Raw genomic sequence first — 130,238 nt, forward strand, 5'->3', positions numbered from 1 at the left:
TAGGCAAAGACGATTACAGGAAGCTGAGCAGCTTCAACTTTATCATACTTGTCTAAATTTTATATACTTGATCATAAAAGAAAAAGTACACTGTACAAAAAATTCATAGGTATAAAGTTGTAAGATATGTAACTGCCAATGAAATACTACGTCTTGTGTATAAATATATAAAAGGGCTAGTGTTTTTCTCTCCTACACATAAGCCAGGGGCTTACTTTAAGTGCTTAAATGTATAATACATTGTGCCTGGAAGATTGGGTAAGCGAAGCTACTGGAATGTTCTGAACAGGAATGTGAAGATGTGGACTTAATTTCTTCTGACTGTTGAGTGAAATTTGAAATACAGTTGAGTACATTAAGACTAAAATGCTTTGATGTGTTTAGCATACTTTTCTTGTATCAGACCACAATGATGAAGGTATCAATGAAAATGGAATAGAGAATGGATTTTTGAAATATTTGAAGGCTCTTAGCTTTAATACTGATTGGCTACTTAAAATACCCTGTTTAAATTTTCTTACAACAAATTTCACACTGACCAAATCATTTTGGTACCAATTTTGCTAGTATTGGATGTACTAAATAGAAACCATGTATCTTTATTGGAAGATGAACAGCATAGCTAAGGTTTAGACTATACTGAATTAGTAAATGTAAAAATACTGTATTTGTTTGACTTGGATTCAAATTAAACATTTCCACTTGCAGCAAATACTCCTCAAAAAAATGTCTAACATTTTTAAGGGTTAAAAAAACCAAGATAATCAGCTCTGGACAAGGACAAAGTTTTAAATTAGTTGAAATTTCTTTTAATTAAAAGACCAAGGGATAAGAAGCTCCTTTGTTACAGTACATTACGTATGGCTCTTTATATATAAAGTAGACATTTGGGAGTCAAATGTTTAAACCAGCACCAAACTCAGGCGAATAGTGAAGCAAGATTTCTTTTACTGGCACTGAGACTGTATTCATCTTTACATGCAATATATTCTTTGGTAGACTTAATCATTTGATGGAATTATAGAATTTGCAAAGGAAAATAGTAAACTAATTTAAGTTTTGAGCACAACTTACCACCATAAACTATACAAACTTAAGAAGTCTATATTGCCTTAGAACTTGCCAGTTAGCATTAAGTAAAATAAAGTGGGATAAATGAGTTTTTAAAATACTTTTCATGGGCCAGGGATTTAGCTCAGTGGTTATGGCGCCTGCCTTGCAAGCGCAAGCTTCCGAGTTCAATCCCCAGTACCGCCCCCCCCACAAAAGTTAAAATACTTTTCATGATGTTTCTTGTAACTGGACAAATTTTGAAGCATATGGAATTCTTTCAATTCATAATGGCTGCTGCTTTGTCCCTTTCATCCTCCCCAAAACAGGTCTATAAAGCATCATTGTGGAACAGCTATCTAAAACACTAGTAAAGCATATAAACAATGTTAGCAGCAATTTTTAACTATACCATAACATTCTTATATTTGTGCCTTGTACTCTTAAAAACATGGAGGTTGAAAGTGGATCACTTTCAATCAATTACAATAAATGAAAGGAATATTATATAATTTTAATCTGTCATACAGCAAGGCAATATATCACAAAATTTCAATGTCAATTTGGTCTGAAAACATTTCTCTGTGCAGTGAGCTTTCTTCCATCCAGTGGTATATTTCTAAAGTGGTTTGTATTTTGCTCTTATCCAGATCCCAAAGTATTTCCCACTATGGATCCAGAATTGAAATATTTTAGTATCTTTTGGGTGACATAAGATTAGTGTCATAAATGTATAATTACAAATGGAGCCACCCATACTGCCATAGTTCTAAACTCATCTTAGACAAAATAAAGTATCTGAACTTTTTCTCTCGTAACAGTGTTCAAATACGGAAGAATTTCTACTCATAAAGCTGCCACTGTAATGAGTTCATAGCGATGATGCCCCTAATCTAATAGTTCTTTCATACAACAGTTTGGACAGGAGTGACACAATGTGCAGGAGAACTGGCTCTCTCTGAGGATGAGGTTGATCGGTTGGAAATTTCTCTTTGTAGTTCTTCCACTTTTTTCTGAAGCTCTGCTCGTTTAGCAAGAAGTTCTTTATATCTGCTGTGAATAGGTTCCTACAAGAGCAAGACAAAATTACTCAACTGGCAGTCCTAGCCAAACCCAAGGTCACACCATTTCCTAAATGTTGCAGTCTGTTCTTTTAGTGACTGAGATGAATCCCATCTTCTCAACCTATCAGTGGAAATTAAGTTCAGATATTGTCACCACTGTTCTTTTCCAGTGCCCCTAAGTATTTCCACTATGGAGCTCCTTGTGGAACTGGTATTTTTACAAATATAACAAATAATTAAAAAGCCAATACTGAAAAGATTCTCTGTTGTTTAGTTGCAGATTTTTAGCCTTGAACAGTTTTAAGTAGTAAACATTTGATAAGTCCCTCTGTACCAGAATTTTACTGGACTTTTTACTTTCCTAAAGCTTCAGAATAAGACTCCCAGAAGTTAATCAAAGGAGGAAAGCACAAAAACTTGTCCAATCTACAAAGTCAGAAGAACCAGGTATAGAGACTAGCCCAATGTGCTTTCTCTACTCCACAATTATATCTATTAATAGGTAGAATGGAAGGATACAGATCTAATAGAGCTGGGTTGCACAAATGAAAATTCCCATCATACACTGTACCTGTGGTTTCATCCGTGGATTCCACCTTATGTAATATCCCACCCAGAGCTCTAGGTGGCGCATGCTGGCTACTGGATAAAGGACATGATTGGAATAGTTCCCATAGAGAGGATTAGTAAAGTCTTCCAACTGGCTATTTATATAAGACCACAATGACACAGTCCTTTTAGGAAGATTCTGTAAAAAGGAAAAATATATTCTGCCATAAGCTATACTTTAGATGAAATTTGTAAAAAGGTTCCACAAAAGGCGGTGTAGACTTGGACACTTTACACTAAAAACTAAAGGGTACTGGTAAAGTACAAGTCCTCAGAGTTAAACATAAGTTATCATGTGACTCAGCAATTCCATTCCTAACACATTTGAAAAGGTCTAAACAAAAACTTTGTTCAAACAGTATTATTCATAATAGAAAAAACATAGCCCATCAAATAATGACTGTATGAACAAAATACTCATAATGGAACACTGCTCAGCAATAAAAATAAATGATACCTGCTTCAACACAGATGAACCCTGAAAACAGTATACTACATGAAAGCCAAACACAAAAATCACATAATAAATGACTCCATTTAAATGAATTAAGAGGCAAATCCAGAGGTAGCAGGTAGGTTAGTTATTTAGCAGACATTAGAAGAGAATGGGTTTTCACTACTAGCAGGTGTGGGACTTACTTGGAGTGATGAAAATGTTCAGAAATTAAATGGTAATGTTTACACAACTCTAGAACACTAAAAGGCCATTAAATGCACAAAAGACTTGATCTGTATTATGCAAATTGAGTTTAAAAATTTGCTCAAGTCAAGATATAATGAATCCTACTAAGGTTCACAAAGTAACCAGAATTTATGCCGTTCTTAATTATCTGACATTCCTTAAATTACTGCCTTCCCACACATGGAAATACTTTCTTTCACTTAATGCCAGAAACTGAAGATACAATAGAGCATTCAAAGTACTTAATAGTCTAGGAAGAACTTAATACATAGCAGTTTCTGTGGTATTCTGGATGGCTTTATTTAATCTTCACAATAGTGAGTACCACCATTAAGGAAGCAAAAATAAGCTACCTTTTAATGTGTTATGGTATAAGTGTTTCAGAGATGTGGCTTTCAGAAGGTGACTGGATCATGGGTGCATGTCTGTACAGGGTGTATCTCTCTCACTCTGGCTCTTGCTTTCTTTGCTGATGTTGGTTGAGCAGCTTTCTTCCACCATACCAGTTCTGCCTTGGAACCAGCAGACCACGGATTTGAACCCTCTGAATCCATGAGCCAAAATAAACCGTTTTTCTTTAGGCTGTGGTTGTTCATTTTTTTTAGAGTAAAATTTGATACAGAATGTGGCACCAATGAAAATGATTAAGATATTCATATATAGGTGAAGATGAGAACTTGAAATATAATCCTTATAAGCAGTTAATATCAACCTCTTAACAGTGATACCTCTAGGAAGATGGGTAATGAAAAACTTTTTCTGTGTATTTGTTTGGTGTCTGAATCTTACAGTGTTATTTTACAATTTAAAAAACATAATTTGTCTTATTTGTATGCAGAATATAATATACTTTGAGATTTGAGCTCCCCATTCATTCAAGGGTTTGTTGTCTGTTAATTATAATTTTCTACATCCACTTCTGAAAGGTTTCTGTCCTTCAGGGAATAATGGGAACACTGGTAATCCCGTGGTCCCACTATTTTCAGTTCTCTTCAGCAAACACTATTCCCACCTTATGAACTCAGCTGACAGTTACCTGGCACCTTCAGCCTTATGACACATATTTCAGAATATATCACCTCCAGCTGTATAACAGAAGTAATCAAAGTACAGCACATAAAATATGACATATATGATGAAAAATAATATCCAAAACAACTACTTTAATTGACATCTGGCAAAGTGAATTCTTGAGAGAAAAGTATATAGTAAGGACAGTGGAAGGATGTAGGGCTCATAGCTATTTCTTTACCTCTTTTCCTCTCTGCTGTTCACTGTTACAGAGAAATGTTCCAAATAAACAGCTGTATAGGTGGTCCAAAATGGTAATGAGGAAATACTCATTGAATTCAAATGCGGTAGGAAACTGTAAATTGAACACCACAAATACATAATTGAGACATTTTTTCAAGTATATTCATTTTTTTCATGAGTAGATCCTCTGTAATGGTATTTAAAATTAACAACATTCAGAACTATAAATCTTAAGCTCTTGAGGGCATTGTCTGCTTAGTGTGGTTAAAAAATTACCACTTTTCTGAGGTAATTTCTCCCAGAATTTCTTTTTCTTGTGCAGCAAGTCTGAATGTTCTGCCCATTTTGTTTGTTGGTTCTTTAAATCTGTTAAACCCTAATCCTGCTGCCAAGCAAGTTTTGGCAAGTCCAGTCTTCACCTGTCCGTGGTAAGATTTTTCTTTATAAACTTTCAACAACATAAACATAAGTTTGCTGTTAGGAATTAAATATTAACAGTGTGTTCAGAAAATATGAGTAATACACAAAAGTAATTATACTACATAGAAGTGCAGATAATTTATAAATCAATCTACTTTTCAAGGAATATCCTGTCAAATCAGAATTTCTTATAATCCACTACACTTTGGCATCACCCTCTCTCTAACAAGAGCCAAGGGTCTCATTGAATATCCTAATTTTACACAATGCAATTTTGGAGGACTAATCAAAGGATCCTAAAAAGATAAAATTAATAGTTTAATCCATCCTATCAACGTTTCAAAATTAGTCTAAGGCTTCTATGTGAAACTGTACCATTTACAAGGTAATGAAAAAATTCCATGAATATCTGGATTGCCAAATGGGGAAAGTATTGTTTTCAGGTTTTTATTATTTGGAAGTCTTTACCCTGATAGTAGATGAAAATAGCATAAACTGCTGGCAGTGAGAATAAGGATGAAAATAAGTTGGCCTTACAAATTCCTAATTTTAGGAAGCTAAGGCCATGGTAACTTGGTAGGCTTCTCAGGCAATGAAAGGCAATTAGTGGGCCCTGAGTAATTTTTGTGGCTCTGAGGCTGAAGCAGGTGATCAAGCATATGGCAGTAACAAAAAGCCAGCTGACTATAAAAAACTGTTACATCTTATTCCTTCACTTAATAAATCCCATGTCCTGTGTTTGTCACACACTTAACAGTCTTATTTGCTAGCCAAGTATAAATACATTGACTCATTAAATCTAAAGGACTAATCTGCAGTTCATTCATCATATTGGCAAACCTATTGCTGTTATGAGAAAATAGCTTAATAGTGGGCATTTCTTCAACAAAACTGAAATAGAGCAGTAATTTCTGCTACGGCTTTTATAATTCTTAACAGATGAGTATTCTGTCTTCTTTACATAGTAATAACATGAAAGGCCTTTCAACAACTGCTTCCTGATCCCAGGGGTGAGGAGATGAGAATGTGGATGGGAATAGACCCAGAATGTGGCTAATCACAACCTACTAGCCCTATTTTACAAATGACTATGTAAGTCAAGCATTTATTTGATGTTTGTTTAGACTGTTAATATGACTAGGTAACATGTTTTATGTATGTTCAGGAGGAAAATATATTACCGATAGCCAATGTCTAAAAGGCCACTATAAAGCATCTTAAATTCTATCAAATAAACAGATAGATTTAAACTAATTTTGTAGTAACTACTTTCTTATTTCTAAAACACTGACCCCTGTCCTCCTATAATAAGCCAAGTGTATTTTGGTGTCTTCTAGTATCTTTCAAAAGATGAAATTCATTTATATTAACTTTTCAAACAAATGTTTGTTAGAAAGCTTGTAGAATGTTTAAAAACCATAGTTCTCTCCATGCCTAAAAACAACCGAATCTGTTACTAACTTTGCTATAATGTCTATCCAAACAGATTTTCCCTTAAAATAGTTAAAATTACTTGGAATAGGACACAATTTGGCTTGAGCTATATAGCTTCTTTCTTTACTTCCCTTAGCAATGTACTTGTAGGTTCTATTTAACACTATTTATTCAAAACAAAGAAGGAAGCCTTGCAGAATATCAATGCCACTGAAATGCTAATGGAATCAAACTGTAAAATGTTTAATATAACCCCCTCCAAATAATTTTAATTTAATATATGTTGACAGTAACTGATGAGTCTACTTCTTTTGAATACCTTACAAGAATTTCCATTTCACATCAACTATAGGATAATCATTGACCAAATCTCCCAATTCTGAGCTTGAAGGAGGTATGTAATATATGTTACCTGTCTTGTCATTTGCCAGACACAGTCAATAAACTGAAGAAAAACAGGTGATCTGTCTGCATCTGCATGGTTCTTATCTCCATGGCCAATTCTCTGAAGCAAACAGAGTGAATGTATTTAGGATATTTCACTTTTTAATGGAAATAATTTTTCCAACAAAAGCAATATTTGTTTAGTATTTTTTTAATTAAAAAAAAATCTTTTCAAAGAGCATTACAAAGGAAGAAGAAATCACCATAATTCTACCGAGCAGAAATATCTATTAACATTTTCATGTACAAACTGCTACGTTTTTCTAAAATGAGATACCTGTAAAAGGAATTACCACATTGCTTAATAAATGAAAACCAGACCTTAAAGATTAATAATAGAGCAAGGAGCACACTTCAGAGCCCAGATTTTTGTCTTGGAGATTTAGTTACTTGTATAGTGGTCTCAGAAAGCACCTTCTCTTTTAATATCTTTGCCAGTGAATGAAAGATACCTCTTATCAGGAGGAACAACAGTAGCACAAATCTTTGAAACCTTTTCCAAAGTACTTGACATTCACTTTCCAAACTTGCAGTCACCCACTGCTACCTTCTTTTTTCTTCCTAAGGACCTCTGACACTGATTATTGGGGCAGAGCCCTGCTCCTTATCCCAAAGCATGGATTCACTCTTAAAAAGTATAGTTCATAGACTTCTGGAGGCTTTCAGGTCCGAGTTATTTTTATAATAATACTATAAAAATCTTTATTTGCCTTTTCCAGTGTCTTGACATTTAGTAAAAGCAATGCAGGATAAAACTTGTGTTGCCTTAGCAGGACTCAAGCAAAGCTGTGGCACCAAACTGCAATGGAAATAACTGTATTCTACCCTGTCAGATATTAATGCCCAAAGAAAATGCATAATGTGCTTCTGGTGCACACTGACACAGGACAACGAGAATTATCACTTTGCCACAGAACATCATTTTATACTCAATAATTTATATATCAATTATGGTTATTAAGACAAATATCTGGCAGACACTTTTGAAAAACAAAAAATTGTATCACTAATCGTAAAATTTAAGCTTTTGAAGCCAGGTATGGTGTTGCACACCTATAATCCTAGCACTTGGGAGGCTGAAAGAGGAGGATCACCACAAATTTGAGGCCAGCCTGGGCTATGTAGTGAGGTCAAGACTAGCCTGAACTACACAGCAAGAGCCTGTTTCAAAACCAAACAATAACAACAAAATTAAGACTTTTGGGTGAAAATGAGGTTTTTGGAAAACTCTTACCCACTACGATGACCTTAAATACTTCTGATGTCAGTGATGACATTAATGGATGTAATTTTATGATATTGTACTATGAAATATATTAATGTTGGGGATATCTGTATAACTCAGTAAGACAGAACTTTCCAGATAACCAATGATGTTACAAAATCATGCATGCATAAACTAACCCCCCCCCAAAAAAATCAATGGAATTTAACAGGCAAGAACAAAAAAATCACTTAGTTTTCAATGCCACATAATAGCTAACTTTTAATAAACATTCATCTCTCAAGTTTTGGCATAGTATTAAATAAAAATATTCGTGATTTCCTGGAAAAGCTAATAAAAAATGCTTTTCCAGATACCAGCACCTTAGGCAGCCCGAGCCAAAGCCCCACTTGGACAACAGCAGCTCAGGTGAGCAGGTCCCTGCCAGGGCCCTGCCCAGACATCATTGCTAAGTGAATGCAGGCTCCAGCCAAAGGCCTGCCTAGACAACAGTGGTGCAGGTGTGAAGGCCCCAGCTAGGGCCCTGCCCAGAAACCTGAGGCTTGAGCCCATAGGCCTCAGCCAAATGTCTGCCTAGGAAACAGCTGTGCAGGCACGCAGGACCCAGCCAGAAACCCGCCCAGACAATAGTGCAGTGCAGAGAAGGCCATCATTCTGAACCCAGGAATTGCCCCAGTGGTGAGCAGGAGAGAGAAGGCCCCTCTGAGGCTTGCTGAGAATTGAAGCCCACTGAGTGAGGAGAGTCACCTCAACAAAGGCAGAGCAGATTGCATCTGTTGAAATGATAAGACACATAAAGAAGACTCAAAACCAGACTTCCAGATCACCAAAGGCAACCCTAAGGGGCAATGACATGGAACAATCTGATTCTCAATCACTTGGATTCCCTGAACTGGCAATGAAAGAGGATCTGGAAAAAATAAAATCAGAAATAATTTCTTAGATAACAACAGATTGTGTCCATAGTGAAAGACATGATTAATAACTCTAGAGCAGACGCACATAAAAAAAAAATGAAGGAGCTGAAGGACATCATGGAATGCTAGCATAGGAAACAAATAGAATCCATAAAACAGATACAAACAGATATCCAGAAGATTAAAAACTCCATTGAAAGTTTACACAGCAGAATGAGCCAATTGGAGGACAGAATTTCAGATATAGAAGACAGGATTGCAATTAATGACAAGGAAAAGAAAAATTTCTAAGAAACAGTAATGTACCGCAATAAGTCAATTCACCAGCTGCTAGAAGATGCAAAGAAGAATAACATAAGACTGCAGAGTCAATGAAGAAACAGGAGATAGTGCAAATGACATAAAAAAAAATTATAGAAATAATGGCAGAAAACTTCCCAAGTGGGGGAAAAGAACTTGACATACAGATAAGTGAGGCATAAAAAAGACTCCAACTAACCATGATCAAAATAATCTACACCTAAGCATATAATAGCCAAGATGCCAGAACTGCACAGAAGAACAAAATACTACCAGCAGAGAAAAGAAATCATATACAAAGGAAAGGCTATCAGAATCACAGTAGATTTCTCAACACATACCCTCAAGTCAAGAAGAGCATGGAGTAAATTATTTCAAGCCCTAAAACAACCTCCAACTCAGACTGATGTACGCTACAAAACTGTCTTTCAAAACTGATGGAGAAATAAGATACTTTCATGACAAAGAGCACCTTAGGAACTTCATGAATACCAAACCAGCACTCCAAAAAATTTTAGACAATATCCTAGGAAAAGACAAGGAGGATCACAACCCAAGGAAGCACAGCAGAATGAATCCATCAGGCACGACAAGAAATTAAATGCAAAGGGATAGAATCCAACAAAAAGAAAAAGTCATGACAATGATAAGTCAATAGGTATCAGTTATCAATGTTAATGGTCTCAATTCTCAATGGTCTCAATTCATCAATCAAAAGAAATAGAAGGGCAGAATGGGTCAAGAAGCAAAACCCAACAATATGCTGCACACAAGAAACACACTTAATTCAAAAAGAAACTCTAGACTGAAAGTTTTGTAAAGGGTGGAAAACAATACTTCATGCAACAGGAACCTGAAAAAAAGCAGGAGTAGCTATCCTCTTTGCAGATCAAGTGGATTTCAAACCAACACTGATGAAGAGAGACAAAGAGAACATCATCTTTACATCCTTGCAAAGAGAACAATCCAAGAGGAAGAGATGACAATCATAAACATATATGAACCAAACACTAGTGCGCCCAACTATATAAAACAAATACTAACAGACATGAAAAATAAAATAAGCACTAAAACAACAGTAGTGAGGACTTCAATACCCCACTGTCACAAACAGATAGAACAACTGGACAAAAAATAAGCAATGAAATACTAGAACCCAATCAAACTCTTGAACAAATGAACTTAGATGTTTACAGAGTGTTCCACCCCACAAAATCAGAATACACATTCATTTCAGCTGCACATGGGTCATTTGCCAAAACAGACCACATACTCGCTCATAGAACATGTTTAATTAAGTACAAAGGAAACGAAGTCATCTCCTGTGTATTATCACACCATAGAGCGATGAAATTGGAGATCAATAGCAAGAGAAACCACAAGAATTTCATAAACACATGGAAATTGAAAAACACACTTCTGAATAACCAATGGGTCACAGAGGAAATTAAAGAAGAAATCAGACAGTTCCTACAATTAAATAACAATGACAATACAACATATCGAAATCTATGGGACAAAATGAAAGCAGTCTTACGAGGGAAATTCATAACAGTGAATACTCATATTAGGAAATCAGAGCGAGCCCAATTAAACAACCTGATGCTGAACCTTAAGCTTCTAGAAAAAGAAGAGCAGGACAAACCCAAAGCTCATACAAGGGAGGAAATTATAAAGATCAGAGCAGAAATCAATTCAATGGAGACTAAGAGAACGATACAAAAAAAAAGTGAAGCAAAGAGTTGGTTCTTTGAAAGAATAAACAAAATTGACAAACCCTTAGCCAACCTTATCAAAAAAGGAAAGAAAAGGCCCAAATCCATGCAATTAGGAATGAAAAGGGTGAAATTACAATGGACCCAGCAGAAATCCAGAGGATCATCCATACCTACTTTTGAGAACCTTTATGCCAATAAGATGGAAAACATAGAAGAAACTGATAAATTTCTAGATACATGTGAATTACCAAAGTTGAATGAAGACCTAAAAATTCTTAAAAAAACCAATATCAATTAATGAAATTAAAAACATAATTAAAAATTTACCAGGATGGGGTTTTAACTCATTGGTTCCAAGGCCTGGCTCACAAGCGCAAGGTCCTGAGGTCAATCCCTGGTACCGAAAAAAAAAAAACTTACCAGCTAAGAAAAGGCCAGGTCCTGATGGCTTCACTGCTAAATTCTACAAGACATGTAGAGAAGAAATACTGTCACTACTGTTTAAACTCTTCAATGAGATTAAAAGGGAAGCAATACTCCTGAATTCATTCCTGGAATCAACCATCACCTTGATCCCAAAAGCAGAGAAAGACCCAACCAAAAAAGAGATCTAGAGGCCAATCTCCCTAATGAACATAGATGCAAAAATCCTCAAGAAGATACTGGCAAACAGAATACGGAGGGTCATCAAGAAGATCATACACCCTGACCAAGCGAGATTCATCCTAGGGATGCAGGGATGGTTCAGTTCGACATACACAAATCAATACATGTAATACACTATATTAATAGACCCAAGGACAAAAACCATATAATCATCTCAATAGATGTAGAAAAAGCGTTGAACAAAATCCAACACCCATTCATGATAAAAACCCTACAGAAAATTGGAATAGACAGTCTCTATATCAACCTGATAAAAGCCATTGTCGGAGCAATTCTAAATAATTTTGGGGAAAAATCATTTCACAATTAAATCATGATTAGGGCCTAGTCTTCCAGCCTACAGGCCAGCTATGGCATGTCAAGATATAACTCTGTTTTGACCTCTGGTCACAGCTAAGACTTCAATGGTCCAGTGATGCTGTGATGCTACAGGACAAGATTACACTAGCTGAAGACATCCTGGGGAGGCAAAAAATCTTCATCTGAATAGTTCCTCATTGTCCTTTGGGATTTTCACCTCCACTGCCCTTTGAATCCCTTTTTACATTTGTTATTCTCCTGATATACTGAACTCTGCCCAGAGTTATCTGTTACAATTGTTTCTCCTGATCTACTGAATAAAGGTGTGGCAAGGTCAAGAGCTTTTTGTCTTTGTGGCCCAGAGCAGCAATGATCAGGCCCAAAGTTCAGCTTCTTCTCTAAGTCTCATTTTTTTCTATCTTTTCTGTCTAATAAGTTAATTTGCCTTGTGCTGTCATGGCTCACAAGAGACTAGGACTTACTGCAGAGGTTCTAGTAACATTCCCTTTCCCTGTTCCCTACAATCTATGAAAAACCAATAGCCAACATCATACTAAATGGTCAAAAACTGAAATCCTTCATGCTAAAATTAGGAACAAGACAAGGATGTTCACTATCACCACTCCTGTTCAATATAGTTCTGGAAACATTAGCCATAGCAGTTAGACAAGAGAAAGAAAAAGAGTAAAGACAGGAAACAAAGGAGTAAAATTGTCCTTATTTATGGATGACATGATACCATGATACTCTACATAGAGGTCCTCAAGAACTCCAGCAAAAGTCTTCTAGACTTAATAACCAAATACAGTGCAGTGGCTGGATTCAAGGTCAACACACAAAAATCAATAGCCTTCCTGTACAAAAACAACAGACTATTCACCGCCTGCTGTGCAAATGCAAGGACCCGAGTTCGATCCCTGGTACCAAAAAAAAAAAAAACCAACAGACTAATGAGAGAGGAACTAGAGAAACAACCCTTTTCACAATAGCACCCCAAAAAATGAAATACCTAGGAATCAACCTAACAAAAGAAATCAAAGACCTCTACTCTGAAAACTACAGCACTCTGAAAAAAAGAGATCAAAGAGGATATCAGAAAATGGAAAGACATCCCTTGCTAAATGGTAGGATGAACCAATATAGCGAAAATGGCCATACTTCCAAAACTGCTATATAGATTCAATGCAATCCCATTTGAAATTCCAACAGCATACTTCACAGAACTTGAGAAAACTATCCAAAAATTTATTTGGAACAAGAAGAGACCCAGAATAGCAAAAGTAATTCTAGGCAACAAAGACACGGTAGGGGGTATCACAATCCCCAACTTGAAACTGTACTACAAAGCTACTGTGATAAAAACAGCATGTTACTGGCAAAGAAACAGACCTGAAGACCAGTGGAACAGATTAGAAGATGCAGAAACAAGTCCAGACACACTCAGCCACCTCATCTTCGTCAAAGGAGCCAAACACCCTCACTGGAGAAAAGATAGCTTCTTGAAGAAATGGTGCTGGAAAAATTGGGTTTCAACTTGCCAAAGATTAAAACAAGACCTATATCTCTCACCATGCACTAATCTAAAATCAAAATGGATTAAAGATCTAAATATTAAAACAGAAACACTAAACTGGATGGAAGAGAGGTTAGGTAAAATTCTTGAAGACATTGGTGTAGGAAAAGATTTCATGAACAAAACCTCAGTCGCATGTGAACACAAATAATCAACAAGTGGGATCTCATCTTATTAAAACATTTCTGCACAGAAAGTAAAACCACCAACAGCATGAAGAGACATGACAAAATGTGAGAAAAAATTTTCACCTGCTGTTCCTCAGACAAAGGTCTACTGTCTAGAATATATAAAGAACGTGAAAAAAAACAGACCTCCCATATTTAAAGACCCAATCGAAAAATGGGCATCTGAAATGAACAGACATTTCTCAGATGCAGAAATAGCAAATAAACATACAAAAAAATGTTCAACCTCACTGGTCATTTGAGAGATGCAAATGAAAACAACACTAAATTTCACCTCACTCCACAAAGAATGACTGCTATCAAGAAATTAACCAATAACAAATGCTGGCAGGGCTATGGGGAAGAAGGAACCCTTCTCCACTGTTGATAGGAATGTAGACTGGTGCAACCCCAGTGGAAATCAGTAGGCAGATACCTCAAAGAACTAGGACTAGAGGTCCCACTTGACCAGCTATTCCTCTGCTGGGTATCTTTCCAAAAGAATTAAAAGAATCAGACCACAGCAATATTTGTGCACCCATGTTCATAGGGGCACGGTCTGTAATAGCTAAAACTTGGAAACAGCCCAATTACCAATCGACTGGAGAATGGATAAAGAAAATGTGGTTTTTTATAAAACAGAGTACTATTCAGCCATAAAGAATGAGAAACTAGACATTTATAGCTAAATGGATGCACATTGAGGCCATACTCTTAAGTGAAATAAATAGTACACAGATGTGTAAATAGCAAATAGTTTCCCTGGTTTGAGAAACTGAAAGTGTAAATAAGGATCAAAATATAGAACAGATAATGTGAAACAGGAAGAAAGGGGGCAAAGGGGAAGGGGAAGTGGGAGGGGTAGGAGAAAGGAAAGTAGAGAAAGAAGCATGAGAAAAGCAAAAAATGGAAACAAAGTCTTTGTAAATAGGGAGGGATAAAGGGATTGAAGGGAGGGCAGAGAAATGGGGAAAAAATAAGAACCAAGATATATTATGTAAAGGTACAAATTCCTAATGATTAATGCCATCATATTGTATGCCTAAAATGTACCAATAAAATTAATGAAAAAAATGCTTGTCCACTTACATGTCTGTGTCTGGACAGATTTTCCTTTTATATTTCAAAAGAACACACCACAACAGACTAAGAAGCAGATATAAATATTAATATATAATAGAATTATTTTCAAATATTTTGAAATGTTTGAAAATTGGACTGTATTGTCATATGGCATATATTGATATAACCCAGATAAAGTTATTTTGGGTCATCAATAATCGTTAACAGGGTAAAGGAGGTGTAAAACCAAAATTTTTGAGAATTAGTACCTCTACATTAATCATATGAGAATATTCTCTTGACTGGGTGTTCTTTAATTGTCAAAATACTGCTTTTACAATAAAACTAGAAATAGTACCGAATTTATGAGTTGAGAAATCCATACCAACTTCCAACAGCCCTAAGTGTTGATGAGTTTGAACAAATCACTATTTGAAGAGTAGTTTTAAATGGTCTTTTCATAAGTATATTGTACAGAGGACTCCACAGTGTGAACCATCTGAATAGATAGTAAAAATGTCAATTATATTTAACAGTTTAAGTTCAAAAGAGCAGACTAAACATTCTTTCTGTTTATATAAATGCTAACATACTCAGCTGTGGGGCAAAAATCGTTAATGTTAGAGCAGCATTTAAGGCCTTTCACAAAGTCTTTCAACTAATCTAGGGAAACGACTACCTAGAAACCACGTTCTAGAGAAACCATGTCCTCTGACAGCCTGGATCCCCTCCTGCATGAATTATCTAAATCCACCTCTCCTTCAAGTCTATTCTTGCCATGGTCATTGCTCATTCCCATCCATATTATCTGCTTGCCATGCTTCTCCTTCTTGGGAAAATAATGCTTCTCTAAACTGTTATTATAACTAACATACACAGGCAACACATGAGAAGAGCAAAGACCAGAAAGTTACTGTTCACCAGTTTCCTGATTCCAAGTAGTGTTTAGCAGAAGCACAGCTGAAAGCCACTTGAACACTTAATTTCAAGCTCAAAGTATGAAGTAACAAGAAAGCAAAGGCAAGTCATAACAGCATCTCGATCCTCTATTTAAGAACTGTAATTACTCCTGAGTACCACACTTACAGAAATCCATGAGCAAAGTCCACAGGACAACTGCGATGCAGAAGAGAGTCTGAACAAAAAGGACGTTCAACCTCAAAAACTTGATATGGGTAATGTGGGCAGATAGCTACCTTCAAATATTTGAAGGGATAAGGAATAATTTGTTCTTCATGTCTCCAAAGGGAATGTAAACAATGGCAAGTGAATTTCATTTCACTATTAGGAAGAAATTTGTAGCAAGTAATTTTCCTGAGTGAAACTGGAAAGGCTCATGGAAGAATGTGCTGCTTACTTCTGGGGACATTAATGAGACTAAACAATCATTTGACAGGCATACTTTTGCCTTTTTGTTACATCATACTTTGGATTTGTGGACAGACTAGTCCAAGTAACTATGAATGCATGGACTCTCAGCCCCTTCCAATTCTGAAATCTGGTAACATAAAAATAATTTCTGAATAGTTGACTCAAAACTTTGTTATAAAAAAAACCAAGCTTTGTCATTTCCATACAACTACACATAGTTTTAGTACCATAAGCATAACAGAGAAGCTGTATTTTATTCCCAACTCGGTTAAATTTTCATTTTTTTATTCTATTATTTCTTTTATTTTCAGCTTGATTTTTTTAGACCCTGCTTCTGTGTGAGCAATACGACTTTCTATAGCTACTTCAAGAATAATATTTAAGCCTTTGTCTCTTTATACATCTACAGAAGAGGTAGAAGGGCCTGTAACTGCATAACCATATTAGATTATATTAATTTTAAATGCTCTTTTGGAGGAGAAACACATGGACATCACTGAATGAATATCTGCTACTTCTAGGTAGAGATCAAGATAAGACTAAGGGGGTAAGATGCCTGGTAAATAAAAATCCACAAATAGTAACCCACAGGGTACTATGAAACCATCTCAAATCTGACTATGCATGAGTCATCTGAGGTTCCATTCTCCAAATACCCTAAATCACTACTTTAAATAAGTAAGTCTCGTCTATCATTCAAACACACATACAGACTTAAAAATCACTAACCTAGGCTGGCTCCAGGCTGCAGTCACAGTATGATATTCTAAAACTTTGCAAAAGAAACAGAAAAGTTCTCACAAGATTACCCTTCTAGATAAATGATCAGTATATCGGAGTTAAGGTTCTTTACTCACTAGTTGGAATCGATGTCCAAAGCTTAGCCACTCTTTTTCCACAAGGACTTCAAATCCTCGGATGGTTCGATAGTATCCATCTAACATGAGCATAGCAAGGGAAGTTAGCTGAGCTGTACGATCCCAACCATCACTGCAATGTACCACCACAGAAGTCTTCCCTGACTCTACCTTGTCAGCAATCCTAAGAGCCCCTGCAAGAATAAGCTGGAAAACAGATTTTTCCAAATTAAGTTTTTAAAATATTAAATACTTCTTCCTGGGTTCAATCCATAGTATTGCAGGAAAAAATTACTACTACAGTTTTACTAGGGATGACCCTCTGAACGTGGGAGAAAAAACAAAATTTTTTAAGTGGTAGAAAATATATAAATTTTGCATTTAAAACTAGAAAATCTCATAAACATAGACTCCTATTAATTTGCATAGTGAAGTACAGTACCCTAATGAAAGCCTCAGGCACTAAACAACAATGTAAGTAAGATTTTTCTTAGAGGAATTAAGTTCTAAAGATTTGTAGAATCATCAAATATTCCAATATCATCTGTTTAAATAAGAATAATTGCTGTGCCAGCTAAAGTCTTATCTTTAAGCCTTATTTAAAACAACGTTTAACTAAATTAGAATCATTATGTGAAAGCAATAATATTGGATTTCGTAAAACATTCTATAGCAATTATTAAAGATTTTATGTCACAGAACACATAGCAAGCACAGTATGAACTTTAAAGTAAGTTACTTTTTTAACAATATGCATAAAAGTTCTCATCAGATGTCATCAATTTACCTGCTACCTAAAATGATTCTGACCTTTACTTTGATATATACACAGAAACCCTTTGCAAAATAATTTACCTTTTCTGAAGTGTTGACTGAAAACTAAACAGTGATCATAATAAACACAAAACTAAAATATCTTTAAAACTGAACAATACAGCCCCATTCTTTTCTGCAATAACTGTATAGTTTTATTCTTCTTAAAGAACAGATCAGAATGGAAAGATTATGTAGGCTTAGAAATCTCATGATAATCTCCTTTGATTGTAACTATGGGTATATTCTGGAAATAGAGTGTGCTAAAGCAATCTCAAACTTGACTATGTATCTATCAGCCATTTGTGAGCATTTAAAAAAAAATGTGCCTGGTTCCCATTCTCTAATGATCCTGTCAGTATTCTAAAGGTCTCACCTATTATTCAAATGCATACTTAAGAATCACTAACCCAAAAGCTTAGTTAAGAATAACCAGGAAGTTATCCAGAATAAGTCTTCATTCATTCTAATACATTTGTGGAGCCCAGGCATTGCTCAAGGGGATGGAGGTAGAGCAGTGAAGAGAACGAAGTATCAGCTTACATTCTATTTGGGGGAACCCAGCCAGACAAAAAAATAAACAAGAAAGTAAACAGTATTATCAGATGGATGTCAATTAGTATAAAAGCACCTCAGCAGGATATACAGAGTGCTGGTAGAACTTTCAATTTGCATGGAGTAACAGCTGGGAAAGGCTTCTCTGAGAAAGGTGATAGCTGAGCAGAGATCTGAAGAAAATGGTAAGACTTGTAGGTGTAAGGACTGGCAGAGGAGAAAATAGTCTAGCTATACTGTATGTCTTACACCCCTAGGGAAACTTGCTTCTGTTACAGCCAGCCTTTCTGAAAGAATGTACTTGCTAGTGAAATGATAAGGGATTTTTCAGAAGCAAACAGCAATTTATGTTAGGTTCAAGTCAAGTCTTACGGCTTTATATTTGCACACTATAATAGATGGGCCACATGAACATGACCTCTTAAGTAGTATTTATAGTTGTCTATATTAAGGCAATAAAGCTTCTTAAAGAAAAACAACAATGAAAATATTCCATAATTATACTTCTAATTAGTTCAGTTTGGCATTCCAATTCTCTTAATTTCAGAGATTTTAATGAGAGTATAAGCCTAATTTTTTAACATGAAAAATTGTATTTCCTAATATTAATTTACATGGTTATTTATATTTTGGTAACATATTACTAAATTCAAGGCATTTTTGAAAATATGTAACTATATTAACTAAGTCTGGTGCTTCAAACATTAAATCAGTATGTTGAGTAAATTAATGTTCACTTGGTATTCTTCAAGCGAATAACACTCAAAATGGTATCCTCTGTTCAACCACTCTACCTCTAACCAGAAAGATAGCTTTACAAAGCATGCAATGACTATTATACAGATAGGGCTTCCCTAGCTACTGAAGTGACAAAAAAGAAGTGTGCTTTATCTAGTGTGGGTCTTCATGAGTTAGCAATATATGACATCTGACATACAAAAGCAAATGAGCAAAGATCAGTATTAACTGATTAAACGGAAAGAAAAAGGAAAGTAAAGAGATCAGATAAAATAGAAATAGGTTCAGTCTGGGAAGGCTTTATGGAAGAAGTACAATATGAACTGATATCTGAAGGATGAATAGAACTCAGGCTGGGAAAGTAAGAAGTAGAATAGAACCGTGTATATGCATAACATAGGAAACTAAGTCATTCAAACATCAAAATTTAGTAGTTCCAAGTATCAAAACAGTTAGCAATTTTTCACGTTTGAGAAGCTGCCTTCATTCTAATTTCAATTATAAGAGCCCACACAAAGAAATAGAGAAAGCTTTGTATAAAAAATAGTGAACTTTACTTACCTTAATATGCTCTAGCCAATGTGTAGATTCCAAGTTAGACAGCCAATGAGTTTCTTCAATATTTGGATACACAATCTCCTTAAGTTTTCGTAATGACTCTCTCATAACATGAATATTATGGATATCCAGAAAAACTAGCTCTGCATTTTGATAAGCATCTTCACTTTCATAACCTCCACCCTTTGCCTGGAGAAAGCCACACATCACAGGAAATCATAAATGAATACATAACCATTGTCTATAGATATCCATAAAATATCTAACAGTGTGAAAGGTGCTTATTACCAGTGAAAAGGAAAATTATACATGCACTCAAAGGAAGGGGCTTCCAGGCTGCCTTTCCACCACTCCCAGCACAGAGGAAGGGGATTCCGGGCTGCATTTCTACCGCTCCCAGCCCAGAGGTAAGGGCTTCTGGGCCACCATTCCACAACTCACAGCCCAGAGGACGGGGGTCCGGGACACCTTTCCACCATGCCCAGCCCAGAGGAAGGGGCTTCCGGGCCACCATTCCACTGCTCCCAGCCCAGACGAAGGGGCTCCTGGGTCACTGTTCCACCGCTCCCAACCCAGAAGAAGGGGCTTCTGGGCTGCTGTTCCACCCACCACTCCCAGTCAGGAGGAAGGGGCTTCCACAGAGGCTGCCATTCCACCACTCCCAGCCGAAAGGTAGGGGCTTCCGGGCTGCTGTTCCACTGCTCGCAGAGCAGAGGAAGGGGCTTCCAGGCCGCCATTTCACCACTCCCAGCACAGAGGAAGTGAGCCCTGCGGGCGCTTATAGTACTCCCCCCCCACGCCATCAAATTGATGGCGGATTGGAGTCAACCAAGAAACAGGAGACAGTGTAGATGACATAAAAAAATTGTTCATAGAAGTAATGGCAGAAAACTTCCCAAGCAGGGCAAAAGAACTTGACATACAGATAAGTGAGGCATATAGGACTCCAAATAGCCTTGATCAAAAAAAATCTACACATAAGACATATACTTGTAAAGATTCCAGAAACCAACAGAAGAACAAAGTCCTACAAGCAGTTAAGAAAAAAGAAACAAATCATATACAGAGGAAAGCCCATCAGAATCACAGCAGACTTCCCATCGCAAACCCTTAGGGCAGGAAATGCTTGGAGTGATGTGTTCCAAGCCCTAAAGGAAAACAGCCTCCAACCCACATTGATGTACCCCGCAAAACTATCTTTCAAAATTGATGGAGAAATAAGATACTTTCATGACAAAGAGCACCTTAAGAACTTCATGAATACCAAACCAGCACTCCAAAAAATTTTAGATAATATCCTAGGTACAGACAATGAGGATCACAACCCCAGGAAGCAAAGCAGAATGAATCCATTGGGCAAGACAAGAAATTAAATGTAAAGGGGGAGAATCCAATAAAAAGAAAAAATCATGACAATGATAAGTCAATAGGTATCAGTTATAACCATCAATGTTAATGGTCTCAATTCACCAATCAAAAGAAATATAATGGAAGAATGGGTCAAGAAGCAAAATCCAACAATATGCTGCATACAAGAAACACACTTAATTCAAAAAGAAACTCTAGACTGAAAGTTAAAGGGTGGAAAACAATACTCCATGCATCAGGGAACTGCAAAAAAGCAGGAGTAGCTATCCTCTGAAGATCAAGTGGATTTCAAACCAACACTGATTAAGAGAGACAGAGGAGGACACTACATCCCTGTAAATGGAACAATTCAACAGGAAGAGATGACAATCATAAACATATATGAACCAAACACTAGTGCGCCCAATTATATAAAACAAATACTAATGGACATGAAAAGTCATATACGTACTAACACAAAAGTAGTGGGGGACCTCAATACCCCACTGTCACAAATAGATAGATCAACTAGACAAAAAATAAGTAATGAAACACTAGAACTCATTTGAACTCTTGAACAAATGAACTTAACAGATGTTTACAGAGGGTCTCACCCCACAAAATCAGAATATACATTCTTTTCAGCTGCACATGGGTCATTCTCCAAAATAGACCACATACTCGCTCAGAGAACATGTTTAAGTGCAAAGGAATTGAAGTTATCCCCTGTAGATTATCAGACCATAGTGCGATGAAATTGGAGATCAATAGCAAGAGAAACCAAAAAAATTTCACAAACACATGGAAATTGAACAACACACTTCTGAATAACCAATGGGTCGAGGAAATTAAAGAAGAAATCAGACAGTTCCTTCAATTAAATGACAGTGACAATACAACATATTGCAATCTGTTGGAAACAATGATAGCAGTCTTGCAAGCGAAATTCATAGCAGTGAATACACATATTAGGAAAACACAGTGAGCCCAATTAAACCATCTGATGCTGAACCTCAAGCTTCTAGAAAAAGAAAAGCAGGACAAGCCCAAAGCTCATAAAAGGGAGGAAATTATAAAGATCAGAGCAGAAATCAATTCAATGGAGACTAAGAGAACAGTACAAAAAAAAATCAATGAAACCAAGAGTTTGTTCTTCGAAAGAATCAACAAAATTGACAAACCCTTAGCCAACTTTATAAGAAAAAGGAAAGAAAAGGCCCAAAACCATGCAATTAGGAATGAAAAGGGTGAAATTACAATGGATCCAGCAGAAATCCAGAGGATCATCCATATCTACTTCGAGAACCTATATACCAGTAAGACAGAATACACAGAAGAAATGGACAGATTCCTAGGCATGTATGAATTACCAAAGTGGAACAAAGAAGACCTAAAACTTCTAAACGACCCAATATTAATCAATGAAATTGAAAACGTAATTAAAAACTTACCAACCAAGAAATGCCTGGGTCCTGATGCCTTCACTGCTGAATTCTACAAGACATTTAGAGAGGAACTACTGCCACTACTGTTTCAACTCTTCAGTGAAATTGAAGGGAATGGAATTAATGAGAAAATGAAAAAAAAAGAAATTAAAAGGGAAGCAATACTCCTGAATTCATTCCTAGAAGCAAGCATCACCTTGATCCCCAAAGCAGAGAAAGACCCAACTGAAAAGGAGACAGACCTATAGGCCAATCTCACTAATGAACATAGATGCAAAAATCCTTCATAAGATACTGGCAATTAGAATGCAGAAGATCATCAAGAAGATCATACACCCTGATCAAGTGGGATTCATCCCAGGGATGCAGGGATGGCTCAACATACACAAATCAATCAAAGTAATACACTATATCAATAGAGCCAAGGACAAAAACCATGACTGTCTCTATAGATGCAGAAAAAGCATTTGACAAAATCCAACATGCATTTATGATAAAAAAAACCTACAAAAAATTGGAATAGATGGTCTCTACCTCAATCGGATAAAAGCCATCTATGAAAAACCAACAGCCAATATCATACTAAATGGTCAAAAACTGAAATCCTTCACACTAAAATCAGGAACAAGACAAGGATGTCCACTATCACCACTCTTGTTCAATATAGTTTTGGAAACATTAGCCACGGCAATTAGACAAGAGAAAGAAATAAAAGGAATAAAAATAGGAAATGAAGAAGTCAAATTGTCATTATTTGCAGATGACATGACACTCTATATAGAAGACCCCAAGAATGCCACCAAAAGTCTTCTAGACTTAATAATCAAATTCAGTAGAGTAGCTGGATACAAGGTCAACACACAAAAATCAATAGCTTCCCTCTACATGAACAACAGACTCACTGAGACAAAAATAGGGCAAACAATTCCTTTCACCAATAGCATCCAAAACACTGAAATACCTAGGAATCAACCTAATGAAAGAAATCAAGGACCTCTTCTCTGGAAACTATAGCACTCTGAAAAGAGAGATTGGAGTTGATATCAGAAAATGGAAAGACATTCCTTGGTCCTGGGTAGGAAGGATCAATATAGTGAAAATGGCCATACTTGCAAAACTGCTATATAGATTCAATGCAATCCCAATTGAAATCCCAGCAGCATACTTCTTGGACCTTGAAAAAACAATCCAAAAATTCATTTGGAACATGAAGAGACCCAGAATAGCAAAAGCAATTTAAGGAAACAGAGACATGGCAGGGGTTATTACAACCCCCAACTTGAAACTACTACATAGCTACTGTGATAAAAATAGCATGATACTGGCAAAGAAACAGACCTGAGGACCAGTGGAACAGATTAGAAGATGCAGAAACAACTCCAGACACACTTAGCCACCTCATCTTTGATTAAAAGAGCCAAACACTCTCACTGGGAGGGAAGATAGCCTCTTTAATAAATGGCGCTGGAAAAATTGGGTTTCAACTTACCAAAGATTAAAACTAGACCTATATCTCTCACCATGCACTAAACTAAAATCGAAATGGATTAAGATCTAAATATTAAAATAGAAACACTGAACTGGCTGGAACAGAGGTTAGGTAGAACTCTTGAAGACACTGGTGTAGGAAAAGATTTTATGAACAAAACCTCAGTTGCCCGTGAACTAGCACAAACAATCAACAAGAGGAATCTCTTCTTATTAAAAAGCATCCATCCGCACAGCAAGAGAAACCACCAATAATGTGAAGAGACAACCCACAATGTGGGAAAAAATCTTCACCTGCTCTTCCTCAGACAAAGGTCTACTATCTCGAATCTATAAAGAACTTAAAAAAAATCAGACCTCCCAAACTTAAAGACCCAATCCAAAAATGGGCAGCTGAAATGAACAGACATTTCTCAGACAAAGAAGTAGAAATAGCAATATATAAAAAAATGCTCAACATCACTGGTCATTCAAGAGATGCAAATGAAAACAACACTGAGATTCCACCTTACTCCAGAAAAGAGGGCTGCTATCATGAAATCAACCAATAACAAATGCTGGCAGGGCTGTGTGAAAAGAGAAACCCTGCTCCACTGCTGGTGGGAGTGTAGATCGGTGCAACCACTGTGGAAATCAGTATGGAGATACTTCAAAGAACCAGGACTAGAAGTCCCATTTGACCCAGCTATTCCCCTGCTGGGGATCTTCCCCAAAGAATTAAAAGAATCATACCACAGTGATATATTTATACCCTTGTTCATAGCAGCACAATTTCTAATAGCTAAAACTTGGAAACAGCCCAAATGCCCATCAACTGGAGACTGGATCAAGAAAATGTGGTTTTTGTATAAAACAGAGCACTACTTAGCCATAAAAAATGAGAAATTAGAGACATTTATAGCTAAATGGATGCACATTGAGGCGATACTCTTAACTGAAATAAATAGGACACACATGTGTAAATATCAAATAGTTTCTCTAGTGTGAGAAACTGAAAGTGTAAATAAGGACTAAAAGGTATGATAATATGAACTAGGAAGAAAAGGGGCAAAGGTGAAGGGGAAGTGAGGGGGTAGGGGAAAGGAAAGGGAATGGAATAAATATGAGAAAATGGAAAAGTGAAAACAAAGTCTTTGTAAATAGTGAGGGATGGAGGGGTTGAAGGGAGGGCAGGGGAAGGGTGAAAAATAAGATCCAAGAGATATTATGTAAAGGTGCAAATTTCCAAGGATGAATGTCATTATATTGTATTGTAAAATGTATCAATAAAATAATATTAAAAAAATTATATGTGCAGATATGGATGGCTCAGGCAACTCTATAGCCACAATCTACCTCGTGATGTTCTTTATAAAACAAGAAGAATATATACTGGCTGTTATAAATAGTAAATGTTTATTGTGTATTAAGATATTGAAACACTTTAAAGCACTAAATTTTCCCTGCCAATATTTCAAATCTCTCCAAAACATAATTTCTTAGAGAAGATGCCTCTTTATACCAAAATCATCACACTGCAAGTTCTATGTGCAGACTCCATTGTCTGGTCCACTTCCACTTTTTCACTTCATTTTAATCTCAAATAAATTTTTTTGCAATCCTAATAACTTGCTTCTATTTTAACCACATAATTGTGTTTTTCTTTTGTTTATGTGTCCGTGTACGTGTTTACGTGTCTGTGTTCACGTTCGTTTTGGCTTTCTTCTTCCAGGGCCTCACACATGCTAGCGAAGTGCTCCACCACTTACCTACATGCCCAGCCCTTTTTTTTTTTATATTGATACAAGGTATCTTTTTTTTTTGATACAAGGTATCTTTAAATTGTCCAAGCTGGGCTTAAACTTGCAATCCTCCTCGTCACCACTCTCCTACCCTCAGGAACTGAGATTACATTCCCCATTAAGCCCAGCCCATATAATTCCTTCTAAATAAACAGAACAGGTATAAAAGCACACAGCACTATCATCATCTCTATCCTCAAAGACTTAATCTATAGCTACTGAACAGAATGAGAAAATATTTAGTGTTTTTTTTTAAGTTAAGCTATAGCTGGAAAGGAAAATCTAATTTTTCTGAACTTCATATTTTATGAATACCTGTAAACATTATCCTATAGCCTGACTTGTGTATAAAACTCACACTTCTCAGAGCCCTAGTAGAGACAAATTAGGAAAACATTGAAAGTTACTATACTTACAAAAAATTAACCGATCATAACTTACACCTTTGAAAACAAATTTAGCAACTCCTAACCAGCAATGGATTTCTAAAAGACTACAAATTGAGGCTTCTGACACTAATAGTCTAAGAAATAGTTTGGATTCAGGACTGCCACAATTATAAAATTAATAGTGCTTCAATGGGCACCTGGTAACACTGATTACTTCTGAAATGAAAGAACTAGGACAGGCTGCAGGTGAAAAGACTTATTGTAGACATCTAAGTTAGACTGAAATTAATACGCTGTCAGAGAGCAATCTGGCCCTCGGAGTCAGTACAGATGAGGCATATCAAAATTGTGGCTGGTGGGGAATTTGAAGAGCCAGGCCTGAAGATGGAAACTTGCTAGCCAGGCCTACAAGCCTCCCTTTAGAGATAAAAAAGCATCTTGAGATTATGCTGTAATTAGCACCACCTGGTCCAGTGAGCCTAGACAGTCCATCGGATGCATGGGTGGGTGACCATAAGGACCCTTTCCAGGAATGCTTTTGTTTTATGTTAGAAGTTACTGATAAGCTGAAGCTGATGCTACCATAAACTCTTGCTATATGATTCATACCCGTTAGATCAATATGAACTAAGCAACTATACTCATAATTCTATAGGTTAATTATAATTTGACTCATAGCTACCCAAGTTGTGATTTTGCATTAAACACATGGGCTTTTGGGGAACAATCATCTAAACTACGGCACATAGCTATAAAGAACCCATGAGATAACCTGACAAGGTTCCCTATGACCAAAGATGAGATAACTTTAGACTTAAATACTATTTGTAAAAGATTAGAAAATGTAAAGTTTAAATACATAAGCTCACAGTGATACTTTAAAAAGCTATCTACCTCTAGGGGATGACAGGGAGTAAATTCATCAGTGAGAAAACTGGCAAATAAAAATCAAGCATTTATCCCATCTTTTTTTATATGAACTTAATTGAAGATTATTCAAAATATAGATAGGAAAAAAATCTCTTTATAGAAAGAATAAAACTAATAACTAAATAGGAAATCATAAAACTAGAATATCATCATTTTGCAACCATCAGGAAATCATGAGGCACTGAGCATCAATAGCAGCTAACATCCCATATCCCTCATGATACACCACCTCAGTCTTGCCAGAGGAACTGAACCTAAATCCTAGTAATTGGATTAATCTGACAGTTTAGGGGACAGAAGACAGATGAGCCACACTATGATACAAGCAGTAAAATCCAGCTGTGAGAACTCTACAGATAAAAGGAAAAATATATGATGGACAAGGGGAGGACTATAGATTAAGAGAGACTTAAAAGATAAGTGAAATATAGTATTTGAAAAAATAAGGCTAAGCTACAGAGTCTAAAGATGCATATTTTTAATGAAAGTATAAATAAATACAAGAAAAGTATTATTATTTATAAAATAAGAGTAGTTAGTTCTAGCAGAAGTAGAAGGTGAAATAGAGGTGGGGCACTCAAGGAAGATTTACTGGCTGGCAAAGTTTTAATTCTTGACATAGGTCATGACTGCAAAAATATGTGTCATGTAGTAATTCATTAAGGTATAAAAATGTTCCTACAATACAGATAAAAATGTGTTGTAGCCAAGGATGTATACTTTTGCAAATTAATAAAAGGGTGATGTATGCGTGGGAATATTAAAAAATTCTTACATTTTATCTTACCATTTTCTGCCTTATATTCCCTTTTCCTATGCTAGAAAACAATCCTAAATCTCATTTCTGTGAATTTATGGACTGAAGCTTAGGAAAGGGAACAAGTAATGGAAGAATATTTGTACATGCTAGTTCTTGAGCCAAGGGCTTCATTTCCATGTTGCTTCATTTTACTTTTATACCCTATAACTAAAGTATTTACTTATGATTTAGGATGTCATGCTCCTCCCTCACCTTCTTTAAGGGGGAACATTTAAAGTTTAATACAGAATAATGCCTGGAACTCAAACTGTCCTCACAAGCTAACCAGGATCATCCACATATTGTTCATAAGAGCAAAACACACACACATAAAAAAACAAAATTCAACCAATAACAGTTGAGTGTAATTAGTCACAATTACACCTTAAAATGATATTACAAATAAATTTTTCTTGGCTCAGCAATATATAGTGTTAATTTTCTTAAAACAAATTAACATTACCCCATTTTGTTTCAAATATGTACATATGCAGGTGTGGAAGTGTAAGATTTAATGGTGTTTCTTCTTAATATTGAAGTGTTTTAAAATATTTTCTTCTTTTTGCTTATCTGCATTAACTGATTCTTTCACAATACATATAAATTGCAGTCTTGAAAAGATGAAATAACTCAAAGTCACACCATGAGGTAAGAGCCATGATTAGAATCTTAATCTTTACCACTGTGGAACCTGATCATTTTTTACTACACTGTGACCCATGCCAAATTCAGCTCACTCATGAAACTTCAATTGTAATCTTAATTACTGAAAAGACATTCTCACCTTATTGGCAACAGCATTAACACTTGGTCGGGCATCAAATATAAAGATTTTGTGTGACTGGGCATTGGAATCCATGATAGCTTGAAGGTATTTTTCATCTTCTTTACTTCTCTTTCCACTCACTCCTACCATGGGCTGGCTACATCGTGTGACTGTGGCTTGACTTTCAGGATGAATCCATGATAAAACCTTTCATGAGGGGGAAATGATAATACATACTTTATATGTTTTTCCGTTTAGAAATCTTGAAAACAGTCCTTGATAAAGCTCTGCTTTTTAACTGGATCCAAAACTCGGTCATGAAAGGGTAGCCCAAGCTGTGGGAAAAATATCACTTTTCTTTCAAACCAATTCTGGTATATGGAAACCTGGACTAATCCTTAATCAGGCAGTCATTTATGAAAGTCACTGATTTGAAAAGTGGTATTTCTAGAAAAAAAATAAACTAAAACAGGACTAAGTAAACCCCACTCTGAAAGTTTTATTACTGCATCAGTAAAACTGCCCAACTCCAAAATCTTCAGAATGTATGAATTTTGTACCTAAAACTATTTAAGCTGATCTTTCAGTATCTATTCATTATTAATTTTTTTTTTTTAGTTTTTATTGGTACATTTTAGGTATACAATTCGTTTACATTTATCATTGGTTGTTCGTACCTATTCATTATTAATCTGTAAATTGTTCTTCTTTCTTGACTTAATGGAAAAGAACATTTATGATCATAAATAAAGAATATATAAGATAAAGAAATACTGAATGATAGACATAGGAAAATTGTTTTCATGTCAGAAACTAGGCAATTACTTTAATTTTTAAATTTTCTAGTTCTAAAATTTTCATGCTTTTAATTATACCAAAAACTCAGTCTCTAATACTGCCACAAAAGTTTGCTGTTACAGGTATTTTTTTTTATCTGCATTCATTCTCCAATTCATTAAGCCCAGCATTAGGTAGAGTATAAAAGGGTTGGCGAAGTTTCATCAAAACATCATACTTACTGGGATACGGCCCCTTGACCTGAAGGATGCCACTCTCTTTAATTCTTCATCAGGAATATTTGCTGGCACAACCAAGAGTGCAGGATATGTATCACAAAGTTCATATCGTTCATTTATCTTTGTTATTCTCCAGCTTTCATTCGGAATTCCCTACACATCAAATAAAACATACGACAAATTATTAACTAAAATATTAAGAGAGAACAGGACAGTAGGTAATCTAGTCAACTCTCGTATCTCCACATTTCTTAAACTGTTAGAACAGTGATTGTCTGCCTGTGATGGCCAGGCTTTTAGGATGAAACATTGTAATGTAGGGATCTCTGTTCATTTTTGCACCAAATTTTATGTTAATAGATCAATTCATTAAATATTAATAGAATGTGGGTCTATGCTAAACAGATTGGTTAGAGGAGGGTAGAAAGAAACAGTAAGACTGCAAATGTTTCCTGTCTTAAAAGAGAACACAGTCTCAATTTGATGAGATGACTGATTCTGATGTCATTCATCTATACAAAGAAATTTCAGAGGGCAGGGACCAAGTATCCACCGGCATTCTGTATATATAGTTATCACTCTAATACCTAAAATGAATTTCCTCTCCTGCTTTGTGTTACTAATGACATATTGCTGACATAAGACATACTACAAAACCAAAGGAACAATGGAAAGGCAAAGACACAGAGCAGATGAGAAATACTTAAAACAACTTCTTAAACACAAACCATTTATTATACTCTCTGGTGGTCCTTCAATATCTACTATGTTGTAGTATACTAATCCACATATAGGATTACTTAACAAGATACTAAAAATTTTCCATCCTTCTTTGTATAGAAAATAAAACATTATATTAAATAAATGGTTTAAATTAACAAATTAAATATTTTAAATTCTATGATCCCTAAAAACATATCAACTAAAAAAGAAAGAACTAAAGAAAACAAATTATGGTGTAAAATACATTTAGTGAGCATCTACTATATATAGGCTCTGAGCACACCTCTTTTCCCCACATACACACACATTATTGTAATCAGATTTTATCAGTTTCATTCTGTAGATGAAGAAATTGTATTATGGTTTGTAATTTGGTCAAAGCTAAGCATCAGGAAGTGGTAGAGAAATTCATGTGCATTCCAAGTCTATGCTAAAAGTACAGTATTCTTCAAGAAAAATTTACTCTCTCCTGCCTTACTAAATTGTTATAAAAATCTAAAATAAGCAGAATGTGCTCTCCTTCAAAGTGATATTTTTCAAACTGCTGCCATTGGATATTAAAGTTAAGAAAGTAGGCAAAAATTTCCTTCAAGTAATCAAGTGGCAAATACTCTCCACAGGAATTTCTATCTATTCCTAGCTGTGGTCTGCTTCTTCACAAATATGTTAATATAAATTCTGTTTATTCCATTTAAGTAAGCCTACTCTCAACTTGCTCTTTTAATCTACAACTCTCCTTTCCTCTAGCTTTCTTCAACTATATATATTTAGGGTACAAGAGCCTTATTTATTTCCAAAAGAAAAAGTAAAATTTCCCTTAGAGGGTTAAAAAGAAAGGACATAGTGAACTGACAAGTTTAAGGAAGTGGGATTCAAGCAAGAAATCTGGATACTGCATTTCATTCTTTCCCTTTCTTTATCCTCCACCTCCCATCAACAGCCAAATTTTACAATTTTTTTCCCAAAAGTTCCAGAACAGAAATGTGCTAACTTATCAAACCTCATCACTAGTTCCTGTTTAAGCCATTATTATTTTTCTCTTGTTCCTCTGTAATCCAGTCTCCTCAAAATCTTTTAAGATATAAAGATGATTATCATTCACCTGGCTAAAACTTATCAATCCCTATCCATTGCTTTTCATATACAGTATAAAATTCTTTACAGGACCTGGCAAAGCCCTTGGAAACCTTGATCTCTCCAGATTTATCCTGCCACCATATACTATAGCCTATATAAAACTACTTTTAGTTTCCAGCTTTATGGTCTCTCACTAAAGTATATGCTCTATCAGAGTACTAGTATACTATAATAATAATGGAGTCATCCTTCATTAAATATGTGAAATATGAAAGTTGTCAGAATCAAAATGGAATCATTTGTGTCAATTGTACCAGAAGGAAATAAACCTGTAAGGTTATGAAGTAAGAGTTCTTATACATAACTGCCTGATAGTTTCACAAAAGACTGCCAGAACCACAAGCTTGCATAGCAGCCAACCTTACAGAAAAAGTAATTCTACAAGCACACTGGCCCAGTAACTGTTTAACCTTGAACTGGCACCATTCTCTTGTGACAAAGGAGTCTTGATTCAAAATATCTGATGAAACCATCATTTTTGATTCTAAAAACTTCTCCTTGCCTCAATCTCCTTGAGTATGCCCCTAGTTTATTACAGTATATGTATTTCCACCGTAATGTTCTGCTATTCTTAAATAAATATTATTCTTTGGAAAATCCATTTTTTGTTTTTGTTTTAGATTGACAAATAATAAACTCTACAAAGGCAAGAATGTATTTCTGTTTTTGTATTTTAGCTACTAATATTTAGTAGGTATTATATGAATTAATGAATACATGAATAAGTATACAAACGAATATATCAAGGAATCCTAGTAAGCTTCCATAAGAAAAATTAGTTTCAGAGTTTTCTTAGAAAACATACAGACAGAGCTAAGAGGGTTGGATCACTTGAGAAGCATGTATCTGAGATCCTATGGTATTGTACTCCAACCCAAAGAAGCACTTACATCTCTCTCCCATCCTTCAGGAATCACTACCAGGAGAAGAACCACTGTAACCACTGGGAATGACACAGTGACAGGGTGGTGGTACTAACAAGAATCACTATCTTAATAGTTACTGTCCTCATTCTTAGACGACGACCCTACCTCTACGAAAGGAACAGCCTTTCAAGCAGAAAACTGTTGGCTAATCAGCACATACTCTCTCTTGTAGACAGGGTTAAAGACATGTTAACAACTGCTGGTCTTTGGCATGTTTTCCTACTATCCATGCATTTCACTGACCTCGAGTTAATGTATCTATTTGTCAAAGTCAAATTACAATTAGTTTTTCTTAGTTACATTCCAGTTCTGAGAATAAATTGTTTTCCTTAAATGAATCTGAGTGTTTTCCAAGTTTGATAAACATGCCAACCACCTTATAATCTGGTATTTCTGTAGAAGACCATGATTATTATCTTCACACAGATTTTTACTGATTACATGATTTTTTCTTAACCTTTTCCACAAATTCTAGGGTCCTTCGTGTAAACACTACATGATTCAAGAATAAATTAACACTCTCCTACTAAACACTCTCCTACACAACAAACCTAAATGGCTATTAATATTTTTGTTTTGTTTTTTAAAAAAAGATATAATGAAGCTGGACACGGTGGCACAGCCTGTAATTCCAGCACTCGGGAGGCTGAGCAGGAAGACTTCAAGAGTTCAAGGGCAGGCTAGGAAACATGGCAAAACCCTGTCTCAAAAAAACAAACAAAAAAACTCCCTCATCAAAAAAAAAAGTCTAATTTCTTTTAGTACTATTATGTATACATCTAGAGGGTTAATGTGATTTTCATGTTTTGTTTTACTTGCAGCACACAATAAACTTCTAAAAAGAGAAATCACATTCACTGTAATGTATTATGTGCTTACACTAAAATTTAATACCAAGGATAAAACATCAGAGTATTTACTTTTTTTTCTCCCCTGAACGTGATTTCTGTTTTCAGAGCTTTACAATGTAACAAATATAATAATTACTTGGGTATTTTTATAGTTAAAAAGTGTCTTCTTGTGTGTTATTAATCTTTCAACAATCTCATTAAGCAATACCTACCACTAACTAAAAAATGAAGTCACTGTGACATGAATAACTCACTCAAGAGCACACACGTTAAGTGAAAGAGCTAGAGCTAAAATTCAAAACGTTTTTTAAATGTTTTAGAATTAGAGTGTTAAAATTGTATAAGTTTATGAATATACCAAAAATCAGTGGATTACATATTTTTAAAGATTTTATATGTGAGTTACACTTCAATTTTTAAAAATATAAAGGAAGTTCTGTTTATTCTGAGATGGTACAATCTCCAAAGTGCATTAAAAAAATGTTTTAAAGGGTACAGCATTATGTGCATTGTATGCCACCATATACATTAATAAAAAAATAATGCAGATACATATGTATACAAGCTTTGTAGGTATGAAATCTTTGAGAAGGATATATAAGCAACCAATAACATTATTTCCTACAGGGAGGAGAAATGGGATGGGTAGAGAACAGAACTGTCCTGGAAAGGAAACCTACCTTTCAATACACTATTTTGGACTTTTTGAATTTTGCAGAGTCTAAGTATTACCATTTCCTTTTTTTTTTTTTTTTCTTAATTTAAAGGGGGGGAAAGGAATGCACTGATGTTTTACCTTTACTCTTAAATTTTATTTAAGATATCTTCATTTTCTTAATAAACATAAAAGTCAATGAAAAAGAAACTAAGTATTCTAACTACAAACAGTGTCTTCACCATGAGACTAAGCTTAACTGACTCAGAGATAAAGTTTCTAATTCTAGAGGAGGAAAAAAAAAAAAAAGCCAACAAATTCACTAAGTCAAAGACCACAAACCACTGAGATCACTTAATGTAGAGTTCAATGTTCTAGTCTTACTGCCATGCTTTCTAATCTCATAATTCTCTTTATCATGGATATGGTTGTTCATTTACCCTTTATCTTCTTATTAAAAGTAACAGCTTTTCTTTGGACACGGTTACTTCATATGCCTTCCAAAGTTCTACATTGAATGCTATTGCAAAAGACAGGAATTTCTGCCCAAATTTCTCATTTTTACAGTACTAAAGACATTTGAATTTTCTGGTGGTTTTAACTATCTTTTATCCTATCACTGTATTTCTGGATTAGCATAAATTACTACTGTTACCTATTGGTTTTAAGTTGAACCCCACCTACTTTGTATTGTTTCAGATTTTGCCAATTGATGGTATAACTGAATAAGGAATTTTAAATTTCACTTGTCACATTAAGTCACAGTAAAAAATTCAACTTCAAAACAATTATATTTACCTCTCTAGTAGTAGTTTTTTATCTTCCTGGCTTTGGGAAATAAAGCCTAATAAATTACTATCTTTATAATTAAAATGTAGTGTTTGAAATCCAAATACAATTTTTAAGGATTTCATTTGAATTAAAAAATAATTTGAAGAACAAATCTAATAATCACCAAGGAAAAAAATGCTTGAATTTAAATTCCATCTTTCTTTTTTCCTTGTATCTCCCTACCACACACACCAGTAATGAGGATATAATCCAGACCTCATCATGCTAGGCTGGCTCAGGTTGGTCTTGAACTTTCAATTCTATTGCCTCAGCCTTCCAAGTACCTGGGATAACAGGTGTGTACTCTCAATGTAAATTCTTAAGAAAGCACAGTGGCATGAGAAAATTCAGAAATAGAAACGACTATTTTAGGAAAAGTTTAAGTATAGTAAGTATATATATATGTATATATATAGCATTTATCTATATATATGTATATATATAGCATTTATCTATATATATAGCATTTATATATTAAAACACATATATACAGTATATATATATACATATACTATGTGTATTGTGAGACATTAAGTATATATGGGTGTTCTTTGTGAAGTACTAGACTGAGAAACAATAGAAGAAATGATACACTGAAACAGATTTTGAGAATAAACTTTGCTCTTTTAACTTTAGGAATCACATTAATAAATTTTCTAATATTAGACCATGATATATTATCCCTTTGTACACAACTGAATTTTTTATTAACATTTTATATAGAAGTTCTAAACATGTTTATAAGTGGAAATAGCCTATAATTTCTTTTCATTGTCCTTGCAGGATTCAATGTATGCTAAATTCATATTCTGAAAAAGGCAATCTTTCTTCACTGTCTTCTGAAAACTGTATTACGATTTACTTCTTCCTTAAATATTTACTAGAACTTGTCCCTGAAACCTTGGCATAGTGTTTTGGGGGCTAAGATATTTAGTTTTTTGTCCCTTAGAGTTTTCAGTATGTATTTACTTTCACAAGTCTTTGAGATTTATTTAGACATACATTTTTATTGTATCACTCTAATGCAAAAGGGAACTTTTAAGTGAAACAGATTAAGGAATTCCTAAGATTTTTTTCACTGTTGAGAGTGTGATTCTTGGGAATGGGATAAAATTTTATTTTAAAAAAAAGAAGAAAAAGTGATTCTTCAAAGTCTCTTGTGGCACACAAATTGGGATGTTGGTGATTTTCCTTGTGGTATCATTCTCTGTGCTATCAGGAGTGTGAATGGCATGGCATTTTTTTTTGTTTTATTTTTTTGTGTGTTTTTGCATAGTGCTTGGAATTGAAGCCAGGACCTTATGTATGTTAAGCAGCCCTTTAGCCCCTCATCTTGAGGTAAGGTTTTTGATCACATAGTTATGTAATACAGAAAAGATTTCACAGGCTTTCTATTCTTAAATCAATTTTGGTAGGTTTTATTTTTTTTAAAGCAATACATTTCACTAAAAAAAGTTAATTTAATTACAAAGTTATTAATAATATCTTGATATTATCTCTAACATCTGCAGAATCCATAAATATGTTATACTTTCCATTTGTAATATTGGTTAATTGGAAATTTTCTCCTTGTTTTCTTATGTTTCTCATGTAGGCTTGTCCAACCTGTGGCCTGTAGACCGCTTGCCCTTTATTGTTTCGGGGGGCGGGGGGGGGTTAGGTTTTAAATTTTTTTTGTTGGTACATGTTTGCAGTGCATAACTATTACATTCCTCATGTGGAGGTAATACATGTACATAACACATCTTAATTCTCTTTTTCATCCCCTTCTCTATTACCTCTCCCTCCATCTCTTGGTCCCTTTCTCTTTTGCAAAAGCTCTATCTCCATTTTCCTATTATCTCTCTTTCATTTTGCTCTTTATTTATAATTTGACTTTCTCATATAAGAGAAACTATGTGATATTTAAGTTTGTATGTGATTTATTTCACTTAACATTGTGGCTCAAGGTGCATGCATCTTCCTACAAATAACTCAAATGTATCCTTTATGGAAGAGCAGTCCTCTTTTCAAAGTTATAATTTAAAATATTTTAAAATAAAAATGCTTTGCTATCTACATATTAATTGTATTATATATGTGGCCCAAGCCAATTCCTCTTCACTCAATGAGACTAAAGCAACCCAAGAGATTGGGTAATGTTAGTTTGATAATGCTACTGATCTTTCCAGAGACACTTACTGTCTCTGTTGCTCCTTACTGCATAGTGTTTCTATTCATTAATAGCTTCTCTTCATTATTTCCTTCCACTTTCTTTAAGCTTACCTCACTGTTCTTTTCTAACTCATTAAGATAAATTTTAGCTCATCGGGATTTTTAGACTTTTTCTTCTACTTGCATGAAGTGTTAAAAATTATGACATACAATGTTACCAAATTCTAGTATTGATAAATGTCTTATCTTTTAGACAAGTCTTTAAACACTGTAACAGTTTATCCCTTCTGAATTACATACTACCAATCATATACTTTTGATTTTATCTATATCACACTCCAGAAATTATTGTTACATGTTTATATAGTCAATATTCATTTAGATTTACCACACACTATTCTCTCTGCTTTTCATTTGCTTTTTGATCTCTATACTGTTTGGGGTCACTTTTATTCCACCTATGTATATCCTTTAGAATTTTCTGATAGTTAAAACTATGTTTTTAGTTCACTGTCATTCCTAAAGGATATAATTACTGGTATAGAATTCCTAACTGGTTGTTATTTTATTTCAATACAGTAAAGATAAAATTACATTTTCCTCTAGGTTCCACTGTTGCTTTTAAAAAATATGATAATCTATCTTTTAGATGCTTTTAAGATTTTCTCTTTGTGATGTTTTAATTCCTCTGTGCTGTGTCTACATGTTAATTTCTTTACAAATACCTTGTTTGAGATTTTGTTGATAAGTATCTTTGATCACCATGAGATTAATGCCTACTTACTTATTCAAATATAATTCCTGCGACCCATACCCTTTTTTTTTTTTTGGCAGTAATGGGGATTAAACCAAGAGCCTTTGCATTGAGCTGTATCCCCAGCCCTATTTTTTATTTTTTTAATTTTAAGACAAGGTCTCCTAAGCCACTAATTTGCCAAGGTTGTGTGTGTACCTGTTTATTCACATGCTATGCAGATAACACTACTACCTACCTCACAGAATTATTACGAAGACAAATGCATTAATATTTATGAAACGCTTAAAATTCCTGGTATACATATACACATACATATACTACATTGTTAAGTAAATAAAATCAATATGTGAAGGAGACTTGTTAGTTGACAAATATTTACAGAGCATATACCATGAGCCGAATACTCTTACATTTCATTCATGCATTCAGTCATTCAACAGATATTGTCTGTTTACCCATCAGTCACTGTGATACATCCTGAGGATACAGAAGTGAGAGAACAGACATAGTACCTTCCTTCTGAGAGTATAAAAAATAACAAAGAAATAACAAATGACTCTTTCAAAAGCTGCTAATATTACAAAGCAAATGGTCTCAGCACAGAAAAGACAGGAAGAATAAAGGGACAGATGGACACCAATAAATATTCATCAAATTAAAATGAATCAAAGTAGGGTAGAAAATACCTAGAAAGTTTTAATTTCCATATAAAACAAAAGATGTAATGAATTCATGACAAAATATAAAATTTGTGTGTGTATGTGTTTCCAGGAATAGAACCCATGACTTTGCACATGCTGGTCAAGCACTCTACCACTGAGCTACATCTCTAGCCCTAGAGGCATTATTCTTACTACTGTTACTGTCCAAAGTAAATCAATGCTACATTTAGCACAAGATAGAAAATAAATTACATCCTCTGTGTAAAAATTTTAGCTCTGTGGAGCTAAATTATAAAAGAAATAAAATGATTAAGAATTATTTCAGAATTACAAGATTCTCAAAAAAGGAAAAAATCTGAGTGAATATTAAATGTTACATAAGAGTGCTAAACTTTATATATACATATATTTATCTTATTTTTATCTTTACACTATTAAAATAGTCTTGAAATAAACCAATGCTTGAAAACTTGTAAATAAGTAAAGATTCTTAGGAGATCACTGGTCCACATTGGAAAGAAGTTTGAAGAAAATGAAAAGACAGAAGGACAACCAGAATTAGCATTTATTTAAAATCTAGAACAAAACAAAAAACCTAAAAAGCTGTTTACTTCTACTTACAAAGTCTTCATAATAAAAAGAAGATAGACTACAAAACTTGAAACAAAAAGAAATACATACCTGCCTTCTATACTCTAAAAGAGGGTCATATAGCTTCCATCCATTTTCTGGGAATATTTCTTTATATTCAAAAGCAAAAAGAGACTACAAAACAGAAAGTAGAATTAACAGCTAAAAGACATTGAAGAAATTAATGAATCAGAATATATCTTTATACTCAAAGTGGTCACTCATCTGCAGGAGTATTTTGTATCTTTTTATGCCTATATTATATTATTCTAGCCTTTGTTTTATATTTGAAAATTTATGGTGTTTCACATATTTTTAAGAATAGACAAAAGCACAGAAACCTGTCTACAAAATTTATCAAATGCTAACTTATGATTATGTTTCCTTCAGATATCTTTGAAAGCTTTTTCTAAATAATAAAAGACATTGTATTTTTTAAAGACATCTGCTATAATTAACTATTCTGTCATAAAACACACTGAAAAGCTTTTTATGAATTCCGTGTATAAAAATATTACATTTTTACAGACATAATAATAGAAACAATAGAATTTTTAAAAAAAGGAATTGAAAGTGGAATCAGAGAATCAATGTTGACTCCAAATTCTACTTGCCTACTAGCTATGCCTATGAGTTAATGCTTCTCTGATCTAGTTTCATCTCTACAACAAATAGAGGGACTACAGAAGTGAATAATACAGCATAAATGAAGGAGCTAACATTGTCACAAAACTCCCTGACAGCACAAAGAACTCAGTACTTCCCTACCTTTCACTCCCAAATTACTCTTAACTATCAGCTTTTAACTGCATATAGCTTTTCATAACAGAAACAACTTACATAGGAAGATCATATAATTATATAATGCTAATCCTGGAAGGAACCATAGAAATGAATTGATACAGCTTCCTCATTTCTTAAAGAAACTGGCCCAAGAGATTAGATTAAATCTGGGCCAGGGATTTAGCTCAGTGGCACCATGCCTGCCTGGCAAGCGCAAGGTCCTGAGTTCGATCACGGTACCTCCCCCGACCCCAGCAAAAAAAAAAAGATTAGATTAAATCTAAACTATACATCTCATTAAATGTCCAATGCAGAAATTCTAGACAGCTAGACAAGTTTCTATACACCAATAATTATAAAATATACTTTTCAAAGATAAGAAAAATGTTACCAGGTTATTAGAGACAGGAAATGCATATTTCATCAGATTCTCAAATATGGATCTTCTTGTTCGCCCCTCAGGTTTATGAGCAAATCGCAAATTCCTAATATCCTAGAAAAAATTAGGATCAAAGTTAATCATTGATTTTCACTTTTTATTTAGTAAATAAATAAGATTACTTGGAGCTACCTTGTAAAATTTTGCAATCTATGATTATGGGATACCCAAAAGCAGATAATAGCTCCTGGAAGGAGGTAGATTTAAAATGGTTCAGTGGGAAAAATAAAAAGAAATACAATATACTCCAAGACAGAGCAGAATTTTGAGAGCAGAAAATTTACATATGCTAATGGACTCAATATAGGCCAGTAAAAGAGGTAGCAATGGATACATATACAGGATATTAGACATATTGTATCTGAAGCTTAATGTCATGACTAATAATCATTATCATTGTAAGTCCTTCCCTATGAATGTTCATTTTTTGCAATGAATTTCTCTAGTAAAAGCCTAATTAACTGCTATTACATTTCCATCATCTCCCTGTCACTTCCCAGGACTCATTTCCATTTGTCCTCCTCTTCTTAATTCTGCTTAAAAGACTTCCATCACTCCACAGCCAAATTCCATTCACTGGCAGGAAAATTTTGAACAGTTTAGTTGGTATCATTCAGGCTCTACAGTCAGACGGCAGGACCAGAGCTTTCTTCCATAACTGTTCTCCAGCAATGTCCTTTACTTAGGCTGAATTCAGATACTCATGTTCTGGCTTACCAATGTCTTAACAGTACTTAGAAAAAAATTGTAGGTCAAGAATAATTTCAATACTATCCATTTTATTTAAATGTTTTAACCTAGGCAGAATTCAAAATAATTTTATTATACCTCATCATATAAAATGAAACACAGAGAAACTACACTACCATTTACCTACAACATATGACCAAATAAAACATTGTATTACAAATCTGATCCAAAATCCAAGATTGCTAACTTTACTATATTTTAAACTAAATGTGTAGGAACTGAAGCTGAGATCTTATTTTCATACTTTTATAACTAGTAAAGATACTCAGAATCATTGTTAACTGCAGAGCTTTCTGAAAGTGACATAGCAGAGGCCCTACAAATGTGTTGAGTTTATTGACAGTGGTCTTGTTCCATGTAAAAAGTATATATTTTAAAAGACCGAGATCTCAAAAATCAGCCTCTTCCACATCTTTTTATATTCTACGATGCACTCATTATTAGGCTACAGAGAAGTGATCAAGAGACTATATACTTGACAAATGGTCAACAGTTATACTCAAAGCCCTCCTGACTACAATGAAAAAGTATTAAAAAATTACTAAATTATTAGTAGTAATACTAAATTCATAAAACATCAAAGATTATCATAAGGAAGCATTCTGAATTATACATGTGCTGTTTCGTTTACTTTGGGCAATGATAGAACAAAAGAAAGGTACAATATGATCTTGAACTGAGATGTGCATGAGTTGATTAGGCGACAAAATATAGAATAGTGACCTGGAAAAGTAGCAAATTACAAGCCAGACTGGGCTAAATAGGGAGTTCAAAGCCAGCCTGAACTACACAATGAGACCCTGTCTCAAAAAAAACAAAAGAAAAGCAGCACATTAAACACCTATGACTTAATGAGAAATGTAAATGTTACCTTCTACTAGATTAATATCTTTTTCTACTAGCTTAATATTTCTAGTATGAAATCTACTTATTTCTGAAATTCATTTCCACATACACTGCCCATTTAAACTAGCTTTTCAAACCACATAGCATACACATTATAAAATTTACCTTGCATACGGTTTCTAATCCATAGGAATTTTCACCTCGACTAGAAGCACCACCGATTTTTTCTACTCTACTTATCACACCAAGAGAAGCATCTAAAACAAATGGAGGGTCCTAAAAGAAGGAAAGAAAAAACACAACTGAGCAACTGATATTGTATATTACAATTAAAGACCAAAATCTTAATCAGAGCACTGCGGATGTAGCTCAGGGGTAGAGTATTTGCCTATGTGTGAGGTCATGAGTTTGATCTCTAGCACCACACATACACACACAAAACAGTTAAGCAATCTTAATCAGGAATTCGCTAATTAAAAATGATCACAAGTGAACAAAACTAGTTGTAAACAACACACAGATATATACAAAATATTTAATCCAACAAGTCTTACCCGTTCCATGCTTTTGAAATATAACCTGTAATTCGTGACAGTCAGTGTTCCTCGAACAGCACCAGTGAATGGACATATGTAAGTTACGTCTTTGGCTGAAAAAGGCAAAAATATCCACTGCTTATACTATGTTTATATATTAAAAACAGCCTCCATGTCTTTTAAAATTATTCTGACTGCTACTTTAATTTATGCTTTTTAAATAATACCAGAATTAATTACAAGGGAATTCAGTAGCCTATTACAAGCCTCCAACTCTGCACTAACCTGGGGAAAGATAATAAATGGGAAGGACTGAAGAGGTAGAGGGCTAAAATATGAGAAAGAAACAAAGATGATTACTATCCTTATCGGCTAAAACAAGTGTGATGGCTGAAACAGAAGAGGAGAGGTTGGCTGGTGATGGTGGGAATGACAGTACATGTATAAGGAAGTCAGTGTTCATCTTATCAGTTTCTACATCACCTATCTCCTAGTTCTTGGCCACAGTCCAGACTGTCAATATATCTTTAAAAATATAATACTTAAAACATATATAATGCTAGAAACTTCTGATATGATTATATTTCCGGGGAAATTATTATATGTGAAATAAAATATATACAAAACATAATTTCTTTTAAAAACATGCTAAGAGGATATTATATTGCTGACCAGTCAACTCTGTAGAGAAATGATCACATGTAACGTTTTATTAATGATAAATGATAAATCTATATGGTATTATGCTTTTTAAAACATGCATTCATTGATTAGGCGCGATAACTCAGCAACCACTAGCTCAAAATAGTCTTTAAAATGGCAGAGTTCATAAAGACCAATGCAAGTTTTTCATATCTTAAAATATTTCTACTATGCTATTATTGAGGAAAATCAGCATATGAAGAAGTATCTTTTTCATTACAAGGAAACAAGGTACAATTTTGTGGAGCAACAACTTCCTAAGAACCTTTCAAGGGACTTCTGGGAAAACTTAGAGCCGTGATAGATTTAGTAAGATACTGTAATTTCTTGACTTTGTCCATATTTATCACTTTAAAAAACTGACTGTTTTTGTATGGAATTTGAAATGAGACCAATTATTTAACAGTCACTTCTAACATTCAAAATAGTTCCTCAGGAATGTGCAACTATGAGCTACATTTTTAAATCACTGTTTCCAATGCATGTGTCATTTAAAAGGAAGCTTTTAAAATTAAATAAACTTATCATTATATATTTACACAGACTTGCTTACACACATATTCTTCTTTTGTGCTTATGAACCTCAACTAGGAAAGCTTTATTCAACATTCTAAAAACATTTCTGGATTCCATCGAGAGCCAGTTTTTTACTAAGGCAAGAAAAATCAGTTTTATTATCCTATAACCCTTCTCAGGATTTATTCCCTCTTTTTCCAATACAATTGGACTCTCTTTATTTTAATATCATGAGACAATATACATAAAAGTGCATATAAAATTGAAAGCACTGTACAAATACAAGGGTTCATATCTATGTTACTACTGTCATCATTAGTTTCTGCTTTATTCTCTCATTCCTCCTAAGACTAAGTCACTGTCATGAGAGATGCTCAGCCAGTTTGTCCCAAATAGAAGGGAGATTCTAGATGACTAAATTGCTTACCACAGCAATGACAATAACAACTAGCACAGGGAACCAAGGACAAGTTTACGAAGTACTTTTCATCTGAGTACCTCAGCCTTCACAACTCTTAAATATAAGAACACATTTACCTACAATTTTAGGTAAGAAAATCACAGTACAGAAAGGTGAAATAAATTGTCTAATGTTTCAGAATCAGTGTTAGGATGAAGGCTTCCAGTTCCTCTGACCAAAATCCTAAACCTCTTTCCACAATTCCTTAGATGGCAAGGCTAAGCCACTAACAGCAGCCTGATTAACGTCTATTTCCTGAATTAAAGGTTGAACTCCTGCAAACTGGAAATACTTCTATTACTGAGGTGGTCGAGCCACAATACACTTCATTTCCTAAGATTCTTGGCTGATGCACCTAAAATGACTTTAACTATTTCTTTTGAGAAATCTAAACCACATATACATATTAAGCAAACTTAAAATCCAAGCTCTTTTTCCATGAAGATATCAAAGTTTATCCTAACCTTATAGTTTTTTCTGTTAAATTTAATTTCTACACCATAATCAAGTCTGTAAAATTTTAAATTAGAAAATTTAAAATGGTATTATTCTAAATTTTGCAATAATACTGTCTAATGGCATCAAAAGAAGTCAGATTTACTGATCCTCTCAAAGTTTCATTGAGATCACAGAGGAAGAATACCTAATAATTTCTGTGTGGTATACCAAAATGACCTTGAGAAATGTACATCCATGAGAAAGATAATACATACAGGCAAATTAATACACGAAAGCATGTGACCTTGAAGGAAGAGAAAAAAACATCCTCAAAGTATACAGAGATGGAAAAAGTCTATTTAGCCATAGGATCAGAGAAGCGTTCAAGGAATATAGGCATGGGAAATTTTCTCAATGGTGGTTATTCTTTAGATAAGCAGAGATGTTGACAAAGCACTAATGCAAAACAACTTAATCCAAACTACAGAATCTGGAAAGTAAAGTATATATTCTGACAATCCAGTCTGGCTCTACCCAGTTTATCTTATACTACACTCTCTCCACTCCTCACTTTCCCTCTTTAGTTCCCATATAATTGTAAAGTGTTAGTGTTCACGAAGGCTATGCTCTGGGAGCCTCTTCTCATTCCACCCACTCTCTGGGTTATTTTCTTCCTCCTGTTTTTAACTAATACCCATGTGATAGTGATTCCTAAGTATGAATCTCAAGTCTAGATATGTCTTTATTAGATATAGTGGTACCTCAGTTCACAAACTTAATTCTTTCCACAATTCTGGTCACAAATCAAATTAGATGAGAACTAAATCAAATTCAATGGTTAGGTTCAATGTTGATCTTACAGGGAAATTTGATTTGGTTCTAGTCCAATTCAGTTTGCAATCAGAATCATGGAAAGAAGTTTGTGAACTGAGGTACCACTATATTTCCAGTAGAGGAGCTCAATGGTAGAGGGCTTGCTCAGCATGCAGAAGGCCCTAGGTTTGATTTGCGCGCCCATCTCTCAGGTCTCTCACAGATACCTAAAATTCAATACACATAAACATTATATCAAGGTCATAAAAACAGAGAGAAAATAAATTCAAGAAATTCTGTGCAATTAGCTCCTCTAGATCTGGTAGCTGGTTGGATGCTAAGAGTTCAAAACAAAGGAGCAGCCAAAAAGGACAACTAGATTTCTGACTTAAGTGAATGGATAACTCAGACTGATGTCATCTCAGAGACATCAGAGAAAGAATCCAAGAAAAAGAGTAAGTTTGGGAATAAAGGTAATGGTGATGATTTTAGTTCTGGAGATGCTAGATATACTGTACTTCTCTATCATATGTGGCATAGAATAGCCAAGAGCACGTGCCTATGACACAGTAATTTGCTTACTAACATTACAACAGAGGCTCAAACTAGAAATACAGATTTTACAGTCATCAACCCATATATGGTACATGAAGTCACTAATTTGGATATGATCAATTTAAAAGGCATATAACAGGCCAGGCATTGCAGTGCATGCTTGTAATTCCAGCACTTGCAAGAATGATGCAGGAGGTTCTCAGACCAGCCTGGGCTACATAGTGAGTTCAAGTCCAGCCTGAATTACATAGTTAGACCTTATCGCAAAAAACAAACAAAAAGAGTGTACAAGAGAGAGGTACCTGGGTCAAGGATGAAGTCCCAGGGAATGTTGATACTAAATGAAGAGGAGCCAATGAAAGAGACATAGATACTAACTTGAAAGTCTTTTATAAGGCCCTATCACAGCAGAAGCAGTACAGGCATTAGGTTCAGAATAGTAAAAAAAAAAAATGTCACAATGCTAGGCATAATTGATTAGCTAGGTAATCGCCATATGCCTTAGTTTCCTTATCTACGAAATAGGGCCACTAGTATCTTTTTTAGAATATTACCTGAGAATGACTAAATGAGACAGTAAGCACACAGTAATAACTACTATCATAGTTATATACAAGTAACTACAATTACTACATATTGTCACTATATAATAATATACATATATCTAACTCAGCAAGTAAACAGACTGAAGTTTAAGATATACATAAAACTGAGTAAGAAAAAAAATTGAACCGTTTATGTGTCAAAAGCAAGAAGAGAATACCATGCTAAATACTAAGAAGTTACATTTAGTAGTTAGTAACAACCCATTAAGAGAGTAGCTCACTCCTTTGGCTTGTTCAATTTTACATAAGACATTTAACAAGGGAAAATAATTTATGACATCCTTTTAAAAATTATTACTGACAATAAGTGAAAAATGCTATCTACTTTGGCTAAAAAACCATTTACAATCTTCTAACATATTATTTCTCAAAATGTATTACTATTTTGTAGATTATCACAACAAAGCAAAAGTGTGAGGAGAAAAACACATTTCATATGCTCACTTTCAGTTTCTAGTTCATTTTAAAGAATTAGGTGAGATAGGAATTTACATATACATGCCTTGTTTTCCAATGCTTGGTTTGGATGAAGTACTTTCACCCAAAAATTGACCTGAGTTTATTGAAAGAAAACCATAAAAGAGGCAAAGAAGTGCATGTGTTATTTGTATTAAGTGACAAGCCAGGATTAGCAGTGCATACCTGTAATCCCAGCACTCTGGGAGATTTGCTGGGAGGTTAAGGTAGGAAGATCACAAATTTGAGCCCAATCTGGGCAACTCAGCAACTGAGAAAGACTGTCTCAAAAAACACAAAGTTGCCGGGGATTTAGCTCAGTGGTTTCACCGCCTGCTGTGCAAGTGCAGGGACCCGAGTTCGATCCCCAGTACCAAAAACAAAAAACAAAACGTCTTGGAATGAAATTCAGTGTAAAGGCCCTGGGTTTGATTTGCAGTATGGCAAAACAAAGTGATCATTTAATGTTTTTGTCTAGGCAACCCAATATATGAATGAAGTAAAATAAAATTTTCCTTCACAGAATTCAGCAACAGTTTAAAAAAAGTCACTTACTTTCAAAGAAAATTTTAAAAACCAGAGAAGAGACAGAATAAAATTCACTGTGCATGTTTCCTACTAGCCCAGTTAAAAATACTACCAAAATGTGTAGGCCTAGCCTTGTACCACACACCAAACATTAGAAAGCTACAGGAAATAAGTGCTGCCAAACAAAAGGTACTTCTGACAGCCAGTTTATTCTCTGTACGCTGAGAGTATTGAATAGTCTGCACAGAAAGAATGAAGGAAATTAAGCAAAAAATATCATTACAGACCCATGTCTTTAATGTTTTCTCCTGGAAGCAAGGGTGGTTCTTCCATTTCTGCTAATTTGTTAGACTCTCTCAGGACCTGGATTAAGGGGGAGAAACAAAAAAATATTTTTTTAAATTCAAAGGCTAATTTTTCATTAAAGTTTTACCTGAGTATGACTGTGCTTAAAGATATAATATTGTATCACATACACTAATTTAAATTAAATTATAAAAACTAGTGTTGGCATGTATGGCAAGTGAAGCTGCTGTTTATTCAGAAGTATTTACTGAGCACCTACTTCAAATAGCAAAACATCTTTAAATGTATACAAAAAGCTATGTTTTTACAATGAATCCATAAAAAGCGTAATAATAAGGAGGTATTATATTTTCATTTCAGTGGTGAGAAAAGGCTAAAATACTCACAATAACATAACTAAAATGCCAGAGTCTGAATTTAAATGATAATTGTAATAGATGCCAAAGCCTATTCATTCATTCCCTTACCATTAAGCCATGCTAAAGGGCCATACTGCATTTAAACTAGGAAAACAGTAAGCCCTTAATGATGTTGATAAAGAATCTTGTTTTTTAAAAACGTATTAAACTAAAAAGCAAACTGTTATTGGGTAGTTAACTTGTGAAGGATGCTATACTGTATTCCAAGAATACAAATACAGAAACAGCTTTCTAGGTAAATTAAAACTCAGAGAATACACACACACACACACACACACACACACACACACACACACACACACACTGCAAGTTGTCATATGCTAAATACACATCCTCTGACAGCTATAAAAAGCTTTCCTTTGTTCCCTTACCACCTTCTCTGCACACAGTTAAGTTTTCTGTCTTGAATCCTTTTCTTCCTATTAATTCCTCAACCTTCTGCAATCTGGCTTCATCATCTAATCCAATCCCTCCCACGGAACCAGCTCTCTCACATTTATTAAAGACAACAATCTTATTTATAATCTCAGCACATTTGACATTGTCAATACTTTTTGCTTCTTCAAATCACACCATCTAGCTAGATTCCTCCCTCTCTAGCCATTTCTGGCTTTTTTTTATTTCCTTCCAGCCAAAAAACAGACTTAAGTGTCCTCAAAAGGAGGTAAAAAGCAAGAAAAACTGAGGTACTACCATTACTTTACAGGGCACCTTTTGCAGGCCTATGCTACTGAGTTAGATATCTCCTATGCATGAGCTCCTATCTCACTTTTAACTGCCTGCTGATCCTCTTCCCTGTCAGGTTCCCAGAGAAAAGCTACATATCTTATTTCAACAGAAACAACAGGAGCCAAGTAAATAAGTTCTAATAATCTATTAGACATAGTATGAAAGTAAAAAGACAAAATTGATTTAATACACTCTTTGTCATTTCAACCTGTAAAAAATACTTAAAAGAAATTTTACCTTTTTTAATACTAAGCCTGTGATATCACAAGTACATATGTATGTTACATCTCAATCCAGCCACATTTCAGGCATTCAATATCCCCATATTTATTGGCCTCTGTATTGGGCAGTACAAATATAATGAATATAATTCTTCCTAATGATCACGTAATTCTTTAGTTTAAGACAGATGCTTAGGAAGGATTATACAAAAGGGTTAGATATTATTGCCACAGTCCAATGCTCACCTAAAGACAATAACTAAGAACTACAAAGAAGAAATTAACTTCTGTTTAATAAATTTGTGATACAAATACATCCATTCTTTTAAAAGTTTAAAAATCTGTCTCATTAAGTAACTTCAGTGCAATAGCTAAATATCTAGAATACAATGTATACATATATTTTATATGCTCCATTCTAAAACTCAAAAAGATCATATTTAAAGATCATCATTTATTCTTGTTACTAGTCCCTGATATAGTCCTTCATGTAGTGGTCAAAAGAAAGAAGGAAGGGAGAAAAAGCTGGCCTATGGCAATAGTGGTGGTGGAGGGGTAATAAAAATTTGTACTATGTAAAAACACAAATTTTCTGGGTTCCAATCCTGACTGTGCCGCATACTGAGCTAGGTACTCCTAGGTAAAGTGTCCAACTTCTCTGTGCCCCATTTTCCCCATCTATAAAATGGTAATAATTAGTATACAAGAGGGTTGGTATAAAATTTAAATGAGTTAATACATTTAAAACATTTTTATCAGTGTTGGCACATAAGATGTACCTAATAAGTGTTGGGCCAGCCATGTAGCTCAGTGACACCGTGCCTGCCTGACAAGCACAAGGTCTTGAGTTTGATTCCCAGTACCAAAAAACCCCACAAAAAACAGATGCACCTCATAAGCGTTATCCATTAATAATTCAGACTAACACATGACTGTCAGAATCTAAGAATTTCTTCTAATTAGTACATAAAAGGTTTTACATCAAAAGATAGATACAAACAATAACATACTATACAGTAAAAAATAAAAACCTCAATGGTGTACATGTGAACAATTACGGAAAGGAAAATGTCTTACCCTTCCCTATTGCCCAAGTCTACCACTTTACTTAGAAGTACAAAGATTATTATCACTCATAGAGCTGGGTAGTAGTTTCCTATTCCACAGATATGACTTCTTGACTTCCTCTCTTTCCATTTCTACATTCAAAAGAAAACAGTAACTGACAAAAATATGAATTTGTGTATATGTATTTATGAGAAGAGAGGAGGGTGCTTCTGGCAAAGGTGCATGGTTACATGGGAGGTGTAATTCTCCTATATAAAATTTTATAAAGAAAATAAGCAAGAAAACTGATCCAACTAGCACATGTTGAGAACCAAAAGCTTTCTTATACTGTCTGTCACCAGAAAGTCAAAGAGCAAAGTAGTGATGAGAAGCAACACAAGACCCTATCTTTGTTCTACAGAGCTATACTAGATGACAGACTTAACAATAGGCATACATCAGAGATCACATGTAAGTAACTCACTCTACAGCTGAACATAAGAAAAACAACTCAAGTTAGCTCCCAAATGAACAAAGCAGAGAAAAGGACAATCCAAATCCTCTGTTGATAAATACAGGTTTCAAGACAAATCTGTCCTTAAGCAAGCAGTAAAGAAAAAACAAGAGCCTAAAAAATAAGATTATTTGACAAGGAAAAACAAACATCAGCCTGATTTTTTTTTAAAGCATTATGAAAGTAATTCCCTATAGGCTTTAGTGAGAAACACTTCTTAGCTATTTAGTATACTCAAAAGGCTATTAGCCATATTTTCTAAGAAACAGATACAAAAAGCCATAAAGATAATCACACTGAGATAAAACATATGTGTGAAATTATGATGCAAGAAAATTTACAAATGTAATAGCAGTAATAAAATCTATATGGAGTTAGTAAAGAACTGAACTGATTATTCAGAAAAAAGCATTAATGTTGAAGGCAAAAGTGAAAATTGCTCTGAGAATCTGAAGGAACAGAACAAAGATAAAAATCACGGGCAAAAATGACAAAGAACCCAGAAAAGAATTATATTTTCTAAAACAAGCCAAACAATCAAGACAATAGGCATTAAAAGTTCAATATAATTGAAGAATTTGCTTTTGAGCTGAATAAAAATTTTCTGAGTTTGCTACTCAAAATAATTTAACATGAATCCACACAAAACCAATGAAAAGAAATATGTGTAGGGGTATCATGGCAAATTTTTTGATCTGTGAGAATTAGTACAAAGAATATACAGTAGTCAGAAAAAGACAAATTGCCTTCAAAGGAAGTAAGATCACACCAGATTCAGATTTATCTGTAATACCATATTCTGGAACACAATAACATGTGTTCACTGGAACTGTGAAGAAAAACTTTCTGTGATGTGTTTAATGGCAATGAAAGTCATTTTCAGATATGAGAAGTCTGAGAAAATATAGCCCCAAAGTTTCTTTTTTGAAAAAAAAAATTAAGTTGTAATTCAGCTGCAAAGAATCAAAATTAAAATTTTTATGAGGCGTTTATAGTAAATGGCAAAGATTCAGGTTTTGTACCCTACAAACCTGTTGTAGTCAGAAAGATTCAGCAAGGAAATACATTAAATACAGGACACATAACTTATAAGGTTATTTTACGATAATTACCCAAAAAGTCAAATGCAAAAACAAAATTGGTACTGGGAGTGGGGCATGAACCCACACAGACACAGAGTGGGTACTTGCTGTGATGTTGCCTGGCCATGTTGCTTAAGCTTAAAAGCCTTGGGAATCAGTTTGGAAGGGTTTTGAGAGACCATCCAAAGAGGCAGCCCTGGTACGCTCTGAATTATATGGCAGACTTTAGTAAGAGCCCAGAAAATCAGAGTACTGCTGCCAGCTGGGATGAGGCTTGGAAGGCTTCTGTTGGGGACTGCATTGACTGCTGGACCCCAGGCAGTATATGCTGTGCTTCAGTAAGAAGTAGGTCTGCATTTTGCTTATGTTTGGAAACATTGCCTGGGTGGCAGAAAAAATTTCAATGCTGTAAGTATACTGTTGGGATGGTAGCATGGTTACTGCTGAGGGCTTTTGGCCGGCCCTGTTCTGGAATTTAAGAGCAGAGAAACAGCAGGGTGACTTGAAGCATTCTGCCAGAGGAGAGGGTCCAGTAAAGTTGTTGACCGCAAGGATGAAACAGAGAACATGGTTGTTGAGAAGGAACATGACAATGGAAAAGTGATCTGAGATCTTTTCCTGAAGGGAAGAATGTATTTGGGATGCAGGAGATTCCTTGGGATGTCTTTTAGTGTTACCACACCTACTGTCAAAATTAATGGTAAGCAAGTGTTGTGATTTTAATAGCTCTCTCCTATTATGATTTTAATGTAGTGTATGTTGATGTATGCGAGATTGTTTTTAAGTGTTTATGTATGTAAATGGAAACCCAAAGAGTTTTAAAATTTGAAGCCATAATGGAAATGAGTGCAATGAGAATTGTGTATATGTAATTATTACATTAATGTAAATCTGAAGAGATCAAGATATGTTAACTTTTCACAAATCTGCCACTAGAGACTATGATTTAAGGAAATGTGTTTGGTTAACAAGTTGATCAGGGGTGGATTGTGGTGGACTGATTAATGGTTAACTTGTAACGCACAGCTGAACTGAATCAGTGTGGTCTGGGCGTGGAGGATCCACCTGGAGACTGTTACCAATAGCCATAAAAAGAGAACTGGAGGGGAAGAGCTTGGCTTTTTGATTTGCAGGTGAAGCTTGCTGCAATAGGTTTTCCTGATGCATTCTAGGATGTTCTCATCAGAGGAGGAGCTGGGGCCTCGCTGTAGCTGGGAATGGCTGCTGTTTTCATCAGGGGAGCTCTGATCTTCACTGTAAGCATCACTTCCTGGCTCCAATGTGGAGCTCTCAGCTTGGTGGCAGAAATCCTTCATCTCACCAGCGCAGATTTTCTGGCTTCCACCACTGGCCTTTGGGCCTTCCAGGTGCAGATCCTCAAGCCGGACAAGCATGACACATTGCCATGGGCTCTAGGCCACTGGCTGGACTTGAAGAGGACAATGCCTTGGATGTTAGGCCTTCAGCTGGACTTGTGTGGGAAACTGCTGGGATCTAGGCCCTCAGTTGACTCCTTTGGGCTTCTAGTGTGCGGTTAATCTCTCTCACTCCTTTGCATTTGACTCTTTGGGTAATTATCATAAAAATAACCTTATAAGTTATGTGTCCTGTATTTAACATATTCCCTCGCTGAATCTGACTAAAACAGAACCACACCCATTCAGAACAAACCAAATATTCATTATCATCAAACTAACATTGGAGTTTTTGTTTCACCATTATTCACTTCTATTATATTATTAACAATATATTTCCCACCTTAAAGGTTTGCAATTACAAACAGGGTAATTGCAACATAAAAGGATTTGCCAAAAGCCGGTAAAAATGTAAAAATACTTGGCCTATTTACATGATGCTTTGTTCCACTTTAAAATACACACGGGATTAATATTTGAGACAGCATATTATATGGGAAAACATAAATCTCTCCTTCTTTCTCTGATTCTAGAGCTACTAAATCCTAGATTTAGCTATATACTAGCCAGTGTCTGACTAAAGAAAGCAACAAATCTTCCTTTCAATATTTCTGTAGACTGAGGAGACACCATGAATATTCCAAGAATCTGGTACAACTTGAGAAAATTAATGGAATAATTTTAATGTCTGCTGAGAGAATAAATGAATTTGCTTGAGAAATAAAATGGAGTGAAGATTTTAAGGTATCCTAATGAAGAGCTTCAATAAAAAGAATGATTTTGAAAAACCCTAAAGAAGGCTTCCACAAAAGGCAAAACCATATAATATGAGCCCATTTACATGAAATTCTACAACAGACAAAACAAGAAAAAAATCAAAAAACAATAGTTGCTGGGGTGACAGAAGTCCTATATCTTGATAAAGATTTGAGTTACACAGGTATATATATTGTTCTAAAGTCACAGAATAAAGATTTCCGCATTCCATGAGATATAAATTTTACAACAAAAGAAAAACCACATATATTTAGCTCTAATGACTTTCATGGAGAAATATTTAGTTGGGAGTGTGATGTCTGTAATTTACTTTGAAATGCATCAAAAAGTAAGCTGAAGGCTGGGGATGTGGCACTGGGCACCGTGCTTGCCTGGCAAGCACAAGGTCCTGAGTTCAATTCCCAGTACCAGGAAAAAAAAAATAAACTGATAAATGGAGAGATAGATGGATGTACAGATAAATGATAGATATGAGGTTAAAAAACAACTAGAATAAGATGTCAATGGCAAAATCCAGACAGTAGATTTAGGGGAGTTCCTTGTAAACTTTGCTGTGTCTGCAGGGAATTTTTATACTAAAATACTGAGAAGATAAGAATTTTAAATTTGACCACTGTGTAAAGAAAACACACTATAGGCCTATTATGTAGCCAGATGGCATAGTCAAGGAGATGCATAGAACTGAATATGACAAGTACAGAATGACAATCTACGAGAGAAATAGCAAAATGCTGAGTTACTCTATGGAGGTCGAAATACAAAGGAATATGCTATATTATAAAAAATGATCAAATTTGACCATAGGCTTATAAACAAATAGGAACAATTATATGAATAGCATTTGATGATTTTTTTACTTGAAAGGAACTGCAACTCATGTTGGTAATGGCAGAAAAATGCAAAGTCAAGGCAGAAGAGCAAACTGAAGTCAAAACAAGAAGGGCAAGTCAAAAACATCGGGGACCTATCTTCCTTTAATGGGCTTTGAGGAACTAAGAGAGCAAAGTCAAACTGATTTATTAGATGTTTTAGCACGCACATGGAAATCTCTGTAGTGCAAAGTAAGTTACACAACTCTCAAATACTAAGAGGAAAGAAGTCTTCTGGAATAATTTAAGATATTTTCCTTTACTGAGCCAAAATAATGTTACTCATTGGCTATCTAATTTGTTTCCTACCACACAACAGATTCCTGCCTGGCTCTGGAGCTCTAGCTATAATAATAGGTAATATGGCATAAGACGGGCTCCTTCATAGCATGTAATAATTTTATTATCATCTAGAAAAGTTTCTTAAGCCTATTAAAATCTTACTTGTGAAAACAAAAATGACATGATTCATATTTATCATTCTACATTCCAAATGTTTGATTTCGCTTTCTCCTTAACCGTAATTTTTTTTGACACGCTCATGATCACATTATTTCCAAAGTGCTCAGTAATTTTCCAAGTGATTTTAAACTCCCTCTTCTCTCCCTCCTTCCTTCCCTTTTACACCCCCCACCCCTCCCCACACACTAGGAAAATTACTAAAGGAAATTTAGAAACCTTCATCTGGAAGCTGGCAAGTTTATGACTCAGTTTTTACATTAATTGATGGTGCAATAGCAGGAAAAAATTTTTCTGAAATCAGCAAAACCCTAAATAATAATCACCTGAAAAGGAAAAATGAGTCTGTAAAAGTCATAAACTGTCCTCTGCATTTTCTTTATGTATTCAAACTGAGAAGAAAACAATAATAAACTTATTTCTCACTGAATAATTGTACTAAAAATTACCTACATTCACTATATTCTATTTGTTTTAACACAACATGACTGGCAAACCACAGTGAGCAAGTGAACCATATAAACAAAAATCCTAGCAAGCTAGAGCCAAACACTGGCATCTGTGATGGAGTTTATTAGTTACACATTTGAAAGTGCACAGTCAAGGACAATTTGTTTTTCAGCTGAAGCCACAAGTAGCAAGAACTGGACAGTATTACATCATTATCAAGAATTCAGTAACAACAAAAATGGATATATATCTAAAAAAGAACAGCCTAGAAAGCATTATTTTGGGCTGTGGGTTGTAGGTATGTGGAAGTCTTAACTGCCAGAACCTTAGAAGGTGACCTTATTTAGAATAAGGTAATTAAATACATAATTAATTGAGACCATACTAGAATTAGGGTCAACCTCTAATTCAGTATGTCTAGTTTTCTTAGAAGAAGACAGCCATGTGGTCTTAGAAGACAGCCGTGTAAAGACACAGGGAGATGCCATGTGAAGATGGAAGTAGAGATTAGACTAATGCATCTATATCTAAGGAACAAGGATTGGAGGCCTTCATCTGGAGATAAGAAAGAGGCACAGAATTGATTCTTCCTCAAATCCCCCTTGGTTGGTAGAAACCAACCCTAATGTTATCCTGATTTCACATTTCAAGCCTCTAGAACTATGACCAAATAAATCTGTGTTGTTTTAAGCCACTCTGTTTGTGGTACTCTGTTTCAGCAGCCCTAGGAAATGAATACACCTACTATCAAGAAAAACTTTCAAATTTTAATAAAAACTGTTCATAACTGCCAAAACCTGGAGATAATAAAAATGTCCATTAATAGCTGAATGGTCAAACTACGCTATATCCCCTACAAAAGAATGTAATTCAATAATAAGAAAAAATAAGTTATTATATCATGAAAAGACATAGAAGAACCTTAAAAGCAAACAGTTATGCATCACTTAACAACAGGGATGTGTTCTGAGGTATGCATCATTAGGGAATACCACCATTGTCCAAACATCATAGAGTATACTAACACAATCCTAGATGATGTAGCCTCAGACACAACAGGGCTATGTAATATACTTACTTCTCCCAGGCTACAAACCTGTGCAGCACTGCACTAAATATGCTAGGCAACTGTAACACCACGCTAAGTATTTATGTATCCAAATACATGAAAAGTACAGTAAAAATATAACAGATTTTTAAATGTATGCCTATGCAGGGCACTTACCACTGATGGGAGTTTGCAGGTCTAGAAGATGCTCTGGGTGAGTAAATGAGAGTGAATGTGGAGCCCTGGGAAATTACTGTGAAATATTATACTTTGAGGTACATGACTATATTGCTTACATGGAAGAAACTAATCTGAAAAAGCTGCATAGCAAGTGATTCCAACTACATTCTGGGAAAGGCTGAAATATGGAGACAGAAAAAGATTACTGATTACCAGGAATTCAGGGGTGGGAGGCAAAAAGAATTTTTAGGACACCGAAACTATTATGAATAATCAGTAATGATAGATACATGTTATCATACTTTTGTCAAAACTCATAGAATGTACAGCACAAAGCTATGTACACCCAAACTATGAACTTAAGTTAATAATAATGTATCAATATTGATTTATCAATTGTAACAAATGTGCTATAATGATCAAGATATAAATAATAGGCAGAACTGACAGGCAGAGGCAGGTAGCAAAGGAAGCACCCTTGTTTAAAGCAAGTTTTTCTGTAAAGCTAAAACTGTTCAAAAAATAAAACTATTTTTAAAAATACAAGCTGTTCTCAAAACACATAGGTAATATATTAAGTCTCTAACAGTTCCTGGCACAAAGAATGTTATAAAATAAATGTCAGTTCCTTCCACAATCAGTAAAAATCTCAACAACAAAAAAATTCTCCCTTAAAGATAACATTATTTCATTCAACACCAAGTAATATTTTCTACTTCCTTAACCCTTGTATTCAATTTATTTCCAATTCTAGTCATGTCTTTTGTATTTATTCCCTACTTACCCCTAATACAGCCTCACTTTCCCATCCTTATTGCTTAAAGGACTAGCCCCACACTTTTTGATGTTATATTTCAGTGGTCCTCAAACTTTTGAGTTGCAACATCAATAAAATGCAAGTAAGAGTTTGAGTTAACACATTGGGGTGCAGACTTTTTTTATTGCTAAGAATACTAACATACTAATAACCATCTACTAAAATAATTTCATGAAAGATTTTTACAACCAAAATGTTGGAAAGATATAATCTAATAAAGCACAGTCCTTTCCACTGAAGGATGGTTCATAATAGATCACCTGGCAAAACAAAATAGAAGAGATAGGTACAAGTATTACCTCAATTACTATCTTGTGCCCCCTACCAGTCAGACTATCACCATTCTCATGGAAGTTAAGCAACTTTTCCAAGGTAACACATCTCCCAAAGCAGCTGGACTTGAAATATCTGATTATACTAAGACTGTGACTGTAAACTGTACATGGTAGCCCATCCTTGTAATCCCAGCTACTCAAAAGGCTAAGGTAGAAGAATCACAAATTTGAGGTCAGCCTGAGCAATTTAGCAAAAATAAAAATAAAAAATGGCTGGGAATATAGCTCAGTGGTAGAGTGCTCCTGGGTTCAATACCCAGTGCCACAAACAAAACAAAACAACCCTGACTATGACCTATGATCATGACACAACAGCACCTTTGTGCAACTACACAGCAAGCAACTGGGGAACTAGAAGGTGAAAAAAATATGCAGACCAGAGGTGAAGGTGTGAGAGTCAACCATAAAGAGAGGACAGCTGAAACCACAAGAAAGGAAGGATTCGAAAGGAGCAAGGGATGAAGGATGTCATCCCATTGAAATGAGGAAAGAGGAGAGCAAAATACACAGAAGAGGAGTCAGTTGGGCAAACTGTTGCCAGGTCTGAAACCTAGAATAATCTTTTACTCTTGTCTCCCACTACTAGAACATACAGGCACCTCCATACACAGTACAGTCACATAGATAATTTTCAAATTTTTCCTTTCCTTTACTATGCATCACCATCCTAAAACAAGATATGTTATTCCATGTATTTTATGTTGCTCATGTTATGCTGCTCATGTTAAAGTTTCTCCATACAGTTTTCATAAATTTATGTTTATTCCTGATTATTCTGGTTTTAAAAATTTTTATTCTAAATACTAGGTGAAAGGAACTAAGATAAGCCCTTAGTGATGTGGTGGCAAGATAGAGTTGGGGAACTAGGAAAAGCTGCCTGTAGTCCTATGGCTGAGTCCTACAGTCTTCAGACTTTAGTGATCCTGTGCCCTTGGGTGGGGACACTCACAAATACATCTCCATTTCTCACTCCATTTCTCTTATGTTGGAGAAGATGGCTTAGAGGGTGATGCAGGTGGTATTTCCCTTCCTGCACGTACAGGGCCAGAGGGAGCTGGAGATAACTACTTCCCTTGCTCTAGGTCAGCTAGGCTCTGACAAACCCCACCAGGTTAGGCTCTCATAAAACAGTCTGTCTTCAAAACAGGCCCCGTTGAAAAGAAGAAAATGTTCTGGATATATTGCAAAATGACTGCCTTTTTGCTCTCCTTGTGGGAAGCAGATTTTTCTCAGTCTTCACTGTGAGAACTTCGTAGACTTCTTAAAGGTAAAGCTAATGAAAGTATGAAGGCCTCCCCTAAGACAAGGCACCCTTGGAATTTTAACTCTCAGATCCGTGTAGATGGAGCCTCCAGCAATTCATCAATTATGATTTAAGTTTTCCTACCCTGAACCTCTGCTAGCCGGTGTCTACTTCAGTAAGTGATGAATGAATGAATGAAAATACACACACACACACACACACACACATACACACACACATATATATAAAACAAAAACCAAAAAAAAAACCCAAAAGCAAAATTTTTAAAAAAAGAAAAAAGAAAGGAAGTTTCTCTGTGATTTAAAACCTGTGGTTTTCTTCTGGGATTTACAAGTTTAGGGCAATGTCCAAGTCTAGACATGTGCCTGCAAGATATGTGCCTGCAATGTCCCAGTCAAGACATGTGCCTGCCCACTTTGGTAGATAATGAAGGCAGTCAGGCCTCAGATCCGTGCTGGATGCAGGTACCAGTAGGCATTTAGGTGATTAGGATAAGGGTGAGGACATCAATGCTGTATCTTTCAAATCCAGAATAATCCAAGACCTCTGGCCTTTGGGGAAGACCTCTGACCTTTGGTTTAACCCTCTCATGAGGTCTCTCCAGCCTGACCACGGATCGCTGACCATGGCTGGCTACTGTGGCCACTGTCACCAGTCACTGTGAGAATGTACTGCTGGGAGCCCTGATTTGAAGCTGTGCCATGGTTACTCTTAAGTTCCAGTTTTAAGCAATCATCCCGTCTCTGGAATGGCATCCAACCAACCACTCTCTCCAGGTGATATGGTGGGCACATGAACCAGAGTCACTCACCAATTGTTGTCTGTCAAAGGACTCATATGGGAGCAGAATCCCATGCTCTTCCTGTAGCTTACAGCACCCACTGGTTCATTCCTCTGCTGTGTTTCTCCTTGAAGCTCTCTGGAGTCCCTAGTTTTACTTTGTCTCTGTAGATTTCGTCTCCCTTTCTAGGGAGCCATGAGCAAGGAGCTGGGGAGAAAGTGCAGATTGTCTCTTCCCTTCTCCATGTTATGTTTTGTCTCTTCAATTTCGCTGTAGGTTTTAATTTTTCTGTCAGATCCTTACTGGCTCCTGGAAATCTACTTCTCTTTTTTTCTTCCCCAAACATTCTTCCCCAATTCAGACATTTTCAGTGTCTGAATTCTGAATCTTGGAGAGGCAAGATTTTATTGCTTAAATTGTGACAGTAATTTTACTGGCTAAGACTCCTAGCATAATGCTGAAAATTGTGACAGTAATCATCAGGTCCCTTAGTTTCAAAGAAATGCTTCTAATATTTCACCATTAAATCTGAAGGTTATGGTAGAGTTTTTATCAATAATTTTTATCAGGCTAAATTCCCAGGTTCTTAAGACTTGATGTTTGTATAAGAGGTGGTGGTGGTTGTTAATCATAAATGTAAACATCTATCATTTCTTATCTAGCTATTAAAATTATGTGATAGACACTGCTCACTGTCTATGTAATATCTACATTGTGAGATTTAACTCATTCTGAGTGGATGTGTATGTTTTCAGAACATGTCACTATCACATTAATGGATACACTCTAAGAAATAATACAATGATCTCTATCCTTTAGTTCACAAAGAAAATATGCAGAACACAAATTTTGAGAAGATAACCACATTTGCCTCATTTAAACTTATAAATTTTTTAAGACAAGGCAGATAATTAAGGATAAAACCCAAAGTACTATTCCATTTATCATACATATGAATATAAAATACTTAAAAGACATAAAGGTTATAAAATACAATTCCATTTTAATATTTAATTACCAAAGGTAGATAAACATAGGTTTAAGTGCTTCACATAGGTTTCATAGGCTTCACAAAAGAAAGGAAATACTATATAATTTGACTTTTAACTTATCTTGCAATCACCATTATTTGAGAAACACATTTTAATTAAAACCCAGTGCCATCAAATTACAGCTGAAAAATAAGTGGAGCTATACATTTAAAGTCCTGTATTTTGTGAGATATATTCTCCAGTGAGGAACTAAGCCAGACACAAATTCCTTAGGTTCTTAAATTAATTCTAATTAATAGAAAATGTCAGAAGTATGTTCTAGTTTGAAAAGGCTTAATTTTAAAAATTATAAATGTATTTTCAAATTTTTGCTTTATAAACATTATACATTTTAAGTTTTAAAACTAAAATTAAAGAAGTACCACTGCCAAGTGAAGACCAAATAGAGCAAAGAGAAAACACTCTATAATTATGTCACTGAGAAAAAAGAAGTGCAATTACAAAGCCTGGATTTGTGCTCAATTTTTCAGAAATATATCTATTGAATTATCTCTGTATAAGATATTTCCATAATCAACAAGGCAAAAAAGTCACACAGATAAAATTTTACTTGAATAGATGAAAGCTCAAGATAATAGGACTAGTTCTACCCCCATTTTCTACTCTGCTTTACTGATGCAGAGAGAAAGCTTGTTCAAACATCTTGTTTGAATGTGAAATCTTTAGTAGAAAAAGTTTTCACACTTAGCTGTTGTTATTCTTTTCAAGGGGGTGCCATTGTATAGTACCTGTAGAAAAAAAAAACACCTATGCAATTTTATTTAATATTCTTAATGAAATAATTAGATTCACTCTTCAAATTCATTGTGGCCTCTGGACTTGTATATAAAAACTGTTACTAATGGAGCTTATGAAATATTGATGCTCAGGATGAGACTGTGTGGAACATAAGGGCCTAGAGGTTAACCAAATTCAAATTTACCTATAGAAATAAATTATGACTTTCAAAACTACTGTACCATACCCCTCATTCTACACATAGAGCCAAACCACAGTCTATTAAAAAGTAACACAAAGCTGTCCACAGTTAGTTTCACTAATAATTAACTAAAGCACTACCATTGTATGGTTGTTAAAGGTACGTATACTAAAAGCTCCTGATTCCCTTCTCCAAAAAAAGGAAACAGGATTCCTTGGGAAAACAATGATGATTTGGAATTGGATCAGGAAATACACAAGATGAGCACCTTATAGTTCCAGAATGTAAAGAAATGCTTAAAAAAACCCCTCGACAATAATGGGAGTATGCCAAAAGGATAAAAATCTTACTGAAAGATTTCCAAGTTTGGAGTTGAACAGTATGTGGAATGAAGTCATTTTAGATTATAACAATGACAAAAATCACACAAATGTTCACTAGTCCATAATGAAATAAGTAATTGAATATGTCAATAAATGAGGATGAAGAAACAAATCTCCCATGGAGAAGAATTCCAAAACAGTATGTAGATATTCTATCCTCAAGGAAGTAGAAAATAACTTCATAAGAGTGGTTTGTGTGTAGCAAATTCTTTCTGAAGAATAAACAGTACACAGTGATAGAGGGATAGTACTTTATAGCAAATAAACCTAACAGTATCTCAACCAAGTGATCAAGGTTAACATCAACAGTAACAGATCATGCTGACAGTATGTACCTTGATATAATGTGATGAAAATGGCACTTTACCTTTGGGTTTTTTCTCCCCTAAACACATGAGCCCAGTTTAATGATGAGTAAAACTTCAGACATTCTACAAGTCTGGCCAGTACTCTTCAAAACTGACCATGTCACTAAAACACAAGTCTGAGAAACTGCCACTAACATTAAGAATGAACACTGCCCTAAATGCATGTTATGCTTCAAGATAACAGCTAATGATATCATGAAGCATCATAATTACCATAAGATTATCATCAAGATTATGAAGAAAAACCTTTATAATTTCTACTAACAGGTTTGTTTTTTTTGTTTTTGTTTTGTTTTTTGTACCAGGGATCAAACTCACAACCTGCAAGGCACGTAACATTTAAAAGCTTGCTATAGGGGCCAGGGATTTAGCTCAGTGGTTCCTCCATCTGCCTTGTAAGTGCAAGGACCTGAGTTCGATTCCTGGTACCAAAAAAAAAAAAAAAAAAAGCTTGCTATAGTGTAATTTTTTATGAAATTTCACAAAATAACAAATATGTAGAAAGACTTTACAACATGTTACTAATATATCTTCCTGTATGTGGGGACTTATTTTGAAAATGAAAAATACATCCTTAATATATACTCAACAACAAATGATTTCATTAAAAAAACAAGTTTTAATTAAAATTGCATAAGGGTAGCCACTGAAAATGCAGACGTCTGGTGGGAACAAAAGGTACTCTAAAGGTACTCTGAAATGCTCGTTGTCACGTGGATAAAAGAAGACAAATTAGGAAGCATACCCTCACCAGACACTGGATCTGCCAGCACCTGATCTTGGGCTTCTCACTTTCCAGAACCATGAAAATGTTTATTGTTTTAAAAATAATTTGAGTTTCTGAAGTAGGGCAAAAGGTTAGCCCCACACATGAATTTCATATTTCCATCATTTATAGTGAGTAGTTACAGAAAAGCTGACGAATCCATAAATGTACTAAAGCTGATGAATCCATAAATGTACTACAGTATATCCCAATGTGGTTAATTTTACATAAACAAGACCTTTAATATATACAAGAATACTTATAAATTATAACGTGTGTAGAACTATCACATAGCACTACAATGACTTAGCTTCAGAATTTGCCTGCATGGACCAGAAACTCTGTCAATACAATTTATTAGCTAGGAGACCTCATCATTTAATCTATGAGCTACTATCACATGTAGAAAAGTGACACAACTGGTGGACAAGAGATAATTCATGTATAGCACTTAGAACAATGACTGGTCCACAGTAGCTATTCAATAAATGTCAGCTATATTACTGGCCATTATTAATGAGAGTAATCATGAAAATCTTTTCTACCACAAAGAAAGTCATTAATTACTTTTTGGTAAAGAACCAATTTAAAAGTATCAACTTAGGAATGAATTACATACTTTTCTTTTATAAATAAGTAAACATTTCAAATTTGTTGTCCTGGTTTGGTATATTTTATAAAGGCAGAAGTCGCTAAGAATACCCCACCAATACTTCTTGTTTAATTAAAGATTATATTGATAGTGCTGGCCATAAATATCTAACAGAAAGTACTTCACCAGCACTTTAAAATAGTATACATACCCTCAAATCAGGAGAAAAGTTGTCTGCAGAAGTTGAAATGGAATCTGATGATATAACAGAAGCTGATTTTGTATGTACTGAATTCTCTGAATGAGAAGTGGAGGCGCTACAAAATACAAAAGCACAGTATGTTTGAAAAATGGGAGCGTTAAGGAACAATTTTAGGCATTTTATTTATAATTCTATTATTTACTAAACATTCCACTGCCATTATCTTCCACTGCCCATTCAATCTTGTATCCAAATATAGATAAATTACAGAAGAATCTGTTATTTATATTGATTCATTACTGTTTACACTGAATCATTATCTAGCACATATATTTTTTAAAATTCTTAATAGTAAACAAGTCCAAACTGTGCTATGAACAGCCTCTACCCTTAAAATTTCTTTCCAGTAAAAAACATTATATCACACAAGCACATCAATTAACACTATGAGAAGTACAAACAAGGGATAGGAGAAAAAGCTCTCAGGAAATTGTAGTAATTACGACTAAGGAAGCAAAGAAATGTGTTAAGTTTAAACATTTCGAATTGCTATTTTCATAGGTCAAATGCTCAAATATCAACTTAGGATAAAATAAAGTTAAGAGAAGAAACTGAGCTTGAGTCTTTAAAGATTCCAAAGGTTAGACTGCGGCTTTATAAACCACAAATGAAAACCAAAGACAAAGAAATAAAAATAAAGAACTTGAGAAAGTATAGGGCATATTTATTGAGCAATAAGCAGTTTATTCAAACTAAACAGATAAAAAACAAAAAATACAACCTATTGCATCCTAAATACTAGGCTTAAAAGCCTTGCTAGTAAAAGGATACCACTTCATATCTACTAGGGTGGTCATATGTAACTGAAACAAAATAGCAAGTGTTGGCAAAGATATGGAAAAATTGGAATATACTACGAGTAGGAATTTAAAAATGGTATAGTCATTCTGGAAAACAGTCTGGCAGTTTGTCAGCAGATAAATCACAGGGGCCTATATGACTCAGCAATTCCATTCCCAAATATATATGGTCAAGAGAAATAAAGACATGTCCACAGGGGGGAAAAACACCGAAATGTACATAAATGTGTACAAAAATATACTTAGCATCATTGTTTTTTTTTTTTTTTTGGTACCAGGGATCGAACTCAGGAATTTGCACTTGCGAAGCAGGAGCGGTGCCACTGAGCTAAATTCCTGGCCCAGCACCATTATTCTTAATAGCCAAAGAGCAGAAAATGATCTATGTCATTCTGCTTAAAATCCTTCAAAAAGGCTCCACACTGTTCTTAGGATAAAGATCAATACTTTACCATTGCCTCAGGTTGGCACATGATCTGGCTGACCACTGACTCCTCCAAGCTTCCCTTTCTAAATCTTCCCCTTGTTTCCCCCAGTCCAACTACGCAGGACTTCTTTGAGATCCTTAAATAGCCTGGACCTCTGCAGTGAGCATGGTTCGCCAAACACCCTCTCAACTTTAATTCTCAAGAGAAACACCACAGAAACACCTCCCCTGGGAAACCCAATTGGATATGGTGCCCCAATAGCTGCTCTCACAGCACACTGTGATTTTCTTTCTTTCTATTTACCAGTCTGTTCTTACATATCTTAGTAAATGTTTGATTAATATCACATTCCCTACAATTTCAAACTTCAAGAAAGGAGGGAAATGTTGAGAGAAGGATGTGGGTTTTCCTCACCATTCTATTCCTAACAGCCAGGAAGATGCCTGGTCTAGAGCAGACATTCAGAAAATATTTGTTGAACAGATGGATAGATGAGAAAGAGAATGATTAAAAGACTGGATTATTCTAATCCAATTCATGAGAGGCCATGATTAGAACATACAAGATAAAATAAAAAAGAAAAGTGATATAAGGAGAGTAGGAAGACATGTGAAACAAAAATAAAGAAAAATAAACAAGGTTGTTAGCCTTCTGGAGTTCTTATGTGTTATTTTATATACCACATATAATATCCTATTCCCATTAAAAGGTTCAACATGATATTGAGGCAAACATTTCTTTAAGGCCGCTACATCTTAAGGGAACAGCAATCATTAAACAACTGGTGGGAACTGAGTTTTAAAAACATGTTATTTCCACTGGAGTGTTTAAAGGGGAAATAGCCAGAAATCAAGAAACCAGGATCTTAGCCTTATGTAGTTAGCAGCACCACTCTTGGCCAACCCAGTTAATCGCCACACCTCAGAACAGTTTCACACTCTGAAAAGCACTGTTTAGATTGTTAGTGGTCCTTAAATTTTTGATGGTCATATACCATTTTGAGAATCTCATGTAATCTATTCCTTGATTGCTCACAATGTCAGAGATTTTTAAATGTCAGGGACTTTATAATGTTTAAGGTCAAGATGTGTGGCTTGCAACATCAGGGACCATAAAGTTAAAATTCTTAGCCCAAAGAACCCTTTTAGTTCTGATGTAATACAGGTTTCTGAAATGAGTAGGTTGCCTTTTGTAATATCCATGTAGCATCTAGATGAATACTGAAAAATTAAACTGAGAAATTTATACATGCATGTGCATGCACACATTAAAATAGATTCATATTTAAAAGTTTTCTTTAAAATATTTTAATTAGTCTTGAATATCAAATTAAGACACATAAATCACATAGAAGAATTATTCCAATATTGTTTCTTAAAATCTTTTTTTCTTAAAATCTTTTAGAAAACATTTGTGTGTAATAGATTTAAAGAGAAACTAAATCTAATAGGTACATTTATTTCAGGAGCTCTGGAATAGCACTATGTAAATTCAAAACCTTTGTTTATAGATAAATAGAAAAGATATTAAGAAATATAACACAATTTCATTAAATATTTTCATTCTTTATATTAAGTTATTTTATCTGGACTTGTACTTATTTTTTTTAAATATATTTGAAAATTACCTAATTCAGCTAAGTAGTGATTCCATTTCAAATGCATACACAATTTCAAAATGTACTTCATTTCAAATTACATCTGCATTCAAAGGAGAGAGACCCTCTAAAAATACATACAGGATTGGTTGGCTCTGTAACTCTTCTCTCTAAGTAATTTAATCAGACAGATCTAGAACAGAGGAATATAAACTCAACTGATTCCAGGACATTAGCCTTGACAGTGCCCAACAGGGTTCTGTTTGCAGGCTTTTTTCTTTGTGATTCACACACTTAGCTATAACCTTGTAACCTCAGTACTTTGGAGATGCCTATTAGCTTCAGTAGCCTGACTCTTCTGAAGCACTTGTCTGCCAAAGTGAAAAGTGGAAATACAGTACATGACTTGAAGTAATCAAGGTACCTGAATCTCTGAGAGCATATTCATTTTTACTTCAAGCACCACATGTGATTTTTCTTCACAAGTCTCTTCCCAAATCTGCAGACCGTATTTCATTTTGAGCTCAGCTTCCTTCTACATTTCAGCAAACTGTCTATCCTCAGTCTCCATTTACTCAGTATGCCCTCATTCCTTAATCCCTTGCAATCTAGGTTCTGCCTCTATCAATCAGCAATCCTTTAAAATGTCTTTCTATAATTACTAATAACCTGACTGCTTAAAAAAAAAGCCTTTTCTCAGTTCTGAATATAAATTCTCACTTTCTTCACTATATTATTTTAGTTGTACTATCTCTCATTTTAATTTAACCAATTCTTTACAGTACCTACTATATGCAAGATATATGTAGTATCTGCCTTTAGTGAGCTTTCATTCTAGTGTACTTCACACAACTACATCCACACAAACGCACACACAGAGTATGATAAATGCATCAGAGACACAAACAAAGCACTTGGGAGTTTGGAAATTGAAAAATTCACATATACCTTTAATTTAGAGGCTCAAGAAAGGCTTGAAGATAGAGGTAGCATTAGGGAGTAGCTATAATCATAAAAGACATTCAGTACCTTCCCAACAATTTCACTAAGCAAAAAAACATCCTGACCAAAAACATTTAGGAAATTTAGGGCATGTTAAAGCAGTTTTCAGAAGTAGACCACTTTGGGGCTGGGGATTAAGCTCAGTGGTTCCGCTGCCTGCTTGCCTTGAAAGAGAAAGGTCCTGAGTTCAATCTCCGGTACCAAAAAAAGGAAAAGGAAAAAAAAAAAGACCACTTTGGTTAAAATATAAGGCATAATCAAAGAAAATCCTGAAAAGGTGGGTTTGAACTAGATTGTAGTAGGTACTAAACAAGTTGATATTTAGTTCTGTAAGCAATGAGAAACTACTGACAGTTTCTGTGCTTTACAAAGACTTTTTTTTTGGTACCGGGGATCAAACTCGGAACCTTGCACTTGCAAGGCAGGCGACAGAACCACTGAGCTAAATCCCCAGCCCCAAAGACTTTTAATAACAGGTCAAAGAATGGATTATAACAATAGAAAAATTTGTTCAAGACAATAAGAAAGCCTACTCAAGTCAAGAATACTGAGTACCTGAACTACCACGTACTCATGACTATAACTCTAGCTACCTGGAAGGTGAAGCAGGAAGACTGTGAGGTCAAGGCCAGCCTGGGCAATGTACCAAATTAATATCTCAGAATAAAGAAATGGAAAAAAAGAGGTTGAGGGTTTGGCTCAGTAGAAGAATGCTTGCCTACCATCCATGAGGCCATGGGTTCAATTTCCATTATCACACAAAAAAAATTAAATAAAAACAAGTCACTATCAACCCAACCAATCATTCTCTATCCCTTTCTCTGCTGTTACTGTTCCCAGCATACTCATCATCTGACATTCTTTTTGTTTTACTTATTTCTCTCTCCCACATTCCCTCCTACCCCAACCCCCTTAAAATGTAAGCTCTTTGAAGGTCTCAAATTTTGTCTGTTTTGTTCACTACTGTATCCATATTATCTAGATCATGCATTCCCAATGAAAGGAATGTTGCCTCCAAAGGGGAAAAATGGTTCTTTGAGGGTAGAGTCAAAAAATATATTACTCTTTTAAGTATAAGGTATAGATATACATATGGTATATAAAATTTATATTTCCATGGGTAGAGAGAACAGCTTGGGGGAAAATCTTCCTTAGGAGGCAATAATGTTTTAAAGGGTTGAGAAACACTAGTGAGTATTAGACTAATGCCTGGCATATAGTAGAAGCTCAAAAGTTGAATTTTACTAAAATTTACTGAATGAATTAGTTAATACTGAGTGCTTGACATATGTTAGGTACTATTCACGTATTTATGAAGATGAAATTAAAATACATTCAAAGAATTTAGCACATTATCTGACAAAAAAAATAAAATTACATAAATTATTACTTTTTACTAATAGAAGCTAGAACACAATACCTCTTAGTCTCACTGCATCCTACTTTAACAGACTGCAGTTAAACATAAGATTGGAAGATTAAAGTGAATTAAATATTTAATAATTTAATCCTTGATGAAGCAAGGAGTTATCCTTAATCTGACAGTCCCTGCCAGAGAAAAGATAATTTATTAAACTAAAAATTATCTCTAAAAAGGAAACTTCCTATATCCTTTTAGTAAGCAGTATCAATTATTAAACCATTGCTAAAAGCACAGATCCTTTCTGCTTTCATCCTATATGCTATGTAATATTTTATTTTATGACAATGAAAAGATGTCTACAGTTAAGTGTTTATGAAGGAACATCATATGTAACCATACTAAAAAGCATCTTCACAATATGCAGCAGAGGACACCACCAAATAGCAACAAATAAACTATTCTCCCACTCCAACTAGGACTGTAAATTTAAGCTATTAGAAGAGAAAGAAAAATTAGGTGTCAAATCAAGGAAAGTTATTTAACCTCTGAGAACCTTAATTTCACATTGTAAAGTGGGTATAAAAATACTTGTTCTACTTATTTCACTGGGTAGTTATAAAAGGCCAAGTGAAAATGAAGAGAAAGTGCTAAACTGTAAGATAACTTCTGAAAGAATAGCATGAAACATTCTGCAACCAATAATGGTGCTAGCATGTAGGAAACGAACTTAGTGTTAAAATGCTTAAGACTTAAAAGCAAAAACACATATGCATAGGACTAAGAAACCAAAAGTATCCTCTTGGGAAGACTTTCTGGAGTAATGTCATTTCTCCTAAATATACTATATGCTCCTGTCAAAATATTCACCTTTAATTCACAGCTATCTCTAACTGGTTGATAATGTTTTTCAAGAAAGCTTATGTTTTCTAGTTTGGTTTTTAAATGCACAAACTCAATAAATGCTTGTTTACCAAGAAAATTTTCTAAATAGGAATTAAAACTCTTTTAGAGATTAGGATTCACAACATGTACATTATACTGAAATGACGGCGATAAAACAATAGGCCAGATCTATTAACACTGAAATAAAAGGATAACTGATTTATACATAAACCTTTCAAAAGATTAACTTTATCATTACCAAAATTAACAGACTTGAGGAAAAGTTATAAAATGTCAAAAAAGAATCTGACATCATTTTTTTTTTGGGTACCGGGGATCGAACTTGGGACCTTGAGTTTGTGAGGCAGGTGCCGGAACCACTGAGCTAAACCCCCGGCCCTCTGATGTCATTTTTTACAAAAGCCTAATTGGACAAAATCTGGGCAGATGAATAGTCCAAATATACTTTTTTTTGGTACTAGAGATCGAACTCAGGACCTTGTGCTTATGAGGCAGGCGGTGGCACCACTCAGCTAAATCCCTGGCCCCCAAATATACTTTTTAATGGCTTTTATTGTTGGATTTTGCTTCTTAATCCATTCTGCCAGTCTATTTCTTTTGATTGGTGAAGGGAGGCCATTAACATTGATGGCTACAATTGATAGATACTGACTCATCCTTGTCACGATGTTTTACTGTTGTTGGCTCTTTTTTTTATTTTTCCCCTTCCCTTTAGTTTCTTGCCTTGCCTGGTGGGTTTGCTCTGTTGGGCCTCATGGAGTTGTGACCTTCATTGTCTTTTTCTAGGATATTGTTCAGAATTGTCTGGAGTGCTAGTTTGGTGTTCAGGAAATTTCTCAGGTGTTCTTTGTCGTGGAAGGATCTAACTTCCCCAACAATTTTGAAAGATAATTTTGCAGGATACAACAGTCTAGGTTGGAAGTTTTCTTTTAGGGCTTGAAATACTTCACTCCTTGACTTGAGGGTTTGTGTTGAGAAGTCGGCTATGATTCTGATGGGCTTTCCTTTGTAAGTGATTTGTTTCTTTTCTCTGCTTGTAGGATTTTGTTCTTCTGTTGGGTTTCTGGGATCTTGACTATTATATGTCTACGTATAGATTTTTTTTATTGTGGCTAGTTGGAGTTCTATATGCCTCACTTATCTGTATGTCCAATTCTCTACCTCTGTCTGGGAAGTTTTCTACTATTACTTCTGTGAACAGTTTTTTTATGTCAATTGTACTTTCTCCTGTTTTTTCATGGACTTCTTTGCATCATCTAGCAGCTGCTGGATTGATTTCTCATAGTCTCTTACTATTTTGAAGAAATCTGTTTTCATGGTGATTAACCACAATCCTGTCTCCTGTATTTGATATTCTATCTTCACATTCCCTTAAGCTGCTATGCATACTTTCAGTGGAGTTTTTAATCTCCTGAATATGTTTGAATCTGTTTCATGGATTCCATTTCTTTCTTATGTTGGGCAATCATGGTTTCCATTTCTTTCTTCTGTTGGGCATTCATGGCTTCCAGCATGGTTCTGAGCTCATCTATTTTTTTTTATCTGTTTGAGTTCTAGAGCTTCTAATCATGTCTTTCACTCTGCTCACCGTCTCTGTAGTTATCTGGGAAATTATCTCTGCTTTGAATTTTTCTAGAGCCTCAATTATCTGTTTTGTTACTTCCTGTGCTATCAGTTCAGGGTGTCCAGGTGGTTGATTATCAGACTTTTTACCTTGTTTCCCCCAGAATTTGTCTTTTGTGGGGTGGAAGTCTGAGTTTGTGCCTTGCTTAAATGTCTTCTCATTTTTGTTTTTAGTACTATCCTTGGTTTAATTCCTGGGTTGATACTTTGTAGTTGCTTATTGTAAATATCTTTGTTGCTTGTAATTAGAACCCTTATGGAATGATTGCTTCTCAGAGGTGTCTTCCAGATATAGCTGGTCTTTAGGTTTTGGGTCTCTAATGGCTGTGAGGCTATCTCATTTTCATTATACCAGGAAGGACAACTGATTAGATCAATCAGAACACCTTAGCCCAAGTGATACAATCAGCAACACTATAGCATGAAATACATCATTACAGAATGACAATTTATGGTAGTTATTAATCTATCACCTTTAACTGTGTGAATTAAAACAAAATTGAGGACCAATCCAACATATGTTTATAATGAATAAACTCTTCAATATAGCAACTTTACCCTGCGAGATGGGGAGTTAGAAGGAGTTGGGGAGGGAGGGATAGATAGGTAGAAGGATAGGGGAAGGTTAGCAGTGAGGCCAGAGGACACAGGAAGATCACGCAAACTCTAAGAAACTGTTGAAGACAAGAGGAAAAGACAGAATGAAAGAACAAAGACAAGAAAAGAACAACCTAACAGCAATAGGGAGGCTAGAAACTGTATTTACTTTTCTTTATAACTAATGACAATCAAGAGAAGGAAAGAGAGATGAAAAGAAAAAGAAAAAGAAAGAAGAAATCTGATTTAGGGCCACAACGGGAACAAAAAGGGAGATAAAGAACAATGTAGGAGAGTGAGAGAGTGAGAGAGAAAAGAAAAAAAAAGGAAAAGAAGAGGAAAAAAGAGAAAAATTTGGGGGGTGTGCCTGCAGGCACTGGAGCCACTAAGCTGGTGGTTGGGGGGCAAGGTGAGGGCAGGCTGGAGCAGGGCTCCATGCGGCCGGCAGAGGTCCTCACCTTCCACTGGCTGGTCGCTGTTGAGTGGGGAATGGGTTGGATGGAGTGGGGCTCCAAGCGGCCAAGATCCTCTCAGCCCACCTGTCTAAGCTGGTGGTTGGGGGGTGGGGCAAGGCCAGGATCAATGGCTTTTAATTACTTAAACTACTTCATAGAAAGATTTCAGGCAAGATTTTAAAGCTATGATGTTACTATTCAAATTTTAGTCAATCCTCCATAATATCTGGATGAACCACTAAATGCTGCCTCCCTCTCCCTCCAAATAAACAGATTTTTTTCTCAATGCATGCTTAATTGAATTAAGCAATTATTCTCTAAAACCCCTGTCCCATATTTGCCAGGCTATATAAAGTGTCCTATAAAGCCTTTTGTCATCAAGAGTGGGCTCCAATGTGGAGCAGGAAGTGTTGAGGAAATGAAGGTCTTGTCAATGAAGACATTCAAAAACCATAACTAGAGCAGAGGTAATACTATACAAGACAGTTTTTGAACCTCTACTCAGATTCTGTAAGATCACAGGCACAAAGTTCCAAGATCACAGATGAAGAGTTATAGTTCTAAACACTGGAAATTTTTGCTGAACTAGATTTTACTGTTTTAATGTTCCTCCTGATAGTCAAAATATCCCCAGCTCTCCTCAAAATATTGTCCCATTTCAAACTGTGACTCAAGGACTTGTCCTTCAAGTCTTTTTTTGTTTTTTTAAATGGTAATGGGAATTGGACTCAGGGCATGCTGACTTACATCCTGAGTATTTTTAAATTTTATTTTGAGACAGGGTTTTGTTAAGATGCCCAGGTTGACCTTGAGCTTGATATATTCCTGCCTCAGTCTCCTGAGTATCTGGGATTACACAGGTGCATACCATCTCACTTGGCCTTCTACATCAATTCTTAATGACAATGCACAAACTTTCCCTGTGTAAAGGCCCTCAGGTTCATAAAAATGTTCTTCATTACCAATTACTGTCGATTTTCTGTCCAAATCAAAAGTGGTTAAGAAATTATAGTCTGTTCCAGTAAATCCTCAAATCTCTAAGCCATAAATAAAGAGAAAACTTCCCATCCCTGGGCAACCTGCAAATGCTAAGATTCTAAATAATGGAGAATTAAAGTATACTTTTATAACAGAAACAATCATAATATCTCAAAGCAGGCAAAACATAATTTCTACCCTCATGGGCATTAACATCTTTACTCAGATAAGTATGTTATATCAAAATATTTTTAAAATATTTATAAACAAACATACATCATAGAAATTAATGAAGTAGTTATAGAGAGAATATTTTCTCAAGAACAACAAAACTGGTCAGAATATAATCAGTAATCTGGAATACCATTAAGGATATCAACTACTTTTTGTACTTATTCATACTTTCATTCCTTTTCCCCATGGTACTTAGATTGCTCTTAAAATAAAACAATTATAGTCTAATGTATTAAATTTTGATTATTAATCCTTAAGAAAAGTAGCTAAAGGTCACGCAGAAGACTCCGAATCAGCCAGCTGCAGACAGGCAGGTCTGCGCATGCCCTGCTGAGGTCCCGAGTCACACAGAACACGCAGAATCAGCCCGCACCCCAAAAACAATCCACTGGACCCCCACCCCCGCTCCTCTGTACAGCCACCTGGTTCCACACTACAAAGACGCAGAGGACACCGGACCACCAGACCATGGTACTGAGGCCTGCTGCTCCCAGCCCAGAGGTAGGGGCTTCTGAGCTTCCCTCCCACTGCTCCTGGTCCAGAGGAAGAGGCTTCCCAGCCACCATTCCTGCCGCTGCTCCCAGCCCAGAAGATAGGGCTTTGGCGCCACCTTCTGTCCCGCCGCTCCTGCCCCAGAGGAAGGGGCTTCCGGGCCACCATCCCTCCCACCACTCCCGGCCCAGAGGTAGTGGCTGCTGAGCTGCCATCCCACTGCTCCTGGACCAGAGGAAGGGGCTTCCCGGCCACCATCCCTCCTGCTGTTCCCAGACCACAGGAAAGGGCTTTCGGGCCACTATCCATACCGCTGCTCCCAGCCCCTGTCCCACCTCTCCCAACTCAGAGGAGGTAATCTGTGCAGGCACTAACAGCAGCCCCCCCACCCAGTTGAAATGAGAAAACACATAAATAAGTCTCAAAACCAGACTTCCAGATCACCTACAGCAACCCCAAAGGGAAATGAGATGGAACACTCTGATACTCAACCACCTGGACCCAATGAACTGGCAACAAAAGGGGATTTGGAAAAAATGAAACCAGAAATAATTTCTCAGATAACAGGAGAAATTGTGCTCCTAGTGCAAGACATGATTAATAAATCTAGAGAGGAGTTCAGGAACATGATGGAATCCCAACACAGGAAACAAATGGAATCCATAAAACAGATGCAAATAGATTTCCAGGACATGAAAAACTCCACTGAAAGTCTACACAGCAGAATGAGCCAATGTGAGGACAGAATTTCAGATATAGAAGATAAGACTGCAATTAATGACCAGGAAAAAAAATTGCTTCAAAATTATAAGGGAACATGAGAAATCAATCCACCAGCTGCTAGACAATGCAAAGAAGAATAACATAAGACCGAATGGAGTCAATGAAGAAACATGAGAGAGTGCAGATGACATAAAAATATCTCTTCACAGAAATAATGGCAGAAAACTTTCCAAGCAGGGGAAAAGAGCTTGACATACAGATAAGTGAGGCATATAGGACTCCAAATAGCCTTGATCAAAAAAAATCTACACATAGGCATATAATTTTTAAGATTCCAGAAACTCAACAAAAGAACAAAGTTCTACAAGCAGTTAAGAGAAAAGAAACACATCACATACAAAGGAAAGCCCATCAGAATCACAGCAGACTTTTCAACACAAACCATCAAGGCAAGAAGAGCTTGCAATGACATATTCCAAGCCCTAAAAGAAAACAGCCTCCAAGCCAGATTGATGTACCCTGCAAAACTATCTTTCAAAATGGATGGAGAAATAAGATACTTTCATGACAAAGAGCACCTTAGGAACTCCATGAATACCAAACCAGCACTCCAAAGAATTTTACACAATATCCTAGGAACAGACAATGAGGATCACAACCCCAGGAAGCAAAGCAGAATGAACCCATCTGGCATGACAAGAAATTAAATGTAAAGAGGGAGAATGCAACAAAAAGAAAAAGTCATGGCAATGACAAGTCAATACGTTTCAGTTATAACCATCAATGTTAATGGTCTCAATTCACCAATCAAAAGAAATAGACTGGCAGAATGGGTCAAGAAGCAAAATCCAACAATATGCTGCATACAAGCAACACACTTCAGTCAAAAGGAAACTCAGAATGAAAGTTAAAGGGTGGAAAACAATACTCCATGTGACAAGAACCCGAAAAAAAGCAGGAGTAGCTATCCTCTTTGCAGATCAAGTGGATTTCAAACCAACACTGATTAAGAGAGTCAAAGAAGGACACTACATCCACGTAAAGGGAAGAATCCAAGAGGAAGAGATGACAATCATAAATATCTATGCACCAAACACTAGGGCACCCAACTATATAAAACAAATACTAACGGACAAGAAAAGTCATATATGCACTAATACAATTGTAGTGGGGGACTTCAACACTCCACTGTCACAAATAGATAGATCAACTAGACAAAAAATAAGTAATGAAATACTAGAACTCAATTGAACTCTTGAACAAATGAACTTAACAGATGTTTACAGAGTCTTCCACCCCACAAAATCAGAATACACATTCTTCTCAGCTGCACATGGGTCATTCTCCAAAATAGACCATATACTCACACACAGAACATGTTTAAGTAAGTGCAAAGGAATTGCGGTTATCCCCTGTATATTATCAGACCACAGTGCGATGAAATTGGAGATCCATAGCAAAAGAAACTCAAAAAATTTCATAAACACATGGAAATTGAACAACACACTTCTGAATAACCAATGGGTCACAGAGGAAATTAAAGAAGAAATCAGACAGTTCCTTCAATTAAATGACAATGACAATACAACATATCAGAATCTATGGGACACAATGAAAGCAGTCTTACGGGGAAATTCATAGCAGTGAATACACATATTAGGAAAACAGAACGAGCCCAATTAAACAACCTGATGCTGAACCTCAAGCTTCTAGAAAAAGAACAGAACAATCACAGAGCTCATACAAGGGAGGAAACTATAAAGATCAGAGGAGAAATCAATGCAATGGAGACTAAGCGAACAATACAAAAAAATCAATGAAGCCAAGAGTTGGTTCTTCGAAAGAATCAACAAAATTGATAAGCCCTTAGTCAACCTTGTCAGAAAAAGGAAAGAAAAGGCCCAAATCCATGCAATTAAGAATGAAAAGGGTGAAATTACAATGGACCCAGCAGAAATCCAGAGGATCATCAATACCTACTTCCAGAACCTATACGCCAATAAGATGGGAAACAGAGAAGAAATGGACAGATTCCTAGATACATATGAATTACCAAAGTTGAACAAAGACCTAAAAATTCTGAACAACCCAATATCAACCAATGAAATGGAAAATGTAATTAAAAACTTATCAACTAAGAAAAGCCCGGGCCGTGATGGCTTCACTGCTGAATTCTACAAGACATTTAAAGAGGAATTGCTGCCACTAATGTTTAAATTCTTCAGTGAAATTGAAAGGGAAGCAATAGTCCTGAATTCACTCCTTCAAGCAAGCATCACCTTGATCACCGAAGCAGAGAAAGACCCAACCGAAAAGGAGAACTATAGGCCAATCTCACTAATGAACATAGATGCAAAAATCCTTAATAAGATAATGGCAAACAGAATGCAGAAGATCATCAAGATGATCATACACCCTGATCAAGTGGGATTCATCCCAGGGATGCAGGGATGGTTCAATATATGAAAATCAATCAATGTAATACACTATATCAATAGAGCCAAGGACAAAAACCATATGAGTATCTCCATAGACACAGAAAAAGCATTTGACAAAATCCAACATGCATTTATGATAAAAACCCTACATAAAATTGGAATAGATGGTCTCTACCTCCAACTGATAGAAGCCATCTATGAAAAACCAACAGCCAATATCATACTAAATGGTCAAAAACTGAAATCCTTCACACTAAAATCAGGAACAAGACAAAGATGTCCACTATCACCACTCTTGTTCAATATAGTTCTGGAAATATTAGCCATGGCAATTAGACAAGAGAAAGAAATAAAAGGAATAAAGATAGGAAATGAAAATGTCAAATTGTCATTATTTGCAGATGACATGATACTCTATATAGAAGACCCCAAGAACTCCACCAAAAGTCTTCTAGCCTTAATAACCAAATTCAGTCAAGTAGCTGGTTACAAGGTCAACACACAAAAATCAATAGCTTTCCTCTACACCAATGACAGACTCACTGAGAGAGAAATAGCGCAAATAATTCCTTTCACAATAGCATCCAAAAAACTGAAATACCTAGGAATCAACCTAACGAAAGAAATCAAAGACCACTTCTCGGAAAACTATGGCACTCTGAAAAGAGAGATTGAAGATGACATCAGAAAATGGACAAACATTCCCTGCTCCTGGGTAGGAAGGATTAATATATCAGTGGTTCCGTCGCCTGTCTCCAAGCGCAAGGACCTGAGTTCGATCCCTGGTACCAAAAAAAAAAAAAAAAAGAACAAAAAAATATATAGTGAAAATGGCCATACTTCCAAAACTGCTATATAGATTTAATGCAATTCCAATTGAGAGCCCAGCAGCATACTTCATGGACCTTGAGAAAACAATCCAAAAATTCATTTGGAACAAGAAGAGACCCAGAATAGCAAAAGCAATTCTAGGTAACAGAGACATGGCAGGGAGTATCACAATCCCCAACCTGCAATTATACTACAAAGCTACTGTGAGAAAAACAGCATGGTACTGGCAAAGAAACAGACCTGAGGACCAGTGGAACAGATTAGAAGATGCAGAAACAATGCCAGACACACTCAGCCATCTCATCTTCGATAAAGGAGCCAAACACCCTCACTGGAAGAAAGATAGCCTGTTTAATAAACGGTGCTGGAAAAACTGGGCTTCACCTTCCCAAAGATTAAAACTAGACCTATATCTCTCACCATGCACTAAACTAAAATCAAACTGGATTAAAGATCTAAATATTAAAATAGAAACTCTGAACCAGTTGGAACAGAGGTTAGGTAGAACCCTTGAAGACATCAGTGTAGGAAAAGATTTTATGAATAAAACCTCAGTTGCCCGTGTACTAGCACAAACAATCAACAAGTGGGATCTCTTCTTATTAAAAGGCTTCTGCACAGCAAGAGAAACCACCAGCAGTGGGAAGAGACAACCTACAATGTGGGAAAAAAAATCTTCACCTGCTCTTCCTCAGACAAAGGTCTACTATCGCAAATCTATAAAGAACTTAAAAAGATCAGACTTCTCAAATTTAAAGACCCAATCCGAAAATGGGCATCTGAAATGAACAGACATTTCTCAGACAAGGAAGTAGAAATAGCAAATAAATACATGAAAAAATGTTCAGCATCACTGGTCATTCAAGAGATGCAAATGAAAACAATGCTGAGATTCCACCTCACCCCAGAAAGAATGGCTGCTATCATGAAATCAACCAATAAAAAATGCTGGCAGGGCTGTGGGGAAAGAGGAACCCTGCTCCACTCCTGGTGGGAGTGTAGACTGGTGCAACCACTGTGGAAATCAATATGGAGATACCTCAAAGAACTAGGACTGGAAGTCCCATTTGACCCCGCTATTCCACTGCTGGGGATCTTCCCCAAAGAATTAAAAGAATCATACCACAGTGATATACGTGCACCCATGTTCACAGCAGCACAGTCTGTAATAGCTAAAACTTGGAAACAGCCCAAATACCCATCCACTGGAGACTGGATCAAGAAAATGTGGTTTTTTTTATAAAATGGAGTGCTACTCAGCCATAAAAAATGAGAAATTAGAGACATTTATAGCTAAATGGATGCACATTGAGGCAATATTCTTAAGTGAAATAAATAGGACACACATGTATAAATACCAAATAGTTTCTCTTGTGTGAGAAACTGAAAGTGTAAATAAGGACTAAATGTATAATAGGTAATGTGAAATAGGAAGAAAAGGGGCAAGGGGGAAGGGAGTGGGAGGGCTAGGGGAAAGGATAGAAGGGAATGGGATTAACATGAGAAAATGGAAAAATAGAAACAAAATCTTTGTAAATAGGGAGGAATGGAGGGGTTGAAGGGAGGGCTGGGCAAGGGTGAAAAATAAGAACCAAGAGAGACTACGTAAAGGTGCAAATTTCCAATGATGAATGTCATTATATTGTATACCTAAAATGTAAAAAAAAAAAAAAAAAGTAGCTAAAGATTATATGAACATACAATTTCCAAATTAAAAGAGCCATAATTCTTATAAATGGGAAGTCATCCTCACTGAGATTCTTCTTTCTTTGACCCATTCATTCTCCCCTAAATTACAGTACTCTCATTATTAAATACAACTAATCAAATCAGCATAATTTAAATGCTGACTTCTACATCCAAAAAATAACCAAATGAATATACGTATACACATGTACCTAAGAAAGAACAGAACTTAGGTTTACAGTGAAAGTGGCAAAATACAGCACAGCACTAGTCATCCTAGTTTCTAATAACTCTGCCACTTTCTCAGCCAGAGTGACAGTTTTCTTTCCACCATCCCATCATCTGATTCTTAGTCATTCCCACATATTTACTGGCCCACTGTTATTATAACAGCACATCTTTTTCCTTAGTTACACTGTTGCTAAGAACAATGCTCCACTCTTTTGGTCTCGAAAGTTCAAGTATTTCAAGGTGCAGAATTTGGGTAAACAGTTACACTAATTCTTGGTAGGTGTTAGGAATTAGATCTTTATATGCTTTTTCAACCTAGTGTCAATAAATAAGATAAAGCAATCTCCTCTTTTCTAAAAATTTTTATTGTATTGGAGAGGTTTTTTGAAGTTACATATATTCCTCAGAATAAATCAGGACAAAAACTTACAAATTAAGAAAATTACATCCAAACAAATGAATTTTGATACCAATGGAAAAACTCACTGTCTTACTACTACTAGAGTTACAGGCAACCCTGCTAACGCTTATGTCTCCAGTCAGCAGGGGTTCACACACGTCTTTTAAGTATTCCCACATCTCAGTTTCCTTGGAAAGATGAAGATGGAGAACCATCAACTCCAACTAAAGTCCTCAGCCATCTTCCCTCCTGCTCTCCTCACTCTTCCTTCCTTCCGAGGAGCCAGAACTTTCTAAATCTTCTTTCTTTTTCTTATCATCCTCTCTCTTCCACAAACATTTACTGACACCACCAACATACTATGTACCGGGGATAGAGTTGAAAACAATTGTCTTAAAACTTTTATAACTCAGTGAAGATCCCAACATGTAAGTATGTCATAATGGTAAAGTGGGAGAATGTGGATATATAAAGAATCCAATGCAAACACAAAAGAAAAGCCAGAATACAGACACATAAGTGTTTAATAGTTGACAACATGAAATTTAGAGTCACACAGACTTGTCTGCACTACTTGGCAAATAAAATTCAGGCAAGTTAATGATACCTTGTAAAAGTGTAATAAAGATCAAAAAGCATGATTCATAGAAAATACTTAGCAAAAAATACTGAAATGGTAGAAAATGTTCAACAAATAGGATTGTGGAAGTAAAAGAACACTTTCATCAGAAGGGAAAATAGGATGAAACCAGAAAATAAGGGTCTCCTTTTAAGAAGAAATTCACTAAACTGAATATACAAACTTTTAAACTCAGAACTTTTACACAACTGATCAATTACTTAATAAAAAGCACAATTATGGGAGAATTTTCTAAATACTGCATACAAACACACAAACACACACACACACACACACACACACACACACACCTTATTCAACTGTCAAACATTTAAGCAGAAGGCTAACCCAAGCTCTGACCACAATATCATGTCTTGTACCAGTACTTTTCAATGAAGCCACTAGCAAAGTATTGACCATCTCTGGTTCCACTGGTTTGCTACAGTGTTAATGAAATCATTACTACTTCATTGTCAATCATACCATTACTTGGAGATATTCTGCAATAAACAGAAAATAAAATCTAAACACTAACAGATACCATGAATATATTTATATTCCCCTTACTTCTAATCAAATATTTCAAAGTACAATAAAAATATTACTTGCACAAGAATCTGAGAATATTAGAGATGCAGATAAACATACCAGCATATAGTCAGTTCAAAACAACATGGTATCTGGAAACAAGTCACATATCTTTTCATGCATCTTAGTAAAGAAATGCTCCCAGAAGATTTAGGGGAGGTTGCAATTTTTTCTATTTCCAATTAATGCTGACCATAGACATTACAATAGGATCTCAACCACTTGCCTTATTTAAACCACTTCATCTTACTGTCAGTTCAATTTTTCTTCAGTACTCCACAGAAAGAAAAGATACTTATTTTTTAAAAAGTGTTTTCTGTAAATAACGTCCAGAACACTTACACAGCATGTTTGCCCAAGAATATTAAAGAATGCCTTTTATATTGTGACTGTGAGTTAAGTTTTACTAGGAACGCAAATTTTGCTCTCGATACTTACACAATGGACTTTAGTGTCATAAGCACTGTTCATGCTCTATTAGTCATTCTGTTGAAATTTTTATTTAAAAAAATAATAAAAGGCCTGCAGTGTGTACAATGTATTTGGGACACAAAAGACTTATTGTCAGAATATTTGCAGGATCTTCAAAACAGAAAAACAACCTCACTAAAGCAAATTAATTTGCAGTTTTTAATTATTTTTAAATGTTATGACAGAACCTTGCAGGTTTTAATTTAGTCAATCTATAGGACAAAAGAAATGGTGTAAGTGAGCTTATCATCATGGCACCTAATTGATAAAAATGAGACTACATAATATTCAGAAAAACAATGGGAATCTTAGCTCTGAGATAGCCTTTGAACTGGTACTTGCTGGCTCTTTGGAAAAATCCCAAGATACAAATGTATGTATGATACCAGATCCAGATAAATTTGTATCATTTTATTTCCAGGTCCCTCAGTCGTATTTCCCAAACTAAAAATCAGGACATATTATTTGATAATGCCAGCAACATGTAAGAATAGCCAGTTTATATAGAAAATATTTTGCAAACATGTTTCTTTCTCCACAGTATTGTTTCCTCAAAGAGCTTACCTAAAAATTTAAATAAAACTTGTAAAAAAAACAAAGTATCCTAGTCAAAACATGTATGTCCATGGGAGATGCATCTGACATCTAGGAAGTGGAAAGGACCCTGATTCCCAGCGTCAATCCCACCAGCCACAACAGCCCTCTTAAAACAGTGTCTCAGAATTTGTTCAAAAATCATGGATTTGGGCTAAATTTAGCTCAGTAGTGTCGCTGCTTGCCTTGCAAGAACAAGGTCTTGAGTTCAATCCCTGGTACCGAAAAAAAAAAAAAATCATGGATTCAAATTCAGATGATAGCTTAATTTATGTGGATTCACAAGCTACTTGCAGAGGAAGAGTCCTTTACTTACTGGTTAACTGTGAGAAATGTCATACTAAATTGAAAACTGCTTAGATTATTAGAGAGGAAAGCACAATACTCTAAAACAAGTACTTCCATCCTAAACTGACATGTAAGGACAAAAACACACACAAAAAGGGGGGGCAGGTAACCTGTTCAATAAACATTTCTTCAACAGACATTTTGCCCTGGACAAGTAGAAAACACACAGAAATTTGTCTTGACAAAAGAACTCTCAGTTAATCTTTTCATTACACCATGCAAATCTGAATTCATTTTTAAACTCAGTAAATAGTCTTTAGGCCATCTAGATAGATACTTTTTTCCAAGATAAGCAAAACTGAGTATTAATATGTCGCTATCATTTCAATGTACAGTAATAAAGTATAACTTTTCTGCACAAACTTCAGTCATGCAAGTGAAGATAGGTTTTTTTTCTTTTAGTTATGAAGTTAAAACATTTAGTAGGAAAAGAAAATTCAATGTCCCCGTCTCTTGCCAGCCCAAAAAAGTTAAATTAAAAATCTTAGTATTGGCATCAGTGATTTCCATCTGTCAAAGGGGTCTCTCAATAATTTTGAAGATCTTTCCCTATTTACCAAATTAGTTGGTATTGCAAATCATAAACAATAAAAAGCCATTATTTTTTCTTGCTTTTATTTGTCATTCTCTATTTCTATGGTAAGGATGAGGAAAAATGTATGTTTTTTTAAAAAAATTTTAATACAGTAATACTTTATCACAGCCCTCAACAAATGCCAAAGTATTTTCATACCCAGTATCTTCCATACCTGCTACCAACACTGGGGCTAGACTGCCCAATTCTGGTTTCTGCTACCTTGTGTGACATGGAAGAAGTTATTTAACCTCTCTGTACCTCATTTTCCTCACCTATAAAGTAGGGATAATGATAATTCTTGTACCTGGAAGGACTGCTACAAGGATTAAAGTCATACAAGTAAAATAGTTCAAAGAGTGCCTAGAATATACTACTTCCTATATAGGTATTGGTTCTTTTTAAAAAATTACCATTACTCATATTTGTAAAGATAGGACAACAGATTATCATTTTTCCCTTTAAGACAATCAAGGCTCAAAGAAATCGAGATATATACTGTAATTTTAAAGATAATAATCACTCACCAATATTTAAACACTTAAATAATGGTAGTCAAACTGAGAATGAATGTTTTGTTTTGTTTTGGTTTTTGGTTAGGGTTAGGTACCAGGGATCGAACTCAGGACTTTGCGCTTTCAAGGCAGGCAGCGGAACTGAGCTAAATCTCCGGCCAGAAAATGAATCTTTTATCCACAAGAGCTGCATTTCTTTTACATATTTTAAGAGAAATGAATCAGACTTCTAAAAAAAAAGTATGCAGCAAATAAGTACACTAACTAGAGACAAGGTGAACCTGTTATTAGCTCTCCGGGATTTAGAATCAATTTTAAATACTAAAATGTATACCCCATGAAATTTCACTATTTCTGGTTATAATTTATGTTATGGAATAGAAACAGCATGGAATTCAGAGTCAAAATTCAAATTCCAGTTCCATCTTTTATAAGTAGGGACACTGGATGATCATGTCACTTCTCTGGGCCTCAGTTACTTATCAAATTAGGACCTACTTTACAGGGCTGATATGAGAAGTAATAGAAATGTGTATGTAAAACAGCTTTATTACTATAAAAACTACACCAAAACATATTAGATTTAAAATTACTGGTTGAGATTACATTGAGACATACACTGAATAGGCATTCATTTATTTTTTCATTAACAATTTTCTTCCTCAAAAAATTGCTGACAGAAGTCTTCCACTATAGTATTGTCTTAAACATTTATTGAGTAATTATGTAAGGTGACAGTTTGGATTACTCACTGTGATTCATGTGAAAGAGAAATTAGGTAACCTGCATAGTACCTACTTTAGTATCATGCACTGAAAAAACTCAAAAGCTGAGCATGAGGGCTGGGGATTTAGCTCAGTGGTTCCGCCGACTGCCTCGCAAGTGAAAGGACCCGAGTTCAATCCCCAGCACCAAAAAACCAAAAAAAAGGTGAGAATGAGAAATAAGAGAATAGATGGCAGGTATGGTGGCCCATACCTGTAATCCCAGCACTTAGGAAGCTGAAGCAGAAGGACAGACACAAGTTTGAGGCCTGCCTGGGCTACATAAAGAGTTCAAGGCCACCTGAACTACATAGCAAAATCTTATCTCAAAAAAAAGCATTTTTTAAAAAAGAACACAGACTAAGTGACAATCATATGCATTTTCCTTTCTGATTTTAAATTCAAATTTGTAAACATTTCCATTAAACCACAAGGAAACTGTAGACTTACACAGTACCTAGTAATCTGCAAAACATTATACATGTTTTCAAAACATTTCACACATATTATCATAGAAACATAATTAACATCAGTCTGCTTGTTTACAGAGTATTTTAACATACATAAGACATCCACTCTTAGGCAAGTTCCTTAACTTTAGTATCAAAACATAACAAATGAAGGAGTCACACAACATAAGGTCCCTGTTTAGAGTAATTACATTTATGATTCTGAGTCAATGGGTACAAAAAGAAAAATTTAATGGAAAGAATATCTACAATTGCAAAGTATAAGCTTGCTAGAAATAAATTAGCTATTTAAAAATAACATTTTTAGGCTGAGGGTATAACTCAATGGTAGAGTGCTTGCCAAGCATGTGCAAAGCCATAAGTGCAAAAACAAATAATACTTTTAAAACAATTTAATTAAAATGTATTCAAAATACTAAAAAGGGGTAATAGTATTTTAAGATTAAACTTTTAGTAATTTAAGCATTACAAAATATTTCCAAAAATTGTCTATGTTTACCAATATGAAGTTAAGTCAGTAGTTTTCAAATTACACAAAACAATGTAAAATATATACAATACTAAAATTAGTTCAAACGTTTATAGTTCAAAAAACAACCTTGGAAAAGTTCAGTCCCTCAGATATACTGTCAATATAAACTATAAAAATTTAGCGTTATAAACTTAATTTCAATTATTTATGGTCTATTGATTGGTAAAGGACCAGATTCTGTAAAAGAAAAACTACTCAGAATAGTGTACTAGACAGAATCCAAGGAAAAAAAATAAAGTTGTAACAGTAAGCTGTACATAGTATAGATTACCAAGTACCTATTTACCTAGCAATATGAAATTTGTGCCTACTATTGCATTCAAAAAATGAAATTAGACTAAAAAAAAAAAAATGAAATTAGGCCGGGGATTTAGCTCAGTGGTTTTGCCACCTGCTGCGCAAGCTCAAGGACCTGAATTTGATCCCCGGTACCAAAAAATACATGAAATTAGATCCTTCATTTTGGAACTATAAAATTTAAATCATGATAGAAATAATATCATGGATACAAAAAACAAAGTTTTTTTTTCCTACACCAAAATCAGACAATATCTGACTTAAAGGTGGAGAAACGGTACATGCTTTTCATGCACATAATCAATATGAGCTTTAGTCATTTTTTCAGTTACAGGGATGGACTCGTTACAATTTTACTTACATATGGTATATAGGGAGGTTTTTAGACATGAAACACAATGAAGCTATCTGGCCCAGTAAAAAATATGACTTGAATTGGTAAAGTCTAGAAATGAAGGGTCAGGGGATAATCTTTAGCACTAAATACCTCTGTGCCCTTGGAGGAAAGACCATTAATATTTTCTAACCTTCTAACATATATTGCGCCTTTAGGTAAATTATTAAAATTTTCTAGGTCTATTCCCTCATCTGCAAACTTTCAGAGCTGGACCAGACCAAAAAGCATCTGGCTCAATGCTTCTCAAACTTTTAAGTGCAGGTCCTTGGGCCTACTCCCAATGATTCAGAACCTAAGCTGCTAAATGAGTTGAAACTTAAGCTAAATGTTTCCTAAGCACCACATGTAATTTAAATATATAGGCAGAAACAATAAATGAACAACCTCTTATGCTCCTAACAATATGAAAAGAACTGGTCTCAGTGCCAAACTCTTAGGAACTCAGGATCTAGCAGATCCACATATACAGGACATAGTAAATACTAAACAAACATTATAGAAGGAAAGAAAGGAAGGAAGGATCTGGTATGTGTCGGGGGGGGTGGTATTTGCTAGTTAAGTGATCATATTTTGGGCCAAGAAACATACAAAATCGTAGCAAAATGAAACTTGGGTAAAATACACAACATTCATCAGCAGCTCAAAAGCAAGGATCTCAGTCTCTACATAAATACAACTTTGAATATAACATGAAACCTTGTTATCCTCTTCTCAGCTCCAAAATACTAAGGAAGTAAAGAAAGAACATAATACTACATGGAAACCAAAAAAAATTTTAAAGAAAAATTACTGGATGACTAAAAATCACTGCTTTCTCCAGGTAGAAGAAAACACAGAATTTTAGGACAGGAATTAAACTTTGAAGTTACTGATTACTAATACGCACAAATTTCATCTGCCATAATATGAGGATTCCAGAAATACTGTTTACAATATTAGTTTCTGTCCATTTTGTTGTATTTTCCCATTCACTTACATTATAATTTTTGAGATGTTTTATCTTCACTTCTGATGATCTTCAAATGCCAATGGCTCTTAACACATTAACTGTAAACAAACACAAAGGAACTTAAGGGAATTCAGATATGTATTTAAGGAGCCCTAGTATCAACTATTCTAAATTATTGTTCTGTGTAAAGCCTGTGGGAGGCAGGAGGGCAGGAACAGAGACTTTGGTATTATAATTTGGTTTTGTAATTTATCTGATCTTCAAAATGAAAAACTTTTAAATAAAAAATAAACTACCCTCTTAATCAGACATAGAATAAAAAAAAAACCCTATTTTCTCTCTGAAGAACATTCAACACTAGAGAAAATTCTCTCCAATGTGAACTCTCAATTTGTTACTGCATTATGTATCTTTATCCTTCTTCATAAAAATATGTCAAGAAAACTCCACATCACTACCACCCAATCAATTTGCCCTGGAACTGCCATCAAACTATAAAACATAGGTCTAGACATGGACACCAGATCTTCAGGTAAAATCAGTTCTTTAAAGCACATAAACCTTGCAGTCTAATAGACCTAAATTCAAATGTCAAACTATTCTCCCTAGTCTTCAGATTTCTTATCTGTAAAATGTAAAAAGCAATACTATCTATACAATTATGAGTATTATATGTGCAAATACACAAAGAATTTAGCACCTTACCCAGCACATAAGCCCACAATATGTTGTCCTATTATTTACATTATTAATATTAACGTATTGATTTATTACTATAACAACCATCTAGGATTTGAAAAGCAAGCTTATCTCGGGTGTTTCAATTTTCATATACTGCCTGAGGTATAATGGAAGAATGTTCCTCATATTAGTAACAGGATATCTGCACCGTACAAAAAATTCGTTTTTATTTTTGCAAGTATCTTGACTGAGCTCCAGAAAATTAGTACAAAATAATTATTATAACTATTCTAGACCAGTTATTTTCCTTTTTACTAACACACAAACTCCTGACAAAACTCTGCCTGAACAACAGCTCATTTGCTGCTATACAGAAAAGGCAATTCTGCTGAGAAGAGAGTTGGATATATTTATGATTTAAGTCTATTAAGCTCTCTGAGTATGATGAATAAATTGTCCTATCAATCCAGAAGAGACTTATCTACCCTTCTCTACCCACTTCCAAAAATTAAACACCCTGTGTTCAAAATTACATGTTTAAGCTATTAATATTTAAGTTAGGTGAACCAAGAAAGTATAAAACACTGATATCTCTGGATTTTCAATAAAATTTTTAGATCAACAATATAAAAACAAACATGAAATATATTGGCAGAAGCATTTACAAACTAACATGGCCTAAGACAGTCAAGTTTTATTTCCCATATGGAGGGCACATGCTTAGAACTGAAACAACAGAAAAATACCAAAGTACAACCTAACGCAGAATTCTGGGAGGAAATAAAACATATGTACGTTATTCAGAAATGGACAACAAACCAGAGAGAGTAAACACAGTAGGCCATAAATCCCATTTCCACCACTACTTTGCCATGCAATTTCTTCAGCTCTTCAAATGAAATATAAAAATGAAATAATACAGTTGATCATTCCTCATTTGATTTCTATTTGCCTGGCACTTAACCATCTAGCAATATTACATGTGTTACTTTCATTTCATGATTCTAGATTAGGATTATAAAAGTCTGGCCCAAATAATAGTACACAAAAAAGTTAAATTCAAGACTTCAAGGTGTTTCAAAATAGAGGTCTCACAAGGTGTGCTGGCACATGCCTGTAAACCCAACCCTCCTTGTTGGAAGACTGAGGCAGGAGAATTGCCGTTAAGTTTGAGGCCAGCCTGAACTACATAGTGAGTTCAAGGATAGCCTGAACTACACAGTGAGACCCTGTCTCAAAAAAAAGCAAAATACAAGTCTCTTTTTTGGTTTACCATAATACATCACCTCTCTCCTTCAGTGTAATTATCTAATTACTATTTTGGTCATCATATTTGCAAATCTAAGAGTGTCTCTGGTATAAATAAAATGTTCTAGATTTCAACTGGAAAATATCTTTCTTATTTTTAAATAATTCACTTGCATACTATCAGAGAACCTGTTGACTATCTCCAATACCCATTCTCATCTATTCCTTAGTGACAGAATCTCTAATTTTTAGCTCAGCAGAAGGCCTCATGGAAGAGATTTCATGTCCTAGCCTCTCTTGCTATTTATAAACATTCTACCTTACAAGGGCCAACAGGATGTAAGCTTGAAAACTAATGTGACTGCCCAAAGTTTCCTTAAAGAGAAGTATTATGTCCTTTTCCTTTTCCCCTGAAGAAGCAATGGCTAAAGTTCCAACAGCAATTTTGGTTCATGAGGTTAACCTTTATACTTAGATCCATTATATCAGATTTGTATTGACTATCTAAATATCTCTTGTTTTAAAACAATGTTAGTCTAGATTTTCTGTTATACTCAGCTAAACTTGAAACCTAAAGTTAGGGGCTAAGGGTGTAGCTCAGTGGTACAGCATTTGCCTAGCATGTATGAGGCCCTGGGTTCAATCTCCAGCACAGCAGAAAAACAGATAACATAAAATAATAATAAAAATAAAATAAAGCCCAACTTTTAACAAAAAAGACTTTTTCAAATATCATTACTTAGATTTTTTTGAAGCTTATATGTTAAAGAATATGCTAGAAGTTCATTTTTATTACATTTAAAACAGTACAGTATCTGCCCTTATTTAGTCTAAATTAAAAAGTATTTATAAAACCCAAGAGTAATTCATATCAAATAAGAATATCTCAAAGAATAAAAAGACATCAGTGGTTACTGCCACAGCTCCCATGTACACACTCAGTCAAAGGCAGAATTATGACACTTGCTCTTTAATGTTATAGTGATGACAACATTGATACAAATACAGATAAGCACAAATATAGTTCTGTATAATAAAGCTAGGGAAAAGAAATTGAAGTTACTATTTTCATAAAGAGGGCATCTTTCATTTTCATAATCTGTACCAATCTTTTCTCTTTTTAAGAGTTCCATTTTTAATGTAACTTTCTGTGGAAAGCAGGCTTATAATATCATCCCTTATCCCTGACTCATTAAAGAGTTTTTAATACTGGGGGCCGGGGATTTAGCTCAGTGGTTCCAGTGCCTGCCTTGCAAGTGCAAGGTCCCGAGTTTGATCCCCAGTACCAAAAAAAAAAAAAAAAAGTTTTTAATACTATTCACTTACTCAACAAAATCTTAAAGACACATAGATAGCAAGTGCGTTGCACATGCAAAACCATTTTCCTTAAAAGGAAAAAATATTCCATACTAAAATCTGGAGCCTTTCCACTACTCAAATGCTGAATCATATGCAGTCTTTGGCTCTGGTGATTCTAAATACAATAGCATTAACTTGGGAGTTTTCCAAAATAAACTCAATGCTTTCTGGACATCAGTATCCAGGTTATTTCCTTCCTTGGGCACAATCCAGGTTTTACTGAAACAGTAATGGCATCCTAGAATTTCTTTTTAATAGCATTTTTAAAATGCTTGTTACCACTAATGTATTTCATTAAGAATCTATTTTTAAGAAAAGGCCTAAAACTTCTACTTTTTATTATATACTCATGACTGAAAAGAAAGACCTCAGGGAATTTCCTTTAAACCACAAATGGTAGCACTTGTTTGCTATAATCCCAGCACTCTGGGAGGCTGAGGCAATAGAATTACAAGTCCAAACCTACCCTGGGCTGGGGATGTAGCTCTATGTGGAGCCCCTAGGTTCAACCCCTAGTTAAAAAAAAAAAAGTTAAAGATATAATAAATCCACAAGAGATGATTTTTACCTTCTACAACTTCAGTCAACATGTTTACAAAAATACTATCAAATAAGAGGTTTATAATGGCTTTAACATAAACTTTACCTTAGTCTGTTTCAACTAATGTTGATAGAGCTATGAGGCACCAATTAGCAAAAGACCCAAGGCAGTGGTTCTCAAACTTTAACATGTTATCAGGATCACCTAGAAAGCTTGCTAAAACACAGTTGGTCCTCACCCCAAAATTTTTGATTCAGATCTGAGGTATGCTCCAAGAATTTGCATTTTTAACAAATTCCCACGGGGTGTGGATACTACTTGTCCAAGGACCATACTTCTTCAGGAACTACTGATCTACACTAACTGAACACTATTAATGATACCAAGAGGACCCAATGGAAAAAACTATACAGAACCCAACCTCAGCATCAGTATTAACTTGCACCCTTTTGAGTAGTTATTAATCTTTCAAAATCATTTCTGAAAAATCTAAATAATTATTGATTATTTCAGAATAAAACTGGATTGTATCCAAGAGAATTTTTAAGTTTTTTATGGATCATGGACTACTGAAATCCAATACAGTACAAGTAATTTTTAGATTACTGACATAGTTACTGTTAAGGTGCTCATAACAAGGCCAAGGTTGTAGGTTTAACCTGGTAGCTTCACTTGGTCCTGCAGTTTCTAACGCTTGTCCTGGCCAGCTACCTCAGAAGACATGACAGGAAACACCATGTTAAAGGTAAGAATGTTTGCCTGTATACAAATCCATCACCTGTAATCCAAAATCCTGTTTCCTACCAACATACCACCTTTAAGTGACCTTGAAGCTGAAACTAAAGATGAGACCTTGCAACAAAATGTGTTTTAGAAATCTTGAAAATTCTTACCTCTTTAGGTTGTAAGTATAATCAAAATTCATAGAAACAGAAATTGAGGATTTGCTATTTTCAGATAATTTTAAAGAAGACACATAATGTTAAAACATAATTAGTTGGGGGCTGTTTTGGGCATGTACACTTTCCTCCTTTTTAATGTAAGTTTAAATGTAACTATGAGCTACTCATAAATGATAATAAATTTATCAACCAGATACCAACTGACAAAACGGAAATATTCTAGGACAAACAGGTGGTGCCCAGAATAACTACAACATGAGGATATATAATGGATAAAAGAAAAATGCATCAAATAGAAACATTTGACAAGGTAAGTCAGAGAAAAACCAAAATAATCATGATAGGAAATGAAGAGGAAAGAATAACCTCAGCATACAACAGGACTGGGCACAGAAAAGATGGGGCAACCAAAAAAATCTCAGAATATCAAGAGGCTTCATATAAAATTAACTTTAGCTAGGTATGGTGGCACACATCTATAATCCCAGCTACTCAGGAGGCTGAGGCGTGAAGGGTACAAGTTCAAGGCCAGCCTAAGCAATTTAGCCAGAACTTTTCTCAAAATGAAAAGGGCTGAGGATGTAGCTCAGTGCTCCCTAAGTTAAATTCCCAGTACTCCAAGAAAAAGGAAAAATTATCTTCAGCTGGAACCTTAAATTGTAATTCTGCAGGCCAAATTTAACAGAAGAAAACATTTTTTAATTCTCTGCATGGCAGTATAAGACTAGCAGTGAGCATTCTGTCAACAATATTCTGATGTTCACAGAGCACCTATTACTAGATACTTTACCATTTGAATATGCACAGTAAAAAGCAATCAATAAATCTACTCACAATCTACTCACATTCCATAATGCACAAACTGAAAAATGGAAAACTAGACTAAGATGGGAAAATATTACCAATACAGTATCAAATTCTGCCATATAACTTGTTACAGGTCTGAGGCCACATCTACTCTAGCTCTCACATCTGGCCTACAATAGTGTTTTATTTATATTCCATATTGTCCAACTTATATCAAGAATCAAAGCAAGACCAACAAGAATGAAATCATGGACTATATAGCTAAATTATCAGTTTGCTGAGTGAACCTTTTCAAAACTACATGAGTGGACATGGGAGAAGAATGGACAACAGGCAAGGTGAATAAGAGTTGATATATGGTTTGCTGAAATAAGCCAATAGCAGCAAGACTCACCAAATACTAGTTTTTTAAAGGACAAGATGACATTGACTAACTGATTAGAAAACTACTGAGTATCATACAAAAGAATGAAAGTTCTCTTTTGTGACCAAAAGCATCAAGCTTAAGATGACCTAGAAGGCAACATTAAAAAGCAACAGCAATTCTGAAAAGAAAACAAACATATGTCAAATTCAGTACTATGTTTAGTGGGAACTGCAGATTGCCCAACAGTCTTTCATCCAATTTCAGTAGTGTGTCATTTTCAAAAAATCAATGGGCAGGGCCGGAGATTTAGCTCAGTGGTTCCGCCGCTGGCCGCTGGCCGCTGGCCGCTGGCCGCTGGCCTCACAAGCAGAAGGTCCCAAGTTCAATCCCCGGTACCAAAAAAAAAAAAACCAATGGGCAACCAAATGGGTTGCTGTATTATTTTTCAGATTTATATTCCTCCTATTTCCTACCAGGGCTTAAGACATCAATTAACACATCTAAACATCACACATAATATTTCAACTGAGTTTATCTCAGAATTACTGAAAGAAACTAAAGATGACTGTATTACCAACTTCAGTTATAAATTTTAAGTTTTTTGCTAAGCTAAAGAGAAAGATAGTTACAGTTTCCATTTTCTAACAGGAAGCACTCATAATTGCATCCATGAACAATTTTCCTTGTAAACGCAACAAAATTTTATTTCAATTTATTGCATAAGACATTCTGTGACATATTGAACAGTATTATTAACTATATGATGTGGCAAAAGACAATTTTCTAATTGAGCCTCTGTATAAAAACGAAAAATATAAACATAAACTACAATTTAAGGGTAATAGTACTGCAAAAGGCTGGGATGATAATAGTCCAAAATACTGACATTTTGCTTTGCCATAAAAAAAAATTTTTTTTAATCTACATATAGACTTAACATAGCTACTAGAAACATTATAGTACATTCTGGCAGTCAGTGTATTAGAATCACTTGTGGTTGACTGTTAGCCTAAATTAAGTTTAAAGTTAAGCTTTCTACCGAGGGTATATAATAAAGCTTTTATACATGCTATTAGAAAGTGTCACATACAGGTATGATGATTAATAAAATAAAAGATGTGAGCCAGGCATGGTGGTGCTCACCTGTGTACTCTTAGCACTCTGGGAGGCTGAGGTAGCAAGTTTGAGCCCAGCTAGGCAACTTAGCAAGACCCTGTCTCAAAACTTAAAAAAAAAAAAAAAATTAAAGTGCTAGGGATGTAGCTCAGCGCGAATCTTGAGTTCAATCACCAGTATCATTTAAAAAAAAAAAAAAGGAAGAAAGAATTAGCAGAGTAATGTAACTCCTATACAGTAAATATCAAATATGTTATTTCTGTATCTTCTAGGGAAAGAAATGAAAGCTGGTATCTCTTATGAAAACTAGGGAGTCATATTTTTGTCCAGAGAAAGCTAATCAAAATTCTTTCCAGTTCTTAATTTTCTCAAATTTATGTCAGTAACATTTTTTAAAAAACTTAAAACATGTATATATACTTTAAGCTTCCTGGGGTATCTTTTTTAAGAAATAAATGTGTGAAAGTGGCACAGTTGGGTACATTAGTTTTTAATTATAAATAATATGTATTTTTCGTATTCAAAAAGCTAAATCAAAGGTTGTCTGTAAAAGTAATTGGTAATAATGCATTCATTCATCTTACTGAATACTGTCATTAAGATTAAAAAAAAAAAGTAGAATTTTAGAGTTCCAAGAGACTTTACAGATGTTCTTAGAGGATTTTACAGCTCTGAATATAAATCTTTTAACTTTCAAAATTTCATAGTAATAAAAATACTTGAAATAAATGTACAATATACATAATAAAACGCAAAGAAAAATTCTGTCCAGCATAACTCAATGTGCAAATTCCGAAGACCAAGCTCCTGTAACATGAGCCATGTACGTTAAATGATGGTAAAGTAAATACGAGGATGATCAGGATATATCGTCCTTGCCCTCAAGTAGCTTATAACCTAGTAAAGAAGACAACTAAGCCAACAATTAAGAGTGTGTGTAAGGACTCTGAAAAAGGAATGAACAAGGAGTGATGTCTGCATATAGGGAAAGAATCTAATTTAAAATGATGAGATCAGTCAATGGTTCATCAAAGAAGTATTAAACACCTACAGGAAAAAATATTTAGCAGAATACAAAATAATTTTAAAGACAGTAATTATTCAAGGAAAAAATGAAAATTATGACCTCTCACACAGCAATTTAGTATCTAATAGCTCTAATAATTAATATTAGTGGGAAATAACCCGTTTTTCATTGTAGCTGTATAACATTTTTATTTGACTATTTGAAAACTAAAGAAAAGGACTGTATCCAAAACATATCTAGGTAATATTCACCATAGCTTTCTGCAAAGGTGTATCAAGTCTTCCCCCATCTGGTAAAAGAGAAACGGCAACCTGGAGAACCCGCCGCCCAAGAAGAAAGAAAACTACTACTCATTTTGCTTTCTTAAACTAACTGGTAGGGATAAAGACTACTCAGATTCTTTGATACTAACCTTCAGCTGGAAGATTTAGAACAGCAGGGCAGAGGGAAATTATTTATTTACATTTTTAGGCAAAACCGGGGGAGAAAATCAAAGTGTAGGAGAAAGCCTGAAAGAGATAAGTGACGATATGAGAACGAAAGGAAATGGTTGGATAAGAACCCCAAAATCAAAGATTTAAGAAATGATGGAAGAAAGACTGAAGAGTTTTTTTTTTAGAAAGAGTGGTAATGACAGACAGGAAATGAAAAAAAAAAAAAGGAGTGGGGGAAGGGCTGTCCAAAAAAAAAATTTTTTTTAAAGATTTGAGAGGGAATGAAGGAGAAAATAATGAAATGGGGCTACCTAGACCAGGGAGAAATGTGAGTAAATAAGAAAGGGAGAGGAGCCAATAAAGAAGCAGCTAGTTTTAACCACCTTTTCCCCACCCTCTATGCCCGAGAGGGAGAAGAGGTGATTTCCAAGTCCCGGGGAAGGAACTTCGGCGCAGCCCGCAGGAACCAGAAGCCGCGAGTTGGGGCAACCTCCAGCGGGTCCCCGGCCTTCTCCACCCCACTCAGACGCTGGGCGGGGCCCGGGCGTCCTGGTTACCTGGACAGGGAGTCCACGCTGGGCGGTCGAACCACCACGGGCTGGGACCCAAGACTCTCGCAGCTCGAGCTCTTCTCCATGACGCGGCAGGGACAGCCGGAGAGAAGGGCTGAAGTGACCTCTTAGGCTGCCGCGCAGGAGGGCTGAGGACGGAGTGCGAAGTGCGCCGGGCAGGGGCCGAAGTCAGGCCAGCGCCGGCCTGGGAAGGAGACCGGAAGCGGCCATGTTAGCCCAGACTGCACCGCGCCGGTCGCTGCCCAGAAACCCAAGACCCCGCGGCGCCCCTCGACGCTGGCGGCGCGCAGGCTCTGTTGGTCCGCTCTTACCCGCCACTGGTGAGGACTCTGGACTGGCGGAGAATTGGGCTGGGGCTGTAGGGAAAAGAGTCTTCGGTGTTGAGGAGAAGGACGAGGACCAGAAAGGAAGAGAAATTCTAGAAATAATAAGAAGAACTCTAGAATTTCAAGAGAAGAAAGAAACTAAAGGATCTAAAGGCATGGAAATGGTTGACACAGGAATGGAGAGTCAAGGAAAATGAGAGTTTAGGCAGGGTAATGAGAGAAACGTGGGTAGGCGGTGGGATGAAGAGACCAACAAGCACGGGAGATTGGGGAGCAAAAAGGTAACTGAAAGAATGAGAAGAACAGAGATGAAATAGGAAAGGTTCATCAGATAAGGGACTGAAAATAATGATTACAGAGTGTAGGATGGATTATGTGAAGGCCACTATAGAGCCACACAGGCATGGATTCAAATTGTAGCTCTGTCAGTTACCTGCATTATAAACTAGGGCACTGCACATCCGCTTCCTTACCTTTAAAAAAGGAAAAAGATTAGCCTCACAGATTCGATGAGTTGCTCAGACATGCCTAAAACAATGCTTGGTGTATAGTAAGCAAGAAAATATTAACCATTAGTGTTACTACCTACCCCTGAAGGGTTGATAGTATGGAATGGACAGTATAATAAATTCAATTAAATGGTAGCTTTTTTGAAAGGAAGATTCAGGAAGGATGGCAGAGCAGTAAGAAGTGATTAGTAGAGAAAGGGTAATAGTACGGTATGCTACAGGTAGGATAAAAAAATAATAATGCTTAACACTCTATTTCCATTCCAGTTCTAGCCAGCATGGTAGAAAGGGCACTGGGAAAGAAGCTGAAATTTTCAGGCCTACCGTGACTTAAATTTGTATGGCTTGAAAATGTTTAGAGGAAAAACACTTCGGTATTAATTCGTTGTCTGCAGCAAGAAAGGTGGAAGAGGAAATGGACAGGGAACTGAAAAAAAAAAAAAAGCACAGATACCCTACTACTGAATGTAGTGGCTTTGGATAGAGGACAACCTTTTAGCAATCCACTGCTTTAAAATTCCCTTACAAAGCTCAGGGGTGTCGAGAGATAGAACTGTTGCAAGAAAATAGGAAGTGGATAAAGGGGAAATGTTTCTGCTAGTAATTTTCTATTACAGAAGACACAGGAAGGATACAGAAGGGAATTTTTCAGATTGAGACAATCTCTTTATGCATGGTGTATAAAACAAAGATTATTTGTGCAAAAAAAATCAGTCCTTAAAAAACTTTCTTGGTAGGATAAATATATTTAAACTAGATGTTAATTTGTACTGAACAATTCATTTTTTAAAAACAAACTGTAGTGCAATGAAATATTAACTCACAAATAGATTCCCAGAAAAACAAGCTCAGTTGTACTCAGCATAAGCTAGAGAAGGTATTAATAAACGAATGTATATTCAACCACAAACAGCCTAGCTTTTTTATTCCATTCTCTAGATTGGCAAGGACAGATAGCAAGCTATTGTTTTTATTGCTATAATTTTTACAAAGACCTAAACTCCTTTGATAAAGAGACTAGGTCCTCAGGGGAAAAAAAACAAAACTCTTTAACAAGCGTAAATCTGTACAGTGATTCATGAAAGAATTTACTTACTGCTTCTCCATCCCTACCTGCTTTCCAAACTTCTGACTATCACCTGATGGTTTGACTTGGATTTCTCATACTAAGTATGGCAACTGAAGAGCCTTTGAATAGGAGACCCACATACTTTGTTCTACTCAGTTCATTTCTAGCATTGTGTTAATAAAGCACTTAAAACCTGCCTGATGATGAATAATTTATATATGGACCTATCTAATGATTAATAAGGAACACCATTAGTCAGGTGGAGAAAGTGAAATCAGGTAAGCCTTCACTGCAATCCTGATTCTGTGACTAAACTTACTGTATGCCTATGACTGTTTCTCTGAAATGATAATAAAAACATTGTTAAGGTTTAGATCCAGAATGTCTCCCCAAACTCTCATGCACACAAGGCAGGGCTTCTGGAAGCTGATTTTCCATGGGGGTGCTATACTCTTCAGCAGATATATCTACTAATGAGTTCAGTATCTGAGTGTGTTAGGAGGTGGACCTGGTTAGAGGGGAGTCACTGGAGGCCTTATCTAGAAGGGTGTGGCTCCCTGTCCCCCTCCTCCCTTTGCTTTCTGCTTCCTGGTCTCCATATATGAGCAGGTGTCCTCTCCTGGACCCTTCACCATGCCCTTTCTGCCTTGGCGGCAGCCAGTAATGAAAAGAACCAACTGAAATTGTGAGTCAAAAGAAGCTCTTCTCCTTTAAGTTGTATTGTGTATTTTGTCCCAGTGACAAGAAAGTGACTTTTAAGACGTACATATAACAGGTGGTTTTTCTGTACAGGAGAGGAGGTTCTCAGTAAATAGGCCTATTGCTATGATTTATTTACCACTGAATTTACTACTTTATCATTAACCTGAATATAAAATAGTAACCTCAGGATGAAAAACAAAGAATACTTTAGCGTGATCTGAAAGTTATATTACTGAATTTATATTCTGATATGTTGGCTGCTATGCCATATACCCAAGAAAAATCACTGTCTATACATCAATTGTCTTTTTTTTTTTTTCTGATACTGGAGATTGAACTCAGGGCCTTTGCACTGAGCTACATCCCCAGCCCTTTTAAAAATGTTTTAGAATTAGGGTGTCACTAAGTTGCAAAGTTGCCCAGATTGAGCTCAAACTTGCTCTTCTCCTGCCTCAGCTTCCCAGAGTGCTGGGATTATAAGAGCACAGCACAATGCCCAACTTGTCCCACCTTTTATAACATTATTTCATCCTATCCTACATCATATGAAATTTTTGCTATAATTTGTTTATAGTCTAGGTACATCTCTTACATTATATGATTAACTTTAGCCCTTCCCCAAAATTGTTTTTCTTACCTTTAATCTAGGTCTATATTTCTCAAGCTATTGTAGAAAAAAAATAGTGTCTTGATTTTAATTTCCATCACTAATCAGTACTTTTTAATATACAAGAAAAATTAATTACTAGAAAAATAAAAATTAAGAAAAACATAAGCATGCAAAATTTAAGGCCCCTCAATTTTATTATATTTAATAGATGTAATAATATTCTAAAAATTCATACATGTTTTTAAACACTTAGCCCCAATTCTGTTCTCATCTCATCATGGCTTGATAATTAACATTTTCACATGTGCGCACTGATTGCAGGACCACAATTTGAATAACACTGGTTTTGACCTGTGGGTAGGTATCTATCACCTTAACAAAGGCTACTTAATAGATTACTTGGATCAGAATAAGGAAATAAATGTCTAAAACAATCGTTTAAAACATCAAGTGCGCATAAGCCTTTTAATTTATTACCTATAGCAGTCTGCCCTCATCTATGGTTTCACTTTCCACAATTTCAGTCAACCACATTCTGAAAATATTAAATGGAAAAAACTTAGAAATAAACAATTCACAAGTTTTAAGTTACTCACCATTCTAAACAGCATAATGAAATCTCATACCATTCTTCTTCTTGCCTAGAATTGTGAATCATCTCACCAGGTAGTAAGTAGCCTTCTCCTTTATCACGTAGACTGTGGTATTGCAGTGCATATATTCAAAAAAAAACCCTTAACAGTAGCTTAAAGCTATGTCACAATGCCTCTGTCACTCACCTCACTCATCTCACCATGTGGACATTGTATCATCACATATCATCATCATAAGAAGGGTAAATACAATATAATCAGATTCTAATACATTGTAATAATTATTCTATATTATAGTTATTGTTAACCTCTTATTGTTCCTAATTTTTAAACTAAACTTTATCGGAAGTGAGTATATATAAGGAAAAGCATGATATAAATAGGATTTAGTACTACTAGTATCTGTGATTTCAAGCATTCTCTAGAGGTTTTAGAACTTTTCCCCCTTGGATAAGGGGGAATTACTATATACCTAAAATTTTAATTTTTAAAAAATATTTTTGTTTGAGAATTTCCACTTCTAGCTGGGAGGAACAGGTTCCTAAAACTGACATTTTCACAGATAACAGTTATAGACTTTAGACAAAAATAGAAAAAAAACCCACAGGGAAATCAAGAAAGTAAACAGAAGCCAACCAAGGCAAAATTGTTTGCTCCAGTATATTTCTAGAAGCTACTTGGTTAAATTCCTTTCTAGTTTGGGAGTCCCTTAAAACTCATCATACTATGAATTTCACACACATACACACAAGCTTTCAGATAACAAATTAGATTGACAAATTATGCTGGTTAAGTAAGTAAATCACTCTACAATCTGTGCATATTTTTTCACAAAATTCAAATTTCCCAAATGTATTGCATCCTGTAACATATCTGCTGAATTCTTGTAAGATATCTCTCTAAGAATTCTTACTAGTAAATATTGCTTGTAAAAAAAGCAAACATATTGCATATTGACCCACTCCATGAAGTTACAATTAGATCCTATCAAGTACAATTATGTCCAGCATAAAGTAATAAAAAAATGACTAAGGATGTAGCTCAATGGTAGAGTCCTTGCCTAGCATGCACAATGCCCTGGGTTCAATTCTCAGGACCACACACATTTAAAAAAAAAAAAAAATTTCCAGTTCTTGACAATACGTTAATATGATGGGCTATCTTCTTCCCCAATTCAATTGTGATTAAATAGGAACTGAAAGAGATTAGTGCACCTGGAAAAATTACATAAAAACTGTGAGAAATCTTTTGAAAAAGAAAAAGTGACTGGAGCCTACTGAAAGATGAAGAATAGCAATCCATATAGAAAGTAAAACATTTCAATTGTTTCTGGTTTTCTTTTTTTCTGTACTGGGATTGAACTCAGGTCCTTGTGCTTGTGAGGCAGGCGGCAGAACCACTGAACTAAATCCCCAGCCCTGTTTCTTAACTGCACATTACCAACACTGGATGATTTTCCAGCCGCTTCTGCAAGAAAGTCAGGCAGAAAGAAGGAATGACAGGGTAACCACAGGATGGAGCTATTGCCACCTGGAGTAAGAGAACCAGTAAAAATAAGTGAAGACTGGGAAGATTCTGAGAATTTCTATCTCTTCATCTTAACCTATATATTTAACAGGGCTAGTTGATTACAAATGAGGAAGATAGTTCTCACAAGACAACTGTTCATTAGGCTGAGGTACAAGAAAATTCCTTGAGGGTCAGTTATAAAAAGAGGACCAATTATAAAGATGATATAAAACAGTAGATGAAGGATTCAGAAGATAGGTTAAATGGGGCCAGGGGATTTAGCTCAGTGGTTCCGCCGCCTGCCTCAAAAGTGCAAGGTCCCAAGCTTGATCCCGGGTACCAAAAAAAAAAAAAAGAACCACAAAAAAGAAGGTAGGTTAAATGGCAGAAGGTAGGTTAAATGGCAGAATGAATGAATTCAAAGAATAATTAGTGAGCTTGATGCTCAAGTAGAGCAACATGCTTATAGAACACTAGAAACAGATGGAAAAAACACAAAAGAAAAATTAAGATATGAAGGGAGGGAGGAAAAAGCGTCAACACCAAAATAACATGAGAGTGTGGAGGTGGAGGAAATATTTAAATAATAATTACCTAAAATTCTCCTAGAAGAAGGACGAAAAGCTACAGATTAAAAGTGTTCACAGAGTTTCAAACTGTGTGTATGTATAAATTCCATGCTTTCACATATTATAAGAAAATAAAAGAATAACAAATACAAAGATAAAACCCTAAAAGTTTCTAAAATAAAAAGTGAACCCTATTGAAAAATGACAAAAGAATTAGATTTCAACAGTAACACTACTTGTAAGAATATGGTGGGGTTTGGGCACAGCAAAGGAAACCACCAAGAGTAAAGAGACAGCCTACAGAATGAGAAAAAAGTTTTGCGAGCTACTCCTCAGATAAAGGACTAATATCTAGACTATATAAAGAACTCAAAAAAATTAGACCCCCAAATTTAAAAATCCAACTAAAAATGATCATCTGAAATGAATAGATCCTTCTTAGGTGAAGAAATACAAACGGCCAGTAAATACATGAAAAAGTGTTCAACATCACTGGCCATTTGAGAAATGCAAATTAAAACAACACTGAGATTCCATCTTACTCCAGAAAGAATGGCTACCATCAAGAAATTAACCAATAACAAATGCTGGTGAGGGAGTGAGGAGAAAGGAACACTTCTCCATTGTTGTTGGGACTGTAAACTGATACAACCACTATGGAAATCAGTATGGAGATTCCTCAAAAAACTAAGAATAGAAATTCCATTTGAGGAAATGTAAATAAGGACTAAAAGGTGTAATAGATAATGTGAAACAGGAAGAAAAGGGGCAAAGGGGAGGGGAAGTGGGAGGGGTAGGGGAAAGGAAAGCAGGGAATGGAATTAATATGAGAAAATGAAAAAATGGAAACAGTGTTTGTAAATAGGGAGGGATGGAGGGGTTGAAGGGAGGGCAGGGGAAGGGGAAAAAAATTAGAACCAAGAGAGTGTGTAAAGGTGCGTATTTCCAATGATGAATTTCATTATATTGTACACCTAAAATGTACCAATAAAAGGATATACAAAAAAAAAAAGAAATTCCATTTGACCCAGCATTCCCCTTCTACTATCTTCCCAAAAGAGTTAAAGAAAGACATCATACCACAATGATGTATGCATACCCATGTTTATACTACATAAATCATAATAGCTAAATCTTGGAAGCAGCCTATATGTCCATCAAGAGATGAATGGATAAAGAAAATATAGCATTTATACACAATGGAGTACTACTGTGCCGTAAAAAAGGATAACCTTGAGTCATTTGTAGAAAAATGGATGCACCTTGGAATCACAATGTTAAAGTAAATCAGACACACAAGCTTAAATGTTGCAAGAATTTTGTTATATTAAAACTTTATACACACACACACATATATATATATATATTACTAAGTATGAAATAAAAGACAGATAGTAGGAAAAAAGATTTTTTAAAAAGATATTGTAATCCAGGATGGACAATGTATCTAAACGTGTACCTTGACTTAATAAAATTTTCTTACATGTTTATATGTTCTTTGGCCTATTAGTCTGGTTTTCAATCTGTATATATAATAATTAACTTTATAAGGTCCTTTAAGGTAAGTAAATGCATTTTATGCCAGAAAAATAAAAAAGGATAGAGGAAAGGGGGAGAAAAAGAAATGTGTTATGTACATGTACCAATTCCCTACAGTGAATGTAATCATTTTATACTGCAGACACGAACTAATAAAAGTTAAAAAAAAAAAGCTTAGGGGTTCGGGGCACACTACCCCAAGTTACAGCATATGAACTCAATGAGTTTGATAAAACTGCAGAAATAGGAAAGTCACTCATGTCATCCTCCCGTCATCCTCCCACTCCTCTCCTCTGAAGTAGATCATAAAAACCTAGGAAGGATTTTCTGAACTTCTTCCCCTGAAACAAGTCATAAAACCTTTGCATGAAAGGTGTCCTCTTTATACCTAGGGTATGCCTAGATGTTTCCTTATATCTGGAGATAAAAGATCACAGAGAAGAATCTGAACAAACAGGCTTTGCTAAGTTTACCTTAGTATATTACCTTTACTTTATACTCTTTTTGTCATACCATATTTCTCCACAGCTATCCACTCTTCATCAAACATAGAATAAAAATACACAAGTTGACTCATTTCTTTATGCGTTCATGTACTTATCACAAAATAGTCAAATTTGTTTACTTTTTTCTTTATTAATCTGTCTTTTGTTATAGGGACCTCAACTATGAACTTAACAAAGGGTAAAGAAAAAGGTATTTTTCTTCCTACAAAGATAAATAGAGGAAAATTTTTCAAGTATAAGATGAAGAGCTCTAACCTATAATTTTGTATTTAGTTTTCACTAACAAGTAAAGGAAAATAAACACACTCCCAGGCACAGAAGATTTCAAAAATTTTACCATTGAAAGCCCTTTTGACAGCATTCTGAAATACTGTGGCAAGAAAATTAAGTCTAGGAGGAAGTTCCCTAACAGATATATGATCAGTGTCACTGAGCCTGCCTCGGAAATGCAACGTCCTGAGTTCGATCCCCGGTACCAAAAAAAAAAAAAAAAGAAAATCTTTCACCTAATAGATGTGTAAGATGGAAATGAGGAGAAAACAATGAGGTTAGAGTGTGCCAAAAAATGTGTCTTGTTCGTGGTCAATAGAGATATGAATGAGTTTAGGAAATTGAGAGAAGAATTAATGTATCAGTCAGCTTTTACTACATTATGATGCGATAACATTTTCAAAATCTGATTGGTTATTCCAACAATATTTTGTTTCTTGCTATAAGTACTTGCCAGCTTCAGATGTGCTATGATTCTTTTCCATGTATCTTCTTCCTTCTAGGACTCTAAATGAAGTTGTAGTCCCTGACTGGGACATACAGATTTCACATTCTCGTGGGAAAAAGGAAAAGTCCATAGCTCTTAAAGATTCTGCTTGAATCAGACATGTATCACTTTACTTGTATCCTGTTGGCCAGAGAAAGTAAATTGAGAAATATGCTTCTCTCACAGGAAGGGAATTTGTTTGACTTAGTAGCACCAAACAATGGAAAAAAATCAAAGAAAAAAAAATACACACAACATGATAAATGGAGGGGGAGAAAAGAGAAGTATTAGACAAAAATTTATGTTAACTAACTGATAAAAATACCAACTCTTTGATTGGGTTAAAAAATAAGTTAAAACAATAGATTTAAAATAAAAGATCATTTAAAAAGTCTAAACATAAGAGGGTGAAAAAAGATGTAGCAGTCCCTAAATTGATTTAATGAACTACTAATGAATTATAACTAGTTTGAAGAAAACCTTCAGTAGGCCATAATAGAGGCCTTAATACTTTAAAAAATTATCATAATCCAATAATTTTATCTGATCTTAATATAATAAAGGTAAAAATCAATAACAACAATGTAATCTCCTATGTCTGGAAACAAAGATACATTAATTTTGAGCAAAAGAGGAAATAATAGGCCAATTACAGAATACTTAAAAATGAAGGATAAAGCACTATGGGTCAAAATTTGTAAAAGAACACTCAGAAAAAATGTATAAAAATATATTAGCAAAAAGTTTAAAGCAGCCATTATCCAGATTGTTCAAGGTCTGAATAGAATAGAAAGGTAAAGGTCAGACTTGAAGGGCAAATTCATTTCTTTCTCTCTTTTCTCCCTCTCTTATTCCTCATCCTCTTCCTCTCTCTCTCTCTTTCTCCACTCCCTCTCTTCCTGTATTTTTCTTTTTCTCTTCCTCCTTGAACAAGACCATTTAGCTTCTTCCCTGTGACACAGGAGTACCTAGTTTTCAAGCCCTTAAAACTCTGGAAATTACACAAGTGATCACCGGTTTTCAAGTTTTTGGCCTCAAACTGGGAAATGCAACATCTACTCACCTGATTCTCAGGACTTCAAACTCAAACTGAATTACACAACCATCTTTCTTGGTTATCTAGTTTGCAGTTAGCATATCATGGGACATCTTGTTCTTCATAATTATATAAACCAATTCTCAAAATAAGTCTCTTCTTATATAGCCAAATATATTTCATTGGTTCTGTTTCTCTGCTAAATCTCGGCTAATTACAGATGTACTAAATTCTCATCTCTAGAAATTAAAAAAGGAACAATGTAGTAAAACCACAGAGACAAAATGAAAATAAATAACAAAAATGTATAAGCAGGGAGCCGAGGATTTAGCTCAGTGGTTCCAGCGCCTGCCTCACAAGCACAAGATCCCGAGTTCGATTCCCAGTACCAAATATATATATATATATATATATATATATATATATAAGTTAATAATGTAAAGAATAATCTCAGGAATAAAACTAAAGATTAATGCAAGCTAAAATATGTTACAAAACATTAATAAAATAACATTCCAGCAACATTAAACATGAAAAATAGAATATAGAAATAATCAATATATAGACAAAAAAATAATAAAAGCAGACTAAACATCACAAAAATATATATGGACATCTTTACACTAAATATTTAAAGGAATCTCAATAAGTAAATAATTATCTAGAAATACAAAAGGTAAAATTGGCTAAATAATAAATCTAAAATACATAAAGTAGCCTAAAGACCTCAGTGACAAACATTGTTATGGATCAATTCTAATCAATTTTCAAAGAATTAATGAAGAGATAAAGTTGACTAATTCATTTTATGAACCCTTGATTTCATATATTTGTAAATATATATGAACTCCAGTGAAATATCAAGTAAAATATTAGTTATACTAGATGATTTCAACAAAAAGGTAGGATAGGAAACTATAGGCCCTTCTTCCCCAACAGAGGCACTGAGTTAATAATAATGTATAAACTAGAATATCTCCATTAAAACTTTACAAGCCTTACAAACGGAATACAACAAAATCATCAAAAAGATTATACACCATGACCAAGTTGGATTCATCCCAGGGATGTAGGGATGGTTCAACATATACAAATCCATAAATGTAATACACTATAGTAACAGTGCCAAGAACACAAACCGTATCATCCTCTCAATAGATGCAGAAAAAGTATTTGACAAGGTCCAACACCCATTCATGATTTTAAAAATCCAACATAAAATTGGAATACATGGTCTTTATCTCAGTTTGATAAAAGCCATCTATGACAAAACAATAGCCAACATCATACTAAAACTGAAAGCTTTCACTCTAAAATCAGGAATAAGACAAGGATGTCCACTGTCACCATGCTTGTTCAATATAGTTCTGGGAACACTAGCCAGAGCAACTAGACAAGAGAAAGAAATAAGAGGAATAGGAATAAGAAAAGAAATTAAATTATCATTATTTGCAGATGACATGATACTCTACATAGAAGACCCCAAAAACTCCACCAAAAGACTTTTAGATTTCATAACCAAATTCAGTGGCATGGCTGGATACAAAGTCAACACAAAAAATCAATAGCTCTCCTGAAAAGGAAATACAAACTCACTGAATAACAAACTCACTGAGTGAGAAATTTAGAGAAACAACTCCTTTCACAATCATATCCAAAAAAATGAAATACTCAGGAATCAATCTAATGAAGGAAGTAAAAGACCTCTACATTGAAAACTATAATATTCTGAAAAAGGACATTGAAGTGGGTATCAGAAAATGGAAAGATGTTGCTTGTTCTGACATAGAAAGAACCAATATAGTGAAAATGACCATACTTCTAAAATTGTTACACAGATTTAATGCAATCCCAATCAAAATTCTAACAACATATCTAACAAAATTTTTTTTAAAGAATCCTAAAATTGATTTGGAACCAGAAAAGACCTAGAATAGCAAAGGCTATTCTGGACAACAAAGGAAAGGTAGAGGGTATAACAATCCCAGACTTGAAATTATATACTACAAAGCTACTGTGATAAAAACAGCATGGTACTGGCAAAAAAGCAGACCTGAAGATCAATGGAACAGACTACAGGATGCAGAAACAACTCCAGACATACTCAGTCACTTTATCTTTGACAAAAGAGCCAAATTTCTTCACTGCAAGAAAGAGCTTCTTCAACAAATGGTGCTGGAAAAACTGGCTTTTCACATGCCACAGATTGAAACTAGACTCATATCTTTCACCATGCACAAATCTAAAATCGAAATGGATCAAAGATCTAAATATTAAAGCAGAAACACTAAATCTGCTGGAAGAGAGAATAGCTAGAACACTTGAGGACATAGGAGTAGGCAAAGACTTCATGAACAAAACCCAGACTACCCAGATAATACTACAAAGAACCAACAACTGGGACCTCATCTTATTAAAAAGCTTTTGCACAGCAAGAGAAACCACTAACAGAGTGAAGAGACAACCTACCACATGGGAAAAAATTTTCAGCAGCTATTCATCAGACAAAGGACTACTATCTAGAATATATAAGAACTCAAAAAAAATCAGACCCCTCAAATTTAAAGACCCAATCCAAAAACTGGCATCTGAAATGAAAAGACACTTCTCTGATGAAGAAGTAGAAACAGCAAATAAATATTTGAAAAAATGTTCAACATCACTGGTCATTCATGAAATGTAAATTAAAATAATGCTGAGATTCTACCTCACTCCAGAAAGAATGGCTGCTATCAAGAAATCAACCAATAACAAATCCTGGCAGGGCTGTAGGGAAAAAGGAACTCTTCTCCACTGTTGGTGGGAGTGCACCCACTGTGGAAATCAGTGTGAAGATTTCTCAAAGAAGCAAAACTAGAGGTTCCATTTGACCCAGCTATTCCTCTTCTTGGTATCTTCCCAAAAGAATTAAAAGTATCATACTACAGCAATATATGCACACCTATGTTTATAGCAGCACAGTTTGTAATAGCTAAATTTTGGAAAGAGCCCAAAGGCCCATCAACTGGTGAATGGATAAAGAACATGTATTTTTTTATTATACAATGGAGTACTACCCTGTCATAAAGAAGGATGAGCTGCAGACATCTATAGCTAAATGGATGGACCTTGAGACCATGCTCTTAAGTGAAATAATCGGAAACACATATTTAAATACTTCATTGTTTCTCTGGTGTGAGAAACCAAAAATGGAAATAAGGACTAAAATATATAATAGATAATGGGAAATGGGAAAAAAAATGTTCAAATGGGACTGGGAAAAAAGCAGGAAGGAGGGAGAAAGCAAGGAAGGGACAAGAAAAAAAAGTGAAAATAGAAAGAAAAATGGAAACAAAGTTTTTGTACATAGGGAGGGGAGAGGACTTGAGGGGAGAGGGGAATGGGAAAAAAGAGGCAGGAGGTACCATGTACAGGTGCAAATTCCCTATGATGAGTGTTATCATTATGTATGCCTAAAATGCACCAATAAATATTTTGCTGTTAAAAAATAAAATAAAAATGAGAACAAGAGAGAGGAGAAAAAAAAAAGCCTTAGCACTCAGGAAACAGGAAAACATGGCCTAATAAAAGGAATAATATAAAACTCCAGAAACCAATCAGCTACTATGTCATGAGGAACACCAGGTCACTTAGGAAGTCTTTTATGGACTTTCTAGCTAAGAGCTAACATCCAGCCAGCTGAGATTCTGGCTAACCCTTAGCAGCACTTGTGAGACTGATGATGGATCAGCATTCAGATGATTCCTGCTCCCAGCCACTGAGTTACCCTTAGCCTTAGAAAGTCCAGCTGAGCTCCCAGATAGAGTAGAACAGGGAAAAATATGCTTTCAATGCCTTGTTCAGAATATATGAATATAATAAAAGATTGTTTTATGCCATTAAATGTTGGAGGTGACTTTGGTGCATAACCATAGATAAGTGGAAAAGTAAATGTCTAACATTGAACTTTAATGACACTCACTTGTCCCATAGTCCATACAGTGTTGTCTATTATGATTGTAAAAGAGTAATGAAGCTATCAAGGATTGTATAATGTTTTCAAATTTATAATCCAGAAAGAAACTTTTATTATTTAATGAACTGTTATTATATGGCGATGATACAGACAAATCAAAATCATTCAGAAACTTGTGCCAAATTACTTGCTCTCTAAAGGATTATCAGGGCCAGGGATTTAGCTCAGTGTTGCCACCTGACTTGTAAGTGCAAGGTCCTGAGTTCGATACCTGGTACAAAAAAAAAAAAAGGATTACCAAAAATCCTTGAGGATAGGATGTATTTTATTAAATTATTAAATTATTGCAAATAATACTCAATGTTGGGTTGTTGTTTTTGTGGGGTTTTTTTGGTACCAGGATGGAACTCAGGGCCTTGCCTTGCAACGCAGGTGGGGGCGCCACTGAGCTACATCCCTGACCCTTCTATGTTGTTAACTATAAGTGCACTCATGAAGAAGAAAGAGAAGGAGAAGGAGAAGGAGAAGGAGAAGAAGAAGAAGAAGAGGAAGAGGAAGAAGAAGAAGAGGAAGAGGAAGAGGAAGAAGAGGAAGAGGAAGAGGAAGAAGAAGAAGAGGAAGAAGAAGAAGAAGAGGAAGAAGAGGAGGAAGAAGAAGAGGAAGAAGAAGAAGAAGAGGGAAAGGAGGGAAGGGAGAGGGAGGGAAGAGCAGCTGTGAAGATATTAATTATAGCATTCCTTCAGAAACAAACAACAAGTACACTGTGAAATAAGGGAGCAATGCTGTGATTTAGATATGGTTTAAGTATTCCCCAAAGGTGCATTTGCTTGAAGCTTTATCTTCAGTGTGGCCATGTTGAGATAGTAGGAGCTTTAAGAAGTGGGGCCTAGTTGAAGATGGTTAAATCACCAAGGTATCTGCCTCAGAAGGGATTAAGGTGGTTATTGTGTTACTCTACTTAGCTCCTGCGGAGGTAAATTGTTATAAAGAGTGAGTCTCTTCCCTAAATGCCTCTTACTTCCGGTCTCACCCTGTGATATTTCCCTTTCGCGGACTCCCATCATGATACCGTGGACCATGTGGAAATGACAACATTATTATTATTACCTAAAACTTATTCAATGGTCTTTTATAGATATAATATTATCACATTTTATCTTTATCATGATCTTGTGAAGTAAATGTAAATTATTATCCCAATTTTATAGTTGATCAAATACTCAGAGAAGTTAATTTGTCATATTTTGTACTCTTGTATTTACTGAAAATGTAACATTTTTGTCATGAAATAAAGGAAATGCTTATCTTATAAATTTATCTTATAAGTGTAGTATGCAAAAGTTCGCACACAAAGGATAGTCATGTGACTGCTGTCCATTTTACAGTTTGTAGAATTATAACAATACTGTAGATTGAGAATTGTAAAGAAAAATCAAGATAATTAGAACCATGTTAGAATTATAATATAATCAAATAAAATATGAGTGTATTTTATGAGCAATAAAATGCTATGCAAACAGTAGTTATTATAGTGGCCTCTTTTAAGTACCAGATGGCCTAATACAGATAGAAACTCTGAGCAATAGTTTGCTGTTAGTACTTCTTAGTTTGAGCATGTGAATTTAGATCATCTAACTTTTCTGAGCTTCTGTTAAATGTGGTTAACACTCCATCTTCCTCCATCTTCTTCCATCACACATATACATGTACAAATACACATGAGTATATACACATACATGTAGGAATGTTATAATTGAGATCATACAAGTAAAGGCATCTAGTATAGAGCCTGACAAGTTATACATGTTCTACTATGGATAGCTTTCTACCTAATTCACTGAAACAATAAAAAAGACATATAGCATAGGTCAGACAGCACATTGAACATTACTAAAATTTTGTGATAATTGAAGATCTCATTGCTTATTTTTCTAGTGATCTCAGAAATAGTTAGACACTATCAAAACACAGAACCATTTGAAGTACTTTTTTAAAAAAAAGAAAAACTGTGTTTAAATCTATTAATTTCATTTTGCAGGTATTATAGTCTCTATGATTGTCATTTAATCTAACAACTGTTACTTTTGTTTTGAGTACATTAATTTGTCTCTGATTAGTTTCTAAACCACATAGCTGTGGATATATTGCCTTCCTTCTTTGATTCATTAAAATTACTTTACTTTTTGATATATTGCTTTAATCATTGGAAAGTAGATAAAAGATTTCTGGCACTTTAGGAAGGATGAATTTATCCTGGAAGAGGTTACATCTTGATATATGGCTATTGAATCTCTTGGAAAATGTTGTATGGACTGCCAAGCTTTGATCCTGTTTTTAGTGTGTAATGTGAGCTATCTAACGTAAATCACATTTATGTTGTGTGAGTTGCTTATGGTTTCAAGGTCATCTACTGCACTTCTGCACCAATTCATGATTATTAATAAGAGTGTCTGAGGGCCAGGGACTTAGCTCAGTGGTGCCGCCACCTGCATCTCAAATGCAAGGTCCCAAGTTCGATCCCTGGTACCAAAAAAGTAAAAAGAGTGTCTGAGACAACCATTTCTCCTTGATCTTAAATAAAGTTTGTGTTTCAGGTTAAAAACTAATTTTTTAAAAGCCCATGTCTTCATTTAGAGTTGCAATCACTTTGCAACATTTAGAATTGAAGATAAAATTTAGTCAAAATGACATAAAGTTTCTGTTTGCTTCTTTCTCTCTTGTCATATCCAAATGATTTTGACATACTTTTGCTGACACCTTTTCCTTCCTAATATTAATGCTTTCACAACTCCTTCAAATCTTTGTTCAAATGTCTCCTTTAGGTCTACCTTGAATATCCTATTTAAAATTTGCATATAACCTCCAGTCATATTTTCTTTATCCCTCTTTAACTCTCCTTTTTCTCATAGCACTTACTACCTTCTGCTTGTTGTGTAAACTTATTTATTACATCTGTTATTCATTATCTCTGATCCTTAGACTATATATTCTATGAAGACATCTTTGTCAGTTTCACTCACAAAAAACTAGAGGGCTTGATGTCCCAAACAATTAGAAAAGGCTTGATACAAAGTAAGCATACAAGAAGCATGTATTTGGATGAATAAATTTGTCTTATAGATGCTTAAAGAATTCTTGATCTGATTTGGTAATTGTTATAGCAACATCACCTAATCTAAGCGAAAATAGTGTTCACACAGAGCATGTTTTGAGTGAGTGATAACTCTTGAAGAGTCTGTTTTCTTAGAGTATGTTCCTATATTCTTTCCTCTATGTTTAGTTCTGAAATGTATATTCTTTCTTTGTTCATTTCTTTGTAATTTATGTTTATTTTCCCCCATTGTTCACAATGATTTTAATATCCAAATAGTTCTACATATAACATTTATATGGTAGTACAAAGATGAAAAACTAGCAACATTCCTTTTATTACCCAAAGAGAGATTGCTACTTTTCTGTGTTTGAATTTCAAAGCATGGATTCTAGAATCATGATGATGTGAAGTTAAGTGATATTTATACACTCTGAAGACCTTAAGGCAAATTAAATACTGACTTTTTTTTTTTTTTTTTGGTACCGGTTATCAAACTCAGGTCCTTGCACTTGTGAGGCAGGTGGCGGAACCACTGAGCTAAATCCCCATCCCAATACTGACTTTTTTAAAATTTAAGAAGTGAAGTAAGAGAAATTTTAAAACACCGATGTGTTTATCAGTATTTTACTTGCAGAAAAGAAATATTAGGAAAAAATTCTCCCAACCCCTATTCCAGGGGTACAGTTATGAAATATGTAGAATTCACATATATGCTCCTGGTTAACCTGGTTTATATAAAAGAAATTTTGTATAGGAAAATATAGTTGGAAGAATGTTGATTAGAAAGTATTGCTTTCAGGAGTTACATGAAGCCAAGTTTATGTACATCCTTAGAATATAATTTAAGGTTTACTAAAGCTCTATTGAATGCAGATTCATTAGAAATATTCCAACAGGTCTAAAATAATGCAGTTGATTTCAAAATCAAATAACCCAACTCAAAAAGAAAAACAAAATAGAGGTTTTGACTTACAAACCCATGTTTACTCTACAATAAAGGAATTGCCATATAGTTGTCCTCTTTATCTACATTTTTTATAAATATTTATTGAAACCTTTATCTTTACCACAAATGTATTGAGGCAGCTTATGATAAAAGATACATGAAATTACCAACAAAAGCAGAACAATGATCAAGAAAAGAAATTATATATCAACTTAAAAACAGTCTTAGATTTGGTAGTGAGCTTCCTGGTAACCATATCTAAAACTGAATGCACAATTAGTGGTATCACACTAAGTATCATAATGGAGACATCACATACAATTTCAGAATAAAAAAATGATTTTATAACATTGAATTACACCAGAAATTTCTCACTGAAATTGTATATAAAAAATATAGCCAGGTACAGTGGCTTACATCTCAAATTCCAGGTACATGGGATGCTGAAGCAGGAGGATCAAAAGTCTGAGTCTAGCCTAGGCAACTTGGTGGGACCTTCTCTCAAAATAAAATATAAAAAGTCTAGGCCATAGCACAGTGGTAAAGTGCTTGCTAAGCATGCATGAGGCCCTAGTTACAATCCTCAGTATAAGGAAAAAAAGAGAAATAGAGTAATATATAAAATATTCAGGATAATTTTTGTTACAAATACAGTACCTTATTTCTCATGACAATTTCTTCTAATAATTTTAAAAGTAAAAATGCAAGACAAAATTAGGAATACATACAAGGTCTTCTGGTAGCACTGAATAGGGACAATTAGCTATATTTAGTGGTCTAGGATAGGATTCCTGTAGGAGATGATACATGGGTTTAAGATAAAGAGCTGGCTGAATGGAGAAAGTAGGATAGGCACTGTAAGCAGAATAAACAGCACATCGATGTTTTGCTCTTATACTAGTCTGATATTCAAACAGTAAAGCATAATAAGATTTTAGTCTCTTGTTATAAGGAGTCGTGCAGTAAAAGATAGAACTACTATCATTATAAAAATTCCAATTAATAATTCATTTCAATTTAACCTTGGCTTGTTAAAAAAAAAAAGATGGAAACTGGAGAAAACTACCTACAGGCCACGCAATTTAACCTATACAATGCGCTCAAAGCTGTCCTTCAAACACATGTTAACACATCTAAAATGCAAAAAGGCTCTAAAATAGGTTTAAGAAAACACAGAGTCTTTAAAAACATTAACTGGGTCCTTTGTTATGAGTTTAGGGCTTCAGGTGCAAGAAATATGGGAATTGAAAATGGGAGTGGATTAGAGCCACTGTACTCTTTTTATCTTTCATTCCATGAATCTGGAGGAAGAACTAAATTTAGTCAAAAAAATGTATAATTGATATTTTGTAACAGGAAGAAAAGGTCTAAAGGAGCAGGGGAAGTGGGAGGGGTAGGGGAAAGGAAAAAAGGGAAAAGAAAAAATATGAGAAAAGGAAAAAAATGGAAACAAAGTCTTTGCAAATAGGGAAGGGTGCAGGAGGTGAAGGGAGGGCAAGGGAAGGGGGAAAAAAATAAGAACCAAGATACATCATGTAATGGTACAAGATCCCAATGATGAATGTAACTGTATTCTATACCTAAAATCTACCAATAAACTTAATGGATAAAAAAAAAAGAACTAAATTTAGGAAAATCTTCTATGTAGGTCATCTCTGTCTTTGGTAGTCAACTGTAACCCACATGATCAGAATAAACAAAACATGAATTGAGATATTTAGGTTGCCTATGTAGAAGAGCTGAAGAATCACGTAAAGTTAGCATATCTCCAGGTCCGATTCAATAGAGTAGATAGATGAGATAGAGGTGTGAGATTAATACCTCAGCCTTAAGTAAAGAATGCCTATTTTCTTGGATAATCATCTATGTTCCAGATGCCTTGATAACTAGTATAATGGCTGTGACAGGTAGCAGAGAACTTAAATATTCAGGACCACAAACATATCAAGACTAATAATTGTATATGTAGATAATCCTCTTTTAACACTACTTTGAACCCAGTGAATCAAATGGATATTTGGACAGATAAAAGAGAAATAGCATATTAGTTAACTTACTTGTTGCTGGGACAATTTAAAAGAAGAGAAGTTGCCGGAAAAGGCACACTGTGTCATGTACCCATTAGCTACAGGATCTGCTGTGAGAGCTGATACTGTTAAAAAGTTTGAGCCTGGCCAGGGCTGACACAGAGCAGCCACCATGTGTTGTCTGGCCACAACCATCCACCAACTCCAAGTTGGCTCTATGTTTTGCTTCCCCTGGCAGAGGCAAGGACTATCCAACCAAGTGGCCAATGGATGAAATCAACACCCAGAGAGAGAAAGTAAATCCCGAGGACCAGAAGACGTAGGGAGAAAGTAGAGAGTTGGCCAGAAGCTTCAGAGATTTCAGTGTTATCTTCCTTCAGTGAGAGACAGATTGGGTCTAAGAATTAGAGTCCATAAAAAGTCATCAAATAGAAATTGAGGAGATTAAAAATTCTATTGCAAGTATGGGCAGAAGAAATGACCAATGGAAGGACAGAACCTCAGGAGTGGAGGACGGGGCTCTGCTAGGTGACTAATTCATGAGAGATACATTAAAAACAGCAAGAGAACATGAAAAATGGATCCAACAGTTGCTAGATGACATGAACAAGACTAAGATTAACTAGAATTAGTAAAAATCAGAATACAGTATAAATGGCATAAAAATACTGTACTGAAATAATACCAGAAAATTTTCAAAAGACAGAAAAAAGAATTTAACATATAGGTAAGTGAGATATATAGAACCCCAAATAGTCATGAGTAGAAAATAACATTTACACAGCACATCATAGACAAAACCCCAGAAGTTCAACACAAGAACAGAATCTTAAAGGTGTTGTGGAAATGCAATGACTCACTTAGAAAGGTAAATCATTGGGCCAGGGATTTAGTTCAGTGGTTCTGGCGCCTGCTGAACAAGCGCAAGGTCCAAAGTTTGATCCCTGGTACCAAAAAAAAGAAAGGTAAATCAGTAGAATTACATCACACCTCCCAACATAGGCCTTAAAACTGTGGAGACCCTGGTGTGAAGTATTTCAGGCCCTAAAAGAAACAATTTCCAATCCAGACTAATATATCCTTCAAAATTACCTTTGAAAATTGAGGAAGAAAGAAGATATTTCCGTGAGAAAAAGCACCTCAAAAAATTCATGAGCACCAAACCAGTACTAATGAAAAAAGTCTAATGAAATGAATACACTAGATAGAATGAGCAGTTAAGTGGAAGGGAAAGAAAAGGAGTCAGCAAAAAGAAAGTACTACAGGAAATAAAAGACCCAATAAACATAAATACAATTACAGGGAGGGACCTCAATACTCCACTGTCACACATCGACAGATCAACTAGACAAAAAGTCAACCAAGAAGTATCAGAGTTGAACAAGACCTTTGAACAAATTGTCTTAATAGGTATCTATAGAGTGTTCCACCCCACAATTACAGAACAATTTTCTTCTCAGAAGCACATGGAAATTTCTTCAAAATGGACCACATACTAGCCAATAAATCATCCTTAAGTAAATGTAAAAAAACTGAAACTATACCGTGCATTTTATCAAATCATAGCACAATGAAACTGGAAATCAAAGTCAAAAGAAACCTCAGAAATTATGCAAACACTTGGAAATGAAACAATACCTTAAACAAGTTGTGAGTTACAGAAGAAATCAAGGAAGAACCAAGACAGTTTCTAGTAGTAAATGATAATGACAATACAGCATAACAGAATTTATGGGACACAATGAAAGCCGTCTTAATAGGGAAATTTGTAGCTGTGAATACCCACATCAGAAAGACAGAGCAAGCCCAAATAAATAAATAACCTAATGATGTACCTCAAGATCCTAGAAAAACACAAACAACCCAAATCCAAAGCTAGAAAAAGGGAGGAAATTATAAAGATCAGACCAGGAAGCAATGAAATTGAGACTAAAAATACAATACAAAGAATTAATGAATCAAAGAGCTAGCTGGTTCTTCAAGAATAAACAAAATAGCCAAATCTTTAGCCAATCTTAATGAAGAAAGGAAAGAAAAAAGTAACCAAAATCAGTGAAATTAGAAATGAAATGGGTGAAATCACAACAAACACTAACAAAATTCAGAAGACAATTAGTAACTACTTCACAGACATGAAAACTAATAAAATGGAGACTCTAGAAGAAACGAATAGATTCCTAGATTCACATGAATACCAAAAACTAAACTAAGAAAATATAAAAACACCGAATAATCAAAAAACAGGCAATGAAATTAAAGTACTAATAAAAAACCCTACCAACTAAGAAAAGCTCAGGTCTGGATTGATTCACTGGTGAATTCTACAAGAGCTTCAGGGAAAATCTAACATGAATACTCTTCAAGCTTTTTAATGAAATTGAAAGGAAGAGAATACTCCCAAAGTCATTCCTGGAAGCTGGCATCACCCTGATCACAAAAACCAGACAAAGATCCAAATGAAAAAAGAACTATATTCCAATTCCTTAATGAACATAGATCCACAAATCCTTTAAAAAATACTGGAAAACAGAATGTAACACATCATCAAAATGTTCATATGTCATTATCAAGAAGGTTTCATCCCAGGGATGCACAATGGTTTAACATATGCAAATCAATAAATGTAATGAATCACATATACACAACCTGTAAACAGAAGCAAGGACAAAAATCACATCAGTATCTCAACAGACCCAGAAAAGGCCTCTGACAAAATTCAACATCCACCCATGACAAAAAACCCTGAAGAAAATAGTTATAGAAGGACCTTAATTGAATCTGATAATATCCATTTAAGGCAAATGTTTCCTAGGGCTGATCAGACCCTCAGTTACATTTTAGGGGAAGGACATAAAAAGAAAGAGACAGAGACAATTTTCAAGATATAAAGAGGGGGACCAGGGGAAGACTTGCCTCTAGTGGACAGACTTGAATAAAACTCCGTGGTTAGCCCCCTTTTATTAGCCAGTGAGAGGCACAGGGGGAGAGGTAGCATGCATTTCATGGAACAGCAACTATAGAGTATGGGTGGATAAGGATTAAGTTAATAAGGAACCAGATTTTTCTCTATATCTAAATGCCTGTATGTTGACAACTGTCCTCAGCAGATGCTGTCTTGCCTCAGGAGTACCTGGTTATTGACATTCTGCCCACAGCCAGGGAACATGTAGTCTTCAACATACGTCCCTGTTCTGGAGGCAAGATAACATTGACCTCAAGACTGTGAGATCTGAGTCCCTAACAAAACATACTGACAACATTATATTAAATGGGAAAAAACTAAAAGCTTTCTCTCTAAAATCAGGAAAAAGATAAAGATGTCTACTATTACTACTCCTGTTCAACATAGTATTTGAAACATTAGCAAGAGCAATCAGACAATATAAAGAAACAAAAGGGGCCAGGGATTTAGCTCAGTGGCACAGTGCCTTCCTGGCAAGCGCCAGGTCCTGAGTTTGATCCCTGGTACAAAAAAAAATAATAATAATAAAAAGAAAGAAAGAAAGGAAGAAAGAAAGAAAGAAGAGGGATATGTATAGGAAAGGAAGAAGTCAAATTATCATTACTAGCAGACAACATTATTCTCTATACAGAAGACCCCAAAAATTCTACACAAAGACTCCAGGAATTAAGGAATTAATAACCAAATTCATCAATATAACAGGATATAAAATCATCACATCAAAATCAATAGCATTCCTGTACATCAATAATAAACTCACTGAGAAAGAGATTAGGAAAAATATATCTTTCACAATAGGATTAAGAAAAATCAAGAATTAACCTACCCATGGAAGTGAAAGTCTTCTACAATAAAAACTACAGAACTCTGAAAAAAGGGATTTAAGAAGACATCAGAAAATTGAAAGTCATCCCTATTCCTAGATAGGCAGAATGATTATAGTCACTAGGAGAGATCAGGGGAACATTGCTTGTGAGGAATGGGTGAAGGACTAGATATAGCACCCAAGATCACACCTCCATGACCCATGCAGATACACCCAGAAGTGTCATTTACTAACCCTCTTTTTTTCTCCCATTTGATCAGATTTATTGTTTAGCAACTGATGCGTATTTTAAATGCTTAATAATAATTGTATTCATTATATTTGTGATTGTTTAAGTTTCTCATGGAGAAAAAGAAACCCAGGCATAAAAATCCCTGCTGGGCCTTCCACATAGTTTTGGTTTTTACAGATACTTGGAGGCTGTGTCTGCAAGGTGGGCAAAGAGGCACCACCCAGTGACCAGTCACGGGTTGTGACCTTTGACCTACTGCTTAGTCCATCTCAAGATCTGGTTTATGTTGTCCTCTAGCTCTTCAGGCGTATTGTTGGGCAGCTGGTGCACAATATCTTCCTGGTATGATAACATGACCTCTTCATAAAGAACTTGAAAAATCTCACACTTGATATTGTCTCCTAGTTTCTTCTCATTATAACCCCTTGTTTCAAGTCTTTTGAACAATATGCTGTTATCTGTTCTCAACACAAAAAACTGCATGAAACCATCGTTCAGGAAAGAAATCACAACCATGGTAGTCAACAATAACTCCACCTTCTGCCATTTGGTTCTCTAACTCATCAACTACTTTTTCTTCATCTAAAATGGGACACTCATACTCTTCATCGTAGCCATTATATAATGCCCCTTCTTGAGCTACATCACCCACATTAATGTACTTTAGTCCTGATCTGGATGCAAGTTCTTTGCCTAGTGTGGTTTTTCCAACTCCTGGTGTACCGGTGATCAGGATGTTCGGAAGCACCATAGTTCCCGACACCGTGGCCTAGATGCATCAGCTCGCTCTCCTAGCACACTACTAACCCTCTTGATATAAGGGGAATAGATATAACTCCCAAACCTACTAGATTTCAAATACACTGAGTTCATGTTCCCCAAAGTTGAAGAGTGAATTCTAAGAAACAGCAGAGGTTAAGAGTAGGAAAATTTATTGGGGAATAGGAATGTGGAATAAGAATGGGTCCTGAGAGACAGGAGGGTTCCTGAATAGGTTATCAATGAGCTCACTTCTTAAAGGAAATTTTATAGAGCAAAGTCACAAGGGGTGGGTACAACCAGTAAGATTACAAGTATCGTTTCTAAGGTCATATTGACCCAATAGTACAAGGGTATATGGATGACATTGCTAACCTTAGTCAATACTCTGTAGTCTTAGTATTAAATCTTCTTAGTTTTAGTAGTTTTAGTCTTAGTGGGTGGAAGAGGATACCCCAATGAGAATATGGTCTATCCAAATGGGAAAGCCCAAAAGAGTGGTACCAGTAATCACAAACTTCTGTTCATCTCATAGGGAAGTATGCAAATCTGGCCATTGTGACTTTAATCTTCTTCAGATGTGCCTCCAGTCACAGCTTGTGTTCTCATCTTTTGCACTGATTTCGAGGGACCAGCCCTGCCTGAGTGCTACAATATTTCTACCTAATTTAGCTGTCTGTATCACCCTCAGTGACTCCCAAGCCCATCAAATTGATATAATCGTTTATCCCCCAAATAGAAAAAAATATTTTAAAACTCTAGGTTTATGTATATTATGCCTTCTTAATTTAAAGAAACCACAATCTGTGCCTTCTTAATTTAAACTGAATGTTTAGAAGGAGAGAAGATGGCCACTTAAAGGGTGACAGCAATGGGAGTGTCTGTATTGGTTCTCAGAGTATTAGAAAAGCTTATACTCTGAGATGGAGGTCAAAAATAAAGTCGATATGGGAGGAAAAATGAAAAGAAATCTAGCAGGACTAAAATCCAGTGTTTAGAGGGGTATGTGAAGCAAAGCAGCACATCCTTAATAAAATAGGTATAGGAAGATAATATCTCAATCTGATAAAATCCACTTATGACAAACCAACAGCTAACATCAGATGAAATAGGGAAAAGGTGAAAGTATGTCCATTATAGTATTCATGTTCAATATAGTATTTCAAATGCTAGCTAGAGCCATCAGGCAAGAGAAAGAAATAAAAAGGATATGTATAGGAAAGGAAATAGTCAAACTATTACTATTTTCTGATGACATGATCCTGTACATAGAAGATTCCCCAAAATCCACCAACATACTCCTAGAATTAATAAACAAATTCAGCAATGTGGCAGGATACAAAATCAATAGTGTTTCTGTACACTAACAATGAACCCACTGAGAAAGAAATTAAGAAAATAATATAATTCACAATAACATGAAGAAAAACTTAATATTTAGGAATTAACATAACCAAGGAAATGAAAGGCCTCTACAACGAAAACTACAGTACTCTTATAAAGGAGATTGTAGGGACATCAGAAAATGGAAAGGCATTATCTATTCTTGATTGGCAGAACAACATTGTCAAAATGGTCCTATCTCCAAGACTGATATATAGATTTAACACAATCCCAATCAAAATAACAACAACTTTCCTCACAGAATTAGAGAAAACAATCCTGAAATTCATGTAGAACCAGAAGAGACTCAGACTAGCAAAAGCAATCCTAGGTAATAAGTGCAAAGCGGGACACATCACAATTGTAGATCTGAAGTTATATTACAAGGCTGTAGTGATAAAACACAGCATGATCCTGTCACAAAAAAGACATGAGAATAAGTGGAACAGAATAGAGGATGCTGAAACAAACCCATGCATTTTCATCTATTTTATCTTTTACATAGAGGCCAAAAACATGGAGGAAAGATAACCTCTTTAACAAATGTTGCTGGGAAAACTGCCTATACACATGTGGAAGATTGAAGTTAGATTTATGTCTTTCACCATGTACTAAACTAAAATAAAAATGATTCAAAAATCTAAATATTAAAAAGGAAACAATCTGCTGGAAGATAAAATATGTAAAACTCTGGACATCATAGGCACAGGACAGATTTTCTGTACAAAATCTCAGTTGTACAAGAAATAGTACCAAGAGTCAACAAATGAGGTATCAAATTAAAAAGCTTCCATACAGCAAAGGAAACAGCCAAAAAAGTGAAGAGACAACCTACACAATGGGAGGGTTTTTTTTGCCAGCTACACTTTGTACAGAGGACGATTATCTTGAATATATAAAGAACTCAAAAATATTAGACCCTTCAAAATAAAAAAACCCATGTACACCCATTTTACAGTGGCACAGTTTGTAATAACTAAATCTTGGAAACAGCCCAAATGCCCATCAATTGGTGAATGGATAAAGATGATGTGGTTTTTTTATACAATGGAGTACTACTCAGCCATAAAGAAAGGTAAACCTGAGATATTTGGATTTACAAATACATTGTTTTAGATCTGGATAAAGTTTTATAATTATGGACATTAGTTTGCTATATATACTGTTAAATTGAATTATTGTCTATTTCTTTGAAAATAGAACAAGGACAGATGACATAATTAAATGACAGAAGGAAATGACATTTTTGCATATTTTTCTTATTGATACTGAACATGTGCATTATGAAATACACACTCTTGGGAAAAAAAAGAGGAAGAGGGGCTGGGGATTTAGCTCAGTGGTTCTGCTGCCTGCCATGCAAGCTCAAGGACCCGAGTTCAATCCCCGGTACCAAAAAAAAAAAAAAAAAAAGGAAGAGCTAGAGAGAGGAAGGGTAGAAAGGTAGGAAGGGAGGAAATGAAGATTCTTTTTAGAAGCAACAAAGCAAACATAACTTGGAAATGCCTTCTTGGTAATGAAACATGCAACTATTTTAACATGCTTTTGAATATGAAAGTAATAATCTTTTATCAAGTGACAAAAATGTGAAGGAAATAATATATGGTTGAGGTTTTTAAAGGCATGCAGAAAATGTACAATGTAATTAACATTTCATGCAGGCTTTGGTGTGGGTACACTTTCATGTTTATATACATGCCATGACACAGCTGAAAACTATGCAACAGTCTTAAAATATAAACCTAGCTAAATGGTACAGCAGTAGCTCTTCAAATGAGATTAGAGAAGCATAGTGTATATCAAGTAACATCAATATATTATGCAGATTTGATCATACACAACCATATTCATACCAAATAGTTTGATTATCCTTGGAAACCAACAATGTACATTCTGTATCATCAGGATAGAGGCAGGTGGGAATGATAAGATTATTGCTATCTATGGAGGATTGTGGGCTGTTACTAGGGTTCTGACTATAAGAACCCTAGTACCTTTCTTCATTACCTTTCTGTGAAGTTTTTCCACAGAGGCAGAGGCCTGGTTTGTTTCTCTGATGGTCAGCCTGAGAAGTAACCCACTTATGTTACTAACCAACTCTGTGTTCAGGGATAAGAATGGCTGAGATGAGTGAGCCATAGTAAAGGACTCTGTGCTATCTTTATATGATATTCCAAATACGATGTAAGACACATTAGTAGTTGAGAAAGTTTGGTTTAGAAAATATGACCTTTCTGTTCTTGAGTTTCTAGCCTGGGAATATAGAGACTCAGGCATATCTATAGCTAAGTCATTTCGGGCATGAGAACCTACATCTTGGGTTAGACCACTAAGCATGTGAGAGGACCACTGGTGTAAAGGGTATTCAGTAGATGCTGCAGTGATGTTGCTATCAGCAGCAGGCTGTGACGAGTCAACAGACACTGGCAGTCTACTGTCCTTGGTCAAAAAGTCACGTATGCTTGTCCTTTGTGCAGTCTCTTCAGCAGTTGAGATTACATTGCTTGCACGAGGTAAAGTGGCATAAAGGTTGCTATCTTTTGATTGTTGTGACACAGAGATGTGAGAAACTGAAAGTGTAAACGAGGACCAAAATGTATAATAGATATTGTGAAATAGGAAGAAAATGTTCAAATGGGAAGGGGAACTAGGGAAGGGGGCAGGGGAAAGGAAAGAAGGAAAAGAAAAAATGAGAAAAAAAGGAAACAGTGGAAACAAAGCTTTTGTAAATAAGGAGGGTGGAGGGGTTGGAGGGAGGGAAAGGGAATGAGAAAAAATAACCAAGATATATCCTGTACAGGTACAAATTCCTTATGATGAGTGTGATCATTATGTATACCTAAAATATACCAATAAACTTAATTAAAACAAAACAAAAGACTCAATCATAAGATGGGCAACTGAGTAGACACTTCTCAGAAGAATAATTAAAAATGGCCAATAAACACATGAAAAAATGTTCAATATCTCTGGCCATTAGAGAAAGTAAACTAAAACTACAGAGTTTTCATCTCACTTCAGAAAGAACTGCTATAAATAAGACTTCAAATAATAACAAGTGCTGGTGAAGCTGTGGGGAAGAAGAATCTATATTGTTGGGAATGCATACTAGTACAAACACTATGGAAATCAATATGGAGAGTCTTCAGAAAATTAAAACTGAAAATTTTGACCCAGATATTCTACTTTATGTATCTTTATGAATGTGTTAAAGACATATATTACCATGATACATGCATACTCATGTTTATAGCAGCACAATTCACAATAGTTAAATCTTGAAAGTGGTCATCATCAACAGATGAATGAGTAAACTAAATGTGGTATTTATACCCAATGGAGTACTACCATGCTATAAAGATTAAATTTGAGTCTTTTTTTTTAGGAAAATAGATACACTTTGACACTAATGTTAAATGAAATAAATCAGACCCACAAGCTTTCTCTTATATGAGAAATTCAAAGTATAAATAAATTAAAGGCAAGTAAAATATACATAACATGAAACAAGGAGATAGATCTTTTTGAAATGGGAAGGGGACCAAGAAATGGAGGGAAGGGAAAAGAGGGGAGGGAAAGGGGACATAAAAAGAATTAAGATGTGTCATGTATGTGTACCAGCTCCCCACAATGTATGTAATCATTGTGTACCACACACATCTACTATTAAACTGAAGGTTTAAAACTATATATTTACTTGATGAAATTAATCCCGGCCAGTACTAGTTGTATGATCCTGAGAAAAGGACTTAATCTCTCTTTGCTATTTAGTTTCTACTTCAGTACAAAAGTGATAATAGTGTCTAACTCATAGTTTAAAAAAATGTTAAATGAGCTCTACATGTTAAATGCTCTAATTGTGTTCATTATATAGAAAGAACTTAGTAAGCATTAATTGCTGTTGAGATTGTGGGTATAATGTAAAGTGTCCCACCAAACATAGACTTCACTTTACTCCTTCACAATAAGGAATATTTATCAAATGTATGGATCTTTAATTACACATCAAGTTTCAATAAAAATCAATACTCTTTTCAGCACAAATGGGTTTTCCATAAGGTAAATATTACTGTCCAGTTTGTAAATTTCAGGAATTCAGCATTAAAGGAAATAAGATGAAGACTGTAGTCTCCTGACAGAACAAGAAATGCTATGCGGAGTTACAAGAAAAAAAAATCCATCCAGCTTCTGTTGTTCAGGGTGTGAGTGAAATACCCTCACAGCTTTCTCCAAGTTACTTGGCATTTAATAAGTTTGTGTAACAGAAAGAAGGGTAAATAAATATGATGCATTTATCATAATGTAGATAAAGATAATGTAAATTAAAATATTTTTTAAATTTATTAAACATTATAAAGGAAAAATGTAAAAGACAAGTTGGACTGATGAGAAAATGAGATACAGGAAATAAAATGAAAAGAAGAACAAAGATAGATTAAGAATTACTGATATATAATAAAATAAGTACAACTGGAAAGCTAGAAGATGAATCTTTAAAATAGCAGAACAACAATACAATAAAATAAAAATTGCATAAATGTACCTTCAATACATGATCTAGCTAGAGCTGGTATAGAAATAATTATATGTTGAAAACAGGAAAATAATTTTTCCATCAGTAGTTAAAAAGATAGAGTCTTTCAATAAAAGTAGATATATGTCTAGAAAAATCTGTTACTTTTGTCCTCCTGAGATCCCTTCAAAGAATTTTTAGGCTCACAGCCTTAGAGTACAGGCCAGCATTGCCGTCCCTCAGGTCATGCCTTATGCTTCAAATGTAGCCTTTTAAACCACAGCTATCAATCCATGCTGCTCCAAATTCTTTCTCTCAAAACAGCAAAAGTCGGGTGGATTCCCTGCTTTGGCCTGCTCATTTAAAACTGTAGTTTCTTGACCTCATTATTTCCTGAAAAGAAACCCATGTTGTGTGAAGCAGTTCCTCAGGTTTCTGTATCACTTTTAGGCAAAGCAAACAAAAATAATCTCTGCAGACAGGTATTGAAGACAAATAGGTGAAACTTTAGTTTTTTTACTATTACCTACCAAATATTATTTCACCTTAGATACAAATATTACATTTTGGCATTTTATAGAAATCAATACTGTTTTAAAGGTCAGGCTGAACACACACAGGTTAAATTACACAAGAGGGTCTGCCTGATGATATCACAGGATATCAATTAAGATTACGTGAAAATGATCAAACAGATTTAGGAAATTCCCATTGTAAAATAAGTTAAACAATCTGGTTTTCTAGAGAAAAATTTCAAATCAGTCTCATACATCTCTAAGACTGGGCTCTAGTGCTTTTCATACTAATTTAGTAGTGGAATATTTTTGTTTGACTACATGTTGCAAAGCCTGGAACTAGTATTTCATGAAATACTCTTTGGATACTATAATTTCAAGAGCAAGTATTACACTGACAGGTAGAAATCTAACTCTCTAATCAAGTCTTCCCAATGAATGAATCCAATTGTGTTATTAAATTATTGATAGGAAAAATTCATAAAGTGGCCTCTGACTGTGGTACAATGGAAAGAGAAAGGTGATGGAGTTATATAAACTTTCTTATTAAAGTATGGACTTTCTGAATGGAGTTTCACCTGTTTTAACTTTAAAATTCTGAGGTAAAATATACCTCAACATGTTTTTAATCTTTGAAATAAAAGGAAATAAATACACATGCACAATGTTTTATTTATTTAATAACTCAATTCCAGAGTCAGTTAAATTTGGTGATCCAAATCTTTATCCACCTTTTTGAGATCAGTTTTTCTTTATGTCACATAAAGAGTTCACATCATCACACAAGTGCAAATAACTTCTTTAGGAAGAAAAACTACTATAAAACAAGTCAATATTTCATGATTAAAGCGAGACATCTGTGCACACAATTGACATTCAGAACATGCTACTATACATCATTTTATAAGCCTTTGCATACATATTTAGCATTCAAATCCTATGATTATTGTATTTAAAAGCAGTGAAGCTTCTTTCTCAAATATTTTCCACTACCTTTGAAATGCTAAATTGAGAGCCTTTGAATGAGTTTTGGGAAAAAAAATCTTAAATAATCCCCATCATCACAACCATGTAGCACTCAAATAAATTTACTCAGTCACTGCTCAGTTTTGTTATTTAAAAGTTTAAAAAATTTAATGTAATACAAGTAGATCTTAATAAAGTATGAAAACCACTTCTTACTTTTTTTAAAAAAAACAAAATTTCATGACAAAATAATTAGAGAATAACAATAGTTAACACACTGTGTACCACAATCTTAAAAGAATGCCCAAAAATGTTACTTAGAGTACAAGTCATAGACAGAAAGACTTTCTTACAACAAAGAAACAGATAATATCATAAAACTTTATTTTCAATGAACTAAGAGAAACTAATAGTATAAACGAAACAAATTAGCATGTACAGTACATTGAAATAATTTTGAAATAATGGAATAATGTGTGGAATCATTTGAACTTCTCCCCATTTCCTATTCCTCTATCTTTTATTTTGTTCTTTGTTTTTATATGTATATATTTTGAGTTTTTCATATAAATCATGTGATATTTAAGCCTCTGACTTATTTCACTTATCATTATGTTCTTAAGTTACACCCATTTGCCTATGAATGCCTCAAGTTTATCACTGATCTTTAACAACTGTGTTTCTTCTTATACCCCCTCAATTTTAGTATTTGCAACTGCATATTATAGCTACAGTGCCTTCTCTATTAATATAGTTTCTGGATTAGATACAAGACATACTATATTTTTCCATAATAAAGCAGTCATCTGAATTGAATTGTCAAAATCTAATCCTCA

At 35.0% G+C, this 130,238-nt stretch overlaps 1 protein-coding gene and 1 pseudogene across 8 annotated transcripts; both read right to left on the reverse strand.

Moving 5' to 3' along the window:
• Window positions 1-786: 786 nt before the first annotated feature.
• On the reverse strand, window positions 787-97,747 carry Mtmr2 (myotubularin related protein 2). 8 transcript variants are annotated; one of them, XM_004838077.4, is made up of 17 exons: window positions 97,485-97,746; window positions 88,473-88,543; window positions 64,496-64,601; window positions 60,235-60,411; window positions 47,779-47,854; window positions 42,437-42,531; window positions 42,048-42,158; window positions 40,239-40,340; window positions 39,116-39,199; window positions 29,742-29,891; window positions 28,741-28,929; window positions 19,781-19,966; window positions 17,114-17,320; window positions 6,926-7,018; window positions 4,658-4,771; window positions 2,686-2,862; window positions 787-2,117 (listed from the first exon to the last, which is right to left on the reverse strand). In XM_004838077.4, exons 5-17 carry the CDS (start codon window positions 47,822-47,824, stop codon window positions 1,956-1,958), a joined length of 1,716 nt encoding a protein of 571 aa, XP_004838134.1. In that variant the 5' UTR covers window positions 47,825-47,854; window positions 60,235-60,411; window positions 64,496-64,601; window positions 88,473-88,543; window positions 97,485-97,746; the 3' UTR covers window positions 787-1,955. The 8 variants fall into 8 exon arrangements, with proteins under 8 accessions (XP_004838134.1, XP_087068439.1, XP_004838132.1 ...); XM_087212313.1 differs by lacking the exon at window positions 88,473-88,543; XM_004838075.4 differs by lacking the exon at window positions 60,235-60,411.
• A 23,750-nt stretch (window positions 97,748-121,497) lies between these two features.
• On the reverse strand, window positions 121,498-122,019 carry LOC101720132 (adenylate kinase isoenzyme 6 pseudogene; annotated as a pseudogene).
• Window positions 122,020-130,238: the final 8,219 nt, after the last annotated feature.

The sequence above is a fragment of the Heterocephalus glaber genome, unplaced genomic scaffold, assembly GCF_053883595.1.
Source record: "Heterocephalus glaber isolate CG9 unplaced genomic scaffold, H.glaber_assembly_v1.0 deba00001429, whole genome shotgun sequence".
Classification (NCBI taxonomy): domain Eukaryota; kingdom Metazoa; phylum Chordata; class Mammalia; order Rodentia; family Bathyergidae; genus Heterocephalus; species Heterocephalus glaber.

Bases quoted from the DNA above. Each gene is read 5' to 3' on its own strand.
- Mtmr2 (XM_004838073.4), bottom strand. From the start codon at position 97,564: ATGGAGAAGAGCTCGAGCTGCGAGAGTCTTGGGTCCCAGCCCGTGGTG. The intron at 29,892-39,115 runs GTATGTATTTCT...TTTGATGTGTAG, and splicing joins TTTTAGAGTATAGAAGGCAG to GGAATTCCGAATGAAAGCTG. The intron at 4,772-6,925 runs GTAACATATATT...TTCAATTTACAG, and splicing joins TCTGGCAAATGACAAGACAG to TTTCCTACCGCATTTGAATT.